The 117,705-nt window shown below is 40.6% G+C and overlaps 1 protein-coding gene and 1 pseudogene across 1 annotated transcript; one reads left to right on the plus strand and one right to left on the minus strand.

Annotated features, from left to right (window-relative positions):
- Window positions 1-11,327: 11,327 nt before the first annotated feature.
- Window positions 11,328-13,529, minus strand: LOC130091742 (uncharacterized; annotated as a pseudogene).
- A 5,567-nt stretch (window positions 13,530-19,096) lies between these two features.
- LOC130091743 (kinesin-like protein KIF26A) lies at window positions 19,097-99,672 on the plus strand. The gene is made up of 5 exons (XM_056259794.1): window positions 19,097-19,163; window positions 22,333-22,584; window positions 72,644-73,108; window positions 96,935-97,098; window positions 99,588-99,672. The coding sequence occupies exons 1-5, from the start codon at window positions 19,107-19,109 to the stop codon at window positions 99,670-99,672; spliced, it is 1,023 nt and encodes a 340-aa protein (XP_056115769.1). The 5' UTR covers window positions 19,097-19,106.
- The last annotated feature ends 18,033 nt before the right edge of the window (window positions 99,673-117,705 follow it).

Here is a 117,705-nt window from a genome sequence, read left to right on the forward strand (position 1 = left end):
CCTGTTGGGATGTCGTAAAACTTAGAGCACGAAAGTTGTTTAACCCAATGAGATCTATAAGTGTACACAGTTTCATATTATTACATGCAAGTGTCTTTGATTTATGGACAAGTGTTCGAATCCCAGTCCAGGGGGCGCTGTCGGTCCGCCCTGCCACGCCCGGGTACCAGCTTCAGTCCGGCCCTGATGGCCACGGGTTCTGACCCGTGTGCAAAGTTTCAAGAGTTTTAGAGGATGTTAAGGGCCCCAAAAGCCCCCGAAACCTTGATCAACAATAATTAAAAGCTTTGTCACTCAAACAGACACATCCCCCTCCCCCCACAGACACAGAGGTATGCAGAGAGAGGGAGAGAGGGACAGAGATTACTCCAAAACATCCCATTCAAACCAAAATATCTGACTTCCTGTTGTTCGGAACCAAAAACTGTAAATAAGAAAGTTGTCCGGCTTGATCTGAACAATATGCCTACCGAGTTTTAAGATTGCAGGTAAAACTATGAAACTAACCCTCTCACTTTTGTCAAAAGGTGGCGCTACTGAGTCCCTGCACCACGCCCGTTCCTGAAACTTTGCACATGTCTACTGGCTAATATATGTGACATGTCTGTCGAGTTTCATGCAATTTCAAGCATGCTAAGAGTCTCAAAAGCATCAAAAAAGAATTTTAAAGTTTGATGTGTTGCCACGGCAACAGTATCAAAGATATCAAGAATCCATTCACAGGTCTACATCTGGCGTATGTTTACATTATACAGATGAAGTTTGAAGCAAATTGGGTTAAAATAAGAGGGTGATTTCGAAGCATTTTGAAAGTGACACACTTCCTGCTGCCAGTTGGTGGCGCTATAACTTTGACTCACAATAGTCACATCCATGTGATCGGCCTCTTACAGCGAACACACTGGTGAAGTTTCATCAAGATCAGTTAATGTATGCAGAAGTTATAACACACTTCCTGTTTCACGTTTCTCGCCATAATTTCGTTTCCCCGCCACGGCCAAACCGTTCGAGATATCAAAAATCCCCTCGCAATTTTTCATCCTCAATGTCTTGACTTCATGCTGACCGAGTTTCGAGGCATTTCTTTGAATTCTCTAGGAGAAGTACTTTAAATTCCATTGCATGCGTTTTACAAACAACCCTAAATAGCCGACTTCCTGTTGGGCTGGGGTAAAAAGTAAGAGCATGAAGTATATATGAACCGATGAGATCTATATGTGTACCGAGTTTCATATTCTTACATACAAGCGTGTTTGATTTATGGACCAAGTTTTCGGACCCCGTTCCAGGGGGCGCTGTCGAGCCCCCCTGCCACGCCCGGGTACCATCTTCACCCCGACCCTGATGGCCGCGGGTTCTGACCCGCGTGCAAAGTTTCAAGAGTTTTCGTGCACGTTAAGAGCCCCAAAAGTGCCCGAATAGTCGTAAGAAAAAAAAAAGAGAAAAAAAAAAAATAATCCTAAGGAAAACAATAGGGCCTTCGCCTTTTCAAGGCTTGGGCCCTAATAATAATAATAATAATAATAATAATAATCCTAAGGAAAACAATAGGGCCTTCGCCTTTTCAAGGCTTGGGCCCTAATAAAACCTTTATACTCTTTCTTATTTTGATACAAACAGGACAGCTTGAGTGTTTGCCTTTGGCAACGCACTCTTATCAACTTTTATAGCAATTAGCTGTAGTCTTTGGACACATTTAAACGGTAGGCTATACATTTTATTTTTATTGGGTTTGCGGGTGTGTTTGTTTTACGCTTTAATTAAACGCGTTAGAGCTTACGTGTTAAACCAAATTTAAAAAAATATTTTTTGGCAGTCCATTGATGCAGTGAGATCCATGCAGACGAGCAATGATTGTCAGAGATCAAATTTGAATAAGTAATAACAACTTTTATTAAAATGTAAAATTACAGAGACAAACAAATGAATCAAGTACATTTTTAAATGGTATAGGCAGCTTGTTATAAGTTTCAAGATAAGATAGAAGCATTAGGCTAATAAGTATTTTATCTAACAGAAGTTTGTGAAGATTACAGTAGGCCCCTAGGCCTACAGAGAAAGAAAGGCCCAAAGGAAGTAAGACATTTGCAGAATACAAGGAGAGAAAATCGTGAAGAAGAAGCAGCAGAAGAAGCAGCCCTGAGTCTTCTGAAATTAAACATTTTATATGCAGTGCCTACATAAAAAAAGGGGACTGGTACTTCTTTGAAGTTCTTTGTAGCCTACTTGCAAATTATTTAATGACTCAAGACAAACTATGCAGGTCTTATTAGGTCACCATGGCCCTTAAGGCACACGGAATAACTTAATAAGCAATTGTGGATAATCAAACATATCCAAGCCTTTATGCTAGACTATAAATAAATAAATAAATAAAGCAATTAAATGTAAAGAATGATCATCTAGCCTACATACTGTAGGGAATATAACGACTAATGATAAATAAATTAATAGCAATGACTAGAATTCATAAAGTAAAGATTCATAAAAATTAAGAATTAATAAAATAAATTAATAGATTTATTACATTAAACAATATAATACAAAGAATAAATTTGAATACAAATAATTTTGAATATACTCTAATCTCTTGAAATCTTTGAAATCAACTCTAATAATCAATTTTAGAGGAAAATATCAGATAACTAAATAAGTAAACCTACTTGCAGTTTTCGAGTTTACTCAGGTTTGTTGACGTTCAGAAACGACTTTAAGATTTTCGAGCAGATATTCATCACAGCTGGCCATTAATGGGAACATGGCCAGATTACATGTATGAAAACAGCCGAGGGGTTCCCCTGGGATGCAGGGCATGTCTGTGTGACTCCAAGGACCACTGGATATGATACAAATCAATTCAACTTGGATTATAAAGATCGGACCCCCAATAATCCCATACAATTAAAATTTTAACCCGCATTAGACTCGTGAGTCGTGACTTAATTGTTTAGCTAGTTGCAATCAGCAGAACGTTCCCCAAACGTTACTATTTCCGTTTTTTTTCTTTCGTTTTTTTTATACCAATTACTAACGTTAGGGGAATGTATCTTTTAGGTTTTATTTTTGAATAACCTAAAATTAACTTATACAGAACGTTCCCTAATGTTTTTTTTTTGGCAAGTATAAAATAACGTTCCCAGAACGTTGCAGGGACGTTATACTTTTAAATAACCTATACAGAACGTTACTTAATGGTTTATTTTTTTACAACCATAAAATAACGATCACAGAACATTGCAGGGAGTTTATTTTTAAATAATCTAAAAATAACTTATACAGAACGTCCCCTAATGGTTATTTTTTGCAACCATAAAATAAAGTGCCCAGAATGTTGCAGGGAGGTTTCTTTTGTGTTTAAATGTTTTTATTTGGTATTTCAGCAGAAGATCATTTGTAACTAAAAAAACGTTTTACTAACGTTAGAACGTTATTTTTAGGTTTTATTTTTTTGTAACCATAAAATAACGTTATTTTTAAACAACCTAAAATAATTTATACAGAACATTCCCTAATGTTTTTTTATATATAAATAGTAATACGAATTTGTTTGATTTCATAATTATAATTAATTTGAATAGCCTAATTAAAAACTACTTTTCAGAACTGGTAGACATTGATTGACATGTTTAATGCAATTAAATAAATGTAGAACTTAGGATCACAGTATAAACGTGTTAACGACGACCATGGATAACAGAATGTTATAAATCTGACTTTTCGTAGTTGAAAATATTAAACTATGGTTAAGAAAGGTGAAAATACAACCATAAATCCATTCCTTTAGTGCGGGTGTGAAATGTGCCAGCTCTTGTCCAGCACATTCTTGACTTTCCCCCGAAACCAGGGGCACGTTCAAGTTCAAAACGGTGCGCAACGTTTTGCAACGGTTTCCGGCGCGGGTTGAACGTCATGTTTCCTGGAAACGGCGTGCACCGGTGTGCAACCAACAGCTGTGTCCCAATGTGAAGGCTGCATCCTCCGAAGGCCGCTTGGCCGTATTTGAAGGCCAATTGCGTCACAGCGGCGCGACGAAGGACGTCCCAATGGGCTCTGTGCACGGCGGTATTTCCGGTGAAGGTCTAAGGATGCTGGATTACTTCCGCCGATCGTAGAGTCCAATGCTATACCGAGAATTTATATTGGTTTTTATACTCTATTGCTATACTAAAGAAACGTTAGTCACAAAAACAGACAAAACAGACACTCCTCATTTTGTTTATGCTTCTGTGTTTATTATATTAAATAAACATAACTATATATAAAATTACATCTAAACGTATTAAAGTTTCGTTTCAAAAACGAGAGGACAGTAAATTTTGAAGACTCTGCCATAATACCGTTTTCCTCGGTTTTCCTCCGCTTTAAATCTCCCCAACCGGAAACGCACGAGCATCCTTGCGTCAAACGCGGAAGTTATGCGTGCATATAGCCCATTCAAAGGCTGCACCCTCCGAAGGTCGCATTTGAAGGCCGATTGCGTCATCGCAGCGCGATGAAGGCTGTCCCAATTCAATTCTGCGTCCTGCGAAGGCCGACGAAGGCTACCTTGATTCAAAAGCGACGCCAAATGCACCCTTCATTTTCCCGTGAAAGAGCATAGACAGTAAAAGAAATGGACACAGCGACCCCGTTGATTTCAACGGAGAGAGTTGAAGCCCAACATGGGCACTCACTTCCTAATAGCCAAGCGTTCTGCGCAGGCTCAAACTGAGCTTGACGACGTAGTTGTCACGTGAGCAACCGTTCTGACCTTCTAGTAGCTGTGCCGGGACAAATCTAAATTGAAATCTGAAACAAATCTGTTGTTGAAATATTTTGTCCCGTTGCTTTTATGAACTCTCTATCTATGGGCTTCTCCCTTGACTTTATGCCTCCATGTCCACCCGATTGCCTCATAGATAGTAAACGATTGCCTACGAGCTTCTACTTCTGTCTATACGGTAATTTCTCTACTGTGCGACAGAGCGTCCCGTGGTTATGACGCAATCGTTAGCCTATTTTTACAAGAATGGCTTCTACGGGGCCATAACGTAAGATACAAAGTAATGGAGCATTTTATACATTGTCGTGTTTCTTTAGAAATAAATAATGGACAAATGGAGTTTTTGGACGCCCCAGATGTAAAGTTATTCGCTGTCAAAGTGACGCCAAAATGAATGGGAGTCAATGGGATGCTAACAGCAGGTGATAGCCAGCTACAATGGTGGCCCCCGGAGGCAGCTTCAACTTCCGGCTAATGGATTACCCCCTTGTGAAAGAGAGGATACATAAATGGATCCTAAGCGGCCTATCCTACCCCATAAGTCATTGCGCTGGTGACGACAGCATTTTTTTTTTTTTTTTTAAAGGGCAGCGGAGAGTTCGGTGGTGGGCGGCAAATTAACATTTAAATGTAAAAATATTATGTTTTTATTTACTCAAATAGCTAGAGAAACCAGAGTTAAAAGCCACAAGTTTTTTTTTCTTCTTCATCTTAACTCATTCGTCACCATTGCGTGGCTTCATTTGTCATGTGGAAACGCGAAAACGAAATTTTTTTTTTTGGTATATTTCTTTATTATTCATAATTTTTTATTATTTTATGCTTTAAATGTGTAAATAAAATAAAATTCATGGCTATGGACATTGTTTATTTTTGTAATGGTATCTGAGTGTTTGCAAGGTTGATAGGCTACATTTAAACTATATACTTTTGTGTAGTTTAATGTAACAGTGCGTAGTGTTGCTGTCCTGTGAGGGAAAAAGTAGGCTACTTCACATTTGTACATGAATACTTAACGCAGTATGAAGTTCCTTACACTCTAAAAAATTCTGGGTTATTTCAACCCAAATTTGGGTAAAATATGGACAAACCCAAATGTTGGGTTAATGTAATTAAAAAATGTACAATTGAAAGTGAAAGTTGAAGTTGGGTTAAAATTTTAAATTACATTTTTGTCCATATTTTACCCAATTTTGGGTTAAAACAACCCAGCATTGTTTAGAGTGTACATTATTTTGAAAATTAAAGTAACAAAATGTAGGTCTATTGTCACAATATTAACAAATTGTTACTAATTTACATCTCCGGTCCCCTCAGATTTCTGATTGGTAAAAAAAAAAAAAAGACTTTAGGAGGCAAAATATTTTTTTAGTGATTAGGCCTATGTGAATTACACTGCGCAAACCAAAGTAATAGGCTACTACCCACCGGATGAATAAGGGTTGGCTCTCAGTCTCCACAGTACATAAAATATTCATTTTATTTTATTTTATTTTTCGTGTTCGCATTTATGAGGAAAAAAACAATGTTATGGACGTGTTCTGCATTACGGACATGACCGCTCTGAAAGCGGCAAAAGATGCTTTAAAACTGTCACAGAGACATCAAACAGAAAGCACAAAACCTTTCTCTAACCTGAATTTCGTTTTGTATTAATTGTATCTTAATTTTAATCAATGTTTCATCAACCAATTGCCTGGATTTAATAAATAAGAAGTAAATATAGCAGACGATAGATAAGAAACGGAGGCGCCGGCGCGTGAACTGGAGCTTGTCTCATAAATTAACCGAAACTCAGCATATAAGGTTTTAAACACTTTTAAACAGAACAATTCAAAACGAAAGAAAACAGACTACAGACTGCTCTCTGCTTATGTAATCCTTATGAAATGTGCATTTCTCTTTGGCACGTTCACTACTGAAGATCGCGAGTCAGCATCGTCAACTTCATCTTAGCCGACAAAGAAAACACTTGTTTATTAATAAACAATTACAATATCTCCTTGCTATATTTTACATATTCATAATCATACTTTTGCCGGTTCTTTGTGACAGCTTTTAGGTGATTTATTGGCAGCGCCACCCTTACATGTCGCCACCGCATCACCGCACCCACCAGAATAGACCTGTATATAAAACATATATATATTTTTTATATACTATATATATATATATATATATATATGTATATATATGTTGCCCCCTCGTTTAAAGACGGGACCCCCCAAAAATAAAATTCTGGCTACGCCCCTGCTCCCATGTCCTCCAGTAAAATGTAAAACAAAAAAATGACAAAAGCCAATTCTGGCTCCATAGCTGTTTACTCAATTTTTATCAAATGAATGATCAGGGTCCTGACCGATCAGGAGGGCAGCTGTACTCTCGCACTGTTGCTTGGCGCCTGGAGCGGTAATCGGGAACACCTGGTTGCGCAATTAGGAAATTCCACGAAAGCTACATGGTGCGTCCTTCGAAGGACGGATAGGCTGCATCCTTCGAAGTCCGCGGCCTTCGAAGGATGCAGCCTTCACATTGGGACACAGCTAACGTGTGCAACGGGGTTTGAGATGCGTTTTCTCTTGTTTGGTGGGTGTGTCAGACCTGCAGTCCAATCAGCAGCAACATGTATATAAAGCACGCGGTATTAAAGTGAACTCGCACAGTGGGTTCAAGGAAAGTCATTTACAAATGTGTTCGATGCAGCTCGGTATACGCAACAACTGAGGATATTAGAAGACATGTTTGTTGTAAGTTTTATTGTAAAAATATAGGATATCAACATAATGATGTAGTTGTTTATATTTTTAGCTTCATTGCAAGTGTATGACATTTGGTATAGAAATAAACAATGGTAATTAAGTGCTTTTCCTAAAAATGAGAAAGAAAATACAGGGTATTAAAACAGTATGAACTACAAATAAAGTCAGTAGGCCTATGTGAGGCTAAATAGATGTGTTTTAGTCTGAACTGTAAGATGTGTGCTTCCATTTCAGTTTCCACAAATCCCTTCACTCGATTGGGATGTTATCTTGTGTTCTGGGTGGCAAGTGCAGTAACTGTAACATCGGGCATATTTTGTAGTATTAAACACATATTTATACCGACTTCATGAGGCTCTGAAAATTCTTCACAAAGAACACAAAGAATGGCCTTTCTCAGCTGCCATAGTTGCAACTCTTGCGTCATCAGAACAGTGTGTTCAACTCATCACCGTTTCTGTTTAAAAAACGTTGTGCAACGTTTTGTCGGGGCTGAACGCAGCCCAGGGCCCACATTGCATTATTATACATTATATTCAACATATATAGTAGTTTAATGTAGTACTGTCACTGAAACTCAATAAACTTTGGATCTGCAAAAATGACTAAAAACACTGTATATGCATGCCAGGTCAGTAGTTGGCGATGTCACTTTATCAAGAAACACCACAGGAACATGCATGCCATGCGCATGATGTCACCGTTTTCACAAATTCACTTTTTTGTTGTTTACACGAAGATGGTAAAGGCATAATTTTCAAAACCTTGTACTTTGAAACCCGTTTTCAAAAACTTGGGTTTTCAGGCCCCCAAAATGCCGTTGTCATGTAAATGAAAGGCCAAAACGTTGCAACTCTGGAAACAAGCCTTTGGGCTTTTTTGTGTTTTTATCCTTTTGAACACTTCGTGTTGATTGTTGTTGTTGAATACATTTTTTCATTCATTCAAACACATAAAAAGTTTTCAGTTGAAAATGGTGTCGTCGTGTAAATATACTGTTAGCTATACATCTCCAAGTCAGTGGTGGGATTTGGGAAAAGTGCAGATAAAGAAATTTTGCCAACAATACACTGCACATAATACTGAACTTGAAAATTAAGATATTGGAACAAAAAAATTCTTCAGCAAAGCTCCAATAACAAAGGAGGCAGATTATTATCCTTTTTGAAGGATTTATTGGAAGAACAGGAGAAAGAAACTCTTGTGAGAACAAGATACATTAAGCTACAATGAAATGGATGCTCCAATTTCATTCTTTTTTGGACTAGAGAAAAGTTCAAGAGAGAAAGTTACCATAAATGGAAACTTTCTAATGGCAATGAAACTACTGATCAACGAGAAATTATAGTTTCTGATATTTCTTTTTATGAGAAACTCTATCAGTCAGAACATTGTGATGAAGCAGCAGTTGAAGAACTATACTAGATCTTCCACAGTTGTCAGTGAAAGAAAAGATTGAGCCAGGAGGGATTTCTGACTTTTTCTGAGCTTTCAAGTGCTATGCAGGAGCTAAACAGTGGCAAATCATCTGAGTTTTAAAAAAGCTTTTAAAATGTGCTTGGACAAGATTTGTATAACGTTTTTCTTGAGTCCTTTAACCAAGGTATCCCACCCTTGACTTGTCGAACAGCGTTGCTGTCATTAATACCCAAAAAGGGGGATCTTGGATACTTAAAGAATTGGCGTCCTGTGTCATTATTGTGTACTGACTGACTTTAAAATACTGTCAAAAGCTATAACCAATAGGTTGAAGAAATGTATTGCAACTATAATTCATGACGATCAGTCATACTGTATCACCAAAAGGAACATTTTCGAGCAACCATGTCTGACTTTACCAGAATGTCTTCAAATTCAGCCAGTTCCCTTTGTGTTTCAACCTCTTCCTGATCCACTTCTTCTGCTCCAATATGATGATATGACAGCATTCTCTTCTGAGTGTATTCTTCATGAAGGGAAAACAAACAATTACTTGCTGATTGACTTATTACAAACCCATCACAACATTACAAGACACAGACTGCTCTTGTCCCATAGTGCACGAAAACAATTTGAATCCTTTTACCTCTGATGTTTAGTTCATTCATCAGCTGCTCTGAGAAAAATTTAGCTGAACTAGAAATAAGTTTGAATCAGTTTGTCTTCTTTGGCGGACTTTACTTTAAGTACTTTTTGAAATACTCAAACTCATACTCAACGAAGCCTCCCTTTGAAGTGGCGTCCACGAGCACGTTTACTTGTGTGCTCGTAGATCAGTGAAGCAGAGTCTTTGACTTAAAATGCTTACTGCTTAGAGAAGCACAGTTTTTGACTTAATGCTCACTGAGAAGCACAGTTTTTGACTTGATGTTACGGCTTAAGCCGCTGATATTGGTAACAGGAGTGAGCAAGTATTTGACACGTACAAACTCCATGAACACAGATGTACAGTGTCTTTCTCTATTGTGCTCTAATCAGCCTAATTAAAGTAGAGATTATGTTTTGTACATACTGTAAATGCCCAACAATCCTGCCAATAAATATAATTGTTTCACGAGTTTACATGTTAATGAAATCAGATGTAATATTATAATGCGTATTTGGCTTGCTGTCCGGGGGGAGGGCTCCGAGCTCAGAATTCGGCCCGACCCCAGAGTACTCCCCCCATAACCTTAGAGATCATAGGTAACTATGAGCGGACCCAGCCGAATGTGGGGTGAAGGGGTGGTGGTGGGATGCTGAGAAATTAGTCATGAGACAGGAGGTAAGGGAAGGCTTTATTTATACTGGCTTCTTCTTGCGCTGATTGGATGATTACCTGAACATGCTCCTCCCGAACTTTGTTTACATAAAACTTCATTTCACGAGTTTACATGTTAATGAAATCAGATGTAATATTATAATGCGTATTTGGCTTGCTGTCCGGGGGGAGGGCTCCGAGCTCAGAATTCGGCCCGACCCCAGAGTACTCCCCAAAATGCCAGATAAACGAAGGACAGCGAGCGTAGAATTTAACCCCCCAAAAAGTGAAGGGTATGTATTTACCAAGGAACGAGCTTGCCTGTTCGACTGGGAAGGCTCTCGCAACGACCGACGGGAACTTGGATGCTCACGGCATCGGACGGATAAGCCCATTCTGCAGTTGAACTGACAGCTCGCTGACGCAAGAATTATGCGAGCGTGAATTTGTGGACGAGTTTAACCGTTCACCCGGGAGGGCTCTCGCAGCGTCCGACGGGAACTTATATGCTCACGGCATCGGACGGGTAAGCCTCGCCAGGTTGGACGGAGGGCGGCCGCTGGACTCGGTCGGGAGGGCTCGACCGGCGCTTCGAAGGGGGGCTGGGGCACGGGAAAGACCCCTCACGTCCCGACGAATGGGGAGCCCGCCTGGCGACACGAGCGCGGTCGTCCGGCGACGACTAAGACGGGCAGACTCTCACTGCAATTCGAACGGGAGGTTTTAAACCAGCGTTTGGAAGGGGGACGGAACCCGGCCTTCGAACGGGTGAGTCATCGCTGCGTGCGAACGGGGGAGTCTGCATATGATTGAAAAACGTACACTATGAATATTAAGCGAGCGTGCAAGCGGCGAGCCCAGATGTAATCGGAAGGTTTGGTGTAAACGGATGTAACTGAAATGAGGCGCAGCAGGTGATAATTATCATTAATTAATTAGTTAAGGCTTGGTGAGCATTTCTGATGAAAAACCGGCTAGACCTAATATAGGTTTTGAAGGCATTCGATGACCAGCGACCGAGGGTTTTGATTTGTTGTTGGGAGAGACCTTTTTGAGCGGCTGTGGTAGCTGCTCCGATGCGGAATGAGTGGCTAGAGAAATGCTCTGCTGAGACGCCGGATTTGATGAGGACTGCTTTAAGATGCTTTTGGAACCAGAATCTCGTCGCTGGATGATTGGAGTCGTTAGTGAAAAGAGGGTCGAGTGGGGATTTGGACGAGGAAAGTTTATACTGCAGGTAATTAAAAAGCGCATGGTACGGTTGGATGGGAGTTTGTAGATTGAAAATATAAACGAAGTGACCTCTTTTATCTCTGTCCGTTTTGCTTTGTTTAATGAAAAATGATATGGTTTCATTATCTACGATCTGGAGGTCTGAAATGGAGGGATGGATATTTGGGTCGAATAAGGAAGTAATGGTCAGTTCGGAACAGCGGAGGAAACCGAAGAATGCTAGGATGAACATAGCTTCTAATGTATATGCGGTGTTGATGGAGTGGTATCCAAGACGGAGTGATGAGATGCATCTGGTGAGTATATCGATTGTGATTGGTTGTCTGGTATCTGGGCGCGTGGGGCGGGATCTTTGGATTCCTTTAACTAGAAGGGACGTTTGGGAGTTATTTATTGCAGGTGTAGGTTTACCGTGGATTAATTTATGGAAGAATTGAATGCCGCTTAGATAGCTTTTAATGGATCCGGCTTGGAGACCTTTAATACTATGAAGATGAGATATGAATGAAGTAACTGTTAAAAGAGAAAATTCGGGAAACGACAGGTTGTGAGAGAGGTGGAATGATTTGAACGATTTCCATGCGGTGTAATAAGTTTGCAGGGTTCTGGGAGAGACGGCTTGGAGGATGGATTCGATGGACGTGTCCAGGAGGGATTTTAGCGGATGGTTTATGGGAAGATCAGCTGAAAATAAGGAGGTACTGGAGTTGGAGTGGGGTCTGCTTCTGGTGCCAGCATCCTGAACTTCTGAAAAGAGAAACGGGAGAGAGAGTCAGCGATTTGATTTTGAGCCCCTGGAACGTGATTTGCAGTTATTAAGAACTGGTCGCATGCGGAGATCCATATGAGGCGTCTGAGGAGTGGCATAAGCGCAGGTGAGCGAGAACGACCTTTGTTGATACAGTGTACAGTTGCTTCGTTGTCGCAATGGATTTGGATGCTTTTGGTTGACCATTCTTTCCCCCATAGGGAAGCTGCGACGACGATTGGGTAGAGCTCGAAAAGGGCAGAGGAGGCTGAAGCCTGGGGTGTGTCCAGGAGCTGAGGGGGCCAGGGAGACGCGAACCAGCGTCCTTGGTAATAGCCGCCGAAGCCGATCGAGGGAGCTGCGTCTGTGAACAGTTTGATATCGAGGGGGAGAGAGATAAAGTCGTCGTAAAAAAAAAAAAGTTAAGCCGTTCCACTGATTGAGAAAATTAATCCATAATTTTAGCTCGTTTTTTGACTCGTCGGAAAGGATGATCCGATCTTCCAGCCCATGAACAGATGAAGAGAGGGCTAGGAGATGCGCGATAAAGGGTCGGCCCTGTGGAATAATGCGCATCGCATAATTTAGGTGGCCCAGCAGCGAGAGAAGTTCGCGTTTTGAACAATCTGTGCTGTCTGTAAAATTGGATGCGATTAAAATGATGCGATCGATTTTTTCCTTAGGCAGTGAGGCCTGGAATTTTGCTGAGTCCAGATTGATGCCCAAGAACTCGATGGATGTAGTTGGACCCGATGTTTTCTCGTGGGCTAACGGAATCCCTAGTTCGGCGAAAACTTTTTTCACTATGAGGAGGTGAGCCTCGGGGATGATGTCGTGAGGTGAAATTATTAGGAAATCGTCGAGCAGATGGAGAAGATGAGGAATTGCATAATTATTGGAAAGGATCCAACATATGGCTTCAGAGAGAGTGTCAAAGATTTTTGGGCTGCTTTTGCAGCCGAAAGTTAAGCGCACGGCGAAATAATACTTTTTCTGCCAGTTTACGCCGAATAAGTGCCATGAATCGGGGTGGATTGGCATTACTTTAAAAGCAGAGGAGATATCTACTTTTGCAAGCCATGCGCCTCGTCCAGCTATTTTAATCATGGTTATGGCTTGTTCGATATCATGATAGTTAAGAGAATACTCTTCGAGGGGGATGAGACTATTGATGCTCGGATATGGAGAATTATGGGGGGCTGAAAGGTCGATTATCAGCCGCTTTTTTCCGGAGAATTTCCTGGTAGCCACGCCTATGGGGCTGATGCGAAATTTGTCGAACGGGGGGGCCTCGAATGGACCGATCATGAAACCGGATTCAATTTCTTTTTTAATTAGCTTATCTACTACTCCGGGCTCTGCTAAGGCGGACTGAAGGTTAGCGCAGATAATATTTTGCGTGGGATGGCTTTCTACACCGGGTTTAAAGCCTTGATTGAGACCTGTCAGTAAATAATTTGTGAAGTTGGCATCTGGGTGGTGTGATAATTCTTCGGCTAGACGGAAAACATTCACAGGAGTCGAGAGATAGTTTTTAGCATTTTTATTGACAGATTTTTTGACTGGGCATATCACGCGGGCGTGTGCGCCGCCGCAGAAATCGCAGACGTGGAGAAAACGACAGCGTTGTCTTGGGCATCTCCCTTCGTTGAAGTTCCTACAAACTTGTCTATCGGGTGCCGAGTATGGTGCTCTGATTGAAAAATCTTCTCTTGCGTGACGCGGAACGTAACTTGTGGATTTTATGGCATTCTGCTCTGGGCAGGGAGGGATCGACGGGTTAATTTGTGGGCATGCCGTGGTGGCATGGATTGTGGATCTGCAGATTGCGCAGGAGATATTTCTGCACCCGAGGAAGACTCGGTTATGGAGATCTGTGTCCAACGCTCCCCAATAGGGACACTGATTCCATTGGGAAACGCGGACGGCGCATTTTGCGGAAAACAGCTTGTGGTACGTATAAAAATGACTACCCCCGTAAGACAACGCGAGCTCCGCTATGATGGACAGATAGTCGTTCAGCTCGCGCCGTCTATGGGGAAAAGACGAGCATATGATTTCTGTATAACGGCTGAAGGCTATACAGAATTCGGCTAGTGTCAATGAACGTGATGTAACCTGTGAGTTATTTTTTAGAGTGACTGAAATGTCGCCGCAGTCTACTTGGCGATTGGACTCAGCCGGAGGAAACAAGGACAGGAGAGAACCCAAATCAACATCTGCACCTGCTAGGATTTGAGCTCTGATGTTGTTCGTCACTGGAGGAGGTTCAGATGCTACTGCATTCGGAGGGGCTGGTTGAGGAGTGGCTGAGAAGAGAGAGAAAGGAGAACGCACTTGGAGAGGGTTAAAGGGATGGGAAATCGGGGCTGTGGCCGTTTGCGGAGGCATCCTCACGCGGAGATCGGCCCCCGGGTTAGGTGGAGGAGGAGGAATAGGAAGAGCATAGTGTGGAAGGGGAAAGAAATGCGCCGGCGATTGACCGGCTAACGGAGGCATCCTCACGTTAGGGTAAGCACCTGACGCTTGGGAGGGAGGAAAACTGAAAGAAGTAGAAGGGAAGAAAAACGTTTGGGGATCGTGTAAGAAAGTGGAACTGCCGGGATCTAGAGTGTGAGGTACCACGATGGGAGGGGCTGAGGAAGGGATTTGACCTGGAGGAGATTGGCGCCCATCCGTGACTGGTTCCGGGGCGCGGCCCAGGCTAGCGGAAGGTCTGTGACGCCGTGGCGCGGGGGCGGAGCCTAGCGCTGCAAGTGAGGAAGGAGGTACTGCGGGACGAGCGATCGGGGCCCGGCGAGCCTTGCTCGTTCGAGCCGAAGGAATTGGAGCTGAAACAGAAAGGTGAGAAGATTGTAAGGTGACATATAAATTAAATAATTCTGCTTTTTTCATCCTGCGGGAGAAATTTGCATCAGAATTAATTAGGGCTTGTCTTAGCCCCTTAACTGTCCACTTCCCTATGGGAGGGATGTTAGGGGGAGCTGGAAGGTGGGAAGGCGCGGAGGAAGACGATGATGAAGATGATGAGTTCCTCGCTGGCGGTGGTGAGGGGAGTCTTCGACGCCTTGGAGTATGTGGAGAGGATCTGGAGGGCCGACGTCCCCTGGTTGAGGATGGAGGCTCGATGTTGTCGTTGGCTGCTGGAGGAGGAAGGGTTGCTGGATCTGCGTTTTGCGGTTGAGATGACTCCGAGATGAAAGATTCATCGTCGGAGGGGAAGAGCTCTAACTCGGACATGACTGCACGGAGGCGGAGTCAGATGCTGAGAAATTAGTCATGAGACAGGAGGTAAGGGAAGGCTTTATTTATACTGGCTTCTTCTTGCGCTGATTGGATGATTACCTGAACATGCTCCTCCTGAACTTTGTTTACATAAAACTTCATTTAATCTGATGTCCATGTAACTTAAGTTGCCTTTTTTATTTCTTTGTTAAATTTAGATTACTGTGGTGGAAGGAATTCATCAATTAAACAATGGATCGACAGACATGGATTGTGGGCTGATAATTTATTTATATAAACTTACTGTTTTATTTATGATTAAAGTTGTATAGGAATATGTAAAAAAAAAATGATGAAATGGTAAGGGAACGTTAGAAAAAAGTTTTACAAACCAAAAACTAATATTCTATTTCCGTTAAGAATACTTTCTAACCAAAAACAAACCTTAATTTAAGTCCTGGGAACCAAAAACGTTCTCTCCGAAATCGCCCCTACCCTCATATCAATATATAATTTATTTCTAGAACACAGTTCCATTAGTGGGATTGAATGTGATATAACGCAATAACGTCCACAATGGTTTCGGACACCCAAATGGCTGTTCCCTCAAATAGTGCCCTAAAGTCTCTATGAAAAGTTTTTTAGCATTTAGAAGACCAAACCCAACATTGAAAATGAAAATCAGGTTGATGTCAGAATCCAACGTCAGATTGACGTCAATCTCCAACGTTGGACAGACGATGTGTTGAAAATGAAAATTTTCATTCCAACCAAAATGCAACCCCTGACTAACGTTACAACTTTCTACTCAAGGACCTTGACAGAAATGTTGTGGAGTAAAAAGTACGATATTTGTCTTTCAAATGTAGGCCAACTGTAGGCCAACACCGGGCCCTTATGCAGGATTATCAAGGTGGGCCCCCCTACTACAACACGTGATGACGCAATATCCACGAGCAGGCTAACATGAATAGGACAGGATAGGATCATAGAGACACAGGCAGCATATAAGAGATGAGATGACTGACAAAATCAGGAGTAGCCTACGCGCACAAAAAAAAAAAAAAAAAAAAAAACCACTGCTGGTGACGGCGCACCTTGACACATTGTTACTCACTGCTATGACTACACACACATAGGCCTAGGTCCAAATACATAAAAAAGATGCTCATGCACTTACATTATAGCGGCATTTTACGGGTTTCCTCTGTGCAAAGTTGTCGAATTAAATCCTTAAGATCTAGATGGCGCGCACAGGCATTCTCAATTGACAGTATGGCTAATCGCTTCACTCTCAATCTCCCCCTCCTGTGTCATCTTTTTAAAGAAGCTTCCTATTTTTGGTAATTTATTAATTAATTTGTCAAATTCCTCTTTTCGTTTGCGCTTTTGAAAGCCACTTTTGTGTTTGTAATTTGCCGACTCCATATCTGTCTCAAGTTTTTTTTTACTGTTTTGCACGCAATACTCATGTTCACCCGGGGATTCCCCAGTCCCAATTCGAAACAAATTACACCAAAATCTATCATTCTTCGTTTCAAACATGTATTTAATGATCAGTAAAATATGTTGTCATTATTTATTCAAATAAATTCGCGAAAAATTAAAATGCGATCAGACTAAAAGTAGTAAAATGCGATAGGGGTCCCCGCCCCCGGCTGTCAATCAATATCTTCCAGTCACGCGGGCCCCTGATTGGTCCGGGCCCGTAAGCAACCGCGTACCCTGCTTACCGATAGTTACGCCTGTGAGTACAGTCAAGTAAATGTACTACTGTCCACCTCTGAAAGTAAGATATGATATCATGTAGGCTATGAGTCCATTGCAATGTTGGAAGAAAGAAAGGAAAAATTATCAATAAAATAAAATATTGGTAAGATGTGAAGTAGTGGGATATGAAATGACAATAATTCATTCAACTCATTTGAGAATGAGAGGGAGAGGGAGAGAGAGGGCGGAGAAGAGGGAGGCGGAGACACCGGCGCAGCTTTGAATTGATCCACATGGTTAACGCTTATTTTGTTTTGACTAGCAGGTGCTTGCGCGTGTGGAGTAAGCACGAGCAAACGACGGAGATGGTTAAACATACGCTGAAGCATCTGAAAGACAACACATTTTAAAAATCACAAGTCTTTGGTCTTATTCTGATGCCTGTCACGTGGTTTAGCCTAATTTTTATTTAGGTAATTAGAAATTGGCTTTAAACCCCAGATGAAAACAAGATGTTTCCCATGGCTTTACGTGATTCAACACAAGATTCATGTAATATACAGCAGAGGGAAACACCTATGGAACTTGACAGTCTCCTTTTGGATACCGATACAATATTTGGATTGACCCGTCATTATCTGAAGAGAAAACAGAAGGTAATAACTCCTTGTCCGTTTGCATGTTTTGTTAACTTCATTATAGCCTGCTAAATAAGCCTTCATATAGCCTAGCTGTCAAATATCACATTTAAGCCAAGATGCTTATGGCTTAGCTACCTTTCAAACGAAAACATGCAAAAATATATATTTCAGAACCACGAACAGCTCCCCCGAAAAGACCCATAAATGTGTGTCTACTGGACCCACAGCAAATCCCACTGTCTATCATGTCATGTTTTATATCTAACAGACACCTTAACCACTTTCGTAACCACAGTAAAGTGGGGTAAACACGTGTAGCCTATAATCAAAATGTAGTCTAAAATAAGTCTCTTAACATTTCTAGACCAGTTCACGCATTTTAGGGGTACAATATTTTTTATATTCAACTCCACCAAGAAATAAACTTCCATAATCGATTGTTTTATGGACATGCCATTGCAGATTATGGCCATGTGGTGGCGCTAAAGTAATAGTAAATAGCTGACCACCACACTGAAATTACACACAACACGGTGTGCCTAGCGCGCGCTCATACAGTGCATAAACACACACACACACACACACACACACACACACACACACACACACACACACACACACACACACACACACACACACACACACACACACACACACACACACACACACACACACACACACACACACACACACACACACACACACACACACACAAAATAAATTGTGACAGAAAAGAGAAAATTATAACGAAAAACAGTTTACGTAATAAATAATATTTGCAATATGCATTGAATATAACATAAAATAAATAGATTTTCAGAAAGACATTAAGTAAAAATTGACTTCTCTTGTGCAGACAGCGAATAAACTCGTGAGAATGAAGTTCTCATGACGGTCCCATTAACAACTTTCTTACAGTTTAGGAAAATTAGTAATGCGATTTGAGAGTTTTTCTAAAGTAGGCAATTTTACTCAGCTATGGAATTTATGGCAGTAGAAAGTGGGTCACGGTAGTATACATACGTCTATACTAGTCTATAGTACCACCGTATTATGATTTAAAACAGGTTACATTTCTCCCCTACTCGCGATGCGCCTTCAATATGAATCAGATTCAGGAGCGCGCTGCGATTCTGCTCCGCCCCTCAGTGACTCAATATCATTCTATCTGATCCCTGATTTTAATTCATTTATCGTCAACATGGGATTGAGAAGCGCAGAGTTATAAATTACAGTTAACATCGATGAAATGGATCATTTACAAATCTCTCAGTGAGTCAGAGCAGCGGGGACATTTAAAGCCAGAAACATGCACTCTCATTATTGGGTTGGAGGAGGACGCAGACCAGATTTCAGGAGGTTCACGGTGAGATAAAGCATGATTAAACTTTTCAGATTATTTTTTTATTTTTTTTGTTTGGTAAATTCTTAACATTTGATTCATGAAAGCACACATTGATTCATGAAATATTCTTCAAAATGTTTTTCCTACTGGGGCAAAAATGTTTAAACTAGGAAAACTTAGTTTGGTGGTCTTAGCTGGTCTTTGAATTTAATCTTTAATGTCCTCCGGAGTGGAAATTTGTCTTTGGCTCACCAACACATAAAACAACTGAAAGACTAATAAACAATAAAACAATACAAAGATAATTGGTCACATTATAAGTACAGTTCATGTCACTTTCTGTTACTTTATCAATCACTGGGAGAGTTAATAATTTTAATGGCATTTGGGATGAAGGACTCTTGAACACATTTTTATTTGCCAGAGGGACTCCATAGCGCCTCCCATATTTTAGGAGCTCAAACTGGGTGAAGAGAGGATGGGATTGGGAGGTATCTGCCAGAATACTCCTCACATTCTTCCTTGCCCTTATGTGAAAAGTTGTGTTAAGGACTTCTTACCAACTGTATTTTACTTGCCATTGACACAATTCTAGAAAGTTTATTCTTAAACCTACAATGACCTTAGGGAGATGAAAGTTTAGAACACTCTCAACAATAGATTTATACACAAGTTCTACGATATGCTGACTAATACCAAGGCCGCTGAGTTGTCTGAGAAGATAGTCGCCGTGACCATCTTTTGAAAACATGCTCTGTATTTCCAGAGAAACTCACCTGGAAGTCCAAAATTGTACCAAGATATTTAAAGTTTTCCACAGTTTCAACATGTTGGCCATCAAGTGAAACTGGCTAAATTGCCATATCTTTTTTTTTTTTTGTGTGTGCAAATAGTTAATTCCTTTGTCTTGTTTTGGCAACATTAATTTCTAACTGGCTAGAGTGACATCATGTTTCAATGGCCGTGTGAGCCAGATAGGCAGCATCACCTGAGGGTTTGTTATAGCCAACTAAGGCCATGTCATCAGGATATTTAAATTATCTAAAGGGTTTCTCGTTGATCATAAACTCATTAGTAAAATAATTTAGGCCTGGCCAGGTTGATCTGATGGCTGGTTTTAGAAGGCTTTGGGGATTTTTCAGCTGGTCAGACTGGGAGAACAGCTATCTTAAGTCCAGTGGCCAGTTGCATAATCTGCATAGACCAGTCTTAAAGGATTAGTTCACCTCAAAATGAAAATTTCCTGATAATTTACTCACCCCAATGCCATCCAAGTTGTTCATGTCTTTCTTTCTTCAGTGGAAAAGAAAATAAGTTTTTTGAGGAAAACATTTCAGGATTTTTCTCCACACAATGGACTTAAATTGCAACCAACATGTTGAAGTCCAAATCAATGCAGTTTCAAAGGGCTATGAATGCTTCAAAGGGGTCTGCACGTTCCCAGCTGAGGAATATGGTCTTATCTAGCGAAATGATCGGTCATTTAAAAAATAAAAAAGACTTGTGCTGGTCGGCGACGCGCCAGGGATTACGTCATCACGTTGGAAACGTCACGATTTTTTTAAAAATAATAATAATAAATTAAAACAAAGATGTCAGACGATTTTGAAGTTGGAGGAGAAAACGGGAGAAAATGATATGGAATTTTTCGCCCTTCCCTGCCTTTTTGAACCGGAGTACACAGACAAATAACTTGGATACAATGGATAGATGACGTGCCGCGTGACGTTTCCAACGTGATGACGTAATCCCTGGTGCGTCGTAGACCAGCACAAGACGAACAATTGTGGTTAAAAAGTATATAAATGTTTCTTTTTTTTTTGAGAAAATGAACGATCGTTTCGCTAGATAAGACCATATTCCTCAGCTGGGAACGTGCAGAGCCCTTTGAAGCACTTCATAGCCCTTTGAAACTGCATTGATTTGGACTTCAACATGTTGGCTGCAATTGAAGTCGATTGTGTGGAGAAAAATCCTGAAATGTTTTCCTCAAAAAACTTAATTTCTTTTCCACTGAAGAAAGAAAGACATGAACATATTGGATGGCATTGGGGTGAGTAAATTATCAGGAATTTTTCATTTTGAGGTTAACTAACTTAATCCTTTAAGACTGGTCTATGCAGATTATGCAACTGGCCACTGGATTTAAGTTGTTCTCCCAGCCTGACCAGCTGAAAAATCCCCAAAGCCTTCTAAAACCAGCCATCAGATCAACCTGGCCAGGCCTAAATTATGTTACTAATGAGTTTACGATCAACGAGAAACCCTTTAGATAATTTAAATATCTTGATGACATGGCCATGGTTGGCTATAACAAACCCTCAGGTGATGCTACCTATCTGGCACACACTAAGGCCATTGATAAATTAATCCTCTAGTATTTTTCTTCAAGACTGGTCCTAACTTTTTATTTACTTATATAAAAAGGTAGACCGCCTATATGATTATTACAAAAATATTTTGGGCTGGTTTAACCTGTTTTGTTTTTTTGTTTTGTTTGTTATCAGCAGGACAATGTTTTTGTGAGGACCACATTATGAGTCTTACAGTATTTTTTCTGGTTTTTACACACTGAAAAAAATTATATGATCAATAAGTTATGACAACATATGTTTTTACATTGCTTTAACTCATCAAAATAAATCAAGCAATTTTCAACTTTTTTTTATAAGTTATACAAGATTCAACTCAATTTGTAAAGTAAGTTTAATGCAATTTAAGTTGAAATGACTTAAAGCTGCAGTCCGCAACTTTCTTTGTGTTCAAAATGAAAAAAATGTATATAATAAGTGAATACATCATGAATCCATTTTCCAAACTGTGTTTTTTTGTCTTATCCTGAATCACTATGGTACACTTATAATAAGTGTTTATATTCGGACTATTTTAGGCTGGTACTACTGGTCGTACCACTGCGGAGTAGCCCAGTACCTGCGTGTCTCATCATAGACAAAAACAGAGAGAAGTAGCTCCGGCTACAATGTTCTTCCTCAAGACGCATGCAGTTCTGTTTATTAACCGCTAGAGCGCCAAAAGTTACAGACTGCAGCTTTAAACATCCAAGTTGATTGTATTTTAAAAAATAAGGCAGGAACTTTTTTTTTTTACAGTTCAGTATGCAGTTTATTCCATCAACCTCTTTTCATTCATCTCTCAGTTTGAATTATTTTCTGATCTTTTCTCACATAAGGTCATTGAGGTACCGGCAAGCAGTGAATCAGTGCAGAGTCCAGCACTCAATCCTAGGAAAAGGATTCACTCTGCAGAAGAAGTGCAATGCGGCAGCCGGCCAAACCCGGAGGGTGCCGGTTCAGTGTCCGTAACGGAGCTAAGTTATTCCGAGAACAAGCACGGGAGGGAAAGCCTGTGTCAGCGATGTCAAATCATCGCGAACCAACTGAACAGGCAGGCGCGCGAGCTGGCCGAGCCAGGAACTCTGAAGGTTTGTGCATTCAACTAAACCATTAAAGCGATTCATCTCAGGGCCTGTTACACCATGAAGACAGTGATAGTGGTGTAGAAATAATTGTTTTAATCTTTGCAGACTAAATTGTAATTGAAGGCAATACAAGTTCTAACAATTCCCACTGCAGTCAGATTAAGGAATTTAGGAGAGTTAAAAAACATTTAAAGGGACAGTTAACCCAAAAATAAAAATCCAATCATCCTTTACTCACCCTCATTTTGTTACAAACCTGTTTGACTTTTCTTCTTCTTTTAGAGATGTTCAGCAGATTGGAAGTCTCAGTCTTCTCTCACTTTTATTGTATGGAAAAAATATTAAAAAGAAAATGAATGGTGACAGAGACTGACATTCTCCCTAACATCTCCTTTGTGTTCAACAGAAGAAAGAAACGGCTGCAGAACAACATGATAGACAGGAAATGATGAAAGATTTTTCATTTTTAGATGAACTATCACTTAAAAAGCCTAGAATTTCCATATCAGATTTTGACGCACACACACACACACACACACACACACACACACACACACACACACACACACACACACACACACACACACACACACACACACACACACACACACACACACACACACACACACACACACACACACACACACACACACACACACACACACACACACGTTGTGTTTTCATGTTTTATGGGGACTTTCCATAGACATAATGATTTTTATACTGTACAGACTATATTCTATTCCCTTACACTAACCCTATCCCTAAACCTACCCATCACAGGAAACATTCTGCATTTTTACATTTTCAAACAACATCACTTAGTATGATTTATAAGCTGATTTCCTCATGGGGACCAAAAAATGTCCCCACACGAACAAGGATTTCGGATATTGCCATCTTTGTGGGGACATTTTGTCCCCATAACGTAGGGTTTACCAGGCCACACACACACACACACACACACACACACACACACACACACACACACACACACACACACACACACACACACACACACACACACACTTTCACTGTTATTAGAGTAGTTAACTTTCTATTCATCAACAGATCCTGATAAAATGTTATCACAGTTTCCATGAAATATTAAGCAGCACAACTATTTTCAACATTGTTAAAAATAAGAAATGTTTCTTGAACACCAAACCAGCATATTAGACTGATTTCTGAAGGATCATACACTGTAAAAAAAAAGTAAATTTACAGGTAATGGTCTGTATTTTTTTTTTACAGAATTTTGCCGTTTTGTCATTTTACAGTGAATGCCTGTTATTTTACAGATATTTGCTGTAATTTAAAGGTCCACTATTGAATTTACAGGTAATTGCTTGTATTTTGATTTTACATCAATTTTACGTTTTTTTTTTAAAGGAAATTGTCTGTATTTTTACAGGGTTATGTGTAATTTTACATAAAATATTCCATAATATTTTACAGATTTTTTCTGTTAAATTAGAAAACAAAGAAGAGAAGGTGTAACTGCAGAAATCAGTCATTTAACATGTTTTCCTTGAAGATGTGGGTGTTAAAGTGAGTTTTAAGGTTAAATAATAGTATTTCCGTACTATATAATAACTGTAATAGATCTAATGGTACATTTAATGTAATTTTACTGTAAAATACCATTCAATTTACAGTTTTTGAAAGTGAAAAAGAACAACTCATTGTATAATTTACAGTGAAAAAACGTAAATTGACATTCCCACAATTCCCTGCGTGACACTTCACATTTGATGTGTTTTTGTTGAAGTAACTATGTTTCTTCATAGTTTTCTTAGTTTTTTCCGAATGAGTTATGTATATTAGGGTTTTATGTTACATTTAATGTTGTTAAACTAATGTTTATTGCATTTTTTAAATTTCATGTGTTACCATGATGGTGTTTAATGTTTGTGCGAATGATACTGTGCAGTTTCTATATATTAGTATTTCTACTCTTTTGTGGAAGAGCTGCTTGTGATGAGCCAGCCTGCTCTCAAGGCAATTCGTATGAATTCATACGGTTTTTGCTAATTCGTGCATATTTTACAAGTTACCAAATTCGTATGAATTCGTATGAATGACCTATCCCTGACCCCGCCCCTAAACCTACCCATCACGTTGGTTTAGACAAATTGAGGTCGTGCGAATTAGCCACCTTTTAATCTCTTGTACGAATTGGTCGTGAGACAGCGCTGAATGAGCTTTGAATGATCATGTGACTCTCATCACCACTGTGATTGTTGGTTGACAGTGTATTACAATGGTACAAAACAGATATTAATACTTCAATAGGTCAGTAAATTAACATTATATCAGATAATGAAAGATATTTTTGTGTAGAATAACAGTAATAAACCATAATTATAGGATAAGAAATTACCATTTTCTTACAGTTTTTTTCCTGACAGTATTTTTCCGTTTTTTTAACAGACATTTTCTGGCGCCCCAGCTGCCAGAATATTTCCGTTTTTTTTTACGAGTTGGTTTTTAACTGGTATTTCACGGTATTTTTCTGGTGCCCCAGCTGCCAGAATATTTCCGTTTGTTCACTTTTTTTTCCCTAACAGTGTATGACACTGAAGACTGGAGTAATGATGCTGAAAAGCCAGCTTTTAAATTGCATTTTAAAATATATGAAGATATAGAAAACAGTTATTTTAAATTGTAATACTATTCCACAGTATTACTGTTTTTTTTTTAACCATCTTTGATCAAATAAATGGAGCCTTGGTAAGCATAAGAGACTTCTTACCAACCCCAAGTCCACATATAAATACAAAAACATCTCAAATATACAATATGCATATAAATGCAATTAATTATTATGCATTGCAAGTTCAAAACACCATTTGACATGGACACCTTTGGAGATATTGCTATCATTAAGGATAATACTGATCCTCTGAAGATGAAAATGTAAGATAAAGAAAGACAGAGTATTTAGACTTGTTTGCCCACCGTGATTCCAAAATACCCCTAGACAAAAAAAAGTCAAAATTGATTAGTGTATTTGACACGGCCACCAGCATTCACACTGTCCACAATGATTATTTTAGATGATAGTGAGATATATTGCAGGTACAACAAATTTCAATGACCAGTAGAACCGTCCAACTCAGCAGTATTTTATGGTTCCATTAATCTTGAGTGATGACACACTTCGAGTGGCTATATTCAAGAGAAGAACTGCTGAGATGAATGTAAGCAGTCATGCCTATCATTGGTGATGAGCGCTCTGATGATATTAGCTGTCCGGACACTGCATAAAGAGAAGGTTGCAGCCCACCCATAGTGTTTCAATGAAGAATGAGCTCAAACTAAACTGCAAGATAGCTAGGTTTATGGCAGAAACTTTTAATGAAAATCCCCTGTGCCTTTGTGACTGGTAAACTTATAAAGCTAATAATTTAATATTAAATTGAAGCCTCTGAGCTGATTATCTGGAGTTGGAGATTAAACATTGACTTACAGTCTTTTAGATTTGACCCACTTGTTTCCTTTGTTATTGCTTATATTTATTATGTGACATCATTATTTATGGGTGTTTATACATATATTGTCTTGTTTCCATGCTTGTATACAGCAGCACTTGGTTGCTATTGTTCTTAGGAACAATGCATGTAAAAGGAGGCGTAGAAGTGATAGCATCTGAAAAGGAAGTTAAAGCCACCTAACTTTTACTACTCAATGAAAGTGTGATCCTGTTGGCTTGGTAATGCATTTCCTCAAATTGCCAGAGGCTGTGCATTCCTTCACGTTGACTGGGCATATAAAGTGTTGGACCTCCTGTTTTTGAAGATTTGTCTTTTAAACTCCCGGATAACAGGGAATGTTCTCAGAACTTTGGCTAACATTCTGGCAAGGTTATGAACAAACATTATTCCAGTAACGTTAATATAACATTCATTAAAGGTTATCTGGTCTTTAATAATGTTCTCAAAACATTTGCACAAAAACATTATACATCATTCAATTAACTTTTTTTCTGAAACGTTATAAATGTGTATATTCGTCAAACATTTTTTAAATGTCAGTACTTGTTTCAGAAATGTTTAGAGAACATTCAAAAGTTACATTCCCATAATGTTTGCAAAATCATATAGAATATTCCCTTAACGTTCACATAACCAAAAAACAAAACCACAAACTTTTATAAAATTATTGGACTCTGGAACGTTAAGAAGAAATTCAGAAATAGCATTAGCAAAACATTTTTAAAACATATTTGTGTTAGACCAGCCACAGAGACGAATAGTTCACAGCAGGCCAGCACTTTTCAAAATAGTGTATCCCAGTAGCATTTTAGTCTCATCTTCTCTCTGGAAAGAATATGTGTTGCTTCTTTATGGTGGGAGGGATTAAATAATAAAAAAGACCATATCTAGCTAACACTGTAAGACAGTACCATAACACAGCATTGCTGGTTCATAAAGCTGAAGTGTGCAATTCAGTCACTCCCCTTTCAATCACAACAGATTTCAAGGTTTGTTTTGGGCATAGTTATTCACCCACTTGTTTTGGGAAACTCCTGCTCTCTGCTAGTTGGCTCACAAAAAAAATGTGGTTTCTTTCCATTCCCTCCCTTATGCACTGGAACATAACAGTTTCATCCCATTACTGATCATTGAGTAAGCAAATCTGAGGACATATATTTATTTTAGATTGCCTTATATAATTTGCGTTGGTCAATTATTTTGCATATCAATTGTACATTAGAAAGGTAACGTGGTCTCATTCTGAATAGGTATTTTAAAGATGACTCTACAGACAAGTTAATTAAACTGTGAAAGGTATTTTTATTGCAACTATTGATTTCAGTGTAGCAAAATATCTAATAGTGTTGTAGTTGAGAGTAAAGAATAGTGTGTGTTAAGACCAACACAAGACCAAGACTATTTTTTGGGGTTGAGACCAAGATAAGACCAAGAGTAAGGCAAGGCGAGACCGAGTCGAGACCAAGACCAGACCAGCACTCCTTAAATTTATCTAAACGAATGTTGAGTACAACAACACTACTGTCTAGTTTGATTCAGTTTTATGAAGGATTCACTTAAAAGACAATCTACAATCTAATCTCATTATGAGGAAGTCTAGCCAAACTTCTATTTTCTTGAAATAGTTGCTTTTTTAGACTCTAAATTACAAGCCTGCAGATATAGGGTAAGCTGTAAAATGAGCAAGGACCCAGCTGTCTCAAACAGAGTTAAATTTTTTGTCAGCTCAGACAATCAAGTCTGAGTCCAGACAGCAGATTAAGCTTTAAGATACTCCTGCAAAGGCTGAGTGTTCAACAAAAGCAAGACGAAATAATCTCAAGACTCTTTTAGAACACAATGATGCTGTCAATACCAGACTCCATAAGTTTGCCTCATGGAGTCTTATCTCTCAGAAAGAGTTTAAATTAAAAAAAGTGTAATGGCAGTCTAAATCCATTCTGACCCATCAATGGAAAACAAATTGGATTAATGGAGAGATTTATCTCAGTTCAAATCATTTTGATCACATAACTATTACTTTAACTCATAACCCTATGAGTTAAAGGGATAGTAAACTTAAAACGAAAATGTACTCACCCTCAAGTTGCTCCAAACCTGTATTAATTTCTTTCTTGTGCTGAACACACAAAAAACATATTTTAAAGAATGTTGGTATCCAAACAGTATCTGAAAATGTGCAGTTTTACTGTATTACTGTATTACTTACCACCCCGGGGTACAGTGGTAGTACATCCAACCGGCCTCACAACCGCAGACCATGTGTAACCACACCAGCCCAGGACCTCCACATCCAGCATCTTCACCTCCTAGATCGTCTGAGACCAGCCACCCGGAGAGCTGCTGCAACAATTGGTTTGCATAACCAAACAATTTCTGCACAAACAGTCAGAACCCATCTCAGGGAAGCTCATCTGCATGCTCGTCGTCCTCATCGGGGTCTCGGCCTTACTGCAGTTCGTCGTCATAACCGACTTGAGTGGGCAAATGCTCGTATTCGATGGCGTCTGGCACTTTGGAGAGGTGTTCTCTTCACGGATGAATCCCGGTGTAGGGAATCTCGGGATTAGCTCTATTACAGGGAATATAGTTTTAATAACTATGAAACTTGATCGGGAATCACCTACTGTATCTCTTTTCTTTACTTGTATGGCAAGTCGGGCTCTACACGTAGATCTTGCCAGTAGTATGTCCACAGAGAGCTTCTTAATGGCCTACCAAAGATTCGTTGCCATCAGGGGCCATCCCCTTAAGGTTTGGTCAGACCCTGGGACTAATTTTATTGGGGCAAGATCTTTTCTGAAGGACTTGTATACCTTTCTGCGAAGCCAAGATACAGTAAGTCTGGAGGAGTATGCTGCAAAAAATGGGACAAGCTGGACGTGGAAAGTGCTCCCTGCTGATTCACCACATCGAAATGGAGCTGCTGAAGCTGGCGTTAGGGTTGCTAAGAGAGCTCTTCAAAGTTTAAGCAAATCGGCAAACCTTACTTTTAGTGAGTTCCTGACAACCCTCCATTTGGCAGCTAATCTGGCTAATGAGCGGCCAATTGATGCAAGAATCCAGAGTCGCGAGGACCGCATTGAGTATGTAACACCAAACTCGCTTCTCTTAGGGCGAGCATCTCACAGTGGCGACTTCAAGTCTTTTAACTTTAACAACTACCCCTACAAGCGCCTTCGTGAAGTTCAAGCCCAGGTTAACGAGTTTTGGAAAGCGTGGTGCCAGCTTGCTGGCCCAAGTCTTTTCATTAGAACCAAATGGCACACTACGGAAAGAAATGTCGCTGTTGGGGATGTCGTTTGGCTTTGCGACCAGAACGCTCTGCGGGGTCAGTTTAGGCTTGGCAGAGTCGTCTCCGTAGCTTCAGACTCAAAGGGCATTGTGAGAGATGTTGAGATTCTTGTCACACCAGGAAATTGTCGCTCAGTCCAGTATCAAGAGCCGGCGACCCAGTCCTTAGTTTCTAGTGACCAGGCTAAGAGGTCTAATGGAGTGATATTGCGCAGAGATGTCAGACGACTTGTAGTCCTTTTGCCTGTAGAGGAGCAGTCTCTGTAGTGATTAAGTTCGCTTAAAGTTCTGCAACCTTTCCATCCAAGAACAAAAAGGTTGAGTGGGAGGTGTCGCGGCGAACGCCCCTTTTCGTCAGCGATCAGGCGGAACAAATTATCACTCACCTGTGGGCAATCAAGCAGGAAAGACACGCACATTTCAGATTCAATGTGTCAGCTAGTACCAGCAACAACGCCAGTACAGCGCGAGAAAGGAAAGCGGCTTTCTAATCAGACTTCACTGAAGCTGTGCAGATATCGGTACCAAATCAAAAGACTGAACAGACAGCCGGTAAGATCGCCACATTAATCAGACTTTGTTGCACGCTGATGAGGCGTTGAGGTGCGGGTGGAAGAAGACACTTATGTTTGCGTGCTGTAGTATTTGTGTGTTGTAGACACTCACGTGGTATTTACGAAATCACTTAATTTAGTGATTTAATTCTGATATGTGCTCCGACATTTGGGATATTGTTGATTTGGAAAGACATGGTTTAAAATCGTGCATGGTCCTATTTTTATATAATATTTGCCTAAAATGGAAATTAAAAATATTTAAATGTTAAAATAGTAGTTTGTACAATTTTAATGGGAGTGAATATGTACTGAAAATATTTTGTATGGGTAAAAAATGAGTTAAATTCACTGTTTGAATATTTAAATACTCATGCAATTCATTGTGCCTCCTGTAATTTAAATAGTAATTTAATGTTTGTGAATGAATTTAAACTTAAATAGTTCATGAAGAGATCTGTGTATTTACTTTTATATATATGTCTAGTGCTAAGTTTGATAATTAATCACTTTTGAGCTATGTGTCTGTTTTACCTCAAACGTGCAAAAAAGTAAATTGTTGGTGTTTTCTGGTTTTGAAGGTTTTTCACCTGTAATGTCTGGGCTTCAAGAGGTGAAGACAAATAAAAGAAAAAAGGGCAAAGATCCAATTGAGGCCTGGTTATTGAGTGAAACAGTTTAATGTTCATGATTGGTACATCCCTATCAAGTGAGGGTTAAAGCACAGCTAAAGAAGTAAAACACTTGACACCTACAAATTATAAAATTACCCGTAAAGGGAAAAGTTACCAACGACCTGTTTGAACTGCCGAACACAACGAATTATGATCAGTTCTCCAACCAGGTCGGCGAATATCAATACTTAATCACAACGGATTATAAATAAATATTAATATATCAATTATGTCTATCATAGATTGATTGTCAGAATAATACTTGAGGGGATTAATTTATGATCGAATCATCTGCTTGTCCCGCAAACCTGATCATTCGATCTCCATCAAACCTCACAAAATTATCCTACTTTATAGACTTTCAAGAGAAGCTATTCCTCTGGCCACGAGGATCAACTTTCCTGTTCTATAACAATACCTTTTTAAGTATCAATAAATTTGTAAAGCACGTAGCTTTGGATCGTACATTAAAGGGACTTGTATATGAGCGACACAGACAGTCAACCAAATGAATAATGTATTTAATAAAGGAGTACACTACGTATACGGTTACTAAAGTTACAGGAATAAAATGTATTTACAGACAATAACACAACAACAATGGAAGGAGGATGCGTAAATAAAGAGAGAGAGAGAGAATCTGGAAGGATCAGTGGCAAATTACAGACCTTAAAACCTTTGAGAGACAACACGGAAAAACACAATCTTAATGCTCTGAAAGCTCGAAAACACGAATATACTTGCATATATGGTTCTTATGTTGCTGAACACGGCTGCGTGGGTGAGCGGCCTCGTGTCGTGTGTGTGTTCCGTCGGAGCGTCACGTGGTCTGTGGAGGTGTCCGGAGCGCGCACTTCAAAGGTTTAAAGGTCCTTGGCGTAAAGTTACCAAAGAAATAATTCAGACTAAGTTCATTTCACTTCGTGGAAATGAATAGAGTAGAAAACGGAAAACAAAAACAAAACTCAACAAAACAAAAGAAACGACGAAGGACAGGACAACCGGAGCCGTCCAAACATAAGGAAGAAGACAAACAAGAGAGGACGAGAGATGCTTGGCGCGTCTCTTTAAGGCATTTCGGTTCACGCCTTCTCTCGCGTGAATGAACCAATCACCTGTGAGAAAAGTGCACGGCATAAGTGTTCCTTTGTCCTGTCGAGGCCTACTTTGCATGTTTTATGACAGTGACAGAAATGTGTTAAATTTTACTCCAGAGATGATAAAACATAGTAAAATACATTTCATCACAATCTACGATATGGATTCAGCTAAGACAAACCGAGAGGTTTACATTGATACCAAACAACAACATGAAAAGCATAGGAATGACAAAGATACAGCTTACTGCATAATTACACATACTTATGGTTCATTTAATGCTACGATAAAATCACAGATATCCCACTATGCCGTGGGCAAGCAGGTCCACTTAAAAACATATCAAATATATCTCGGTAAAGTCTTTATATGAGAAAGTTAATGAAAGATTCATGTGTGTGCGTGTGTTAGGTGAAGGAATGCTCTTTCGGCCGCCTGGCATTCCTTTCTCCGCAGAAAGGGGATGTTAGGTCGATAAGATCTTTTTGAAGTTCGGCGAGTTCTAGTTTATTGGTGTTTGGGTAAACACTCTCATGCCGTAAAGGTGTCAATGGCAATTTTGACGCAGACTCTGTGGTGCCAGGCCTGAGTTACGGATAGGAGTCAAAAGGGGTTAAAAGCATTTTCACGTTGGACTGCATGAGTCACGCTGACGGTCAATATACCCTACACCGGTTTTCACTGTATAGGGCAGATGGCAGACAGCGTGTATGGCGTCATGTGGGTGAGCGGTTTGCTGATGTCAACGTTGTGGATCGAGTGGCCCATGGTGGCGGTGGGGTTATGATATGGGCAGGTGTATGTTATGGACAACAAACACAGGTGCATTTTATTGATGATATTTTGAATGCACAGAGATACAGTGACGAGATCCTGAGGCCCATTGTTGTGCCATTCATCAACAACCATCACATCATGTTGCAGCATGATAATGCACGGCCCCATGTTGCAAGGATCTGTACACAATTCCTGGAAGCTGAAAACATCCCAGTTCTTGCATGGCCAGCATACTCACCGGACATGTCACCCATTGAGCATGTTTGGGATACTCTGGATCGGCGTATACGACAGCGTGTTCCAGGTCCTGCCAATATCCAGCAACTTCGCACAGCCATTGAAGAGGAGTGGACCAACATTCCACAGTCCACAATCAACAACCGGGACCCCCGGACCCCCCAATACAGTAAAACTGCACATTTTAGAGTGGCCTTTTATTGTGGCCAGCCTAAGGCACACCTGTGCAATAATCATGCTGTCTAATCATCATCTTGATATGCCACACCTGTGAGGTGAATAGATTATCTCGGCAAAGGAGAAGTGCTCACTAACACAGATTTAGACAGACTTGTGAACAGACTTGTGAACAATATTGGAGAGAAATAGGCCTTTTGTGTACATAGAAAAAGTCTTAGATCTTTGAGTTCAGCTAATGAAAAATGGAAGTAAAAACAAAAGTGTTGCATTTATAATTTTGTTCAGTGTAATTAAAGATAAGAAATTCTTCGCTTACGAGGATAAGTCAGATCATTAGCAGAGGTAATTTTACAACAATGAGGACATATTTATGAATAAAGACATTGATTTTAGCTAATACAATTCTTAAACTACACAGTGTACCTTTAAGTAAATATGTTTTTGGAAAATATATTTAGTTTAATCCTTATTACAAATTGTACTTCAAGGGGCATGAAAATACATTTCCATTTATAAAATTTGGATAAATGTATTTTTGAAAATATGCTTTCAACATTATACTATACACGTATTTACATTGGAAACATACAAATAAAAACAGCCAAAAATATCAGGACATACACGTAAATAAAATGTATTGAAAAAATATAAATACATTCCCAAATCTACACTCACTTAAAGGATTATTAGGAACACCATACTAATACTGTGTTTGACCCCCTTTCGCCTTCAGAACTGCCTTAATTCTACGTGGCATTGATTCAACAAGGTGCTGAAAGCATTCTTTAGAAATGTTGGCCCATATTGATAGGATAGCATCTTGCAGTTGATGGAGATTTGTGGGATGCACATCCAGGGCACGAAGCTCCCGTTCCACCACATCCCAAAGATGCTCTATTGGGTTGAGATCTGGTGACTGTGGGGGCCATTTTAGTACAGTGAACTCATTGTCATGTTCAAGAAACCAATTTGAAATGATTCGAGCTTTGTGACATTATCCTGCTGGAAGTAGCCATCAGAGGATGGGTACATGGTCAGAAACAATGCTCAGGTAGGCGTGGCATTTAAACGATGCCCAATTGGCACCAAGGGGCCTAAAGTGTGCCAAGAAAACATCCCCCACACCATTACACCACCACCACCAGCCTGCACAGTGGTAACAAGGCATGATGGATCCATGTTCTCATTCTGTTTACGCCAAATTCTGACTCATCTGAATGTCTCAACAGAAATCGAGACTCATCAGACCAGGCAACATTTTTCCAGTCTTCAACTGTCTAATTTTGGTGAGCTCTTGCCAATTGTAGCCTATTTTTCCTATTTGTAGTGGAGATGAGTGGTACCCGGTGGGGTCTTCTGCTGTTGTAGCCCATCCACCTCAAGGTTGTGCGTGTTGTGGCTTCACAAATGCTTTGCTGCATACCTCGGTTGTAACGAGTGGTTATTTCAGTCAAAGTTGCTCTTCTATCAGCTTGAATCAGTCGGCCCATTCTCCTCTGACCTCTAGTATGAACAAGGCATTTTCGCCCACAGGACTGCCGCATACTGGATGTTTTTCCCTTTTCACACCATTCTTTGTAAACCCTAGAAATGGTTGTGCGTGAAAATCCCAGTAACTGAGCAGATTGTGAAATACTTAGACCGGCCCGTCTGGCACCAACAACCATGCCACGCTCAAAATTGCTTAAATCACCTTTCTTTCCCATTCTGACATTCAGTTTGGAGTTCAGGAGATTGTCTTGACCAGGACCACACCCCTAAATGCATTGAAGCAACTGCCATGTGATTGGTTGATTAGATAATTGCGTTAATGAGAAATTGAACAGGTGTTCCTAATAATCCTTTAGGTGAGTGTATATTGGCAATGATTTTTGTATATTGTCTCGAAACTGCTCTGAAGCACAGGTCGATGATCCAAATGCAGCTTTATTAGGGTAATCCAGAATCATAATCCATAAAACAGACAATAGGTCAAAACACAGCGCAGAAAAAAAAGACAACATGGCAGAAAAACAAGGAAATCCCGGAAAGCAGGCAGAAAGTCAAAACCAAAACAGGTAACCAGAGGGCTTAAAGCCACAATATGTAGGCTTTTTTCACCACAAGAGGGCGCAGTTTCCAACAAAAACAAAGGCGTAGGTTTATGACGCAGTGATGAGCTGAATGATGGGACTTGCTGTCAAGCTGATGGATCTAATAATGTTTATGGATGAGTGCAAACATTCATGTGTTTTAACATTACAGTGGTATGAAGCAGGTCGCGATTGCTAAAGAGACAGATATCACACGCAAGTCCCGCGGATATAAAGGAATAAGGACATTTAATTCTACCGAACTACCCGCAAGTGCTGGATTACTCACACAGGTCAGTTTATTAGACGAATTAAACTTGTGAGGTAACGCAGCGCTGCTTCACTTGGTCTAACGTTACACTATCACACTAAATGGCAATTAAATGTGTGTTGAAAGTTATAATGTTATACTATGTGTTAGTTCGTTTGCTGTACGAAACTAGCAGTGAGCTAGATCAACATTAGAATAACATACTGACCATATTCTAACATTTCATCATGTTGAGCTAACGTTATATAACATTGATTTGTTTTATGTACATTTGCTCACCTGTCTAATAAAGCTGTCAAGTCGTGACTCGTGAAGCTCTGTCAAGTCCAAGTTAGTCGTGGACGTGGAGCTCTCGGCATCTCAAAAACGCCACGCTGATATTGATCCTCATTTTAGTTCTCCTTGTTTGTCCCAAAGTCTGCTTGCCATGGTCTATGTTTGAAAGAAACAAGAACTGCGTGCCGCTAAACGTTACACACTACGCAGTTGTCCACGTCTGTCGCCATGGTTACGTCATGGCTATGGCAGTATGAACGGAAACCGAGGATAGCGCGGATATTGCGTCATTGACAGGCGACATTTTTTTCCGGGACGGCCACTTATTTAAAATTGGAATTTCATTGAAATAAATCTTTTGGATATTTTATTACAAAATTCTTACATATTGTACCTTTAAATAGACGGGCATTAACAAGATAATGAAACACAGGTGGAAGTAAACAAACCAACACATTCTCATCCCAAGGCGTCATCTAACTGACACTTTTGACCATGCGTCAACATGCCGACGCACATGGTACCCCTTAAGCGTCAATATGAGACGCTCATCCTCGGGCGTCATCTAACTGACGCTTTTGACCATGCGTTAGATGACGCCTTGGGATGAGAACGGGTTGAACAAACATAATGAGTTCAAGCAATGGATTATGGGAAATGTAGTTTATGATGAGATAAAGGAGTAGGGAGGAGTGCCGCCTGGTAAAGATCATGGGCACTCCAACTGGTGGATGTAACATATTTTGTATTTGAAAAATATTTAAAATCTAAAATCTGTATCTGGGCAATTTAAGCTAGAAACTTTATATTTAGGTTTAAATATAGTGAGCACAATTTTTAAAAGGTCTGAAAGCCATTGAAAATGTGATTAACATTTTTAATGTTTCTCATAAAACCTAACAAAAGCAAAACTTCTGAAGAACAAAAGTCAGAATTACTCCAGGCCATCACAATTTTCAGTATTTGCGGTCACATGACTTATAATCACATAATTTCTATGTCAGGGTTTGTGCCATAACAATGTTTAGGCAGTTAATACAGCACCTCTGTGCTGTATTAGGCATGCGATATGAAGTATTTATTGGTAAGACTAACCCTATTAAGTCTGCTGTGCGGCTTTAGTTTTCACTTTGGCACTATACATATATGTGGCTGTTTTTATCATCACAGACCGCAATAATGTAATTTTGAAAGCTAGAGAAACACATGATTTCTGTAAAACTAATGAATTTTCTTTTTGCAAAGGTATTCTTCCATCTATCTGCTTTCCAAGTGATAATTCTATGTCGTGTTGTGATTTTGTTTTCTCAATTTATTGTCATCATCCACTTCAGTGATTTTCTTTAATCTGTCCAGAGGCATGATGGGACATTTCTGAGTGCTGGCTCTTTGAATTGCCCCTAAAATGCCAGAGTAAAAACTTAAATTTAAAGGCTCCTAGCATATTGTGCTTTACGTTTACTGATAAAATCACCCATAAACATTTTCCTAGCTGTGAGATTTAGAAGATGACACTGTAAGCGTCTGACTGCCCCCCTGTGCTCAACGCTGGTATAAACATAGGAACATCCAGCTCTGACAATATTTACTGAAGGTACTGAAAGGACTACTTATCGAGCAGTGCATTCTAGGTAAAAAGGATGATTACTGCAATCAGCCAGGATCATCCGAAAGGAAAATCACCTTTCGGAGGGGGGGGGGGGGGGGGGAAGCAATCTCAAAGAAATAAACTGGATGGAATGATGTGCTGGTCCATGTGATGAAAATTTAAACCTGTACATGTCCCTGCTGCCTCAGCAGTCAGTCTGCCAGGCATGACCGCAGTTTATAGGGGAACGCAAGTGGGGTATTTTCCCAAGGGGAATATAGCTTCCTTTTTTACAGGCCTGAACCTATACCTGTACCCTTCCTCCCTCTATGAGATTATTCTTGCAGTCGTCTTGTCCTTGGCTTGCTAGCAGGTGACCTTTTGGCACGGCAAGTGCTCTTTTTAGTTTTCCAACTGCGATACATAGGTAGAGGGCAAAAGACTAAAGCTGAAGCTGTTTCTTAGGATCACATTCCTTCCTCCTGTGTATCTTTTCACTCGAAATGAGTGAGCAACAGCTTCAGAAATAATCTAAGTGCTTGATCTGCCATGCAGTCAAATCCTCAGTTATCTCCATCACTGAAGCGGTTCATCATTTAGGTCAATTTCCTTCCTGTTATTTCTCCTTCCAAAATGTGGACATGGAAAAGTGTGATTTACTCTAGTGAATAGGTAATCTTCAGAACGTGACCAGATGACATATCATCACCGTACTCTTCTCTGTCACTCTCCTCCTTCCATCCTGTGCTGATTATGTCATGCCCTGAGGGGTCACAACTTGTCCATCACAGATCAATCCATCACACTGATGGGATGTGGTTGTCATAGCAACCTGTTTAAAGGATGGAATAAGAATCACAAGGCTTTCTTGCATTTGCTAATGCTTAGTCATCCACCCATCCTCATCTGTCTGCCTGCCTGTGCATCTACTGAATGAGCAAAAATATCTTTCTTTTATTTATAGCATCTAAAGCAGCTGCCCGTTGATTAAAATATTTGATTGTGTATTAATATATAAATCTACAATCTCTTGACAAATGAAAACAAACTGAAAGTCCATGAAAACTAAACTAAACTGAACTGAACGGTGACGATGTCATTACCTTGATGATCCACAGCTCTTTTTTTTTGTTTTTGTTTTTTGTGATAGTTGTTCACGAGTCCTTTGTTTGTCCTGAACAGCTAAACTGTCCACTGTTCTTCTGAAGAATCCTCCAGGTCCCGCAAATTCTTTGGTTTTCCAGCATATTTTGTATATTTGAACCCTTTCCAACAGTGACTGTATGATTTTGAAATCCATCTTTTCACACTGAGGACAATTGAGGGACTCAAACACAACTAAAAGGTGAAAACATTCACTGATGCTCCAGAAGGAAACACTCATCGGCTCTTAATGCATCGCTCAAATCTTTTGAACAGGATGTGTATATTTTTCTTATTTTGATCATATTTTCAGATCATATTTTTTTTTATTAGTACTGCCCTTCAGAAGCTACAGAAGATACTTACATGTTTCCCAGAAGACAAAATAATTACAATTTACTCTGATATTCAAATTTATAAAGTTTAATGTTTTGAAAGAAGTCTCTTATGCTCAACAAGCCTGCATTTATTTGATCAAAAATACAGTAAAAACAATAATATTGTGAAATATTATCACAATTTAAATAACTGTTTTCTGTTTTAATATATATGCCTAAACTGGTATTTATTTCAGTGATGACCATTTTTAGCACCCATTACTTCAGTGTTCAGTTTCACATGATCCTTCAAATCATTCTAATTAGAAAGTTCAAAAGAACTAGCCTGGGAAAACCCAGACAACTTCCGGCAAATTTAGATTTGCTCTGAAAGTTAGTCTGGCAAAGAGCTCATTCACGCCCATTTCCAATCCGTCGAAATCGAGGCACCAATCAGAAACGTTGGGGCGGGCTTTGCACGATGACGACAGCGCTGGCATTTTGAAGCAGATTTTGTAGCCTACATTACAAAGATGGATGCCGCCGTCGAACATCACTCGTTCGAATCAGCTATCGCATCGCGTCTGTTTTAAGCGATTTGAACGTTTCCTTTTTGTTAAAAACCGAGCAAAAAACAACACTCTGAGATGTGTCTCCGCCGCTCTGCATACGTCATCTCCTTCATCGCTCTGATTGGTTTTAGGTCTATCCGCGACGTCCGTTGGTGACGCCCCTCTGGAAATTATCTGTCTATGACGTTTTGCCAGACCATAACTCAGTTACAACTGAGAATGGTCTGGTTTTAAGCAGGCTACAAAAGAACAGTATTTATCAATGCAAATCATGCACAAATTAAATAATATATACAATGTTATGCCACTTACTTGAGGTTCTATGATAATTTTATCACTTTTCATAAATCATGCAGAACAAAAAATAAATAAATTGTTGATGGCGTGAACAAAAAAAGTGTCAGATAATTGATAGTGCTAATATTTACAGACACTATAATACAGACTCAACTTTTTTAGCATTGCATGTCCATTAATCACATTAATGAAATGTTAGCATATCTGGCCACCATGGCATTTTTGAATGCTTATCCAGCCACCATGGAGTTTTGTCTCTGGTGAGTTCAAACTAATGAGCGTGACCTTTGATTCTCTCTGTAGTCGCAGAGGCAGGGCAGGTAAAGAGTGGCTACACTCCTGCAGCTGAGCACAGACCTCAGATCAATGCTGCATTTGCATTAATCACTCCAGAGTGCTCATTCACGGCTAACATGTGATGACTGGTAAATGTGTGAAGAGTGGGTTATAAACCGCCCAGGCTATGGAACAGAGCCAGGAGCTAATCAGGGTATTGCACTACGTTCGGAAACCCTACAAATCAGCACCTGTGTGAGAGAGACACCAAATGAGAGGAGCTGCATGTTAAAATATCCCCAGTTTGCATCCAACAGTTGTCAATCCACCCCACAGGACAAACATATCACATAATTAGCACATCTGGCATTAAGTGTTCTTGCGCAGGCCCAGATGAAATCTGCAGACTTCTGTCTGATTTCCAGAAATTGTGGAATTCTGCGGAATGGATTTAAACATGACAAAATGTTCTAAAAATACTACATTAACAACAACATAATCTTATTAGCAGCTGAAAGCATAATAAAATTAGCCAAAATATGGAATAAAACCAAACCGAAATGGCATGGAATATTTAGAGATTTTTTAATGATAGGTGTTCAGATTTCTATTAAAATCTACTTTGCATAATTCTGTGGGTTCAGATTCAGTGTGTACCTTATGATGAAAAATAAATAAAAACAAAAAACAACAACACAGTGAAGATGCAGTGATACTAGGCTTTGAAAATGCTAAACAACTTTGGACAGCGCAAATGGAGGTCCGAGTATCGGTCTCTTCGATTTGTATGCTTATAATGTAACTGAATGGACCACGAAGTGATCACACAGTGAGAAAAAAGAAAGTCCAATGGTTAAAAGAGATCTGAAAGAATCAGTTCTTGGAAGATGTGAAGAAAACGGGTGCAAATCCAACGTAAGAAAGAGATATAGAGGTTTGTCACTGTGTCCTTTAGAGTTTGTTATTAACCTGAGGCAATAGGGGTCTGACAGTGCGGTGGGCTGGATCAGCTCGAGTATTTGGGACAGGTAAGCTGATAGAAGCACACTGAAATTGATTGAATAACAGGCTAAGTGAGCTGTGAAACAGATCAATGCAGTGGTTTGGTAGCCGTAATTCAGTTCTGTCCCTGAGCCTGCACCTCAATCAACTTTCATCGTCTGGCACTGAGATAAGTGCATCATATAAGTCACACTGAAGCCCAAGTCACACAAAAAAGAAAAAAAAAGGCTTTTCTTCATTGACAAATATCGTAAAATCTTAGCACAAAGCAGGAAGTCGCTTAAACACTTTATCCTTTCATAGTGTTGCAGTGTAACTTCGGTGTTAAAGTACGCTCAAGAGAATGCTTTCGTACGGTACCACCACAGTTTTATCCACCAGTTTGCCCAAAGAGGCCCCATACGCCTTGTCAAAGCAGGAATATTTAAGTCCTCACTGGCTTTATAACCCTCAGCACACTCATTTTCAAAAGCCACTGGAGCAATAAAGCTGCAGGGTTACGTCTCTCTTCTCATGAGCTCTGGAAACCACAAACCAGTGCTGTAGTAGAGCAGGGATACTAGCTGTCCAGTGAAGCAGACACAGGACAAGTCATTACAAGTTTCCTGGTGTTATTTCGGCTGCTTTGAACTCGTGATTACTGCTATGGGAGTGTTAACTCGTCTTTGATTAAGTCACTTCCATCAGTCATTTGTCCTTGTTGTGACTTCATGGAACCAGGTTGTCTATGCCTTACTTTCAACCGCCTTATCTCTTTTCAGCCACAGCCTGCCTGGCGGTCACACTTTCAGATTAGTTGTCATTAATGATGGCTCTAAGATTGGAATGGGAGATTTTGGTGTTTTGAGAGACGCACAGCAGCTGTGTTAAGGAGATAGCTGTATTCTCGCACCTGAGAGTGAGTTTAAGCTAAGAGTACAAAGTCAGAATGTCATCAAAAGGAAACTGTCTGAAATAATTAAAAAGTTTCATAGACTTCATAGTACTTTTCTGTTAGAGGAAAAAGTCATGCATTGAAAATCTGGTGTATTGATTTCTAGATTGAGATCTTGTAGATGTGCACACAGCCTATTTTAGAGTTAAAAACACAAAGGCTGAAAATCTGACTAACAGTGTACAATGGTAGATCCACTGTTTTAACTAAATGCCAAACAAAATGAATGCATTTCAGTGCATTTAATTGGATACATTGGATACAAAATATTAAACCAAGCAACATCTGCAGAGGGAAAAAAGCTACATGCTTTTCCCAGAACTATAATGTCTCTTCAGCCATTTCTTTTAACCAGCCGTTTCTTTAAAAAACAAAGTTGTTGTTTTTTAATGATTCTTACAGTTCACACAGATGACTTAGCAAAGTATTTCAACCAACTGTCCAAGTTCATTTTAACAGTATATCTATAGTTATTATATTTAGCAAACAGTTGATTAGCTTCAATGTGCAATCAGAAATGCAAAGAACTTTACAATGACATGTAAGATAATAATTAGCTCATAAAACAACATTTGTGGTGTGTTTGGGTTGTTTTGAGATCCCGTTGTTATAAACAATGTGTTCCCTCTTATTATGTTGTTCTCAAACTTTTTGACACATTGTTCAACACAATATTTCAATTTGAACACATTTTATTAACAATAACTGGAAGTCTTGAAATATTTAATTTGTGATTCCACAAATTCCAAGAACTGTATATTTTTGAATAAAAGTTGGAAAACATTTATTTCATTTTCCATCTTGATTATTAGTTAGTGTAATGAGTTTAAGGATAAGGAAGGAAGAGGACAGGGTCAGTGTGGTTAAGACTCGTGCATTTTATTCATCAAAAAAGCACGCCCGTAGCGCATTCACCGTAGTTTTACTACAGCACTTTCACCTTCAAACTACTCCAGCAGAGCTGGACCACACGAGTCTCCAGCTCTCTCTTCTTCTTCTTCTTCTTCTTCTTCTTCTTCTTCTTCTTCTTCTTCTTCTTCTTCTTCTTCTTCTTCTTCTTCTTCTTCTTCTTCTTCTTCTTCTTCTTCTTCTTCTTTGGGGTTTTATGGCAGCCGGCATCCAAAAAGTTGCATTGCTGCCATCTATGGTACTAGCACCTAAGTGTACTATTTCCTATTATACAATCCAGTATCTTTTAGAAATTTGAAAAAACACCGCTTTCCCCTTGCGCTTGACCCTACTTCTAAAATATTTTTTAGAGATACTTCTTCCAAGCCGATTACTCGCATTTCTCTGAGTAGATCTGGGGTGCGTTTCCCGAAAGCATGGTTAGCCAACTATGGTCGCAAGTTCTGTCGTTACCAATAGAGTTCAATGGGATTTGCGACCAACTTGCGACCATAGTTGGCTAACGATGCTTTCGGGAAACGCACCCCTGGTCGTTGGTTGTCATACTTTCTACAAGAAATCAAAACATGTTGCACTGTCTCAGGTTCCTGACATGAACACAAGCCACTCTGGTGTTTTCCTAAAATAAATAAAGTGCTGTTCAGAAACGTGTGACCAATCCTCATTCTCGAAATAATAACCTCTTCCTTACGTCTAATCTCTCCTCCTTTACAAACATTAACTTAATCAGTTACCCTACTAGAAATAGAGAATAGGTGCCTCCCTTTTTTTTCTTGCTCCCTGTTGCCATGTCAAAATTGTTCCCTGCCACACAATACTTTTACCCTCTGCTTTGGACAGATTTAAGTTGACATCTATTGTTTCCTTTTGAGCAGCTTCCTTGGCCAATTTATCAACCTTTTCATTTGTTGCAATACCTACATGAGCTGGGACCCATACAAATTATATTTCTACCCCTCTCCTTTTCACATCTCTAATTGCCAGAAGAATATCAGATACAAGGTCTTGTCGACTCTCTGAGGTCCTTTTCCCAATACTATTAATAGCTGACACGAGTGACTACATATCAACACTTTATGGTTCTGAATCTGCTCAGTCCATTGCACTGCCATCAGGATTGCATATGATCAGTAGCGGAGTGGCAATCGGGAGAGTCGGGAGTTTTCCCGGTGGGCCGGTATTGTTTCGAGGCCGCGAGGGCCGGTCTGATAAAATATATTCATTGCAAATTCGCCATGCGCACTTGGGGCCCAAGCGAGGGGAAGAAAACTTTTTTTTTTAACATTTTCTATAACAGAGCGTATATTTGCACTAAGTGCCTGTCTTTAAAGCAAAAAGACACTCGTTACGAAACAGCTACAGTGGCGTAGGTCGTAGGGCGTGAAGTGCTTGAAAGCAGCTTTTGATGCGCTCGACCCGAGTTCGAATCCGCCTTTTGCCGAACTCTCTCTTCTCCCTTTTCCCAACACATATGTAAAGATGTAAAATGTATAACCTAACATTAAGGTCTCTAGCGTTATATTTTGCCAACGAACTAAAATTGAAACCATGATATGGCTTTGTGTCTTTATAAAACAGCACAAGACTTTAAGAATAGGCATCCTGTCTGTGCTGGGTGATTACTTTGCTCACGCGATCAGCATGGTTATCTGGTGTTTTCTGGTGAACATCCTGAATGTTCCCTGAAGGTCCTCCAAATAACGTCCCCAAACCCTTTAAAGAACTCCACATCGTGTCTGTCTGGGAACGTTGTGGGAACGTTACCAGGCGGCGTCCTTGACACCAGCGGGGACGTTCTCAGAATGTTCTGGGAACATTGGATTTCTGAATTAAATATTGTCCTCTAAACGTTCCCAGAACATCCTGAATGTTCCCTGAAGGTTCTCCAAATAACGTCCCCAAACCCTTTAAAGAACTCCACATCGTGTCTTTCTGGGAACGTTGTGGGAACGTTACCAGGCGACGTCCTTGACACCAGCGGGGACGTTCTCAGAATGTTCTGGGAACATTGGATTTCTGAATTAAATATTGTCCTCTAAACGTTCCCAGAACATCCTGAATGTTCCCTGAAGGTCCTCCAAATAACGTCCCCAAACCCTTTAAAGAACTCCACATCGTTTCTGTCTGGGAACGTTGTGGGAACGTTACCAGGCGCCGTCCTTGACACCAGCGGGGACGTTCTCAGAATGTTCTGGGAACATTGGATTTCTGAATTAAATATTGTCCTCTAAACGTTCCCAGAACATCCTGAATGTTCCCTGAAGGTCCTCCAAATAACGTCCCCAAACCCTTTAAAGAACTCCATATCGTATCTTTCTGGGAACGTTGTGGGAACGTTACCAGGCGACGTCCTTGACACCAGCAGGGACGTTCTCAGAATGTTCTGGGAACATTGGATTTCTGAATTAAATATTGTCCTCTAAACGTTCCCAGAACATCCCGAATTTTCCCTGAAGGTCCTCCAAATAACGTCCCCAAACCCTTTAAAGAACTCCACATCGTGTCTGTCTGGGAACGTTGTGGGAACGTTACCAGGCGACGTCCTTGACACCAGCGGGGACGTTCTCAGAATGTTCTGGGAACATTGGATTTCTGAATTAAATATTGTCCTCTAAACGTTCCCAGAACATCCTGAATGTTCCCTGAAGGTCCTCCAAATAACGTCCCCAAACCCTTTAAAGAACTCCACATCGTGTCTGTCTGGGAACGTTGTGGGAACGTTACAAGGCAACGTCCTTGACACCAGCGGGGACGTTCTCAGAACGTTCTGGGCACGTAAAATTTCTAGCTGGGTAGCCACTAATTCTGTCTGTCAGTAAAGTTAACCAAAGAAAAAAGGGAACAGAGAAAACTACTAACTACTCTTTGACTAAAGAACGCTTGTAGCTTTCATAAGGATTCATCTAATTTAATTTATAATTTATGCAGTGCGGACCCTAAAATTGTGGGGGAAAGAATTTTCATCGAGACATCATTAGCTATATTAATATCAGCGATACTGGCCTTCATTAATAAAAAGATGCCATAAATGGTTCCATTTGAAGATAAGCCAGTCTGTGCAGTCCACCCCCCAAAAAAAGTTCAGGCTCAGGAATTTTTTTCACTTTAAGCCCTGATCTCACAATCTCTCCGCAACCCAACCATACGCGCCAACCCGTTTGACTAAGGCTGTCGAGCCCTACTGGTGCATTAATATGCAGTTTCAGTGGCAACGGTTCCGTATGGCATACCACCTACCGCAAAAACACAATATCTGCCCAACCACCCGTCATTCACGCAATATACACAGGAACGTAATGACTGTAAATACTATACAACCTATACATATAAACCAACAGACTCTTCAACTTTTCAAGAATTCTACGAAACCGTAGCGTGGCTGCCTGTACACAGCTAGCTAGAATCTTTCCGTCTCAACCACAGCCAGTTGCTGCTCGTTTCTGCTGCTTCGGATAAGTTCTTTACTGTGCGACGCAACTCTTGGCCACTGAATCCGACGTCTCTGAGGAACCGGGTTGTAGAGTGTGCCACAAAATATTCCACTGAAAACACACTTAGGAAATTTGAGGTTCTCTTACAAACTTGGGCATTCCACTTCTGAACAACAAAAGCTGCTCCTGTAGCACCTGTTTCCTGATCTTTTAAACCATCAGTAAAGATTAGTCAAGTCAAGTCAAGTCACATTTATTTAAATAGCACTTTTTACAATACAGATATCAAAGCAGCTTCACAGTGATAACATGAAAATAATACAACAAAGTTTGTTTATAGAAGAAAATTGCATCAACGTCCACCTTAAGTAAGGCAGATCAATAATATGGTAAATGGACTGCATTTATATAGCGCTTTCACAGACCCAATGGCCACCAAAGCGCTTTATATTTGCCTCACATTCACCCATTCACACACTCATTCATACACCGACGGCGGTGTCAGCCATACAAGGCGCCATCCAGCTCGTCGGGAGCAGCCAGGGGTTAGGTGTCTTGCTCATGGACACCACGACACTTGGTCAGGTGGAACCGGGGATTGAACCACCAACCTTTCGGTTCGCAGACAACCTACCGTATTTTCCGCACTATACGGCGCACCGGATTATAAGGCGCACCTTCAATGAATGACCTATTTTAGAACATTTTTCATATATAGGGCGCACCGGATTATAAGGCGCATAAGATACTGCAGTCAAACGTTTGACTGGGTTTGCGTTATGCATCCACTAGATGTCAACAAATGTCAACAAAACAGTCAGATAAAGTCAAACTTTATTAAGCGTTCTGACAACTCCGTTCACTCCCATGGTAACGTTGTTCAAACGTTAAAGGAAAACTCCGGTCAATTTTAACATTGAGCTCATTTTTTGTAAATTTGGAGTGCTGTCAGTACAGATAACAACGACAAAAACCGGTGTTGCCTACACCGTGTTATCCTCTTTTTAAAATTTGCACCCTGTTGACTTAAACGGGAAAAGTTTTAAACCTGCTTTTAGCCTCTTAACAACCTTAATGTGTCATTACAAGTGCACAGCCATGTGAGTGAACACAGTGAATCTGACTCCAGTAAATGTGAAAGATATGAATAAAAATGATGTTTATTCAGCCAGCTCACATACCCGTATTTTCTTCCTGTTTTCGGTCGAAGTCCACAGTAGGCGATTGTCGAGTGTGCGCGCGCGATCATTGGTAACGAAGCAACAGTGGAGACTCAGACTGTCAGCCGATGACGGTGCTGTGTGGTGTTCTCTATGTGAGAATATCAGCTCAAACACTGTTAACAATTTTCTTGTATTTTTACAGTACAGTACTGGCAGCAAGGTTGCCAGCAAGGTACTGTATTTCGATTTACAGTAACTGTACTGTAATTCAATTTACAGTACACACGGACAGTACTGTAAACTACAAAACAGTATTGTACTGTATTTTTACAGTATTTCTGTCATTTTTGTCTGCTTCTGTTGTAATTTATACGATATTGTACTGTAATATCTATATTGATATATTGATGCATTATTGCAAAACATTGTAATTTTCAAATTACTAATGATATTATAACTATATAATATGTAGTTATTACAGTATATAAATCTATAGGTAATAATATTATAATGCAACTTCAGAATAACTGCAAATCAAAAGACAATCCAAACAATGTTCTTGTCAAAAAAAATTTTTATTGATCAATTACACTATTAAAACCATGTATGGTGAACGCATTTAAGAGAGAGGTTGAGAAACTGCATGACTTGCAGCTGTAGCTGGACATACTTAAAGAGATACTCTACTGGTTTTTCATATTAAACTATGTTATTCCCTTAACTAAGTCGAATTGATGCATACCTCTCTTGTCTCAGTGCGTGCACTAAATCGCTGTCTTGCGGCGAAACTTTGTTAGATCTTATCTCAGCCCTGTTCATTCAATACGTGCCAAGAAGAGAAGCGACCAAACACCTCCACGTTTTCCCTATTTAAATACAGTGACACGAGTAGTGTAACTCGACCTAGGACGGTGACACAAAATAAAACGTTGTGCTTTTCTAAGCGTGTAAAATGGATAACTATATTGTATGGCAGAATACCATAGCAAGTGCTTGGGAGCACTTTGACTCTGCGCAGTAATATCATCTCTCGTGAAAAGTCCGCTCCCCCCGCTGCCTCTCCTCCTCCCTCTCATTTCAACGGGAGCGGACTTTTCACGAGAGATGATATTACTGCGCCGAGTCGAAGTGCTCTCAAGCACTTGCTATGGTATTCTGCCATACAATATAGATATCCATTTTACACGCTTAGAAAATTTTGTGTCACCGTCCTAGGTCGAGTCACACTACTCGTGTAACTGTATTTAAATAGGGAAAACGTGGAGGTGTTTGGTCGCTTCTCTTCTTGGCACGTATTGAATGAACAGGGCTGAGATAAGATCTAACAAAGTTTCGCCGCAAGACAGCGATTTAGTGCACGCACTGAGACGAGAGAGATATGCATCAATTCGTCTTAGTTAAGGGAATAACATAGTTTAATATTAAAAACCAGTAGAGTATCCCTTTAAAAACTTGGCTGGGATTTTGAGGTGGTACTGGAACCTTGGACCGATGACCAAAACTGAAAAAGACATGACACACAAAAACACATGACAAAATCTGTTAGCCACAGCACCAAAGATGAGCAGACAGACAGTGGAAGAGAGAAAATTCTGTAGAAATAACAAAAACAGACAAAAAAAAAAAAAGTAATCTTTAGATTTTAAAACTTTAAGTTTAAAACATTGTATTAACATGGCTAATACTTACATAAAACTCCTTCCCAGGCTGCAAATTGTCCCACACTGTAGAGCTGTAAGAAACCAAAAAAAATAGTATTCAGTTAACGGTTATGTGTTTCTTGTTAAGGAAATATCTCATAAATCTGCTTACAATACATCTAAGTTAGGTTAATAAAACATAAGCTTCACTTGACCTCTCTAAATATTCTAACTTGATTTTTTGGCATGCAGTTTACTTGTCTTTGTTGCCTAATAGATCATTAACTCTGATAGTCTGAAGTTTTTCAACAATTTACACCTTTATTTATATTTTTAATTATTATAATAATCAATATAACTGGGTCTCCTGCCTAAATAGAAATGAAGTAAAAGGCTAAACTGGTACCAATAGCCAATCTCTCTAAGCCCATCTCTCTAAGCCCAAATAAATCACCCATTTTGCGTTGCAAAGGAAAGTGCAGTGTTTTTAAGCCTTATTTTCACGCGTCTTATTTTGTGTCTAAACGACTTCAATTTGGTCCAGTATTGATCATAAAATCATTAAGTTCGTCATTCGGGAAACGGACTGCAAATAGGCCTATAGCAGTTTGATCAAAATAACGATATGTCTATTATAAGTGCTTGTTTTTACCACTGACAGGCTCGGGTGTTCCCTACAGAGATAGGCCTAACAGTAAGACTAACATGTCAAATGCAGTATAATTTTATCTCGCAGACCATCGTAAAACACATTTAATTAAAACTTGACAGAAACAAAATAAAACTCACAAAAGACCATTTCGATTTGTCTTTCCACCGTTCCAACAATCACCAAATCTGTTTTGGACGAAATAAACCGTAAGGTAATGTTAATTCACGGAGTTATAACGTTAAATTTGAAAATGTCAGGACAAGCAGTGAAAGAGCAGATAACGTTAACAAACTTAACAGTGTTTTTGCAACCGTCGCTGGCTAAACTTCCACTGTCATTTCACATTAAAAGCTATGTAGGCTACACACTATAGCGTAAAATCCTTAAACCTTATTATAAAATTCAAAATTAACTTACCAAATTTGCAGATATCCGCAGAGTGAGATATCCGCGCTGAGTGAGTGAACTGCCGCAGTTGTGCTCTGACGTCAGTCAGGCGGCACGCGCGCTCTCTGTTTACAGCAACCCTGTATATTTGCCTGGCATGTTACAGCCAGGTTACAGCTAGGTTACAGCAACACTAAAATGTACTGTAAAATGTTCCCGCTCAAACAAAATTACCCAGAATGCAATGCAAATTACGGTATTTTACTGTAATATAGAAATGCAGTATTGTACTGTAGGTTTTTACAGTACTGTGCTGCTAAATCTACAGCGAAAGTTAACAGTGAATGGATAGTTCGGATTCGGATAGTTCATCCGAATCAGATGTTGAACACGTGGAGGAGGTTTGATCGCGCGCGCGCGAACTCGACAATCAACTACTGTGGACTTCGGCCGAAAACAGGAAGTAAATACGGGTATGTGAGCTGGCTGAATAAAGAGATTATTCCTGCCTGCAGCCTTCGTGAAAGCTCGGATCACAGTTGAGACTGATATATCAGCCCAGGCATCCACGATCCATTGCCAGATAGTGGCGTAAGTCGGCCGGCGCTGTCTCCGCGTCTTGGTGAACGTGTGTTCACCATCCATATATAAGCCGCTCCGCATTATAAGGCGCACTGACGTTTTTTGAGAAAATTAAAGGCTTTTAAGTGCGCCTTATAGTGCGGAAAATACGGTACATGAACCACTGAGCCACTGCCGCCATTTTGCTATATTGGTGAATATTAAATGTCCCCAACTAAGCAAGCCAAGGCAACAGTGGCAAGGAACCAAAACTCCATCAGGTGACAGAATGGAGAAAAAAACTTTTTTAATTATATAAATAAAATAAAATAAAATTATATGATTTAAATATAAATACTTTAAAGTAATCATATGGCCCTCTTGGATCTTACTGAGGCCCCCAATTGGGCCCCCGTTCCCTGGTTGAGAACCACCAGTCTAATTGCTTCTCTAATGTTGAGGTCAATCCCACTTTCTTGTGGTCAAGTATTATGCTACTTATCTTTTACTGCACTTGCAAGAATCTTTTAAAGTAGAAATTCAGCTTGTAGCTTTTCTGTTTTTTTTTTTTTTTTTTTTGACTGGGCCTAGTGTGACATTTACCTGCAGCATACAAAATAACTGAATGCTTGAAGTTTATTATCTCATTGACATTTCTAAAGCGCTTTCTCTAAACAGCAGAGTTTTATAGGTGGTCTGGTGCATTATTGTTAATGTAGCAGAGACTTGCATAAAGAAGTTTCGCATACTAACACTTGGTGATAAGAAGGAAATGTTCTTGAAGACAGATACAATTGAATGTTGTACAGATACTGCTGAAAAACAAAGGCAACGTGTGTGAGGACACAACAGCAGAGCTTTAAAAAGTAAAACATATTTAGCCATAACTGTTTTCTTTAAAAGGAGGTTCCATCACTGTCAATTCCCTGTAAAAACAGGAAACTACAGGCGGACACAGGGAGGAGTGAAACTGTTCATTTGATCTCTGTTGACTGGGGGCCAGGTATATTCAGCTTTGACCTTCTTGGCTCAAAAACAAGTTGATAAAAGACGAAACCTGTGGTGAGGTACCTATAATAGGAACTTTGACTGCCTTGTTGACATGGAACATTGAATCGTGTCTCCTGCTGTTGTGGAATACTCTTAGGTTATTCATCCTCCTCATTTTTTTGAAAACAGATTTTAAACTTGCTAGTTTTTTTTTTCAGCACTGAGAGAACAGGACATGAGTTGATAGCTGTTTACAAACAGAACATTTATGTGAATACAGCAAAAGAAAACAATGTTGTGTTTGCTTTAGCTCATTTTGACTATACCTGTAAGTACTGTATTTCCAGTGAAGACTGACAAATATATCAAAAACATCACAAATAAAGCTAAATTGCATTTTGATTACACTTAATATGTATGTTCGGCACATGATTGATGAAAACGAAGAGCAAAACAGTTTAAAATAAATCATAAAAAAAGTCCAGTCGCTTTTTTTCTGCGTTTAAAAAGTCTACACTTGGAGCACTTTGACAAAATCAGGTCATGAAATATATAGGATATATCTATATATTTGTTTGACCATATATATATATTCCCTACAAATATTGAGCATATATTTACATCCACTTTTAATGCTAATCTTGTGTAATGCCTGTTCAAATTTGATCACTTATCTTCAGTGGCAGAAGTGATTACCCATAGAACTGAACAGAAGAACTAAATATAGAAGTCTTGAGAAGGTTTTCTATAAAGGAGTGTACAGATTTAGTAACATGTATAGATGACAATAGTATGACTGACTAATGCAAAGTAATTTCCAAATCATCTTTGTGACTATGCAGATACGTCATCATTCTATCCAGAGCAGGGGTCCCCAATCCTGCTCCTGCCGATCGACTGTCCTGCACAGTTCATCTCCAACCCTTATCAAACACACCTGCCTTTAATTTTCAAGTGATCCTGAAGACCTTAATTGGTTGCATCAGGTGTGTTTGATTAGGGTTGGAGATGAACTAGAGTGTGACGCTATGCTCATATGAAAGTAATAAATTCTACAAGAAAATTGCAGAGTTTATTCTGACAGTCAAATATCATTCAGTGTGCTCTATGTGTCTAGTATGTCACTTAAGAGGAAGCCAGGTCAACATTCCCTTTTTATCCTGCATCAAATATGTCTTTTTGACCAAAAGCACACTTAAAACTACTGCTGCTAAAAATCTTTTCCCCACTTTAATCCCTGTAAGGTTTCAAAGTGCAGTTTAATACAGTTTCTACACATAAAACTCTGCTGCTCTTGTGGCCAGAAGATACAAATAGTTAGAAACAGGGGAGTAGGATAATATTTATGTTCAAAGTATGAGATTATTTCAGCACCATCTGAAAAAATAATTTATTCCATTAATTTATTATGACTCATTCTGCTGAATGATTGTATTAATCATGTGGCTAATTGGCTTGGCTGATATGCATCAGTGGGACACTAATGATTCTTATGAGAGTGCTACATTTTTCAATAAGGGATGACATACTTGCTCCATAATCACTGCTGGAAGGATTGTGTGTAATGTTAATTAAGCCCTCTAAAGTCTCTTTATTTGACCACAGAGCTGAACCAGGGTGAAACAAATCTTTCTATCTTGATTTTGGTTTGTTTGAAACAATCAAAGTGGTACCAATGGCTCCAATGTTTAAAAACACAGCTTGTAGATTTGATTCGGCAGCTCTTACCTAATCTTTATGTAGAAAACATTCTCATTTTACCTGTGTGTATCAACAAGCGCATTATGCAATAACCTACACAGAGGCAGCATTCCTTTGAATGTATCAGTGATGTATGTGTGTGTCATGTCAGTTACGTAACATTCTCATTACATTGACAGGAACTCGGCTTTGATACGGATGACTTGGATTGCAAGAGAAACCCAGGATAAACAAGTCTTTGCTAAGTCACTGTGGTGGAAGAGTGGCTGTTTTTTTTATTCCTGCTTCATCCCTCTATCCTTTGCAGAACTAAATCCCTACTCTGGTATTCTGTCACTTACATCGTTTGACAATATCAGTGGGATGGTGAACTTTTCTGTGACTTTGCTCAAAACAAAGTTGCAGGCATGCTATTCCTTTTCCCTTCTTAAGAAACTTTCCTTGCCGCACAAGTCATTTATGAAAACTGCATTAATTTTTTTTAATATTGTCAGGAAAACATTTGTGAGTGACAATATTATACTAATTAAGAAAAATCTTTGGCATAAATTCTACCCACCAGGGAGACTATAATTGCAAACAAATTACTCAAGTAGCATGCTATAATTGGTCTATCTGTCATAACCTGTTTGTTTACAATTCTCTATGAAATTAGTCTTCTAAATGTAAATTAGACAAACAAGGTTGGTAGAAATGTTTTGGGAGTCCATAAAAAATGGCATTTCTATAGGCGGTCACTTGTGTAATATAGGCCCACCCACATGTAATCAAATGCTGTCATCATCTCTGCGCTTGCTCATGTTAATGGGAGATTATTGGGCGAGATGTTATCCTAATGGGGCATAATTGCTCTATTAAGTGCCATCATTACAATTTCTCCCTGCATCTCATAGTCAATTATGCCTGTGCCGTCAATGCCATTATCTTTGGTATCATTGGTGCCATATGACCAATCAGAGACTGATGACTGACTGGGAAGGAAGTTTTTAAATGCTTTCACTGTCAAAGAGACAAACTATACTCTAAAGACATGACAAAAAAAAAGAAGCCTTGATGAAAATCTGCAGTAGATTTCGGGAGGGATCCTGGAATTTATAGAAGTTACAGCAAGGTAGTAGGTCTACCAGAATTTGAAAACAAGTAATTGATTTAAAACTATGATATTCAATCAGAACTGGCCTGTGGGTCTGTGGACCACCGGTTTCTTCTGTATTATGACGTACATACGAGTGTTTTACGGATTATTGAAAAAGAAAAATAGAACTTAGAATGGGGTTTTGGTTCTGTGCATTGGTTTTTGATTGGGGGGAATCACGGTTCGATTCGATCGCGATTCAATATCGAGTCATTTAGATATATTTCAGGTACAGTACATGTTCGTTTTTTTTTCAAGGAAAAAATCTCTCTCAAACATTGTTTACAAGCTGTTTTTTCCATGGTTTAAAAATTGAAACATGATACATTTCAGTAAGTTGTGTAGTGTTACTTTCAACATACCTTCGTTCGTGTTCATTCATGTTTATTTCATGCTATAACTAGTGGTGGTAAAGAGGAAGAGATGATCTGTTCCCGTGTCACTTAAATTGAGGTGCTACAGTGATCATGCCACATTAAAGAGCGTCAGAATGGTATTGTTTGAATTTCATGATAAAATTGACAGAATTTTAAAGTTGAGAGTCTGTTTAATATCAATACTAACCTGCTCTGTCTTGTCTGTCGGCACGTTGTCAGTGTCTCTTTGCTCCACAAAATTTAAACTTGTCTCCTACAACATGTTTACATGCCTCAAAGGTAAAAAAAACGGTTTAATTTCCACATAAAATACCTTTGCACATCATCACATTTTCAATGATTCTTAAACGACTCGTCAAATGAATCAATCGCTCTAAATCCCTCCTTTCCGTGAGCTACTCTGTTCTGATTGGCCAGACAGCTCAGTCTGTTGGGATTGGCCTACCGTGTACAGCGCGTCGAAAACAAAAACGCCATTGCCATAACAACGTCAGCTCTGCTTGTCCTGAGGCTTCCTACACTGTAAACTAAACGCAGTAATGAACAATGACGTTAATTTGACCATATGAATGCGAGCGCGAGTCCAATGATGAAACACTGGAAGAACTAGTCATTCAACCCGAACCTCCATCGCAAGGACGACTCGAGCAGGACGTTTCACAGTGATACACTAACACTACTCAGTTTGAGGTACATTATAAGATGTTGCAACTGTAATTCCTCAAAATCAGCATTAACAAGTGCATGTCCATCAACAAACCGATTATTTTACTTGTTCTAATTTATTTATCGAGTATTTTTCTAATATATTGCGGTGAATACGTGGAAACTGTATCAATAACAGTGCATGTATGCAATGTATACATTAGCCGAGCTCTAGAGTGAATGATCTGATGTAACATAAATGTTGATAAAACAAATATTTCCTCAAAGTAGTGAGAACGACAGACGATCTTGGTAACGACACAGTTCTTGGTAATAGTGGCCCACAGTTGATCAGCAGAAGTATTTCAGTAAGACAGTAATAATGTGAGTTAGCCAGAGACCTACACAATATAAAACTCAAAACTAAGTTTTTTGAACACCATCTTTCAAGAGCAAGCAGTTTGCGACTACTGCATTGAACTCCGAGATTTGAGAAGCTGTCCTGTCTTGTGCTGCACATGGGTGTTTTGTTATTTTGGGCCATGTGCTCGTGTCATTGTCTGATCCCTCCCCCTTGTTATCTGATTATTGTGTGAGTTCATCCACCTGTTCCCTCCTGATTAGTTTCCCTTTTTAAGTCCCCTCTTGTTTGCATTCTGTGTCAGTACGTTGTCTGATGTTTCCCGTTCCCTGTGATCATCCAGCACGTTTCAGGTTCTGTTCTTGTTTTGTATTTATTAGTTGGGTTTTGTGTTTGTTTTCTTTTGTGAATAAAGATCATTCTCCTGCACTTGAGTCCTCGCACCTTTTTTGTACCAGCCGTGACAGAAACAGTCGTCAGTAAAATAAAGGGAACACAGCAAAAGTTTAGGATTATACTGCTGTGATATCGTGGTAAAGATGAATTTTAACCACTGATTCTTCACATGCTCGTCCTTGGGCAGTGAAAAGAAAATGGCTTTATCTTCACATTATAGAGCACAGCATCTTCTCGACATGATGCTGTCCAGTGTCTACAGGAATCAGCTGCCGGTTTAAGGGTTCAAGTTTTCCCTGGTGTCTGTGCGTGCAATACGTGGGCGGGCAATATACTAATGTTTCGTCTTGACGTCACAACGAAACGTCTTACGACTCGTTTGAAAAACGATTCATTTAATTGACTCAGAGTCGACTCTTACTTTTGAAAGACAATAACTTAATATACGGTGCACTTTCAGATTTAAAACTTTGCAGGATGTTTTCATTCACTCAGAGCTATGTTACACACTACATGAAAGGTCATTTTCAAAAATCCATAGGAGCCCTTTAAAATTGAGGTTAAACCACTATAGTCACATGGATTACTTTTATTATGTATTTAAAAGTGGTAGTTGCGTAGGCTGTCATTGGAGGGACAGAAAGCTCTCAGGTTTCATCAAAAAGATCTTCATTTGTGTTCAGAAGATTCATGACAGTCTTACGGGTTGGGAATGACAGAATTTTCAGAACTAACCCTTCAATGTATAGCTTGTATATAGCCAGTTCATTTACATTACTAATTTAGAGTCTCTTATATGAATTATATGTATTTTGTGACACATGCATAATTAGTTTTTTTAATGAGTTTTTTTAGGAACATACACTTCCATTGAGGGATGGAAGGTTTCCCTGGCACGAGATTTACAGATATACAGGTGTTTGGATGAGAAGACTGCTGGTATGAATATGCAAAGAGGCAAATAAATGAGTTTTGTCTGGGGGGCAGCCCTCTTTCTACTACTTGATATAATCTCATCAAGTTTCATAATTTTTAATACAGTATTTTTAATAGTACTTGCTCTTTTTAGCTTTTGTTATTAATGGTAACCTTTTTGCTGTAGTAATCACCTGGTATCCTCTAGTGTGTTGGACAGTTTACTTAAGAAATATTTGTAGAAATGTATTTTATATTTGTGTTGGTTTAATTTTTGTACTGTGCATTATTAAATTTTTTTCTCTCTCTTTCCACCTCATAAAAAACACCAGACTGAGTTCATGCTGCATTTGAGAGCACAAAATATTCTCCTCTCAAAATTGATGTTTTAGCAAGGCATTTTGTTGAAATGATTTTGCATGACATTTTGAATATCTTCTCTTGTCTTTAATGTCTTGGTATCTTATCATTTTGAAGTTTAACATCGGGTCTTTTTGGCATTTCTGAAATAAGCTGCTCATTTCTAGACTTCTGATAGAGGAGGATCCAGTCTCCCCCCGACCTCCAGTATACAAAGCACTCCGTCTGTTGCTGCTTATCAGGATAATTCTCAATTGTGTGTGTGGAGTGATTTACAACACTGCTTTGCGAGTAAGTAAAATTGTCTCTGAGTTCAGTCAGTTGTGGTCTGACTGCATACCAGAAGCCGTGGCTTGAGAGATCACGAGAACTTGTAGTAGTCAAGAGACAGGACCAGTCAAGTTTTATCAGCCAGAATTATCGGATCGCAGGTAATTAAAAACCGTGTCTTTATTGTGATCATTCAAAAAAGTACATAAGTATTGGATTTAGGGTAATAGATCTTGTGTTGTTTATATTTTATGTCTGTTTTGCTGAGACAGGGTTCTGTTATAAGTGGGACACTGCAATATCTGGTCTTTTTGTTGAGGCTGTGGCTTAGAATGAGCTTAAGAATGCTGGAGACCACAAGACACATCTAAATCTAATTTATCTAGCATAGATGTATCATTCACTGCCTGCTTTATGATATCCCACAATTCTGTGCGTGACTTGGCAGTTGGTCAGAAACAGGTTCTGCCACAGCTGTTGAATGGATAACATTTATGGATGTATTTGACTGATGCATCACCTCAATGCTTTTTAAGTGTCTTTTGCATGATGAGCGTCACATTTTTAGGATGAACTATTAAGATATACATTTTTGGGATTCAGAAACTTTTTTCAAAGCTGCTGTAAAATGCAAATAAAAACATTTGTAATCACACATTGTGTATGAATGCGGGACGTTTCTTGGCAAAATAATTTTATTTTATTTTATAAAATATTTATTTGTGCATCCAGTTAAAATAAGGAAATTTTTTTAAATGTGTAGAGGGTCCATGTGTTCTTTTCCATTCTACTGCCCCTCACATAAAAACCCCTCACATACAAATGCAAATAAAAACATTTGTAATCACACATTGTGTATGAATGCGGGACGTTTCTTGGCAAAATAATTTTATTTTATTTTATAAAATATTTATTTGTGCATCCAGTTAAAATAAGGAAATTTTTTTAAATGTGTAGAGGGTCCATGTGTTCTTTTCCATTCTACTGCCCCTCACATAAAAACCCCTCACATACAAATGCAAATAAAAACATTTGTAATCACACATTGTGTATGAATGCGGGACGTTTCTTGGCAAAATAATTTTATTTTATTTTATAAAATATTTATTTGTGCATCCAGTTAAAATAAGGAAATTTTTTTAAATGCGTAGAGGGTCCATGTGTTCTTTTCCATTCTACTGCCCCTCACATTTTTAAACATAAGAGTGTTCTGTGTGCGAACGGCCCATAACTGTGTTCAGAACGTTTCATAATATGAATCTTCTCAAACTCATTCCAGTCACTCGAATGTGCCCTCTTTCTGTGTTCTGTCATGTACACTGGATTTCGTCCAACATTTGTAACACTCCTTACTTATTCCTTGCCTGCCTTCCTTTCATTTCCTGTTCCTCTCCTCTTTTTCCTTCAGTACCTCCATCATCTGTCTGTTACCTAACCGAAAAGAAAATTGCAATTCACCAGCAATTTTCTCCTCTGTGGAGCATGGATGAAGCCTTCGAAGGAAGGCCTCAGTTCTCTTTTAGCCTCGTATCTAGCACTGCATCATAGTCGACAGCCTCCGCAATCCTATCTTTTATTTAACTGTGTGTCAGTATGTCACACTCCTCTTTGTTTAAGCTACGCCTTTATTTATTTATTTTTGTGAACAAGGAAAGGTAGTCCATCACCAGTAATGCCTACCAGGTGGTTTTTCAGATTTATTGCAGGTACAGTTGTAGATCTTACATTTTCCATCCCTTTCACTCTCCCCATTGTGCCTTATAAGGTTTGAAAAGAAAGTCACTGTTGGTGGATGGTTAATGTGGGGGAAGTAATTTATACAGCATAATATCGTGATAATTTGGACATATCATTACTTGGACACCAAGTATAAAAAAATTTTCAGGGCCTGGCTTGGGGTTGAGAGTGTTGTGCAAGTAAGATTAGTAAAGGTTAGTAAGGTTTTTATTTGTAAAACTGCTTAAAACAATTTGTAACCAATACATTGAATTGAATGTGCATACGCAACTGTATTTCCCTTTCAAGGGAACTTCGAGCTGCGTCAAACGCTGTGGGAACGCCCCTGCGTTGTGCGTCATGAAGCACGTATGGAATCAGCCCAATGGAGAGACGGAACGTCATAGGCGGGTGACGTCATCGACCAGGAAACTATAAGGCACCCCAAAAACACAAGCGCATCAGCTTCTGTGCCTTCAGTCGCGCTATATGTGAATCTGTCTAAATGTAAACACTGTGTCTGTCTTTAGTATTTGCTAGGCAGGAGTTATCACATTTGCACCACACAAACAATTTTGTATGAGAGACTATGGCGAGCGAACGGCATTTAAGAAGTGTGTTCCTCCCTGCTCGCGCTACCTAACGGGCGGGGATACACAAGTTCTTTGTGTTGTTTGTTTGGGAGTGCAGCATGCCCAGTCAGCTCTCGAGGGGGCTGGCTGCGAGCATTGCGAGCGTCTGTTATGGACGCTCCGCTCCCGCCGGGCGCTCTTTGAGGAGAGTGCTCGGTGCGCGCTCCCCGCGGTTCGAGTCCCGCTTCTGCCGAGGCTGAGCGGCGACACTTATCGTGGGGATCGCAAATGGATCTTTCAGCGGGGTTAGAGACGGGCTCTGCCTTATCTCTGCCTTTACCTGTTAGATCCAGTGTCTCAGCCCGGTTTGGAAGCACGCTCTGCGGTTTCTTCCGCCCGGGCTGAGGCACCAGTACTGCAACTATCTAACGTTAGTTATAAAAACTAGGAGATAAAAATAGCAGTATTGACGAGGGAGATGTGGAGGACTCGCCACCTAACACTCCCGAAAGCGAAGAGCTCATGGAGGTTCTCACTCGAGCTGTATCAAAACTAAGCATTGAGTGGCCAGTGGCTATAGGCAGGAGTCTGTTATTAAATCTAAGTTAGATGAAAGATTTCTCCCTTCCCGTGTGCAACCTCCATGCCGGTGCTTGCCGTTTTTTTTCATGATCTCCATACTGAGGTGTCGAGATTATGGAAGAAGCAGGCTTCTGATATAATTTTAGCCCCCAATCATTCACATATTCAGATTTAGCGGGGGCTAGGGTTTTGAAAAGAAAAGACGGCGCTTTGCCGCGGGTAGAAGAGACGCTTGCGAGCTATCTCTCTTCCGAGGCTGCATTGTCATTTAAAGCACCGGCATTACCTTCCAAGCCATTATGAAATATTTCGGCTTTGGAAAGTGTATTTGGCGGCAGGTCAGGCTGCGTCGTGTCTGCATACAATGTCTATATTGCAGGCATATACCAGGCTGATTTGCTAAAGGACGTGAGCGTGAGTGAGGAGGCAGTACTGACGTGGTTCGAGAACTGCGTCAGGCTGCCGATTTGTGGTAAAATGATTTTTTCCAACATGAAACAGAAAGAGAAAGCTTTCTTTTAGATGATCCTCTCTCCCCTGCGGGGTTATTCAGTGACTTAGTTAATACTGTCATTGATAATTTCAGGAAGAAAAGAAGCAGGCAGCAGCTTTTAAAAGGTTTCTTCCATTAAAAGTTCACGTCCACGGGGCTGCTGGGCGGGAGGCGATATTTTTTTTCACAGGATGGTAGGGGAAGACTCATGAATATTCATTAGGGAACTCATCCCTGATTGGTCTGATGACCTACCCCTAACCCCGCCCCTAAACCTACCCGTCACTGGGGGTCTGATGACCTACCCCTAACCCCGCCCCTAAACCTACCAGTCACTGGGGTTAAGACCAATCAGGGATGAGTTCCCTAATGAATATTCATGAGTCTTCCCCTACCATCCTGGGAAAAAAAATATCGCGGGCGGGAGCAGCCCCGGCCGTCCACGAGCTCATCGCATAGGCGCAGCAAAGCAGAGTATCGTGTCTCGCGCTCCCCCTGCTGGACAGTGGGACCAGACGCGGCACTCTCAGCCAAAGCTTTTTGAAAAATAAATATAATATAATATATATATATATATATATATATATATATATATATATATATATATATATATATATATAAAGCAATAGAACTGTTTTGAGGACAGTTAGATTGGTTATGCTGAGGGCGGTCTCCACCGAGGGAGAAAGGTGTTCACCTCTTTTTACGGTGCCCATTCTTCCTCGGTGCCCTCAGGGGCCCGTTCTGCCAACCCCGCCTTCATGCCGGGGCGCAGACGGTCCCGGCGAGCGCTTTCCCGAGGGACGCTCGCCGCCTCTGACACTGAGGGTGGTCCCCATCGAGGGAGAAAGGTGTTCACCTCTTTTTACGGTGCCCATTCTTCATCGGTGCCCTCAGGGGCCCGTTCTGCCAACCCCTTCATGCCGGGGCGCAGACGGTCCCGGCGAGCGCTTTCCCGTGGGACGCTCGCCGCCTCTGACACTGAGGGTGGTCCCCATCGAGGGAGAAAGGTGTTCACCTCTTTTTACGGTGCCCATTCTTCCTCGGTGCCCTCAGGGGCCCGTTCTGCCAACCCCGCCTTCATGCCGGGGCGTAGACGGTCCCAGCGAGTGCTTTCCCGAGGGACGCTCGCTCCCTCTGAGGAGGGTCTCAGAGCGGTCAAACCAGTTGTTCCCTGCCGGTGCGCCGTTACAGGGCGCTGTGTTTGCTGCTCAAATTACACCGGAGACCAGTCTCGAGAGACTGGTACCCTTAATAGAATTTGTTTGGCAGAGTGGAAAAGCCTTCCAAGAATATCTCAGTGGGTCCTGCAGACAGTAGTAAGAGGTTATGCGATCCAATTTAGGTGTCGTCCACCGAAACTCAGAGGGGTTCTGCCCATAGTGTGGGCCCCGAGCAGGCTCTGGTAATGGAACAAGAGGTGAAAACGCTCCTTCAAAAGGGGGCTATAGAACGGGTTCCTCCTCCCAGTTTGGAGCTAGTTTATTACAGCCGATATTTCATCGTTCCAAAGTAGGATGGGGGGTTGCGTCCAATTTTAGATTTGCGCCTATAAAATCACTCGGTAGGGAAGCTCAATTCAAGATGCTCACTATCAAGCAGGTCGTGTCACAAATCAGGTCCGAGGGCTGGTTTGTCACGATAGATCTAAAGGACGCTTACTTCCACATTTCCATACTTCCACAACACAGGAAGTTCCTGAGGTTTGCCTTCAGGGACAAGGCATTCCAGTATAGGGTTCTTCCGTTCGGTCTAGCTATCTCCCCGTACTTTACGGAGCAGATGGCGGTTCGACATCGAGATGTCGTCCTCGCGCATATCAGGAAGTTGGGGTTGAGGCTGAATGCGAAGAAAAGTGTTTATCTCCTTCCCTGGAGACCACTTTTCTGGGCGTTGTTTGAAACACTTCCTAGCAGACCTGAGAGGTCATCATGTGCTAGTTCAGTCAGACAACACGTCGGTGGTCTCTTATATAAATCGTCAGGGGGGCCTGCGGTCTCGCCGGCTTTACAAGTTGGCCCGTCAGGTCCTCCTGTGGTCCCTAGGGAAGTTACTATCACTGAGAGCAATGTATCTTCCTGGGTATTTGAATGTGGTAGCGGACTCTCTGTCGAGGCAGGGGCCGAGGCCGGGGGAATGGAGACTCCACCCCCGAGGTGGTGGAGCTCCTTTGGTTGAGTTTCGGTCGCGCCGAGGCGGACCTATTCGCTTCCAAGGAGATATCGCACTGTCGTCTATGGTTCTCCATCAGTCATCCAGCCCCTCTGGGATTGGACGCTATGGTGCAGCCGTGGCCGAGGTCACGTCTGTACGCTTTTCCCCCGATTGCTCTGCTACCAGGAGTTCTGGAGAGGGTTCGCCGGGACGGGGTCAGCCTACTATTAGTAGCCCCGTTCTGGCCGGCCCGAGTATGGTTTGCGGACCTGGTTTCTCTCCTGGACGGCTCTCCTTTGGAGCTCCCGGTCAGGAGGGATCTACTCTCTCAGGCGGGCGGCATGATATTTCACCCCCGCCCAGAGTTATGGAAACTGTGGGCTTGGCCTCTGAGGGGGCCCAGCTCTTAGATTCCGGTCTCTCAACCGAGGTTGTTGAGATCATCCTTCACTCCAGAGCTCCATCCACGAGGAAGCTATATGCCTTTGAAGTGAAAACTTTTCACTTCTTGGTATGGAGAACACCTGTAGGACCTAGTTAACTGCCCAGTGGGTGCAGTGCTGGAATTCCTGCAGGAGCGTTTCTCCACAGGGTTATCCCCCTCCACACTAAAGGTGTATGTGGCGGCACTGGTTGCTTACCACGTCTCTTTCAGTGGAGTTTTTCTTGGGAGACACCCGCTTATAACTCGTTTCCTTCGTGGCACTTTGAGGCTGAGGCCAGCAGTTCGTGCCTGGAATTTTCGCCTGGTATGGTTAAGGCTTTTCTATACCCTAGGCCAGGTTATGTTCCTAAGGTCCCTACTAATGTTGTTAGACCTACAGTTCTGCAGGCTTTCTGTCCTCCTCCATTTCTGTCGTCAGACCAGGAGAAACTTAATTTGCTCTGCCCAGTGAGGGCGTTAGACGCTTATGTCCACAGAGCTGCCCTGTGGAGGAAATCAGAACATTTATTTGTATGTTTCGGGCCACCCAGGAAAGGGTGTCCTGCGTCTAAATAGAGAATGAGCAAGTGGGTGGTCGAGGCTATCTCACGTGCTTATGAGTCGGCTGGTCAGCCTTCACCTTTGGCTGTACGAGCCCGCTCTACTAGGAGTATGGCTGCATCCAAAGCTTTATTGTCAGGAGTTTCCCTGAGTGAGGTTTGTGATGCGACTGGATGGTCTTCACCGTGCAGGTGCTCTCGTCCGCTGTGTGCTAGATCTCACATGACGGTCACTTGCTCCTATGGCGACGTGGGTATTCGCGTTCCCACAGCGTTTGACGCAGCTCGAAGTTCCCTTGAAAGGGAACGTCTCGGTTACGTATGTAACCCTAGTTCCCTGATAGGGAACGAGACGCTGCGTCGTTCTGCCATACTCCCGGCATTCCCGTTAAGCGCTCCTTCAGGCCTATCAGAAGCTGATGCGCTTGTGTTTTTGGGGTGCTTTATAGTTTCCTGGTCGATGACGTCACCCGCCTATGGCGTTCCGTCTCTCCATTGGGCTGATTCCATACGTGCTTCATGACGCACAACGCAGGGGCGTTCCCACAGCGTTTGACACATAGCGTCTCGTTCCCTATCAGGGAACTAGGGTTACATACGTAACCGAGACGTTTTTATTAAATTGCCTCTATTGTGCTTTTTCGAATATTACCTTTCATGCAGTGTGTAATATAGCTGTTTGTGAATGTAAAGTTTTAAAGATCAAAGCGCATGACAAATAGAAATATTGTCTCCTAAAATAAATAATTGTATTTGAACTGCTGAAACGAGTCATCAGCAATTCCAGTCTCAATTCCTTTTACTCACCTATGCAACAATGTAACACATTTGCATATTGTCAGCCTATGGTTTTCATTGGCTGCTTGTGAACAACGTTTACTTTGACCCGCCCACAAACACTGTAGTTGTAACTCAGGCCTGGAAGAGTTTGGTTCTCGTTGTCAACATTTCAAGAAGATTCTATTTTGAAGATGCACTTCAAAAGGATGAGGACTCGTGCTGGAATTGATACAGGGACACATACGGAGCTGAAAATCAGATATGGTAATAGGCGTTTCATTTCCAATACGTTTTAATGTTTTAATGCTGTTGTCATCACAAAGTGTGCCTGCTCAACCTCACCCTTTTGTCCCGTCTATCAGAATGCAGTGGCCAGTGCGAGCACATGTGGGGTGGGGCACAGAGGGCACGGGCTCATAGTAAGGCATTGACTCGTGAATAACCACTTGCGTGTTTTCCTAGGAGGACACCAGAAGCCCATAGACACAATAAAGGATGCAGACGGCAGCCTGGCTTTAAATCTCTATACAAAGGAAGGTCCTCTCCAATAGCACCGTGGTGTGACTAGCACTTAACAAGTGCAGCTTGTGTCTGTTGAGTGGGTGGATGGACTAACACACGCCATGTTTGTGCTTCCATCCGTGTCATCTGGTCATTTTGCATTCTGCAGCTGTCATTTTGCATTTTTACAATTCACAGTGTTTAAATGTACACACATGAAGGCTTCTGAGGACACATGTTGCCTGAACTGCTCCAAAACCCTTTAATGACTAGACTCTTCATGTTTCTAATAGAGATGCAGAGCATATTAAAACCTTTAACATACAGTACAAACGTCCAAAAATCAAAAGAACTATATATAGATATCTTATATATTTTTTTGTATGCTTTTATTTTTTTATTTAATTTTATATTAGATGTATTTCAGGGAATTTTCTTTTACTGCAATTTATTATTGTTTATTTCTTCTTCTTCTTATTTTATACTTTTCCCCTTATTTTAACACCTTTACGTCAGATTTGAACTATTCTATTCTATTCTATTCTATTCTATTCTATTCTTTTCTATTCTATTCTATTCTATTCTATTCTATTCTATTCTATTCTATTCTATTCTATTCTATTCTATTCTATTCTATTCTATTCTATTCTATTCAGTCACAACTAATTCACTTTCATTGCCAGCAGCATTAGCAGTATCATTTTCTGTACTCTGTCATCATATTATCAGTTCCCTTTCAGTCGCTCACGTTCGACGTAGTCGACATGTCGACTGATTGGGATCACGCTTAGAGAGCCTGTCATCTTCGAGTACTATTAAAACGAGCCAATGTAATTAGCGTGCGTGAAATGCATTACACACTCCGCCCCCGCGCGGGTATAAATACGGAAGTGGATGCACGCACTAGTTGTCTTTCGCTTCGGTGCCGATCGTTTGATGTCTCTGAAGAGTGCTGTTGTTTACAACGAGCGAGTGTGTCGGTGTTCTTCTGGAAAACTCTCCCAGTGCTAGTGGTTTCTACAGCGCGAGTGCAGCGGTGATCGCGAGCTTTGAGCTCTCAACTACTGTTTTAACAGCAACAAATTTCTAAAGGTTTGTGTGTGTTGACGGCTGGTTAGAGGGCGGAAAAGTGAGTGCTTCACTGTTTCGGTTCACTGTTCAGTGTTGCCGCGGTCATTCCCCTGTGTGCTCCGGCACTGGTGATGGGTCCTATTTCCTGAAAGAGCAACAGGGGTGCGTTTGCTTTTTCAAAAAAGAAAAGAAAAAGATGTCATTCCACCTGTGCGTTTCTGGATGCGGTCGTTCCCTTTTTCTCTCTGACGGTCACAATTGTTGCATCACGTGCTTGGGCTTACAGCACGCTGAAGCAGCTTTTGTGGGCGGTACATGTTCCCATTGCGGGAATATGACTGTCGCGGTGTTGAGATCGAGACTCGCCTTCGTCCGTGAAGCGCGAGTCCCCATTACCATGCCCCACCCCCGGGTGCCGTGTGGGATGGATGAACGGAGGATAGTGATGGAGGTCTCGCCCGATAACCATTCCCTGTGGGCTCCTCACTCCTCCATCACACTGCAGCCGATGGAATTCCTGTTGAACGAGCTGGTCCCTCTGTAATGGACCGATCAGGCGTTTCAATTGGGGTTCCCCCAGAAGATAAGATGTCGATAGCAGCATCGGAGGGTGAGCTGGCCTCTAGAGATGACGACTCCGCTGTGTTTTCTCCCTCTGGGAGTTTAACATTGCCCGAGCCAGATCCAGAAATGTCAGCTATGCTGAAACGGGCCGCCGAGGCTGCCGGGCTCGAGTGGAACCCTCCAACGTGTCCTGTTCAGTCTCGGTTGGAGGATTGGTATCTCGGGGCGGGCCGCGCTGGTTCTCAGCTCGCCGCCCCAGTGTCTTTCTTTCCCGAAGTGCATGGAGAGCTTACCAGCTTGTGGATGGCACCTTTCTCTGCCAGAAACTGCCTGAATAGCTTTCCCCCCTCACTACCCTTGATGGAGGAGTGGTGAAGGGTTGCGAGGTTATCCCTCCAGTGGAGCGGTCTGTCGCGACACAGGTGCACCTGTGTCCGGCGGCCGCTGCCTTTTGGGGGATCCTCGTCTCCCCCCTAAGGCCTGTGAGTTCTCGTCCATTCCGACGGGTAGAGCTTACAAAGCCTGTGGGCAAGCCGCCGCCTCTTGCGTGCCATGGCGCTGCTACAGGTCTGTCAGGCCAGACATGGACATGCACGAGGGTAGCCCAGACCGTGCGCTCATAGGATAGCCAGTTGGGTCTTCAGGTCAACTGGGAGAGAGTAATCTCGCCCACGGGCTGAGTATCGCTTTTTCAGTTCAGGAGAAGGACTCGGTCCAACACGTCTCTTCAAGAAGAGTGTGTTAGGCTAGTGCTAGAAGTGAGAAAGGGTCCCACTGAAAATTTCAGAGGCTCCTGGGGCATATGGCAGACGCAGCCGCTTGGCTTCCACCATATGAAGACCGCTTCAGCACTCGTTTTATGATCGAGTCCCAAGGTGACTGTGGCAGAGCGGCACGCCCTGTGTGATAAAAGATCACCCCGGCCTGCCGCCAAACTCTCAGCCCGTGTTCAGACCTTCAGGTCCACTAACACCGACTGAGGGGCCATGTACAAAAGGCATGCTTTAACGGAGGCCTGGGCGACCTCCGACTGCATTGGTATTCGTTACCTCAAGTTGGCAGTTCACCTCGCTTTGAGCCACCGCTGCTCAGCGAGCTGGTACTGGTCTGAAAAGACAACATTGCGACCGTTGCACTAAGCTTCCCTCGCATGTCAGACATCCCTTGGATAGACACTGGCTCTCAGCTGACCCCGGGGCCCCGCAGAAATGCGTTCCCCAGTGAGTCTTCTAAGAAAGTGGCTATGCGATTCATTATCGCTTGGCGCTGCTCAAGTTCAGTGATGTTCATCACACTCAGGTGTTGAGCAGAAATGCTCCTGAAGCTCAGTGAATTATCACATCTAGTATTGAGCAGTGCTCCTGTCTTGTGCGTGCATGTCGCTTGCACCTACTGTGCTAAGTCAGGAGTGGAACAGGTCTTGATAGTTGCCCCTTTTTGGCCCAACCAGATCTAGTTCCCTCGACAGCCTTCCTGACTTCCCCTGAATACATTTCAGGGATGGGGCATGATGGCACCCGCGTTCAAAGAACTGGACGGGGAGGTTCAGGTCGCTATCACAAGGATATGTGGTGGTGACCATCACTTCTGCAAGCACCCCCTTAAGATAAGTTGGGTTGGAGTAGGCTGTTCCTTCACCCTCAATATGATACAAACATCATATGCAGAAGTATGGGAAGCACGTCCTGATCGTCAGGTTGGACCTCAGACCAGCTCTTATCTGTTAAGGAAATCAGCAGAGAGGGAAGGCGAGGTTGGCCAATTGAAAAGCGAGGTTGGCCAATTGAAAGTGGCTGCCTTCATCTTGGTGAAATTCCCGAGATGCACATGTCCACTTAGGTGGTGAGCTCCTCTTAAATGAGTGTTGCTCCCGCTTAGGCGTTGACACAGAGTGCTTCGCTGACAGATATTCTAGAGTTGAGGGCTGGGCGACACCTTAGTCGAACCGTTGCTTCCCGTGGGCTCCCTTCACATGAAGCCAGTTTCACTGTAAGCCCGGTTCGTTGTGTCGGCTTGCTGCACCATTCCCCTCCTATGGACTGGATACGTGTGCAATTGTTGCTTCAGTTGAGTTCCCCTTTTTAGCCGAACCCTGTCGAGTACCTCCATACCCTTCGGCAACGGACATACATGGCGGAACGTCCGAAGCCAGGCCTATCACTCGTATGCACTGGTGGAACCTGTGTTAGGCTGGGTCCATATGCTGTGATCCCTACGGCGATCCCATATGTGTATTCTTCCATGGTACGGCTCCCTGCGGCGAGCCCGTGTCTTCCCTTGGCAGAGTCTGCTCTGCTGTCACTGTTCGGTTGAGTCTCCCCCCGTCTTAGGCTGGAGCCACCCCAGTGACATTCCATATGTTGTACTGCCCGGTCATCCGCCCAGTTCATATGTGTATTCTCCACATGTTACCTCCCTTCGGGCAGGATGTGGCTTCCGCAGTGTCCCTTCCTTCCATGTTCAGGGAACGCTTTCCCAGTGGTCCTGTAGGAACAGCAGTGACTTCCCTGGCCTAAGCCCTGTCCCTTCCCCGCCTTAATTGCGGGGGGATCTGGAGGCTTTTGTCTAGGCACTGGAAGGTGGCAGCACTAGATGACGTTTTAATTGGGATCCCAATCAGTCGACACGACTGAAAGGGAACGTCTCGGTTACGTATGTAACCCTCGTTCCCTGAAGGAGGGAATGGAGACGTAGTCCCTTCGCCACTATTGCTGGACCACAGCCGAGTTACGCTCGGCTCCTCAGCGAAAAACAACTAGTGCGTGCATCCACTTCCGTATTTATACCCGCGCCGCGGGGGCGGAGTGTGTAATGCATTTCACGCACGCCAATTACATTGGCTCGTTTTAACACTAGAACGGCCACGGCGGTCATTTTGACCGCTTTGAATTTTACATCTGCAATAACTTTGTTGAAAAAATAAATAAAATCCTGCTGGTACCTGACTTTTCCTAAAAGTGTCTGTATTTTCATTTAAAATGTTTTTAATATAAATTACACATAAGGCAAAAAAACAAATGAACATATTTACCTATTTCGGCCATAGACGGTCATATTGACCGCACTGAATTTCGCGGTATTCTTTTGTTACATTTCTCGCGGTTGACCTTGTCTATTAGGAAATAATCAGAAGATTCAATTGCAAAATGACAGATATGTTTATTGAGAGCTGGTCAGATGCTGGGAGAGTTAAGGTGTGCAAATGTCCGGTATGAAGCCCTTGGCAGCACAGGGACGCTGCGTGTAGAACCATGGAGTGCTGAACACGGGATAACACACGGAAAACGGATACAGGCAGGGAACAAACACGCAGGAAAAATCCACAACGATCTGACAAAGACTAGGCGACAACAGTGACACTAAAAAGGTTGAATGCTGATCAGTTGCACTGATCAACTGATCAACCACGAGGTCAACCGCGAGAAATGTAACAAAAGAATACCGCGAAATTCAGTGCGGTCAATATGACCGTCTATGGCCGAAATAGGTAAATATGTTCATTTGTTTTTTTGCCTTATGTGTAATTTATATTAAAAACATTTAAAATGAAAATACAGACACTTTTAGGAAAAGTCAGGTACCAGCAGGATTTTATTTATTTTTTCAACAAAGTTAATGCAGATATAAAATTCAAAACGGTCAAAACGACCGCCGTGGCCGTTCTAGTGTTAAAACGAGCCAATGTAATTGGCGTGCGTGAAATGCATTACACACTCCGCCCCCGCGGCGCGGGTTGATCAGAGCGGGCAAAAGTTGATCAGAGCGGGCGTGCTGATCAGCTGCAATGATCAGCGACCACGCACACACACACACACACACAACAAGACGAGAAAGGAGACAGTGAATTCATAAACTGTGACATTGTCTCTCTCACTATCAAAAGAATATCTAAATAAGATACTTTTAGTTGTTATTATCTTGTTCTGAGTTATGTTGAATTTATATGGAAATAGCCTATCTGTTGTGAATATGCGATAATTACGGGTTACTGATATTATTATTTATAAATGTATAATTCAACTTTTTTAAATGTACAGTTTGGTGTTTTGTTTTTGAAAGATATCCTAATACAATAAATGCATTAATCTCTTAATTGGGTATTTATCATTAAAGATATAGAGATTGCAATCTAACGGTCAAAATGACCGCTTGTGGCAGTTCTAGTAGTTATGGAATTCTGGCACTTCTAGTGTTAATAGTACTCGAAGATGACAGGCTCTCTAAAGCCCAATTTATACTTCTGCGTCGAACTCACGCCGTAGCTACGTCGTAGGCTGTGTGTAGCGCGCGTACCCTTCGGCGTACCCTGACGTGCACCTCTCCAAAAATGTAACAACGCGTCAATTCTACGCGTACCGCAAGCGCTGTGATTGGTCTGCTAGAACCGCTCCCCGGCTTTCACATGCTCCCTCTGCATGTGTAATTGCGCGTCAACGCGGACAACGACGCAGAAGTATAAATGAAAACCAACGCGTAGTCTATAGCGTAGAGGCTCCGGCGTAGGTCCGACGCAGAAGTATAAATCAGCCTTAAGCGTGATCCCAGTCAGTCGACACGTCGACTACGTCTCCGTTACCTCCTTCAGGGAATGAGGGTTACACGTAACCGAGACGTTTTCTGGACTAGGCTTAGGACTTCCTTGTAAAGAAGTTAGCCAATTCTGTTAAACGAATAAATGTAAAGTCAAATGCCCATAGGCAGGCGCGGTTGCCTGCATACCGACTGAAGCAGATTGCAGGCATCTGGCATGCCAATGTCGAATGGTTTCCCCCCTTAGTGAATGAACCTGCTGTAGAAGTCCTCCAATCCCAGACAAAAGCACTTAATCATGGTATATTGTTGTGCTAAGGTCGGGGCTTTGTTCCCTGACCTCCATTTCACTCCCGCAAAATATGCACTTAAGAGTGTTGTCAACATAAACTTATTATTACAATCCTTAAATCAAGCTACACACAATATTGCATGGAGAGAGCTTTGATTTTATGGTTTTTAAAAGGAGCAGCTGTTAGAAGTGACATTTATTTAATAAAGTTCACCAAAAGTTTACCATAATTTATATATCCTCATCTAAATATTTTTATAGGGGCCACTAAAAGTATTTAGGGAACTTTTAACCAACTAATGCTGGTTCATAGTTTAGTTTTCATATTTTTTTTTATTATTATTTAAGTTTTAGTCATTTTGTTATGAGCTTTTGTAGGTTTTTATTAGTTTTTTTATTTATATGTGTGACTATTTAGCTTTATTTTTTTTTCAGTTTTAGTTATATCACAAGAGAGCTGTTTATATTTATTGTCGCTGTTGTTGTTCTATATCTCTAGTTATGATATCAGTATTGTATATGTGTAAAATAAAATAAAATTGAAAATTAGTTTTTTCCTCATGAAACATTTCATTTACATAGTTCAGAGGATGTTAAATGCTTGTTATTATAGTAAATGTCAACTTGTGGGCTTTGTTGCTGCCACTGGTTCTTACTTGAAAGCTTTTACAGCATCATACTGTGTTGCATATGATTTGTCAAGCCAATCAACTATAAATTAAGCCCAGCTTTGAGAATAGAGAATATTAATGCACAAGCTAAGAAAATATAATCAGTCTTTTAATTTAACCAGAACGCTGCACGAACAAAACCAAGATTTATTCAGCAGCTGTGCTGTAATTACTTGTCATGTTGCTGACTTTCCTTGCAGGACCCGAGCTTTGCAGCATTCCTCCTTGACAAGCTCCAGACTCTGGAATGGCCTCCTCTGGGCTTCGGATCCCAGAGCAGCTGTGAGGTGTGTGGAACCCCCCTTCACCACCTGAGGCGCCTGGCACTGCACTCTGCCCTGGGGCTGGCGTTCGAGGACATGCCTGACCTGCAGCCCGGACCACTTTCTGGCCTGCTGCCACCACGTGTTTCATCCCACAGTGCCATCTCACCCCATGCTTCCTGGGAATGGCCAACACATAGCAGTCAAAACCTCACCGGACATCCTTGTGGTTCCATATCCAGGGAGAAACCGCAGGGTATGGATTGGTGTCAAGAAGGAGCAGCGAGAGTGGGTGGGAAACGAACCTGTTTAGCCACTGTCACACCACTTCCTCTACATGCACAACACTACCTGGAGGGAGTGTGGCGTGTGACAAGCGCATCAGAACATCTTCAGTCATTGGTAAGAGTAGCTATTGCATGACTAGTTCATGACTAATTATTATTCATGAAGCTGTACAAACTGATACTTTTGAGGCTAAAAACTATTTACTGAAAAAGTGCTGGTTGGAAAGCAAGTATTTTCACCTTTTCATGATCAGGGGTCTCATTTATAAAACTGTGCGTAGGATCCTTACTAAAAGTGTACGTGCTCCCAAAAAATATTCAGACTTATAAAACCGTGCGTATGCCAGAACCTGCGCAAAATTCCATTTATAAATCCCAGTCAATGGAAGATTGTGCGGACATGCGTCTCCACCCCGAAATAAACATATATGGAGCTTACAACGCCTAGTTTTACTATGCATATCTCATCTGCATATCATTTGCATATGCATATTCGTCCACGTGATACCATGTTTAACGGTACAAGATATTAGGAAATTATGAGATACGGATGTGCCGTCACATTAAATTGCTAAAAATCATTTAGTAGCCTATTTCCTTTCCTTGTTTTTGAATAAATAAATCAAATAGTAAAAAATACATTTCAGAGAAAGTTTTTCTCAATCTTTTCCACAGGCCAAATAGTATTTATATTTTTAATGGAAACAGATAGGCCTTATTGTGCATTATTTGTGCGAAAATATTTTCTCAGACAATCTGCTATTATCATGGTAAGCAATCCTCGCTGTAGTTAAAACATTAAAACACAGCATGCCACAGGAAAAGTGTTCAAAAGCATTGCATCCACAGCAAATATTTATATTTATATTAGAATATATATATATATATATATATATATATATATATATATATATATATATATATATATATATATATATATATATTAACTTCTCTCAGTAATGCTTTTATGTAATTTAAGTGCTTAAAGCTGCATTCCTTAACTCAAAATACATTTTTGAGCAAGTACATAACCTGCCAGTGTTCAAAACTATCTGCTTGCCTTAGCTCGATTCAAAACAGTAAGCTTGTAATAATGTTTTTAATTCCAGTGGTACTGGTGGATTTCTGCTGGAAATTCGAGCATGTCTTTGCGTCATTACGTCACATCTGTAGGGGAGAGCCGGGACGAGTGAAACAAAGCACAATTACCACTCAAAGTAAATCTTTACTTAAATCATTATTTGTACCGAATAACACATGATACTAAGAGAACACATATGTGAGTTGTTGATCAAAAAACAAAAAACATCTTTCTGTAACCTTATCATAGAAACCGACATTTATCTAAAAAGTGTTTCAATTGTCCCGGCTCTCCCCTACACATAAAGAAGATGTCCCGGCTAGTAGGCTATGTTGCATGTGAGGATGTTGGAGGTAGAGATTTATAGCCTTTTCTCACAGAACTTGATATAATTAATCTTATCAATTTGATCCAGAAAGTTTCAAACGACAATCACCAGTGACAACTGGAGATTCACCCATTGTTAGGGCTGTGGCGGTGAAGGAATTTCCCTTGCGGTAATTTTGAGTGGCTCAATAGTGCGATATGCGGTATTACCGCCATTTATTTATTTATATTTATTTATATTTATTTGTTGCTATATAAATACGTGTTATGATGTGGTCAGCATACACAAAAACAATGTATTAACCGAAACTAAACAGCGTTTCTGCGCATTGAAAGGCTGTCACTCAGCGCGCACACGTACGCCAACGGACTGTCTTTGAGTGAGTCATTAAACCGTTCATTCAACGAAAACGTTCAAAAAGCTGATTCCTTAAATGATAGATGTAATGAAACAAGGTGTTAATTATTTTTTAAGTTTGAGCTCCACTTTTCAAGGCTCAGCTGGCCAGCAATGCTTCACTTTTGGGCAAAGCTGAAGCAATGCTTCACAAAATAAACCAATGGCATTGATTCAATGCGTGACTCGCTGCTTTCCCCCCACGGCTTCCTCGCGCTGTGTAATGCTGACCAGCGTTGCCGCCATTCATGGTAAATACCCTTACACGTTAAAAGAATGATACGACAAATATTTCGCTTTCCTTGGAAACGGCAACCTTTTCACGAATATATGACGTGATTTCAGAGATAGGCGCAGGTAATCGCACGCGCTCAGTCGATCACATTCACTGTCTGTTACTTTAGGCAAATCCACGAAGCTTCTGTACAAATCACCATGATAAACAGTCTTGTTATCATTATTAACTTACTTAACATTCAATACACATGGTACGAACTACGAAGGGTGGCCTTATGAAAAAAGAAAACGCGGTTCGCGGTTGCTGCGGTTACTTGCATTCCTCTGCGGTTGGCCTGTCAGTAGCGCGGTATTGCAATATTGCGGTTATCGCGACAGCCCTACCCATTGTAAAATGCAAAAGACTTAGTTTGGACTTTGGAGTGGCTACAGAAAAAAAGAGACTGCAACCGGGGCCATGCGAAAACAAGGATAAATATCTGAAGGGCATTAAATGTAGTCATGTAGTCAATGTTGTTAACATTAACAATTTGAGAACAAAGTAGCCTATAATTTGCACAGTTTGACGTGATATGATAATCGATCGTTAGATTTAATCAGCGCGATTTACTGCAATGCTTTTTTCCCCTTAGTTGGTCAGAAGTTCAGAACAAAAGTGGATGTTACTTGTTCAGATTACATTTTCCGGTGAAAATTCTTATGATGGTCATACTTCCAAAAAGTATAATATGTGATTCCGAATGACCATATCCACACCGGCGCGGTGACTGACAGCCGCACATTCTCCTCAAAACATTGGATTCATCCGCGCTGTGCCGTGCCGAGGCACAACCCACGTAAAGTTGATAATTCTGTGAATAACTGTAATTGCAGATTTCGAACAGCTGATGGTGACAAAGCAGCTTTAACTTCATTAATGAGAATGGCATATTTAATCTAAATGTGTATATTAGATGTAAAACATAGTTTAAATCGTTCTTTTATTTTTTTAAACTGTTATTGTGAACATGCACTATATTTATGATTAGGACTCATAATGAAGATTTACAGTTTTCCTTCATCTGCCTTTAGATATGCTACAGCAGTCAGCTTCACTAAACGGCCCAACACGCTCGCTAGCACGAACATTTAAAGGGGTCATATAATGGTACATGCACTTTTTCAAGTTGATTGTACTGAAATGTGTGTTGGCAGTGCCTGTACACAACCATCATAAAATGATAAAAATCCATCCAGTGTTTTTGTTTTAATCTCCTTATATGTTTTCCCCTGCCTCAAATTGAGCCGTTCGACCGTGTGACGTCACACGGTCGGACGCCCCTCCCACTATTGTTGATTGACAGCAGGGTTTCAACAGACCCGCCCTGAGCGAGCTGTCATCATAGTCCATCATTGTTGATACGCTGGAGCAGAATGGCTTCTAAGCGATTGTGGTGTTCTGTTCTTGGGTGCGATAACGAACACAGTCATTTTGATGTTCCTAAATCCGAACCGCTGAAGACGCAGTGGCTGAGTTTTGTTTTTCGAGGGGAATATTTCCCACGATCAACGTCAATGCTTTTATGTTTGCGCGAATCATTTCTCAGCAGACTGCTTTATAAACGAGGATCAGTATGAGCTGGTTTTGCTAAGAAGCTGCTCATGAAAAAAGAATCGGTTGCAACTATTTATGTTCCCTCTGCACCTCCAGAAGAAGTAAGTGTAAAGTTTTATTAAAGGGGTCATATAATGGTACATGCACTTTTTCAAGTTGGTTGTACTGAAATGTGTGTTGGCAGTGCCTGTACACAACCATCATATAATGATAAAAATCCATCCAGTGTTTTTGTTTTAATCTCCTTATATGTTTTCCCCTGCCTCAAATCGAGCCGTTCGACCGTGTGACGTCACACGGTCGGACGCCCCTCCCGCGATTGTTGATTGACAGCCGGGTTTCAACACAGAACCGCCCTCGCTCGTGAGCCAGCTGTCAATCATAGTCTGCGCGGACCGGCGCGGTCATTGTTGATATGCTGGAGCACTGTCTATGAGCAGAATGGCGTCTAAGCGATTGGTGTTCTGTTCTTGGGTGTAATAACGAACACAGCAGTCATTTTAATGTTCCCAAATCCGAACCGCTGAAGACGCAGTGGCTGTGTTTGTTTTCGAAGGGAATATTCCCCACGAGCAACGTCAATGCTTTCATGTTTGCGCGAATCATTTCTCACCAGACTGCTTTATAAACGAGGGTCAGTATAAAGCTGGTTTTGCTAAGCAGCTGCTCCTGAATAAAGGATCGGTACCAGCTATTCGTGTTCCTGCTGAACCTCTAGAACAACTGAAGTGAGTGTAACGTTTTATTATCCTTTATATTAATATTTATATCTTTGCAAATCGCTTGCACGCTTCACGATGAATGAGTCTAAGGTTTACACTCAGGGTACATTACGGCATGTTTTCTATGTACGACGTTCTCAATATAATTCATAATCCCACGTTTATAATGAACAACGCGTTATGGTTATTGTGTTACAAACGTGTACGCACAGAACAGAGGGGTGGAGTGAGCAAAGCTCATGATCATTTAAAGTCATATGCACTGAAACGGCGTGCTGAAAACACCTGTTTTTGACCAGGTAAAATAACTGTTTTCTTACAATACTAATGAGAATTTTTAATTAAAGTATATTACAAACTTTTAATTTAGACCCTAAAGAATCATATTAGCTTGTACAAAAATGGCATTATATGACCCCTTTAACCTTTATATTAATCTTTGCAAATCGCTTAAAAAAAGTTTTTCATGACCATTAGTTGTAACGTCAATCTGTCAATGAACTAACGAATACATCAGTAAACACACAGCGTTCGTATCTCACTACTCTACCCTGCCAGTGCATACAAAAATAGATCAAAGTGACATTACAATAACCAACCATTCAAAAATGTCCTGTTCAAGCCTTAAAGGTATTGTAGGTAGGAATTTTATAAAAAAAACTTTTTTCCAAATTTGTTTAATTTTTCTGTATATATCAATGCATAATTAAAATGTAAGTAATCTGATAAAAAGAGTATAAAAATCGAGTGACTCTAGACCGTTTAATCTGCACTAAACACAGCTCATTATTTCCTTCCGGGACGAAACAAAGGATTGGCTTAGGCGACTGTCACTCTCTCGCAACCATGGCAACCACCCTTTTGCCACACAGGACCTGCCCACTTGCGCGTATCCGTTTGATTTGAGGAATTCAAGAGGCACGGAACCTAGGAATAGCAAAACAATGGCAGAGAAAGACCAATCAAAATTCACATATGCAGTTCGCGAAGGCAAACCTTAACCAGGCAAAAAAAGGAAGACAGTAACGTTACTAGAAAAGGTAATGAACAAAAAGTCTTTGGATAAACAACGAAATAAAACGCGTGTCAATGTCGGCGTGGCTTTCCAGCGATGGCGAGAACTGAGAGACCTCAAGGGGCTGAAAAGTGACACCTTGTGACGACCTTCTCTGGTTCGCCCTCGACCCCTGATCTGTCCTCGAGCTGACGATGCGGTACTTGTCTCTGGAGTGTAGTCCTCATCAGAGTCAACAATGCTTTCATCATGGAAACTCTTACATGCAGAACACCATATGTTATGAATGTTACACGAAATTCATCTTCATCACAGTGTAAATGATGGCAATGGAAAAACGTGTATCATGCAACCTGTTTTTAGCTTTGCCTTATACATAACTAGCTCGTTAGCGAATCAATAAATATATATTTTAAACTTTACCAATATCAATATGCTAGCTTGATAGTGAGTACTAAAATACATCTTATTTGTTTATCTTCATAATGATAAAGTTAGATTTTTTTTATTACATGTGACTCTGACATGATGCCACTACATGCACTGCGCTCCTTCCTCTCCGCTCGTCTCAGGTAAATAATGCGTCTTCAGCTCAGCGGTCGGAGTCGCGCGTTCATGTGTTTTTGGGGCGTGGCTTTGGAAGGAGCCCAGAAGGGAGGGGGTGGAGTGAATGGAACTAATGAGCTGTCTTTAAAACAGTCGTGAGAGGTCTACAGACACTTGATTTGTATACTTTCTTTTTCAGAGTACTTACATTTTAATTATGCGTTGATATATACAGAAAGTTTAAACAAATTTGAAATATTTTTTAAAAAAATAAAATTCCTACCTACAATACCTTTAATTGTCGAACTTCTTTGCGGCCGTCATCTTGTTCCGGGTCCGACTCCGGTTCAAACTGATACGGTTGGACAGATGTGTCCTCAGAGACTCCCGCTGATATTCTCTCGCCGAAATACGTTGTGTCGAAACGCCCGCAGAACAGAGGGGCGGAGTGAGCGAAGCTCATTATCATTTAAAGGCATATGCACTGAAACGGCGTGCTGAAAACAGAGCTGTTTTTGACCAGGTAAAATGAGTGTTTTCTTAAAATACTAATGAGAATTTTTAATAAAAGTATATTACAAAGTTTTCATTTAGACCCTAAACATTCATATTAACTTGTACAAAAATGGCATTATATGACCCCTTTAGGAATGGATGGATGTTTGCTTCAAGTGATAGGCTAGAGAGAAATTATATGTATTATCTTGCTGTATATGTGTAATTTTCTTAAAATTTTCTGTCTATAAGTGACCAAAAAGCCATCTAACTCCATCGGTGTCGCCAAACTGCTCTGTCTCCAAAACGTTCGTACACATGGGTCAGAGTTTGCGTGCAGTTGAGCAAATGTTTTGTTTTTGTTTTTATAAATCACAATTTATGCGTCGGAAGTGGCGTACGCAACGGTTATAAATGAGGCCCCAGGAGTGTTGAAATTTATTTGAAAAGTGGGATTTAAATGAATGAATCATGCTCATGAATATTAATTATGTAGCATCAATGATGTAATAATTATTCAATAGTCCCTCCCTCTAGTTCTGTCTGATTTGCTGTAATGCAAGTATTTGGCAGAGGCTTCTTAAAAATCTTATTTTGACTTTTTTTACCCTTCATATTTCGTAGGTTGGTAATATTTTTTTAAATGTTGAAGAAGTCAAGGCTATTTTGATCAAAAATACAGTAAAAACAGCAATATTGTGAAATTAACATAATTTAACGCAAGTTAAAGGTACAATATGTAGGAATTTTTTGCCACAAGAGGGCGCAGTTACCAACAATAACAAAGGCGAAGCTTGGTGACGCTATCAGGGAGAGTTGAACGATGGGAGATGTCGTTTTTTACCATCCAGAGATGTTATGGAATTAATTAATCATGATCACGGATGAGGTACTTATCGTCTGATCGCAATATTTTATGTCACTATAATGAATTAACTGCAAGGAACGCGAAATGTTATACTATATTATCCTGTTACAGCTATTTTTCAAATTATTTGTTGGGTTAATGCTGCGCAGTTTTACGTGTTTATCGTTAATGCCGTGTTTTAAGTGTTCAAACCAATCGTACTCAAAGTAAATTTGAACGAACATTTGCAAGTAATGGCTAAATATTGTTTAACAACACATATCCGATTGTATTTAATTGCACTGCCATAATCTCGGTCAAAACACAAGTGATAAAAAGCATTACCAAAGTACAAAGCGTAATATAACTGTGAATTTTAATCAGCATAACGATCACTTGATAGTTTTTGAGGTGAATCATCAACATATGCATAATGATTGATCTGTCACGTCATAAAGGCCTATGTATCTCGCATTGTTTATAAGTGATATTATTGACAGTTGCATGTGTTGCAAGGAAACACAGATACATCCTTTTGTTTTATGTACATTTGCTCACCTGTCTAATAAAGTATGTGCAAGAGCGGTGTTGCTCCTCCAAGTTAGTCGCAGACGTGGAGCTCTCGGCATCTCGAAAACGCCACGCCGATATTGATCCTCATTTTAGTTCTCCTTTTTTTTGTCCCAAAGTCTGCTTGCCATGGTCCATAATGATTGAACGAAACAACAACAGCGTGCAGCTAAACGTTACGCACTATGCAGTTGTCCGCGTCTGTCGCCATGGTTACGACATGGCTATGGCAGTACGAGCGGAAACCGAGGAAAGCGCGGATAGGCGACATTTTGACAGGCGACATTTTTTTCCGGGACGGCCACTTATTTAAAATTAGAATTTCTCTGAAATAAAAAATCTTTGGAGACTTTTGGGATATTGTAAGTACACAACTGCAGGAAATATATCACACTGTGCAAGTGATTTTTGGATATTTTATTACAAAATTCCTACATATTGTACCTTTAATACTGTGATGGCAAAGGAAAAAATAAATAAAAATCAGCAGTCTTTACTCTAGTTTTCAGTCACATGATCCTTTAGAAATTATTCTAATATGCTGATTTGGTGCTCAAACACACTTCTTACTATTATTAATATTGAAAACAGTTGTGCTGCTTAATATTTTTTGAAATTGATACATTTTTTTCAGGATGCAGAAACATTTCAGGAATGTTATTTAATAAAAAAAATGTGTTCCCAAAAATAGTTACAATGTTCGATATCATGATCCGAGCAAAATTAACTGAACTATCTGAAACTCCTGTAAAAAGTTTACTGAGAACGTCTCTGGTGGTCCTTGTGTCCATTTCTACACCAAGGCCACATGGGGACTGTTTTACTGAGGCCCTTTGGGTCCACAGAACACATCATGGTTGCATTGCAGATATACAAATCTTTGTGATTATGACCTAGTGATTTGGTTTATGGTTTTACCTTGAGCAGAGTTATGTATTAGCTTATATAAATGAGTCCCTCATCGCAGGGTTTATGTGACTATATGCCATTATGGAGCTCATGTCCAGTTCAGGGCTGAGGATCAGGCTGTTAAGACAAGACTCAAGTACCCTTCTCAAAGAGAATAAGATATCAACTTTTTGATGGTAGTCTCAATTAGGTGGTAGTGTTCTGACTTAAGGTGACTTAATCAAACAGAATGGTAAAATCAAATGGTAAACATTATATATTATTGATGTTTTTCAGCATATGAAATGCTTTTCTACGAGTTGGTTCAAGGTTATCATGGACATCTTAATTGATTTTGCATGCAGTAAAAATGTGTGTGGCACATCAGAAAGTCAAAAAGGACAACATTTCTTCCACAACCACAAATCTAAATACTACAGTATACTCATTAAAGTTCCAAATGAAACTCTTTTAATATTTCACCCTTGATGTGTGCTGAGTGACTTAGCATTAGCCAGACATTATTATCAGGTAGATTAGCCGCTGCTTGTCTCGTATTGGCCTTCTTGGTTCTACTTGACCTTCCCGTCAGGAGATTGAGCATTAAGTCATCTTGATATGGAATGCAATTTGATGGGCATTTGGATGGCTCGCTGTGACCCCATTGTCACAGATGAGCCATTTGTCATGGTTGATGCTTAGAGAGATGAATAAGATTAAAAAAACTTAAGCTCTGTGAATGTGAGTTACCCCTAGTTTTATGCACGTTCTGAAGGACGGAAACATGTATGAGAGTTATGGTAAAAGGACGCAGATGAGCTTGTGAGTTCATATCCTTCTCTTGTCAATGATAGCTTGGAATGTCAAGGTTTCCATGGAAATGCAGCATTCAAGTCATAAAGTCTTGATTGGACAGAGTGACCTTGCCTGCATGTAAGCATAGAATTTTACCAGTCAGTTTCACAATAGATTAGGTCTAAAGCAGGTTTGGTACCTTTGGTCATTGTCACAGTTGCAGTGTAGTGATAGGCACTCAACGAAGGACATGCAAAACCAAAGGTTTTATTTTATTTTATTTTATTTATAAAAAAAAAAAAATGCATTTGTAGTGTGAAATAGTGTGTTGTCCGTAGTCACTGTTGTGGTGGTTAGTGTTTTCCTGAGCTTTATGCATTTATGCATCATAAAGCTTTATAAGTTATGGATGCATGCAAGTTTATCAAGCTTAGCAATGTTACAACCCCCTGAAGTCCCTCATGTTTTTATATCCAGTCATGATTACAATGACTTGACCCTCAGGTTGAAAAATCTTGGATATAAAATATTATTTCAAAAATATTAAAACAAATAAATTCTGTTAAAATACTATTAGTGAGCTGTGAGTATAACATGCAATTCTTGACTGAAGACGGGCTCCCCGCCATCATGTTTGTCAGAATGAATTCCAAAGGCAACAAGTGTGCATTCGGTAGTCCTCCTGTAACACCTCTACATAATACAGAATATTGCTGTAAAGAAAAGCTGACTGGCCCTGTGTCAAAGGAACACAATGGATGCTGTCTTCCCCCTCATCTCACAGGGTATAAAAATGCAATTAGACCTTGAAAGTCACAGCACATCCAAACCACACAGAAACACAAGGCTGTTAGCACCCTGGAGAACATTTCCACCCTTGTAGACAAAGACATTGTGCCATGAATTTCAATAGAGCACTTTCTTTGACAAAGTGTTTTGTCCTTTTTTTATTCCTAAAGGTGTATTTCTGCTGTTTTGTTTAGTATATTTTCAGCACTTTAAAGACCATAGCCTATAATACACCTTTAGCAAACCGCAAAACTGTGTCAGGAAAATGGGATGGAAAGTCATATATTTTATCCATACATCCCACTTAGTATAATATCAGCTTGGAGGGAGCCAGTGTAGGACGGGCCTCATTGCTTGTCCTCAGGCCTAAGTGCCACCCACAGCCCACTAATGGGCCTTCTCTGGCAGCAGGGCTCTTTTAAGGCCTTGAGGAGCCCCGCACAAGCTTTATTTGAATGTGTGGAGGCAGCCAAAAGTGTAAATTGTCAACAGATGGGACTGCAGTCTCACCTGGTGTGAAAAAATGCCACCTGACGTCCATCTGGGATGGTTGTCTGCTAGACTGCACATGCTGCCCTGTTTTAACTTGGCAGTGGTCTCATCCTGTGAAGGACGTTAAGGGCCTCCTCTGCAGCTTTTAAAAACAGCAGACCAAATTTAACAATTTAATTTCCTTTCCTGTCCTGTCCTGCAGTGGAGAAACACTCATTACTTACAGTGACTTTTAATAATAATGTGATCTGGTTATGTTTGATTTGGTAGCAGGGTTTAAGGGTTTATAAATTGTTTTTGTGGCTAGCAGATTGCTGTCGTCTGACAACATTTAATATAGACTGATAATTAATAGCGTTTCAGAGGGGCTGCTCTCTCCTGTCACCACTTGTGCTAGTGAATGCTCTATAAATGTCAAAGTTAAAGTCCAATGTGACCTCTTTGCTGTCACTGAGCTCCATCTGCTGCTGGGTTTTATTGGAACACAGCTGTGCCCATCTAACACACACTTGTGAGCCTGTGTGTGTGTGTGTGTGTGTGTGTGTGTGTGTGAGAGAGAGAGAGAGAGAGAGAGAGAGAGAGAGAGAGAGAGAGAGAGAGAGAGAGAGAGAGAGAGAGAGAGAGAGAGAGAGAGAGAGAGAGAGAGAGAGAGAGAGAGAGAGTTGTGCAATGTTGCACAATAAAGTAAAAAGCTCTGTATTGAAATGTTGACTACTGGGGAAGGTCATTATTTAATTTACCTTGATTTGACAAACTAAAATGGATGGCCATGGCTGTTATACAAAACTCAGATTTGCTGATGATTTGATGGATGAGCCTCTTTTTCCCCCCGCTGGCTGAAGTATCCAAACAAGTCTCCAAGCACTGTTAAAGTTATTCTAAAGGCGAGCACTGTAAATAATGCTGAAATAACCAAAGAATTTAATTATAATTTTTTTATAAGTTCTGCAACACAAGTAATCATCTAAACGGAGCTCTTCTATTACGATATATTCTGAAGTCGAACCAACATGCAAAGAAAGTCAGTTTAATTGAGGCAATTTTGGAGTTCAAATAGGCTTGCCTTACACTGTCAACCATGGTTTTGTGGATGAATCCTATTTGCCTCCTTCCCAGAATGCACTTCAGAAATCTTTCTAATATGCTGGTGCTCAAGAAACATTTCTTTTTATTATCAATGTTGAAACAAGGGCTGCTTAATATTTTTGTGGAAATAGTGATACATTTTTTTCAGGATTCTTTGATAATTAGAAAGTTTAAAATCCCTGACATGGTATAATTTCATTAGGACTGAATGAAATGATTAACACACATTATGGTTCTACTCCTTCCACATATGATATACATTTATATAAATAAGTTTAGACCGATTATAGTGATTGCTATCAGGATATGAGGAGACTTTCAACCAAGTGTGGCGCACAAGCCCTGAAAAGTGAAGCCAAAACGTCTCGATCGCCCCCCGGTGGCCGGTCCTAGTATAGGTCCCTATAGGTCCCCGCCTCCCCATGTTATTCAACGGCATGTGAGACCAACTAAACAATTCAATTACACTGCAAATCAAATTTTTTCCAAATATGGTTTCTGTCATTTACTGTAGTTTTTATCACGCTGATGTAATTTCAAGAGTTTGTTTTTAAAATAAGTTTGTTTTTAGTTAGTTATTTGATGCGGTGGTGGTGACGTCATGATTGACAGCTGTGATTGACAGGTTCTCTGAGCGAAGTAGTCACTGAAGCACCAACAGACTTTTTTTCGGGATCTTCGGAGGACTGAGGAGATTGGAGCTTTAAATTTAATATCTACATTTCTATAATTAATTTTTTAAAAAGTGCTTGCGATTGATTCTGCGAGAGTGAGGCCCAGTTAACACATAACGTTCCCCTAACGTTAGTTTTTGGTTCCCGTTTGGTTATTTTTTTGGGAACCAAATACTAACGTTAGGGGAACGTTCTTTTTAGGTTTTATTTTTATGTAACCATAAAAAAACGTTCCCAGAACGATGCAGGGTGGTTACTTTTAAATAACCCAAAAATAACTTATAAAGAACGTTCCCTAATGGTTATATTTAAGTTATTTTTTTGTAACCATAAAACAACGTTCCCAGAACGTTGCTGGAAGGTTCTCTTTTTAATAACCTCAAAACAACTTATAGAGAACGTTCCCTAATGGTTATTTTTAAGTTATTGTTTTGCAACCATAAAACAACGTTCCCAGAACGTTGCTGGAAGGTTATTTTTGAATAACCTCAAAACAACTTATAAAGAAGGTTCCCTAATGGTTATTTTTAAGTTATTGTTTTGCAACCATAAAACAACGTTGCCAGAACGTTGCTGGAAGGTTATTTTTGAATAACCTCAAAACAACTTATAAAGAACGTTGCTTTAATGACTATTTTTTAAGTTATTGTTTTGTTCTCAGAACGTTGCTGGAAGGTTCTATTGAGAAGGAAAAAATAAGTTGTAACCTTCCATAATGTGATCATGCAATAAATGCTACAATGACTTGTGCATCAATAATGCGCTTATTTTCTGGGGCGGCACCTAGAAATGCACATAATGGATTTATTTTCGTTTTGAATTGTTTTGTGCATTCTATAGTTCCTCATGTCTGTGAGGCATACCTGAGTTTCGGTTAATTAATTTATGATAAGATTTGCTCTCCAGTTCACGCAATGCAATCGCGCCGCGCCTCCATGTCATGTCTGCTATATGTTTGATTCTTATTTATTATAGCAATTGGTTGATGGAAATTTGATTAAAATTAAGATAAAATTTATACAAAACGAAATTCACTTTAAAGAAAGGCTTTCCACAAAACAAAACTTAATGAAGTGGTCAAAATCATGTCTGACCCATCATGTCTCCCGATATATTGCTCAACTCATGTTGTTCAATTTTCATAATCATCAGATGGGGAAAAAAAAAAAAATATTAGTTCAACAAATATGAAACTAAATGTGCTTATTTAATGGCTACATTTAGTTTCATATTTGTTAAACTATTATAGAACGGGCCATAGATCTCCAAAATTAGTTTTAAATTCATAATTTAATATTTATGAGATTTTTTTAAAGTAATGTTCTAATTCTAGATATTTATATTTGTAAATGCTGCAATCATGCATGCTTTTGATGTGCTTTAATCAATGGCCGTGCGCGTGAACTTTCGAGTCGCAAACATTGGAGCGGCGCAGAGTTGCCATGGAAACGACGCGGGACTACTGCGACTGACAAGCAGCAAAACTCCCTCTCTCGCTGTTGTTTTCACTGCTTTCAGGTGAGATTAGTCTCTAAAATCACACAAATAATACACACAACTGTTCTTGACACTTCTCTTACTTGTAATTGACACACTTTTGTTGAATATTTACTTTATACACATGGTTTAGTGTCTTCGGAAAAAGTCCGTTAGCATCTAAACCGTTTTCAGAAGAGGTAAGTTAGCAGCTATCGTTAAGCTAACATTAACTCGGTTGAGCTTTTGTTTATGAAAGTTTGGGCTTTTAATAATCTCTTATGTGTAGATGAGAGTTTTTGTAAAGGTTTTACTTGGAAGTGAGCTAATTTATTTAACATAAATGTAAACAAAGGTATGTAGCCTACTGTTAATCGGTGACGTCACTTACATGGAGCTTGAACATTGGCTGAAACTAGCTGCTCAGTGGTAAACAAATATTGATAAAAAAAAAATTCTGTGATTTCAGCAGCAACAAAATAACACCTCTAAAACAGAGTGGAAGCTCCACGGCTTCAACATTTCTGAAGAAAGCTGCTGCCAGAGATGTAGGAAACACAGGTGAACCGAGGAAGCTCGTTAAATAACTTCCATTTTGTCACAATATTTTATCTATATCACCACTCATGTCATTTTCTTATTTTTTTTTAATTGATCAAATTTACATTTTTAAAGTGTATAATTTATTTTAAGGTTTTGACATCCAAACAAGTGACACTGTATGAGCAATACTAAATGAATAAGCAAACCTAAAAATAAATTCTGTTATCCTAATTAAGAAATTATTTTCTGTATATTCTTTCTCTTTTCTGCATTTCCCCTCTGCTGTAGCTTTTTCCTTTTAATAAACCTGGCATTGTATAATAATATTGTTGGCTCAGGCTCTGTGACAAATGGTTTGTTGTGTTCCTAGATCCTTCAATGTTGATGCCCTGCACAGCAGAGGAGTTTTTGTCCTGATCATCATCTCGAAGACGCTATGAACAGTGTTGGGAGTAACGCGTTACAAAGGTAATACATTAGAGTAACATATTACTTTTTGCTGTAACACAGTAGTGGAAGGCATTACTAATCAATTTTCAGTAATATTTTACTCGTTACATGTTCAGTAAGGCTTGCGTTACAACAGACTTTTAGTTTTAATTGTATAACAAACAAAAAAACAGCAAGACCGCGAGACATTAACGAATGAAAAATGCAAGTAGGTTAAGTTACCTGTTCGTGGTCAGTCAGTAGCCGCGTGTGGTGTCCAAGTTTGTAAATAAAGACTAAATGGCAGCGTCTGATATATATGTATTGCGATTTATTTTTTACAGGAGTGCTGTGAGGCATGATTTCGGCCTCTGTGCTCGCGCTGGCCAGTGGAAAAGCGGCTAATGGATGAAGATGGCAATGGCATGAAGAAGACTATACATTCACGAGATGGATGTATGCGCATTAGGCTAATCGTTCTGTGTTTTCTTTCTAAACAGTTAGGCTATGTTTAGGTGGTATTTTTCATGTTTTAATCACGCAATCATGTTTTTGGTGCGGTGGTGACGCGTTCATGTAACATGTAAGTAAGGGTGGCGGCGGCGCTGCCGATAAAGCACCTAAAAGCGGTCACAAAGAACCGACAAAAGCATTGATTATGAATGTCAAATATAGATAGATATATATAAAATCACCAACTAACCCCCGTAAATGTTGAAAATACTGTACGATCCCATGAGAAACATTATATAATAATGTTACTATTTGTTATATTTGCAGATGACTGTGGTGAAGATGGAAGAGGCTTTCAAGTGCATGATCTACAATTAGACTACTAATAAAAATGTTTTCGTAGTTACTTTGTTTTCGTTTCGCCTTTTGCGCATGTGTTAAATGTGATGCATAGCCTATATGATTGTGGTTTTGTGTGTGTGTGTGTGTGTGTGTGTGTTTAATCAACAATTAAACAATGAATCGACAAAAACATGGACTGTATAGGTTGATTATTTATATAGATTTACTGTTGTATTTTATTTAAGTAAAAAAAAAAAGATGAATTGTTGTTGAACGTAAAGAGAACTTTACGGGCTAACTAAAAACAAACCATGTTCTGGGAACCAAAAACTAACGTTCTGAGAACTAAAAGCTAACGTTCTGGGAACCAAAAACTAACGTTCTGGGAACTAAAAACTAACGTTCTGGGAACTAAAAACTAACGTTCTGATAACGTTCTGGTAACCAAAAACTAACGGTCTGGGAACCAAAAACTAACTTTCTGAGAACCAAAAACTAACGTTATGAGAACGTTCTGGGAACCAAAAACTAACGTTCTGAGAACGTTAAGAAAACTTTCCTGGCTAACCAAAAACAAACTATAAAAAATAACGTTCTGAGAACCAAAAAATAACGTTCAGAGAACGTTCTGGGAACCAAAATCTAACGTTCTGAGAACGTTCTGGGAACCAAAAATTGTTAGCTGGGGGGCGGGGCCTTGATTTCGCGGCTTTACTTCCCGCTCACTACTGCGCATGTCTGGTCCCGAAATCGCTTCTGCGCAGACTCAAGTTCCAAGATGTCAGCGCCATATCGGGATACTGGCAGCTTCACTCCTGACCAATGGAAGATAGCGAAGGGGCGTCGTCCATCTTTTTTTACAGTCTATGCTTTCAACCAGCATAACAGAAAAGAATTTCTGTAGAGAATCACCTCTACAGTTAACTTTAAGTTAATAAATTTGACTCAAAAAAAGAAAAAAGAAAAAAAGAAGATAATCCATGCATCCTTGTTGCCTTCATTTTTTTGGTAACGTATAATTAGTTTAAATGAACATAGTCTGTCCATTCTGATCTCCCTCTTTCGGCATCCTTCTGGGCTCTAATTGTGGCCCCTGACATGAGACTGTAATTACGGCTGGAGTGAAGGGAGGTAGATTAGCACACAGCCATGGTGGGTGTTTGAGATGAGTCTCTCTGGAGCTGAAGATCCTGCACGTGTGTGCTAGAGATTTTTCTGTGCTCGTTATCTCAACATCAAGCTGTCAGCAGATCACAGCTACTCCAGTTTTCCCAGATTCTGTTGTACCTGATTCCTTCTCATTTCCTCATCATTTCCTCAATTTTTTCCACTTCTATCCATGAGTACATGTGTATATGCTTGTTCTGTCATGTTCTACTTGTTGTCTTTTCTTTAAGTTAGAAAATTCTAATTAAAACTTACATCATGAATGCATATACTGTATATGTACAAAAGTTATTTTAGGATGTTGTGCTAGCTGCCAGATCTATATTAGTTCCAGTCATGCATAGGGATGGGAATCGAGAACCGGTTCTTCTTCAGAACCGGTGCCCAGTGAATCGATTCCTTGGAACCGTTAGTATTCCTGCTTAACGATTCCGCTTATCGTTTCCGCTCCTTGCGAATGTGTCATGACGTCACACACGTGCTGCGTTGTTTTGGTTCAGAACGCAGCAAACGAGGCATCGAGGCAGAAGCGCTCTAAAGTTTGGTTAAAAGACGACAATATATGAGGCGCCGTCTAGAGCTTAAATCAAACTTCATTCACGCACACATAGGCTATATGAAACACTTGCACACACATATACTACGTAGTCAAACATACATGTATACTGCTGAATGCGCAAACAAATACATATAAAATGCACACCGACACACCTAAAGTCACTCACGCACATACTGTACACGCAAACTCTACACACACGAGATGCGCGGAACTCTCCAGGCACATACTCATATGAGACGCGCGCGCGCACACACAAACTCTCCACGCACATACTCATATGAGACGCGAGCACAAAAACACACAAACTCGCGCACATACTCATATGAGACGCGAGCACACACACGAACTCGCGCACATACTCAGTATGACGGCGCCTCATAACAATACGGTCACTTGCTACCATAGACTGTAAAAAATAGATTGCAACCCTATTTGTTTACAGCTTGCAACACGTGTAAAATTTCCATTTCGTCAAAGGGGGGAACTACCTCCAATATGCAGAAACATTTGACCACACAGCAAGCCGTGTAACATTATACACTGATGAATGAGCGCTGCTTTTAAATGAACATTTCTTTAAAACAAAATTGATTTGACAGAATTTCATTTTCTTAATGGCATAAAAAGACTTTAGTCCCATGAAACTTGAATGTCACTGTTTCTGACACTTCGACTTCCCCGAACAGGCGAACACGTGCGCACGCCACGCACACATCACTTTTGAAGTAAAATTGAAAATTGATGATGCAGTGCATGTAATGCATATCGAATTGAACTGAATCGATGACATGATAATCGTATTCGAAACGAACCGAACTGTGAGACCAGTGTAGGTTCACCAATAATACTCTGTGCTGTGTCTTCTGATCAGATATTAAAGCGAGTTAATACAAACAATTGTACTTATGTCACCCAATGAGAATCAATAAGGAATCGAATCGATAAGCAATATCGATAATGGAATCGGAATTGTTAAATTCTTATCAATTCCCATCCCTAGTCATGCACCTTTTTTTTTTATTTTTAAAATAAAAAAATAGGTAGGTTACTTGGTGCCTGTGATGATCTGTAACATGATGCGGTGAAGGCAGAGAGGAGGCTGGATCCAAACGCAGTGTACACGCTTTATTTAAACAAACTATAAACTTAAACAGAGACTCAGAACTTGGAACAGGAATCTTTACACAGGAACGACCAACACTCACGTTAATCCTGGAACAGAACATACATTCAACAACTCACAAAGACTGGGCAGAAACACAGGGCTTAAATAATCAGGGACAAACGAGCTAGACAGGATAACAAGGGGGCGTGGTTAACAAGAAACACCTGGGATAACTAATGGACAAGACAGGGAACCACTAAACATGACAAGACACAAACCCACATCGTGACATAACCCCCCCCTTAAGGAGCGGCTTCCAGACGCTCCAAAGACGATCCAGGTGGGGGGTAAAGCGAAGGCGATCCTGGGGGAGGGATGGAGGGCCAGGCCCGTGCAGGGGAACGGGACCAGGACATAGCCACGACGGGCCTGGACCGCAGAGCGTGGGCGGCCAGGGCGGAGCAGGACGAGATGGCGGCCAGGGCGGAGCAGGACGAGATGGCGGCCATGGAGGTGAAGCCCCTGCAGACGACCATGGCGGCGCAGCCCTCATGGTCTCCTCACCGGACCCTTGGCCCCCCCCCCCCCCCAAAAATACTTGGGGAAATCCACGGGTTCAGGAAAGCCCTCCCGGAGCTTGAAGGGCGCAGGCAGGGCGAGGCGCAGAGGCGGGGCCGGCAGGGCGAGGCGCAGAGGCGGCAGGGCGAGGCGCAGAGGCGGCAAGCGAGGCGCAGAGGCGGGGCCGGCAGGGAGAGGCATCTGGGAACGCCCTCCGGAGCCTGGCGAGCCAAACGAGTCCTCATCTTCCTTCTGCGACGGCGCTTCACTGGGCTTTGATCTTTCACTTGGCTGGATTCACTCACTTGGTTAGATTCAGCACTCGATTCACTTGTCTCGGCACTAGACTCACTTGACTCGGCTCTTGACTCACTCGATTCACTTGACACAGCACTTGATTCACTTGACACAGCACTTGACTTACTTGATTTATTCGGCTCGGCACTTGACTCGGGGCTAGATTCACTTGACTCACTTGACTCACTTGACTCACTTGACGCGTTCAAACTCCGGTTCGGCCGGCGAAACCTCCGCCGCGGTCTCTGGATTAGCAAATTCAACAGAACCAGTGCGGAATACAGGCTCGAGGGGTCCGACACGAAGAGTGGGTTTGGCGGAGCAGACGTGCAGCGCGGGTTCGGCTGAGCAGACGTGAGGCGCGGGCTTGAGGAGCGCGGTCTCGGCTGGGCTGACGTGCCGCTTCTCCTCCACGCCCACAGTAAATGATGAACCACTCCAGAAGAGGGCCAGGTTGACATACCCCTCCAGGGTCCAGCTGGTACAGTCATCCGGCATTAACTGGGCAACGTCCTCGTCCAACCTGCTCCAAAACAAGTCCATGAGCTCGAGGTCGTCTAAAGCCCCCAGACGACAGCACGACATAAAGTCCCTCACGTACCTCTCGATGGACTGGCCTTCCTGAAATATCGAGGCAAGGAAACTTCTGAGGGCCTGGTTGCTGACAACTGCTGGATCCATATTGTGGTGAATTGTTCTGTGATGATCTGTAACATGATGCGGTGAAGGCAGAGAGGAGGCTGGATCCAAACGCAGTGTACACGCTTTATTAAAACAAACTATAAACAGAGACTCAGAACTTGGAACAGGAATCTTTACACAGGAACGACCAACACTCACGTTAATCCTGGAACAGAACATACATTCAACAACTCACAAAGACAGGGCAGAAACACAGGGCTTAAATAATCAGGGACAAACGAGCTAGACAGGATAACAAGGGGGCGTGGTTAACAAGAAACACCTGGGATTACTAATGGACAAGACAGGGAACCACTAAACATGACAAGACACAAACCCACCTCGTGACAGTGCCTTTGGTGAAATAACACATGACCAAAGAGATTATTTAGAAACTCATGGGTTCATTGTGAATGTTTAAGATTTGTTAGACTAGCGCTGCAGTTTTTAATTTAGCATGCCTGGGAACTCAAATTGTACACAGTCAAGAATTTACTACAGTAAAAAACTGTTAATTGTTTGTTAACTGTCAATACTTATCATATATGCTGAAAGACTGTACATGGTTTAAAGTGACATTATGTGTAATTTTACTGTAAAATACTGCCAAATTTGTTAAAAGGAATTACCATATGGTGAAAAACAGTAAAATTACATTCCCAGAAGTGCCTACATGATTGGATCATTATATGCGTCGGGGACGCATATAGGGGACGTCTCCCAGCCACCCCCTGCAGCTGCCTTTACAGGGGTGTTGACCCCCAAACATTGTGTTTCCTCCGGAGCCACAGCCAGTAGCTCGCTTTCTCAGCGTCCTCTCCCAACTCCTTTTATAGTTTTCCGCAGGTTTGACCCCGCCACTCCTGCCCCATGGAGCAGTTGGACTGCTGTTCTGCCCACAAAGCCCTGGAACCCGGTATTAGTTCACCTGGTTAGTCTTAGTACTTCAGTTCTTGTGTTTTCAGTGTTTGGTTGTCCAGTCTAATCTATTCAACGTCAATGCTACTCTGAGTTTACCTGTCTACCCTTTTTGGATGCTATTAAAGACCGTTTTGAATCTTCATCTTCCTCGTCTTGTGTGTTCTACCACACAGTTGTGACATTATGGAAAAGAGCAGCTTTGACATTTTCGTAATAATTGTGTTTTAAAATCATACAAGTTTAAGCAACTTGAGTGTGTAACAGCTTATGCAAAGATACCAATATTTATTGAAGTTATCTTAAAATGACTGGGCTTAGAATTATAAGGGGGCTTGAATGACACTTATGTTTGGCCCTTGTATCTTTAGAGGAATTTGGAAGATTAATTGTTTACAATGTGAAAGCACACTAAGTCTCACATAACAGATAGCAGGTGCATTTGATCTGGAGCTACTTGTTAAACTCCTCATGAATAGTTCCTGGAGTGCCTTGCTCATGAGCACAAATATCTAGTGGTTTTCTTCAGCATTTGAACTTTGCTGGTTTCCCTCAGCCAATAGCCTAACACCACTGCATTTATATAAAAACAATACCCATAAAGCAAGGATGATGGGTGTTATAGCTGTTAAAAAGAGAAAATGGTTTTGTTATATTTATTAGTATGACTGAGAAGTGGCCCCTTGTATAGTTCATGGGCTGCTTGGCTGCTTTCATATTACTTCTGCACGAGAAGGCCTTGCATTTTTGTCACCAGTATTTGCGAAGTATCCCACAGGATTTCATTACTTTACAGCAGGCTGTGCTTGTGATATTATGGAATGTGTTTGTAATCCTGTTAGCCAAAGACTGAAAGAGTGTAGAGAAAAAGCACACTCTTCAGCAACCTACTCTCCTCCAGACACAATCATGCCATGACTGCAGTGTTTATCTGGTGTAAACTAGAGCTGTGATAATCAACAGGGTACTGAAATGATTATAAGTAATAAAAAAAAAATGTTGTTATCATTTGAAAAAAAATGATTTCAAAACAAATTTTCCGTGACGGCACGTATCACACTAGAATTGTGGGCGATTTTGCTTCAGTTTGGAACAAACCAAACTATTCAGGATGGATGTAAAACAAAGTTCTGAATAGAGTTATGAAGTTACTTGTGCAAATAGTCTGAAAAGAGGTCAAAACATTCTTGAGGAGCAAATCCGATGCTTCCTTCTACTGCGGTCTGCTCCATAACTCCCCCCATCTCATGTATTTTCTCACAGAGACCTTAAAGCTCCAGTAGGGAGTTTTGAGAAAACGTTGACTTAGCCTGAAAATTTGAACAAGCACAACTTACAGGTCCCACCCCCTTGCTCTCTGCTGCGCTACAGCCCTCCCTCCACAGCGGAGCCTGTCGTGAACGCGCAGGCTAGTAAACAGGGCCACCGATAACAGCGGATAAAAAATTATATGGCACATTCACTAATAGGGACTAAACGTCAATAATATGCTTTACATTGACTATGGCCTGCCCATACTTTGACTACAAACTTGGTCCTCAAATCATTATGTATTTTGCAATAGCCTACATGTAACTTTATAACGTTGCACTCTTTCTATAAGTTATAAATAGCTAGTAAGATAACGTTAATATAACGGTAACTAACGTTACAGTATGTAAGTAATTATTCTAGCGATATATAATGCTAGATAAGGTGTGCTAGTACATTATTTCAGCAACATGACAAGCCAGTGAATTAGCAGGTTTCAATTGTTGCTTAGCAGAGTGCGTGACATTTTATCTACATCTTATGCGGCTAGAGTTTTGACACCGAGTCAATGGGCTCTGTGTAATTCTTTCTTTTTCGCTTGTTTATCGTCATCAGTCTTTTTCCTTTTACCTCTTTGTTTTATGAGCAGGTGTCACTCGAGAATTGGCAGTTTAGGTTGTTTCTCCGTCATAAGCACAGCTGCAGCACGCCGGCAATCTTGAGTTTGAACGACGGCTCGCGCTGTGCAAGAGAGGGGTGTGATCAGCGCGTACACGAGCGTGATTGACACTGCTAAGACACTCCTCCTGGCTCTGATTGGTTGTTTCTGACCGGGAGCGTGTATTTCTTGCAAATGGCAATAGGACCACTGGGAGGAGCCAGAGGAGCTTGATTTTTACACAGAATATCTGTCTCATATTCTACTGTCAGGACATAATGACAGTTTTAGCAAATACATTTTTTTCAAAAGTTACCTACAGCAGCTTCAATTATGATGCATTGATCATCATTGTTGTCATACTTCTCATCCTTATCTCATACTTAGTCATAGTTCACCCAAAAATGTATATTCTGTAGTCATATCCTGTATGTTTTTCTTCTGTGAAACATAAAAGAATATATTTTGGAAAAATGTGGTGTTGTTTTTTGTGTACAATTTTTGTGCATACAGGTTTGGAACGACATGAGGTTGAGGAAATGATCATTTTTACTTTTTTTATTTAAAGTCACCATGAAATTAAAATGGACAATTCTTATTTTTTTATGGAATATTGCTGTATTTTTTTTTTTATTCATATGTCCTCGCACTGTAGTCTTTAATCAAAATAACTTCTCCTTCCTCTTGCGCCGACACCTCTTCTCTGATGATGTGTTACTGGCGCGAGGACAGGGCAACCTGTCCCTCATAAACGATCCAATCAATTCCATCCAATCGTTGGACAAAATGAAGTCCTGCCCTACATTTTTTTTTGTTCGTGAAGCTGTTTCACTCTGATATACGTCACAATAAAGAAGAAAATACTAATCTCAACTTCCATTTCCATGATGACTTTAAAGCAACATTTACTACACTGTCATTCTAATAGTATTTCTCTCCCCCCCAACAGAGTCCTACCATAGAGAAGGACAGTTTGGCAACTGTAGCCTCCAGGTCCAGTCAGGCCAGTGCTGTACCCTTGGTTTCTCCATCAGGACATAAACTGACCCACCATGGCCAGCCAGCCATCCCACCAGCACCCCAAACCAGCTCAGCAGCCTCATTCTTCCTCAGGTAAGCTTAAAAGCCTGTACGCAGTGCATAGCCATCAATTCAGCTAATCGTGCTCGGTGGATCCCAGTTTCAATGTCTTAGTCCCAAGCCCTCGCTCGCAAGGAGCCAGAATCCTCCATAGCCTCTGGCAGTCACGTCACAGCAATGCTTTCTCAGCACCCGTGGAGACTGCCGTGATGTTGAGGGCAGTCCAGCCTAATGTGTTGAAATGTCATCGATCAATGCTCAGGCTTAACAGTCAGAGAGAGTGCAAAATCCAAATGGCAGAGGTCTCAAAGCTGGATTGTCCATGTATCCGCAGGGATAATAGTTAATCGCAATGTAGCAGACAAATTTTATGCCAACATTGTTCTTGAGGATTGATGGTTTAGTGTAACATTTAGAGGATATTCTATTAGTTTTAGAGAAATGTGTGCATTGAGCTCTCTCTGGAAAGAGGTCCAAACGTTCTTTTTCTGATTTAGTACAAATTTAAATTACAATTTAGAAACATTTTGGAAAGTTTTTAATTTCAATTTCAGTTTGAGTTCAATTCATTATTGAATTGATTAAATTATTGAATTAATAATTTTTTATCATTTTATGTTTAATGATTTAAATGATACATAGAGCATCTTAGAGTACTTCAATGGAAGCAAGAACATCTGGCCGTATGTACACATACAGTAACTTCTCATTGTCAAGTTTGGTTATTGGATTAGTGCCATAGAAACAGTGCAGAATCTTAAATTTTTGTTCTTCATAACTTTTTGTGTGTTTGTGTCAAAATTCTAAACCTTTCTGTTTATTAGCAGGTTTAAATTAAATTTTAAATCCCAGATTTCCAATGTGCTCTCAGTCCCCACTAAATATACATCAATGTATTGACAAAAACAGAGGCAGGTTCTTAGGTGCACAGGGGAGCATGAACAAGGATACAGATATACAGAATTCTGTCTCTCTATTTGTCATCATTATTTTGGTCAACAAAAAAGACAAAGGAACAAGCGACAGTGGTTCACCTGATAAACACAAACAGGAATTTGTGTTCATGGCCAAATGTCTGGGAATAGAATGAGATGCTTAGAGGTGTGAGACACTAATAGCTATGTGACACTGCATACAATTAGCCTATTGCCAGCAGAGCGCCTCATCTCTAGCTCACCACCTTCAGGACCACCTTCTGTAAATGACTGACAGACATCACCCCAGGGGGTTTGCCTTGGCCATTAAGTTAGTCATGCCATTGATTTTAGACACTGATCACTGTTTGACCTGTGCTTCTGTGCACATCATTAGGCATTACTGATAATCTTTTTCCATTTGAGTTGACCCGAATCTAGTGAATTAGTATGCACTGTCAGCAAAAGCACGTCTGTCTTTTTGATGCCCAGTGCACATAGTGGCTGATAAATAAGGTGGGTCATAAGGGAAGCTTTTGGCAGTGATTTGTGAGTACACTCAGTCAGTCCACAAATCCTGTGAAAGAAAGAATGTGTCATTATGTAAATGAGGAACGACTGACAAATAGACATTTTGAATATTGCTTAGACTGCCTGTGGCAAAATATGCATATTCATGGCAAAATGTTTTTCATGCTTTCCTCAATTATACGAGTCAGAGCAGCTCAAATGTCAGGCGTAGAAGTCGTGTCCTCTCCCTGGCCTTGACTTCCACCTGGAGCTCACACCTTGCACAGCAAGTTGCCATGGTTGCACAGTTGTGAAAGAAAGAGAGGCAGAAAAGGCAAAATAATTACGAGAAAGGAGGTAGAGAGGTGATCAGAAACATATAATTTAGGAACCCCTGTTGCTTTTTCTTTATTAAAGGCATTTTTTGGTAAAACTGAATCAGAATATTTATATACCGGTAGTTCCTTTTTCTAATTGTTAGCTGACCAATTGTTTGTACTTAGGCCGGCCTACAACAGAATGGGATCATAGATGATATGAAAGAAAAAAAAAAAAACTGTAAATGTGGCAGTTGTGTCATGGATGCTAAGAAGTTGAAGTTAAAAATGACATAGATATGGAAATGACTGCTTGGGGGAAAAAAAATTCTCAGTTGTCATTTTGGGGAGGAATGATGTGACGGGATCAGCACAGATCAACCAGTAAGTTTTTATGACTATACTCCTGACTATTCTCAAAATATGGTAAAACACATTTCCCTAAACTATCTGTCTGTCCGTCCGTCTCTGTAATTAGTATTATGCATAAACTAAAATAATGTTTGTCCATCAATTTCATGTCATTGATTTCTTTTCATTTATATCAATGTTAAACTTTAGAAAAACAAAAAGTTAGGGAAGAATACTTTGAAAATCACATTTCAGAGTAAGAAACGATCGTTTAAATGTTCTTTCCCCCCCATTTTTAAAAATGTATTCATTTACAAGTTATTAATTTAGTCGGAAAGTCAACATGTTTGAGAATGACCCATATAGAGCATACCATATTCCTAATGCGCTCCTATTGGGCCATCCAAGCCGTGTGTCTGTGTGAATCTAGGTTTTCAATGCAGCAAGAGAGCCCACTGGAGAGGCATACTGCAGCTCTGGTGACCTTTAACCCCAGTTGTTTCCCTTACAGATAAAAGATCAAGGAGGATTGTTGTGATAGAATCCCTTCCTCTCATCTGTTTAAAAGTCTCAGTCTAGTAAATATAGACACACACTCTCACTCACAGATTTGCCTTGGAGGTTTCAGGTATAAGTTTGTTTTTTATTTTCTGATATAGCGCAGCATAACCTTAAGTGAAGAGGTAAACACTCAGCTTTTGTGATGGAGGGATTTTTACACTTATATCTTGCAATCAGCAGCCCTGTGACCTTAAAGGATCACGACTGGATAAAGCAGATCAGTGATATGTTTTATAGCAAACATATATGTGTCATTTATTGTGTGTGATATACTTCACATCATGCATGATGCTGAATTGTGCAGAGGTTTGCAAAAAGCAAGTACCAGGAACAAGTGGGTTTTTACGACTGAAGGCCAGCTGTAATCTCGCCTTGAAAGATTTACAGATAAAAGCAGAGTGGCTTCTCCATGCCGTAGATGGGGACCGTCGCACCCCGGCTTTGATGTTGCTTTGTGACTGAGGGGCTCTCTCATGTGCTTTTCCATGGGCTTTCATCGGCACGCTGAGTGTGTATTATCTGCTGAAGTCATGCTTCGCATTATTGTCCTGCAGACTGCTGTGCTGAAATGCATAATCGTCAGGGAACAACAGAGACGACACCTGTTTGCATTGAATGAAAGTGCTCGTAATGAATGCTGGGTTTGGGAATGCATCATGTAACTGATGTGGCTGAACATGCATTTCTGCTTTTAACAAGTTCTATAACCTGCTTTTAACAAAAGCTTTTAGGTTTGACAGTTACCTTTCTCTGTGTGATACGCACTAATGTGTCGGCTTATCGTGGTTAGGAAAGGTTATAGCCAACAAAACTTCCTAAAAGCAAAAGCTTGTATGTAAATTTTTTGTGACGGTGCATTGGAGCTTCAACACAAAATCCAGTGTAACAAGACCTACTGCAGCATAGCAGTATAAATACAAAGCGTCTGTAGTATGAACTGACATTGTTTACTACTAGTCTCCACACTTCTCATTCTTTTTGTTTTGTTTATCACTTTGCATTATGCTTATCATCTGTTTTTTGAGCCAAGTGAACTTCCAAGAACCTTTTAAAAAAAGAAGGGAAGGGAGACGTTATGTCGATACTGACGTATTTGGCTCCTAGGCGGACCCAATACGTCAGTATCTGTGTAACTGAATGGGAAGTAAAGTTGCACCTACATGTTTACTAACTCTCATTAGATTGTAGTAGAGTATTGGTTAGTAGAGTCAGTAGAGACTGGTAGGGTTAGGGTTAGACTAAGTCGACATGTAGCTACAAAGTTATACTAGTCAGTAGAATGTCTGTTGGGGGACCATCACAATAAAGAGTTGGCAGTTATTTAGAAGGCAGTCTACTCTAATGAGAGTAAGTTGACATGTAGTTGCAAAGTTACTTATAGTCAACACAATGTTCAAAAGGCACCATCAAAATAAAATGTTACCGAATATGTTTTCATCAGTTGTCTAAGTTCAACTTTTTTCCTCAATAAAAGGAGTTACATGGTGTACAAAAATGCACAGTGATTGCTGGTCAGTCAGCTGCCATTTTGCTAAAAAAAAAGGTCATAATATAAACAGCCCAGTCTCATCCCAAGACGTCATATGTCTGACGCTTTTGACCATACGTCAACATCCGACGTTTTAGGGTACCCTTTAACGTCAGTATATGACGCTATGAAATCCTAACCCTACCCCAGACCTAAACCTACCCGCGTCATCTAACTGACGCTAAAGGTAAAGCGTCAGACATATGACGCCCTAGGATCGTCATCTAACTGACGTTAAAGGGTACCCTAAAACGTCGGATGTTGACGTATGGTCAAAAGCGTCAGTCATATGACGTCTTGGGATGAGACTGTGTTAAAATAAAAAAAGATTTACATTATGTGTATAGTTGGTTGGGAGTTAAATGAACAGTCTATCACACAAAACTAACATGTCTCCATCAAGTTACATATAAGAGTATTTTTGTTTTACATATTGATTGTGTTATTTATTGTGTTTATAATGTGGACTAAGCACTTTTTATTTATATTAAAATCAAACATTAATGTTTATTTATATTACTTTTATATGAACTTTCCAACCAAAAATATAACAAATAGCACATTTAATTTCTTTTTCTTTCTTTCATTCTTTTCATGCGTAGTTTTGGCTAATTTGGCTAGCTTCGTCCAAGTGACAGATGAATTAGCAGTAAAATAATGTAACATTGTGGCCTTTGACATTAATAGCAAAAGGTATGGGAAGTTTTCTCCCTCATTTTAAAGGTTGATAAGCCTATTTTATTTACTACCCTAATTATGCTTGATTATGTGGTTAGTTGTATTTTATTATTAGCATATAGTTTTTCAATGCTGTCCACCACTATCAGAACAGAAACTCTGCTCGGACTGTTTGCTGGGAGATTTGGCATGTATTATGCAATTACTTTTATGAATTCATCTATAGACACCTCATTCTTGTCTCTCAATATGTTACTGATGAGGACGTTTTGTATAGAGTATCAGTGTGCAGGTCATGTGGTGGCTTTTGTTCCTCAGGTTGAGTTTGTTTTGTTGTTGTTTGGCATACAGCCATGTCACCGGTCTGGCTGACTGTGTTTTATTCTGTGCCAAAGTTTCAGCCCATGACCCAGTTTGTTTGCAGAGAGATGGAGCTGAATAAGTAATTGTAAAAGTCTGATGAGAAAGACCTGGCATTCTTTCTCTCTCTTTTCCCCCATCACTCTATTTTTGTTTCACATTCGCTCAATTCTCTCTACAATCACTCCCTGTCATCCTTGTTCCTCCAGCCGTGTTTTGTCTTGCTCCCTCACTCCTTCCTCATCCCTCGTTCCAGCACAGTAAGTAGCTCATGACATGAAGTCTGTTTAAAATGCTATTTACAGAGAGAATATTCTCAGGTGCTTTGAGCACTAACGCTGCCTGTCAGCGCTATACTCACACAGATGTGTGTGAGTGTATTTGTATGTATAGGCATGTGGTAATTAAACATCAGTCTGCGAGTGTGTGGAACAGTGACACTCAGGAAACAGCTGAGAGAGAGAGAGAGAGAGAGAGAGAGAGAGAGAGAGAGAGAGAGAGAGAGAGAGAGAGAGAGAGAGAGAGAGAGAGAGAGAGAGAGAGAGAGAGAGAGAGAGAGAGAGAGATGAAGCAACAGTGGAAACATCTCAACACAGACTGTGAAAGTGAGAGAAATAGGAAAATGAAGAGAATATATTACACAAATGCAGCAAAGCTGTTTTTCCAGGTCAGCTATTAAAGGGCAAAACCGTATTGGAGAGAAAAGTAGGCCTATTTCAAGAATCAAAGATAATGCTATGAATTATTACCGGCCAGAACCTTCCTGTACTTCACCAAGTAGGGTTTCGTTTTATTTAAGGGTACACTCCCTTTAACTTTTCCTCATAAAAACATTTTGACACCAGAAATCAACAGTACTTTTGAAAAATGTTTAAAATCATGGAACTCTCATGTCAAATCAAGTCATCCTCATTTATATAGCGCTTTTAACAATGTAGATTGTTTCAAAGCAGCTTTACAGAGATAAACATACAATTTAAGGTAACAGGGATTGGTTTGGTTTTATAGCGGTTCTTGAATAATGTTATTTTCCAGCTAAAGTTAGTTTTGATTAATTCACTTCCGTCAAAATGATCATTTGTTATTAGATTAGGGGCCGCTAAGACGACACCATTCTCTCTAAACAGACTTTAAACGCGAACCTGTGATAAACGCTGATGGCGTTCACATGCGCATTAAGAATTGATTCTATAGTTATGTGCTTTTGAATATAGGAGATGAAGACTCCAATCATATCAATAACTTAATAAAAGATGTTTTGTTTTGATGGAGCGGGACACCGTAGGGTCATTTCATGTCAAATCAACCACATTTCGGAAACTTCCCGCCTCAAATGTTTTATTTTGTTAATATTTTTTTCTGAAGAAAGACAAACATAAATAGTGATGAAAGCCAAAATATTAAACGTAATGGATGTATATCTATTGAGTAATTCACTATTTTGTCGAGGGGGTCAAAACAGTCAGTTTCACAGTCTGTGTATAAAGGAAAACACATTCTGAAGAAATATAATTAATCTTAAATAACTATATTAAGAAGTACTTGTTGCCTAAAAATAGCAGTGCTCAATATGTGTCAGTTTAGTCTGAAGACGCAATTTGTTGTTAAAGGTATGGTTCACAAAAAAAGAGAGGAAATTCTGACAAAATCTACTCACCCTAATGTTCCAAACCTGTATGACTTTCTTTCTTCTGTGGAATATAAAAGAAGATATTTAAAGAATGTTTTTGTTCACACAATATAATTCAATGGGGTCCAAAATGTAACTTTCATTAAATGGACAGTTTTCTTTCGGTAATCCCTTTAAAATAAACAACAGTCTGACCTTATTTAGGGCTCTCAAATCTCAAAATTATTTTTAAATGAGCCTATTTTTGTCATGCTCTCTGTAATTCTCCCCACTTTTTATGCCCTCTAATGATTTTGAGGCATCCCCTTAATCCTGCCTCTCTCATTTCACACCCCGTGCCATCATAGATGAATGCTAATAAGATCACTAGAGATTACCTGCTTTTCATTTTTAACCACCTCTTCTTTTGCATTTTAACCTCCTTTCAAGAGGTTTTTTCATGCATACTACCATTCATTGTCATTCAAAAGGGTAGAAAAAGAGGGGAGGAAAAACAATAAAGGACACATAGCAGGCAGATATTGACAGTGCCGATCCTCGAGTCTCTGAGCTGGACTATTTGATGTTTTCCAGTAGGGCAGTATTCCTTTGAAAATGAAAGGGGGTTGTGCCTCCACCCCACAGACTGAACTCCCCCTTCTCCATATTATGTCTAAGGGGGAAACGGGGGGATTCAGGGTTTCGATCAGTAGAGCTGCCATGTCCTTGAAGCAGCTGAGCCCCGGTAGCTCCTGATGTCTCCAACAGCTCAACCTGTTGTTAGCCACAATATTAAATGTAAAATGTTTGATTGGAATCGGTTTCTAGAGGCTTCTACTTTATCTGTTGTATTCATCCTCTCCCAGCAAACAGAATCAGAATATGTTCTGCCAGGCTGAATCAAAATAAGTATGTGCTAATAGTCGCCAACAAACCCAGATGTGTGAGCATTGTGTTAAAGAGCTGCCCCATAATTTGTGGAGGTAATACCCCCTGGCACTACATGACAAAGGTTCTCGTGTACCTCAGGACAAGGTCGCAGCGCACAATTCATGAAGCAGAAGTCGATAATGACAAGAGCTCAAAGCAGCTGCCATACAACATTAAGACAAAGAGCTGAATGAGTGAGAACATGGTGGCTCAGCAGGTAACACAGGTGCCGGGAAGAAGTAAAAGGTGTTGAGTGATGTCGTGGTGTTTTGGGTACACCATTTAGATTTCGCAGCAATTATTGAGCCCCAGTGCCCTTTAAGCGGATCTTTTTCTAGCCATAGGCATGGAAGCCTCTCAATGGTGTTTCATATGAATCAGTGGCTTCGTGCTGATTCCAACCAAGGGAATATAGTTGAAATGGAAGAGAACCTGCATGCCATGACTGAGGAGGACTTTTGTTTTCATAATTTAAGAGATTGAGTATATTCGCTGAGATTTAAAGGAAAGAAAGAGCATAGCGGATTAGCCTTGTTCAGTCACAAATGCATTGTCAAGTTCCAATGCCACCAACATATTGTACATTGTAGGACACAAAGAGTTAGAGATACCATGTTGGATTTTCAGTTTTTTTATCTTTTTTGTTGAATGTCATGTAGAAAGGTCTCATTAACATTGGTTAAAGCTGCAGTCAGTAGTTTTTCCTCTTTGTCGCCATCTCTGTTCGAAATCTGCAATTGCAGTTATTCGCGTAATTATCAACTTTACGTGGGTTGATGAATCCAATGTTTTGAGGAGAATGTGCGGCTGTCAGTCATCGCGCCGGTGTGGATACTGTCATTCGGAATCACAGATTATACTTTTTGGAAGTATGACCAACATAAGAATTTTCACCGGAAAATGTAATCTGAACAAGTAAGTAACATCCACTTTTGTTCTGACCAACTAAAGAAAAAAAAAAGCATTGCAGCAAATCGCGCTGATTAAATCTAACGATCGCTTATCATATCACGTCAAACTGTCCATATTATACTTTGTTCTCAAATTGTTAATTGTTGACAATTCATGCTGCTGCTGTTTATTATTGGTGTTATTGTATATTATTTCTGCTGCTTCAGAGTAAATACAGGGACTTGCTACTGCCAATATATACACCAATGTGCTGCGGTGAGCATGTAAGACATACTGCTTGCACAAAGAGCATATATAAAATTACGCATAGCAGATATATACAGGTGGAGCTAGGGAAGGTGGAGGGTCTCAGAGGAACTTTGAAAGCACGCTGTAAACTGCTATGGTGAACGCTAACCAGAAGGTTTTTTCAGCTGCACAAACCTCTGACTGCTTTACTGCTTTACAGAAACCTCTGACTGCTTTACACCTCCGATTTTTCAGTGGTCAGAGTTTTAGATTGATCTGCTACCATGGTTTGCTTAGGGTTTTCTTGATCAGTTGACTGATCCAAGGACACTGAAGCGAAGAGAATAAAGGAGAGGAATGAAGTGGGGGAAATGAGATGTGTTATATGTCTAGTCATATAATGAGCTTCAAGACAGGCTGTAAGGGGATTATAGAGGTTGGTGACAAATTGTCATTAATAAGTAACTTAAAGACTGTCTCAGCTAATGACCAGGTTGCAAAGTTGGCTTTTGCTTGACGTACATTGACGAGACTCCAGTGGGCAAGAAGCCACTCAAAATTGACCTTTTTTACTATTTTTACTATTTTAATGCATGTACTCTGCTGTTCAAAAGTTAGGGGTCAGTTACTAATACTTATTAATTATTAATACTTTTATTCAGTTATTAATACTTTTATTCAGCAGAAGTGATCAAAAGTGGCAGTAATTCCTGTATACAAGTATAAAAAGTATACAAGTATATAGTACAAAATATTTCAATTTAAAAAAAATGCTGTTCTTTTGACTTTCATAGTTTCTACAAAAAATATTAAGCAGCACAACTGTTTTCAACACTGATAAAAATTATTCTTGAGCACCAAATCAGCGTATTCGAATGATTTCTGAAGTGTTCATCTTTTTTTGCCTTTTGAATATTCTTCTTTACATGCATATAAATCAAATTATGTGCTTTTTAAAAGATAAGACAAAAAAGGGCTGGATTTGGAATCCTTTTAAAAACTCAAAAACTGGGAAGATCAATACTTTTTTTTTTGTTGAGATTCAAATTTAGAGAGGCACTGAAACAAACTCTCACCCATCTACAAACACAGAGTTATTATTGCAATGTCAGCTTGACCAATGGCCATATTACATATTGTTGAGGGAATGGCGACTCAGAGCAGGTGAATCTACTATTGGACAAAGCTATCAGACTAAGTCCTGCAAGGCCATATGTCATACTTTCTGCTGGAACAGAACATCTCTCTTCTTTCAGTCCACCTCATTCACCAATTCATCATCCCAAACACACACACACACACACACACACATAAATATTACATGTTAATTGGCACTCTTATTTTCCCCAAGCACCTAAAGGCTGGGCCTGCATAGTTAATAGTTAACAGCATTGTTTTCTGACTATTAGTGAACCAGTGGAGGTCTGTAGCTTTGCTTGCGGGCTAATGTCCTCATTAACATCTTGCAGCACACCTGTTTGTTTTATCTTGCGCCATTGATTTATCCATCAGTGCTGCCATCCATCCATCTAACCAGCCCTTGTTTGTATTCTGCTAATCACCTTCCTAAAAAGAACAGTTCACCCAAAAACAACAGTTCAGTCACCCTCATTTCATTCCAAATCTATATGATTTTATTTCTTTGGTGGGACACAAAAGAAGATTTTGTTTTTCCATACAATGAAAGTCAATGGGGTCCAATGTTGGCAAAAATGGATTTAGAAGTACAGATTAGATTTTCACACAATTGTCACAATATCATCGGTAATAGGTTTCATCTAAGCTCTTTGGTCTCTTTTTGTTATGTAAATAATAGGAAACGGATTGACACGTGTAAGAGCAGGAAGACACTTATTATACTGTTTCCTTGCTTCTGTTTCACACACACACACTAACTCAGTCTCTTTGAAGTCCAGCAGAATGAGGAAAGGGGGCTCCTCTGCACTCATGAAGTATTCATGCCAGTGTGTGTGAAAGTGCATGCTTTGCACGTCAGCGAAGAGTGTTCGTGTGATTGAAAGAGAGAATGTGTGTGTGTGCGTGCGCAGACAAGTGTGTGTGGAGCATGCTGCCTATCAGTGGCGCTTTGCACAGCAGCTGTGTACTGACACGGTGTCTGGGAGGGGAATGGAAAGGGGGCTGGGCTGAGGAGAGGAGAGGAGAGGAGAGGCAGAGAGCGAGTGCACCAAAGCGAGAGGGAGAAGGTGAGAGCGACTCGCCAGATTGAGGGAGAGACGCGGAGAGTAGACGAACAGGACCGTTGGACTTCTGCCAGGGTTTCCCAGCAACAGCAGAAGCAGGAATCTGATTTGCCTTTTCCACTGTCTTCCCTGGGAGTTCTGTCAATGGGCTAGTGGCAGAGAGGAACCCAAAAGAGTGGAGGAAAGGAGCGCAGCAGAGAGGAACGATGTGCCCCCGCCCAGCCTTGATGCAGATGTGAAGTGAGGGCTACCTTGCAGGGAAGTGGAAAAGAAAGATGAAAAGTTGATCGGTTTTGGGTTACGAACACATCAGTTTCCGACAGGTGAACGGAAGAGCTAAACTTTGAGAAGTCAACCATTGGTGACGCGCTCTGTGGAAATAGTGTGTGGCGGAAAATGCTTCACTGCAGGAGCGCTACCTACCTGTCTGATCCGCAGAAAAGTTTTGGGGGTCATCATGAGCGTTTCTGACATCTGCTATTTGCCACTCTCATCTCGTCGCACCTGTACCCACTTCCTCGTCTGGGAATTTGCATGAAATGGACCCCTGATGACAGTGACAGTAATCATATTGCCCCGTCCTCCAGCAGACACCTCTAGCCCCCCGTCTCCAGCACGCCTTCCGCACCCGCCCCGCCTTGCTCTCACATGTGCCGGGAGTCGTGGAGTGCTCTTACCAGGATCTGGAATGAACAAGTTAAAAAGCTGCTTTTCTCACTGCTGTGCTGGTATGACCTCTGAACTGAGATAATGGATTGGAGAGAACTGTAAGTATAATGACTCTTTTGAGTTGTTCGTTTACTGTTACATGTGTTGTGCAGTTTATCTGGCCCAAGGATGTGGGTTTGATTCCCAGGGTTTCTGTCTTTTTAAACCTGTATGACATTCTTTCTTCTGAAAAACACAAAAGAACATATATTTGAGTATGCTTCAATTGCTTTTCTCTATACCAAAACAACACTGAACCCCAGTGATTTTCACTGTATTGCCAAAACAACACTGAGATATTTTACAAAGTATTTTTTTTTAAATTCTATATAAGAAAGAAATTCACATAGGTTTGGAATGACAGGAGGGTGAGTAAATTATGACAGAATCCCTCTAATGTGTTGCTTCATTGTTCAAAACCTAAGTATGCATCATTAAGGTTGTAAAAGTGCTTTAGTAACCACAGTGCATTGGTTTGCTCTGTTGCAACCCTAAAACCTCACCTGCAGTAAAACTGGCAGCGATAGCAAATCCAGAGGGAGACTGCTCACTGCTGGGCAGAAAAGGGAGATTTAACAGGTGGGTGCATCTGGATAAAGCCCAGCCTAGCATATCGGAGCTCACTCTACCATGCTACTTTTCTCCCACTCTGGTCACTCACCTCTGTTCGCTTCTGACTGATATCTCAATCTTTTGTGTGTGTGACTGTGTTGTGCTTCATAAGGAGCTTGTAAAGCATTTGTCGTGCAGCCAGACGCTGTGAATGCGGCTCTCTGCCCTACATGTGGGCGTGGGTCTCCTCTTTATGTTAGAGGAGGCGCTGTATGTGTGTGTGTGTGTGTGTGTGTGTGTGTGTGTGTGTGTGTGTGTGTGTGTGTGTGTGTGTGTGTGTGTGTGTGTGTGTGTGTGTGTGTGTGTGTGTGTGTGAATAGGTGAAGTGTGTGGAGGAGGAGGCAAAAAAGAGGCTTTGTCTCCATATGGGTTTAATATTAATAAAACCCTCCTCCTCTCACTCAAGTATTTTTTTCCAACCTCTTATGCCCCCTTTTACAATCTCTCCTTTTTCACTCTCAGCCTCTATGCCTCATTCACACCCAGGGTCCAAAATTAACACTCGACAAGTGCCAAATGAGAATAAGAATTGGCTTTGGTGAGAAAATATTTATTTATTTATTAATATTATGATTTGTATTTATTGTTTTTATAAAAAAATATTTTCATTTGTTCATTTCTAGATTATTAATCATTTTAATTTAGTATTTTTTTATGTCATTACATTGTTTAGAGCATAATAAACAAATGGAGATTTTTATTTTATTTTATTCATATGTCATGTTATGTCCACTATCATGGACACCAAGACTTAAAAGGGGGGGGGGGGGGGGGGGGGGGGGACATAAAATGGCATGTGTAAGTGCAGAAAATGTTTGTCTTTTATCTTGTATTTTTGCGTGTACGTTTCCAGGTGGTTTGGTCACATGGGTATCGGTGGGTATATACCTGGTAGTATTTCCTGTTTGGTTCATCGTGTAGAGAGGGGGTGAGTAGCGGGGAGTGCTCACTTTCTGTTGACCGTTTATACGGATCTTTATCATGTTTTACGTGGATAGTCTGTTATCATGCCAATAAAATGTTATTGGTTATTCAATGAAAGAAAACGCGTCACGGATATTTCCTGCTGCTTAGCCTCTCAGCGGCTATAGGGTGCCGCTACATTAGTCAACAGAAAACCTGCATAATTTATGGATTATGGACGCGACTTGGAAACGGCTGTTTCTGCATACAGCATGTTGTGGCGGACGTGCATCATGAAGTAGATTGACGGACACGACGCACATACAGACGGCAAACGAGGTATGTTGGCGGTTTTAATGGATTGTGCTGTATCACCGTTGTGGAAGACGCTGTTGTAGTCGTTGGATTGGAGTTGGGTTGAATGCGCTTTGTGCTGCTCGTGCATATTTATGGGCTCTCGTGTGCTGCCTTGTTACGTTCATTCATTGTTTGGCTCTGTGAGCGCGCTGTTTGAAACGGAGCTCACATTGTCCGTTGCGTTGGAGAATGATGGATTCTGAGGATATGGAGCACGCTGCTGGTAGCGGCAAACGAGAGCATAAACCCACGGCAAAAGCCCTGGTGGCTAAAATTGAAGCCTTGCAAAGGGATCGCAAGAGTAAAGTGAATAAAGTGAAGAGTTTGATTGGGTCAATGAAAGAGCTGATGATATGCGATGACAATGCGTCTCAAGTGTGTTCTATGCTGAAAACGACACAGCTGCTTATGGATGATGCATCTGCGCTGCATAAAGGAGTATTGCCTCTACTTCCTCCGGAGGAACAAAGTAAACAAAATGAATGGTTTGACTCCATTTTGGAACATTACAATGGCTTTGTGGATGACGTTAAACAATGGATGAATGAAGTTGGGAAATTGAATACCTGCACCGCTCCTTCTAATATCTGCGGGCCTGTGGTTGAGGAAGCCATATATACAACATCTCAAGGGGTTTGTGCATCTGATATTTCACCCTCTGCTGACGTGGTGTCCACGACACACAATACTCAGCCCTCTAATGTACATCTACAAGCTGGAATGGATTCTGGGAACCTCGAAAATGAAATTCAACCAATGGACAGCGCTTCAAATATAAGCAGTAAAAGATCTTCTGGAGTTACATCTCATGGGTCTCGATCATGCCGATCTTCCATTCGTCTTAAGGCTGAGGCAGAACTGGCTGCTTTATTGGCTTCTCAACAAATGCTGCAAAGGAAACATGATTTAGAGGAACAGGAGGAACTGTTGAGGAGAAGGAGGGAAAAACTGGAGTTGGAAACTAAATTAGCAGAGTCAATGGCAAGAGTAAAGGTGTATCAAGACGTTCATTCTGCATCTCATTCATCTGCGGATAGGACTATGTCGAAACCCCTTCATTCGGTGGCGGAACCATTTGTTCCTTCTGCTAATGTGCCATCAGCATCAGAGTCCATACCTGTAACACGTACATCACATGTCGATAATATACAAAGGATTTCAAATTATTCTCTATCTCAGTCAGGACAACAACAATCAACAAGATCTAAAATGAAACCTTCACAATCTACATTGCCTAATAGGTCATCATTGGATAATCAGAATAGTGAATATGCTCATGGGTCAGGATCAAGTTTTCAAATTGACGCAAGCCATACAAGCATGCTTCAGCTTATGGGTAAGCAGAATGAAATAGCTACCCTATTGGTTAAACAGCATAACTTGTCTTCACTTCCACCCAGAGAAATACAGTACTTTGATGGAGATCCATTGCGCTTTCATGAGTTTATGCGCACATTTGAGGAAGTTGTGGAAAAGAAGGCAGACAACCCAGGAGATTGTCTGCACTTTCTGGAGCAATATACACGAGGACAGTCGAAAGAACTTGTCAGAAGTTGCCAGCTCATGACCCCGTTACAAGGTTACTTAAAGGCTAAGGCATTGCTTAAGGAGAACTTTGGTAATGAGGTAAAAATTGCTTCGTCATATATGGAAAAGGCTCTTTCATGGAAAGCTATAAAATCTGAAGATGCTAAGTCTCTGCAAGAGTATGGTCTTTTCCTAAGGAGTTGTTGCAACGCTATGCAAGATATTAACTATATGAATGAGCTGAATTTCACCACTAACATGCAAATTATCCTCTCAAAGCTTCCTTATAAACTCAAAGACAGATGGAGAGTCGTTGCATATGAGTTAAAGGAGCGACGCCACAATCAAACCACCTTTTCTGATGTTGTTGACTTCATCGAGAAACAAGTAAAAATTCTATCTGACCCTGTATTTGGTAATATTCAGGATGTATCACCTGCTGGAGGTAGGAAGACTAATTTCAAAGCAAGTCAGCCAAAAACTAGAAGCAGCTTTGCAACCACTGTCACTGCTATACCTGAAATGAAAGAACACCATAAGATATCAACCAACAGAACCTGTCTCTTTTGTAGTGGTGAACACATACTGGATGTCTGTAATAAACTTATCAGAAAAAGCCATAGAGAAAAGATGAACTTTCTGATGACGAGAGGAATTTGCTTTGGCTGCTTGCATACAGGTCACCTCAGTAGGGACTGCAAAAGGAGAAGTATCTGTAATATATGTAGTCTTAAACACCCCAGTCTTCTTCACATTTATTCTCATGAGAAGGTAGATACTTTGGACCAGAAGAAAGCTGAGTTCAATTCAGCAGTAGCTAGTGCCATGGTCTCTCTCCAAACTAGTGGGCTTACTGGGGCTGGTAACGACAGCTGTGCGTTACCTATCGTTCCAGTTTGTGTTAAATCAAGAAAGGGAAACAGTGTGGTGAGGACGTATGCTTTTCTTGATTCTGGAAGTTCTGCTTCTTTCTGTACGGAAAGTTTGATGAACAAGCTCAATCTCCCCGGAAAGAGAGTTAATATTCTTCTCAGAACTATGAGTCAAGATAAATCAGTCGGTAGCTACGTTCTAAAGGATTTAGAGATTTCTGGGTTGAGTCAAGAATATTACTGTGCATTGCCCGAAGTGTATACTCAAAAGAGCATGCCTGTGACCACAGCAAATATCGCCTCACAGAAAGATCTTGAACGTTGGCCTTATTTGAGTCATATTTGTCTACCTATGATTAATGCTGGCATTGAGCTTTTGATTGGAGCTAATGTTCCAGAAGCACTGGAGCCTTGGGAGGTCATACGTAGTCAAAATAATGGCCCATATGCTGTAAGGACCCTGTTCGGATGGACTGTTAACGGACCACTTAAAGGAGTAGGCATGAATGGAGATGATGCTGCCAACCAACTTCCTGTGACTGTGAATAGGATTGCAGTAATGAAGTTGGAAGAGTTGTGGAAGCAGCAATTTAAGGCCGATTTTCCAGAGACTGCTCATGAAGAAATGGTAGGAACATCTAAAGAAGATCAGCAGTTTATGAATTTTGTGTCCAATTCAGCAAGACTGATTAAGGGTCATTATTACATCGGTCTACCATTCAGAAATGCTGAAGTAGTCATGCCTATGAACAGGAGAATTGCAGAACAACGTGCTTTAACTCTTCAAAAAAGGTTTAAAGTGAATTCTTCCTTTCATGCAGATTACACCACCTTTATGGAGGATGTGATCCATAAGGGTTATGCAGAAAGGGTACCGGCGGCTGAACTGGAGAGACGTGACGGACGTCTGTGGTATTTGCCCCATCACGGTGTATATCATCTCAAGAAACACAAGATTAGGGTTGTGTTTGATTGTGGAGCTTCTTATCAGGGTACATCACTGAATAGCAAGCTTCTACAAGGTCCAGACTTAACCAGTTCACTGGTGAGTGTACTTCTACGATTTAGGCTGGAACATGTTGCCTTGATGGCCGACATTGAAGCCATGTTCCATCAAATCAGAGTTCACCCAGAAGATTGTGATCTCTTGAGATTTCTGTGGTGGCCAGAAGGTAATGTAAACGGCAGTCTGGAGGAATACAGAATGGTGGTCCATCTATTTGGGGCTACATCATCACCAAGTTGCTCGAGTTTTGCATTGAGGAAATGTGCAATGGATCAAAAGGATCTATTCGACCCCAAGACAATGGATGTCGTTTTCAATAATTTCTATGTGGATGACTGCCTTGTTTCCGTATCTTCCGAATCAGATGCTGTTCAGTTGTACAAGGATCTTACTAGTATGTGTGCTAAAGGTGGATTTCGTTTAACAAAATGGACGAGCAACAGCCGTGCTGTATTGGGTGTAGTACCTGAGAAGGACAGAGAGAAAAAGGTAAAGGATTTGGATTTCGATCGTGACACTTTGCCAGTGGAACGAGCATTAGGAGTGCAATGGTGTGCTGAATCGGATGCCTTTCAATTCAAAGTGGTAGTCAAAGATAGACCTCTTACCAGGAGAGGAATTCTCTCAGTGGTTAGTTCCATTTACGATCCTTTGGGGTTCTTGTCACCTGTGATTCTGTCTGCCAAGAGGATACTACAAGATCTATGTAGGGAGGGAATTGGATGGGACAATGAAATTCCATCAGTGTATGTTCAACGTTGGATGAACTGGCTGGATGATCTGCATCACTTGGAGAGTTTTGAGGTCAGAAGATGTTTGAAGCCTGATGGGTTTGGAGATGTAATTTCTGCTCAAATGCATCATTTTTCAGATGCTAGCGAGCAAGGATATGGCGTGGTATCCTATTTGCTGCTCCATAATGACCAACAACAGGCATATTCTACCCTCTTAGTAAGCAAGGCAAGAGTTACACCATTAAGATCCATTACAATCCCTCGCCTGGAACTTACAGCTGCCACTCTTGCAAGCCGTATTGACAAGATCTGGATGAAAGAACTCAAGATGCCCTTTCAGAACTCCGTGTTTTGGACTGACAGTACTTCGGTACTCAAATACCTTCGAAATAGCTCCTCAAGATTTAAGTGCTTTGTGGCTAATAGAGTGTCCGAAATCCTGAAGGCTTCCGATGTAGAACAATGGAGGTACGTGAATTCGTCAAGTAATCCAGCAGATTTGGCGTCTAGAGGAGTGAAGGCGGATTCACTTTTGAAGAACGAGACGTGGATTTCTGGTCCCGCATTTCTCGTTCGATCACAAAAGGAGTGGCCTATGGACCCCACCTATAGGGATGTAATATTGCCTCGTGACCCTGAGATTAAAAGGAGTGCTTTGGTAAACATGATAGAAGTCAATGAAAATCCTGACTCCATATCATATCTCTTTGATTACTTCTCCTCTTGGATTCGACTAAAGAAAGCCGTAGCATGGATCCTTCGTTTGAGACGAATCTTGATGGATCGTAGCAAGGAAAGGAAACGACTGCAGACTGTTCTTGTCTGCTCTGATATAGATCCATATCAACAAGAGATGATTATTAATCAGGAGATGCAGAAGTTTGAACCTACAGTGCGTAAGGACTTACTTTCGTTGGAAGAATTGGAAAGGGCCGAAATGGAAATCATTCGACTTTCTCAAAGAAAGAGATTCCCGGAGGAACTAAATAGTCTACGAAAGTGTGGAGTAGTCAAGCGAAATAGTCCTCTTTATAGTCTTAATCCAATACTTCAGTGTGATATCATCAAGGTTGGTGGACGTCTTGATAACGCATTGATTCCTGAACACTCTAAACACCCAATTATATTGGCAAAGGACTTACACATTTCTAACCTAATCCTGCGACAAATTCATGAAGAAGTGGGACATAGTGGACGGAATTTCATGCTGGCAACTCTTCGACAGCGATATTGGATCCCTGGAGCTAGCGTAGCCATAAGAACATTTCTGTCAAAATGTGTAGTGTGTAAAAGGTTTAACGCAATTGCAGGTCATCAACAGATGGCTGATTTACCTCATGATCGAGTCTCATCAGACAAACCACCCTTTACTCATGTTGGACTGGATTGTTTCGGTCCATTTGAAGTAAAGAGAGGAAGAACCACTCTAAAGCGTTATGGAGTCATTTTCACCTGCTTGAACATTAGAGCCGTTCACATTGAGATGGTTGCATCACTGGACACCGACTCATTCATTCACGCACTCAGACGTTTTATCGCCCGACGAGGACAAGTGGCTGAAATACGTTCAGATAATGGAACGAACTTCGTCGGGGCCGATCGTGAATTAAAAGAGGCGATACAAAATTGGAACCACAGTCAGATAAACGACGTTCTTCTACAAAAGAAAATTAAATGGACTTTCAATCCTCCTACCGGTTCACACCACGGAGGTATCTGGGAAAGGCTCATCAGATCAATAAAGAAAATACTGAACTCCATTCTTCGAGGGCAAAGTCTGAATGAAGAAGGTCTTCATACTTTCTTGTGTGAAGTAGAGTCTATACTTAACAACCGACCCATAACTAGATCATCTTTGGATCCTGACGACATGGAAGCTTTAACACCTAATCATCTTCTCCTTCTAAAAACAAAGCTTACATTACCACCTGGATTGTTTGAGCAGGAAGATTTGTATGCTCGTCGAAGATGGCGTCAAATTCAGTATTTAGCCAACCAATTTTGGAAAAGATGGATCTGTGAATATCTACCTTTACTACAAGAACGACAAAAGTGGATGGTAAAGACACGGAACTATCAGTTGGGAGATGTTGTACTGATGATGGATGAAAACGCACCAAGAAGTTCCTGGATCATGGGTAAAATTATTCACGTGATAACAGACAAAAAAGGATTCACACGGCAAGTTAAGATCAAGACTATGAGTACCTGCTTGACCAGGCCAATTACAAAAATTTGTCGTCTTCTTGAAGCTGAGGAATCTAAAGATTAGCTATGACTGACATTTGAGAGCTCTCAACTGACTTTTTTGACTTGACCTTTTTGACTTGGACTTGATCGAATTACTGACTTTACTGACTTAGACTTGACTTTTACATTAACTTTACTCCAACTTTACAATGATGAACGTTTGAGCGCTCTGGACATTCTTGCACACGTTTTTTCACATTTCCTTAAGCAATGAAAAAAAAAAAGAAGAAAAAAAAAAAAGGAAAAAGAAAATCATGTATAACAATTAATTATGTAATGTATGTTAATATTGTTCATATTTTGATTGTGTCTATGATTATTGCAGGTTTATTGTGTAATAATCAGGGGCTGGAATGTAAGTGCAGAAAATGTTTGTCTTTTATCTTGTATTTTTGCGTGTACGTTTCCAGGTGGTTTGGTCACATGGGTATCGGTGGGTATATACCTGGTAGTATTTCCTGTTTGGTTCATTGTGTAGAGAGGGGGTGAGTAGCGGGGAGTGCTCACTTTCTGTTGACCGTTTATACGGATCTTTATCATGTTTTACGTGGATAGTCTGTTATCATGCCAAT

Source organism: Rhinichthys klamathensis, unplaced genomic scaffold (assembly GCF_029890125.1).
Source record: "Rhinichthys klamathensis goyatoka isolate OS25496 unplaced genomic scaffold, OSU_Roscu_1.1 h1tg000170l_1, whole genome shotgun sequence".
Classification (NCBI taxonomy): Eukaryota; Metazoa; Chordata; class Actinopteri; order Cypriniformes; family Leuciscidae; genus Rhinichthys; species Rhinichthys klamathensis.

Coding starts and splice junctions, on each gene's coding strand:
- LOC130091743 (XM_056259794.1), top strand. CDS start 19,107: ATGCACTCTCATTATTGGGTTGGAGGAGGACGCAGACCAGATTTCAGG. Junction 22,585..72,643: donor CCGAGCCAGGAACTCTGAAG/GTTTGTGCATTC, acceptor CTTTCCTTGCAG/GACCCGAGCTTTGCAGCATT. Junction 97,099..99,587: donor GCAGCCTCATTCTTCCTCAG/GTAAGCTTAAAA, acceptor GTGTGAATCTAG/GTTTTCAATGCAGCAAGAGA.